The following is a 139,320-nucleotide window of genomic DNA, read 5'->3' on the forward strand; positions in this document are numbered from 1 at the left end:
CCTTGCCTTGCATGCACCTGGATCCCATATGGATAGCTGACTCACATCCCAGCTGCTCCAGCTGCCTGCTTGTGGCCTGGGAACGTAGTCAAGGACAGTCCAAACCCTTAGACCGCTGCACCCGGAAGAAGCTCTGAGCTCTTGGCTTCGTATCTGCTCAGATCCAGCCACTGAGGCCACTTGGAGCATGAACCAATGGATGGAAGATCTTTCTCTCTGTCTCTCCTTCTCTCTGTAAATCTGCCTTTCCAATAAAAAAAAAAAATATATATATATATATATACATATATATAAAAGATTACTGTGGATTAGATTGATGGAGAACAGGGTTACAGTGGATTGGCAGAGAAATAAAGAGTACAGGATTAAGAGTGACAGAAATGAAACCTGAAATTGTAACTTTAGCTGGCAGGATCTCATTGGTCTTCCTGCCTTGGAGCCCCTCCTGTCACTAAGAGGCAAGAGACCTCTCTCTCATTCTATTAAACAAGTCCCACTTTGCACACTGAAATTGCCCACATGAAAATTCTTTCATGAGACAAGAAACCTGGTCACTGTCAAATTTCACGCTGAATTCCCAGCAACACTTGGGCCACCTGCTTTCCCAGGCACATCATCAGAGGTGAATGGTAAATGGAGCAGCTGGGACTCAAACTGGTAAATGGCGACAGCAGGGCCCAGTAGAATTTAGCAAATGACAAGTCCATGTGGAAATCCAGTCTGAATCAAAGCATTGAGAGGAACAAATGGTCATTACCATTTAGTTTGTCCCCAAACAAACAAAAAAAGTTTAGTCTGTCCCTTAAACTGAAGACCTATATTCCAAGTTTCTTAGCAATATATCTTATCCTAAGAGACATGCAGCGAACAATCTGGACACACAAAGCTGTAAACATTCACCTTTTCCTGGCTTCTGTGTCCACATTTCATTAATGCTAGGCCTCATGTCTCTTGGAACTCTTATAGTACATAATTTAGAAATACGAAGCATCTTCCCATTCACATCTTCACTGACTCCTCCAAGCAATGAATAGAGAGTGAGGAATACAGACATATGGGTGCCATGTTCAGGGGCTACCTGTCCTTGAAGTCTGTGCATGAGAAGCCAGGGAGCAAGCAGGTACCGGGGCAGCCCAGAGAAGGAGTGGAAGAGCTATAGGAGATCCTGATGAAAACAGAGCGCTCCTCCTTACTAGGGTCCTTTTGGGGGGCTTCTGAGGGGAGTGGTTACAGAACAATGCAATGCGCCCCCTCTCAGGTTCTAGGTGATTGTCATTTGAGTCACTCAGTGGTGGGCAGAAAGGATTATGTGGGAGAGAGGCAAGGCTTCCAAGCCTTGAATTAGTTGTCTGAGATGACAACAAAGCCTGGTCCAATTGAATGTAGCCATTAATCCACTTGTCAAAATGCCTATCCTGTGTCTTTTCTTAATTTTTTAAAAAACATTTATTCATTTTTATTGGAAAGGCATATTTACAGAGAGAAGGAGAGACAGAGAGAAAGATCTTTCATCCACTGGTTCACTCAAGTGGCCACCTGGAGCTGAGCTGGTCTGAAGCCAGGAGCTTCTTCTGGGTCTCCCATGTGGGTTCGGGGTCCCAAGGCTTTAGATCACTTTTCTCTGCTTTCTCAGGCTAGAGGCAGAGCGCTGGATAGGAAGTGGGGCAGCTGGGACTTGAACTGGCCCCATATGGGATCCTGGTGCTTGAAGGGGTAGGATTAGCTGCTAATGCAATGGAAAGAAACAGCTTTTATCATAGCATATCATTAACTTGAGTAAGTCAGAGTTGGAAAGATTCTTTGGAATTAAAAAAAAGATACTGGACTTAGCAATGGTTTCTTGGATATTACACTGGAAACACCAACACAGAAACAAAGATGGAAGTGAGTCTACTTCAAAATTTGAAATCTTGGTACAACAGGGTGATGGCAGGGAATTCAACACCAAAGACAATAGCAACTTCATTTCTTGTCTCACAGGATAGAAGAATTTTCCTCTGGACAATTTCAGTATGCAAAGAAAATTTATTTAAGATTGAGACAAACGACTCCTGCTATAGTGACAGGAGGGGGTTCCAAGGAGGAAAACACCCTGAGAAAATGATGTAAATGGCATCTTTGAAGCATTATCTCACATCTTGGACACAACAGGCAGTAATCCTGCCTAGTTCCTTGTCAGAAGCTTGTGACTGGAGGCCCGCTCCTCCCATTACAAGAGACTGAAAAATCAAGCACTACCTCTTAGTTTTTATGATGACAATAACTCAGAAACAGGAATTGGTATTCTGATTTTGTCTCTTTGCTTTCCTTCAACGGGACTGACTTATAACGTGCCTCTGTGATAGGGTTTTAGCCAGGCTAAACAGTTTGGAAGCCACATCTCCCCTGCCTATGTAATCCTTTCTGTCCAAATGATGCTCAACTATCATTACCTGCAACTTGAGAAGGGCATAATCACTCCCCTCACAAAGAGCTCATGCTGGGGAGGGGCCTGTGCTTTGTCTCTTGTGCCTCCTGCCTGCTTCCCCATGGGCTTTCTGTAGACTTAACTCTGAGGACAAAGGGAGCAGTCATTCTCCTGAGCATGGCCCATGGACGTGTGTATTCCTCACCCTCTGAATAAACTGTAGCACTTGCTTTGGCTGTGCTGGTGTCAAGGCTTAAAAAAAATTTTTTTTAACAGGCAAGAACCTAGAAAATAAATATTTGGCCAAACACCTAGACCACAGCCCTTGGAAGCATGAAAATTGGGAGAGAGTATTGATTTTACATGCTCAATAGGTAACTTTCACCAGGGACCACAGAACCTTACTACATATTAGCCCATCTTACTCCTCAGAGTAATCTTATCACAAAGAGTTCTGGCTTAAAAAAGCATACTCTGGGGCCTGGCACTGTGACCTAGTAGCTAAAGTCCTTGTCTTGCACAGGCCAGCATCTCATGTGGGTGCCAGTTCATGTCTTGGCTACTCCGCTTCCCATCCAACTTCCTGCTTGTGGCCTGGGAAAACCGTGGGGGATGGCCTAAGTCCTGGGGACATGCACCTGTTTGAAGGCCCTAGATGAGACTCCTGGCTCATCTCCAGCTGTTGCAAGCCACCTTTGGGGGATGAAGCAGTAGATGGAAGACTTCTTTCTCTGTAAAGGTTTGTCTTTGAAATAAAAATAAACAGTTAGGAACATGAAAATATAAAAGTCTATAAAATATATAATACATAGTAAATCTGTAATTCATGTGCAGGAAAATTTTTACTCAAGTGTGTAATTCACTGGTTTTGCTACGCTCACAGCACTATGCAACCAGTGCAACAATCTAAGTTTAGAATGTTTTCCTTGCTCTAAAAGACATGCTCTACTGTTCAGCTGCAATTAGCTCCTGTACACTGCCCTGGACTTAGTCGTCAACCACTAATCTACATTCGGTCTCTATGGACTTTTCTCCTCTTGGTTCGCACAGCAATCCCTGCCACTTAGAGGCTATTTAATTTTTTCTCACATTAAAAAAAATTATTTACTTAAAAGAGAGAGTTACACAAAGAGTGGAAGACACAGAGATTTTTAATGCACTGGTTTACTCTCCAAATGGCCAGAATGGCTTGAACTGAGCCAGTCTCAAGTCAGAAGTCAGGAAGTTCCTACTGTCCTCCCTCTTGAGTGCAGGGGAACCCAAGAACGTGGGCCATCCTCTACTGCTTTCACAAGCACATTAGCATGGAACTGGATTAGAAATGGAGCAGATGTGACTTGAACTAGCACCGACATGGGATGCCAGTGTCGCAGGTAGCAGCTTTACTTACTATACCACAATGTCAACTCCCAGAGGATTATTTTATGTCACCATATTTTTTGTTTGAAACACTTTTTTTTTCCTTTTTAAGATTTCTTTATTTTTATTGGAAAGTCAGATATACAGAGAGGAGGAGAGACAGAGAGGAAGATCTTCTGTCTGTTGGTTCACTCCCCAAGTAGCTGCAACAGCCAGAGCTGCGCTGATCCGAAGCCAGGAGCCTCTTCCAGGTCTCCCACACGGGTGCAGGGTCCCAAGGCTTTGGGCCATCCTCAACTGCTTTCCCAGGCCACAAGCAAGGAGCTAAATGGGAAGTGGGGCAGCCAGGACACAAACTAGAGGGCAGATGGCATCCGGTGTGTGCAAGGCGAGGTATATCACCATATTTATATTATCTTCATCTCCCTCAAATATTCAATCACTCATTTATATGCTAAACTATTAATTATTCAAACACTTATGCATTTTTAGAAAGGTTCTGGGCCCAGCATGATAGCCTAGTCATTAAATATTTGCCTTGTATCTGCTGCCTTGATCCCATATGGACACTAGTTCTAATCTTGGGTGCTCTACTTCCTATCCAGCTCCCTGCTTGTGCCTTGGGAAAGCAGTCGAGGACAGCCCAGAGCCTTGGGACCCTGTACCCATGTGGGTGATCTAAAGGATGCTCCTGGTTTGGGTTTCGATTGGCTTAGCTCCTGCCATTGTGGCTATCTGGGGAATGAATCAGCAAATGGAAGATCTTCCTCTCTTTCTCTCCTCCTCTATGTATATCTGTCTTTCCAATTAAAAAAATTAAATAAATCTTCATAAAAAGATATATTGGGGCCAGTGTTAATGGTGTAGTAGTTTGCACCTCTCCTGAGGCACAGTATCCTATATGGGTACCAGTTTGAATCTTAGCTGTTCTACTTCCAATCCAGCTACTTGCTGCTGTGCTTGGGAAGGCAACAGAAGATAGCCTCTTGGACCCTCTCCCATGTGGGAGTCCTGGAGGAGGCTTTTTGCTCCTTTCAAGGAGCAGTTTTGGCCATTTTTTAGTGGTGGACCAGCAGATGGAGGATCTCTCTCTTACCTTTCCTCTCAATAGCTTGGGTTTTCAAATAAAAATAAATCTGAAACAAGCAAAAGATGTGTTTATTTATTTGAAGAGAAATGAAAAAGATAGTGAAAGCTCTTATCCACTAGTTCACTTTCCAAATAGCAGCAACAGCTTGAGCTGGCCAAGATGAGAAGCTGGAAGGCAGGACTCCCATCCAGATCTTCCTTGTGGTGGCAGTGACTTAAGTACTTGAGCAAGCATGTGCTGCTTCCCACGTGTGTTTGTGGCAGCTAGATCAGACGTGGAGGGGTCAACACTGTGACCTGAACCATCCAAAGTGGTAGCTTAACCCTCTGAGGCACAACACCAGCCTCTTCAAATATTTACTTACAGTTTATTTTATGTCAGGTACTGTGTGTACCTTGTCAGCAATGTACACAGTGAGGGGGTTGCTGGTGCTATGTGGTTCAATGAACTAAGCTCCTGTCTACTACACCTGCGTCCTGTAATGGAGCACTGGTTTGAGTCCTGGTTATTTAGTTCTGATCCACCTCCTGGGAAAGCAGAGGATCACTCAAGTGCTTGGGCCTCTCATCCATGTGGGAGACTTACAGCTCTTGGCTCCTGGCTTTGGCCTGGACCTGGGCCAGTCCCAGCTATTGTAGTCATTTGGGAGAGTAAGTGGATGGAAGATCTCTCTCCCACTTTCTCCTTCAACTAAATAAATAAATCTTAAAAAACAAAAACAGGATATACATGGTCCTAATTTACTGAACTTAGAGTTTGGTATACTAGTCTTTTATTTATTTAGATTTATTTATGTTTATCGGAAAGCAGATTTTTACAAAAGATTTACTTAGTTTTTATTTGATAGATTTACAGAAAGAAGGAGATACAGAAAGAAATCTCTCTTCTGTTGATTCACTCCCCAAGTGAACACAACAGTCCAAGTTGAGCTGATCTTAAGCCAGGAGTCAGGAGCTTCTTCTAGGTCTCCTGCATGGGTGCAGGGTCCCAAGGCTTTAGACCATCCTCTACAATTTTCCCAGGCCACAGATAGGGAGCTGGAAGGGAAGTGGATCAGCCAGGACACAAACCAGCATCCACATGGGATCCCAGGATGTACAAGGCAAAGATTGAGTCATTGAACCATCACACGGAGCCCTGTTAGATTAGCCTTACTAAAAATACATTTAAATGCTATAACAAGTAGTAGGGATACCTAATCAGTAGTTAAGAAAACTAAAAAATGGTTTTGGAAACCGATGACAGTGAGTGTGGTTTGGTGAGGTACCGATTTGACCATTGAGCCATTGCAGCGGGCATAAGGTTAGTGAGGTAGGATAAACATCTTGTGATATTTTGCTTAAATATAATGGGTAGTCTAACATACCATATTACTTATTTTTAAGTCTCTAAATTTAGTAGCTTAAGAAACAGATATTTAATATCTCAATTTTTTTCTGTTAAAAGATTTAGTTTTTTAAGATTTATTTCGTTTTATTGCAAAGTCTGATATATATAGAGAGGAGAGACACAGAGGAAGATCTTCCACCCATGCATTCAATCCCCAAGTGACCACAACAACCAGATCTGTGCTGATCCGAAGCCAGGAGTTAGGAGCTCTTCAGGGTCTCCCATGCAGGTGCAGGAAGCCAAGGCTATCCTCCACTGCTTTCCCAGGCCACAAGCAGGGAGCTGGATGGGAAGTGGGGCTTCCAGGATTAGAATCAGCACCTGTATGGGATCCAGGTGCGTTCAAGGTGAGTACTTTAGCCGCCAGGCCATCATGCTGGGCCCAAGATATTTAATATCTCAATTTCTGTGAATGATTGGGAAGTGGTTTAATTGTGTGGTTCTGTTTCAGCGTGTTTCATAAGATTTCTAGGAAGATCCTGAACAGGGCAGCCATCATTTGGAGATTTGACAAAGCTTTCCCTCTATGTGCTTCCAAGATGGCTTGTTTGTGTGGCTTCTGACAGGAGTCCTTATCACTACAAGAATTTGATTCAGAGCTTCTTGAGTGTTCTTGACATCTAATATTATCCCCAAGAACCAGCCATCCAAGAGAACAAGTAGGAAGCCACAGCGCCCATTATGACCTCTGTAAGAAGTCATGTGTCACTACTTCTACTACATTCTATATGATAGCAGTGAGTCACTAGGTCCACCCCATGCTTTAGAGAAGGAGAACTAGGCTTCAACTTTTTAAAAGTGGGAGGAATATCAAAGGATTCGTCAATAACTTTTAAAGCCATCACATGCATACAGGGAAATGACCAAAGATGTTCACCTTGGTCAGACTTAGCATGGAAGGAGGCTGATGAAGAGAAAGTGGTGAGTCATTGCTGGAAAAATCAGAAGTCATTACTTACTGTCCTTTTCATCAGGGCATGAGAAGCCATCGAAGAGTCTTGAGTTTCTTTTTGGTAATGGATTTATTGAGTAATAATTCATAAATCAAGTCAAATATTTTTAATGATAATATCAGTGGGTTTTAATATATTCTCAGGAGTATGCATCTAGGGGTAGTTGTTGGGTGAAGGGCCTGGACTGCTGGCATCCTATCTGATGCCTGGCTTAGAGTCCTGGCTCTGTTTGCAATTTCGGCTTACTGCTAAAGTGTACTTTGGGAAGCAGAGGTGATGACTCAGAGTGTTTGGATTCCTGCCACCCACACGGGAGATGTAGATTGAGGGCGGGGCTCTGGCTTCAGCCTGTCCCAGCGATAACTATTATGGGCATTGGAGTGAACCAGGGGGGTAGAACATCATTTTTCATTTCTGTCTCTAAATAAATAAATAAATGGTATAGAAGATATATATTTTTTAAAGATTTATTTATTTTTATTGGAAAGGCATATTTATACAGACAAAGATCTTCTATTTACTGTTGGTTCACTCCTTGAGTGGCTATAATTGCCAGAGTTGACCTTCAGTCAGGAGCTTCTTACACCCTTATGGGTGCAGGGTTCCAAGGTTTTGGGCTGTCCTCCACTGCTTTCCCAGGCCACAAGCACAGATCTGGAAGGGAAGTGAAGCAGCCAGGATATGAACCAGCGTCCATATGGGATCCTGGCGGTGTCAGGCAAGGCAAGGATTTTAGCCACTGGGCTACAACACTGGGCCTGATAATTTTTTTAAAGGATTTATTTGTTTTAATTGGAAAAGCAGACATACAGAGAACAAGAGAGACAGAAAGATCTTCTACTCAATGATTCACTCCCCAAGTGGCTGCAATGGCCAGAGCTGAGCATATCTGAAGCCAGAAGCCAGGAGCCTCTTCCAGGTCTCCATTATGGGTGCAGGGTCTCAAGGCTTTGGGCCGTCCTTGACTGCTTTTCCATGCCACAAGCAGGGAGCTGGATGGGAAGTAGGGCTGCCAGGATTAAAAATGGCACCCATATGGAATCTTGGTGTGTGCAAGGTGAGGACTTTAGCTGCTAGGCTACCATGCCGAGCTCCTAATAATTTATAATAATAAAAAGTACAGTGCCTCAATTTGTACAATTTTAGACAATTTTCCTTATCTCCCAAAGAAACAATATGTGCTAGCTTATACCCCTCATCTTCATCTTTTTTTTTTAAAGATTTATTTATCTTTATTGGGAGGCATACATACAAAGGGGAGGAGAGACAGAGGAAGATGTTCCGTCTGATGGTTCACTCCCCAAGTGGCCACAGTGGCTGGAGCTGAGCCAATCTGAAGCCAGGAGCCAGGAATCTCCTCCAGGTCTCCCACATGGGTGCAGGGTCCCAAGGCTTTGGGCTGTCCTCAACTACTTTCCCAGGCCACAAACAGGCAGCTAGATGGGAAGTGGAGCTGCCAGGATTAGAACCCGCAATCATATGGAATCCCGGCATGTTCAAGGCGAGGACCTTAACCATTACACTATCATGCTGGGCCCCCTCATATTCATCTTTCCTGTCTCTAGCCAACCATCATTCTACTTTCTGTCTCTACGTATGGGCCTATTCCAGGTCCTTCTTAGATAGTCATATAACATGTGCTTCTTGGTGACTGGTCTTTCTTTTTTCACTTAGCTCACTATTTTCCATGCTTATCCATGTTGCACCATGGATTAATACTTATTGCTTTTTATGACTGAATAATAATCTTTTACATAGGTTTGCCCACATTTTATCTATTTTGCAGGGGAAGAAAAACCTTCCCTCCACCTTCCCCTGGCTAGAGGTCCTGTGAATTAAACTGACACCAAGGAGATGAGCAGGAGAGAGGCATGCCCATTTATTCCTTTGTAATGTTGCATGCACAAGGGCATCAGCGAAGTAAGTGACTACCCAAAGGAGTGGGAATGACTTTTAAGTTTCTCTTCAGCTTCATAGAGGAAAGGGAGGTGAGGGAAGAGGAGAGCAAAGGAATTCTAGGAAAGACAAAATGTCCTTAGGAAATAGGGGGAGGTATGACAGTTTGTGACAATGTCAAGGAGTGATGCTGACTCTGAGAAGACAGTGCAGGTGTCCTGTTGAGGGGTTATGCCACTTGGACTCTCTGTCAGGAGATTATACTTTTTTTTTTTTTTAAGATTTATTGATTTGTTGGAAAGTCAGATATACAGAGAGGAGAGACAGAGAGGAAGATCTTCCGTCCGATGATTCACTCTGCAAGTGAGCGCAACGGCCAATGCTATGCCGATCTGAAACCAGGATCCAGGAACTTCTTCCGGGTCTCCCATGCGGGTGCAGGGTCCCAAGACTTTGGGCTGTTCTTGACTGCTTTCTCAGGCCACAAGCAGGGAGCTGGATGGGAAGTGGAGCTGCCGGAATTAGAACCGGCGCCCATATGGGATCTGGGTGCATTCAAGGCGAGGACTTTAGCCGCTAGGCCACGCCGCCGGGCCCCAGGAGAGTATACTTTAAGTCAGGGCATTTCAGGAACTAAAATGGCTTCAGGTCAAAATAATTCTTATGGCAAAAGGCATATTTTGGGATGGCACATTTTCACTGCATTCGTATTAGCTTACCACTTGATAGATATTTGGTTGCTTCTTGATGAATAAGGTTATTATTAAACAAAATGTGTGTTTTGAAGAGAGAATTTTTTAAAAAGATTTATTTATTTTTATTCCAAAGGCAGATATAAATAGAGAGGAGGAGAGAAAGAGAGGAAGATTTCCCGTCCACTGATTCACTCTGCAAGTGGCCGCAACTGCGGAGCTGAGTTAATCTGAAGCCAGGAGTCAGGAGCCTCTTCAGGGCCTCTCTCCCATGCTGGTACAGGGTTCCAAGGCTTTGGGCTGTCCTCGACTGCTTTCTCAGGCCACAAGAAGGGAGCTGGATGGGAAGCAGGGCTGCCGGGATTAGAACCAGTGCCCCTATGAAATCCTGGAGTGTGCAACGTGAGGACTTTAGCCGCTAGGCTGTCACACTGGGCACCAGAGAAAGATTTTCCATCTGCTTGTTCACTCCTCAAGTGGCCACAATGGCCTGAGCTGAACTGATCTGAGGTCAGGAGTCAGGAGCTTCTTCCGGGTCTCCCACGTGAGTGCAGGGTCCTAAGACTTTGGGCCATCCTCTTTTCCAAGGCCACAAGCAGTGAGCTGGAAGGGTAATGGAGCAGCCAAGACATGAACCCGCACCCACATGGAATCCCAATATGTGCAAGGTGAGAACATTAGCCATTAGGCTATTGAACTGGACCCACAAAGTATATTTTTATATTTCCTGGATGTGTACCAAGGAGTAGATTCCAGGGCCTACGGTAACTTTATGGTTGACTTTTTGGGGAACTGTTTTCCAATTGACTGCATTTCACATTTTTTAAAAATTGTTTTATGATACATTTCCATAGGTTTTGGGATTTCTCTACTCCCTCCCCAAAAATCCCTTCCCCCTCCCACTGATTTCCCCAATATTAATATAGTAGTATAGTTTTTCATAAACAATCATAGGTCCATCTTTGCAGGCTGGGACAATGGCAGAGTCCAACATCCTATTGTCAAGATATAGTTAACAGTTTCACTGGAAACCCATCTTTGATATGGAAGTAGAGATGCATATTGCATTATTGCATTTTACATTTCTGCTAGTAACCATGAGGATTCCGGTATCTACCACTGGTTAATTCACCAAATGCCTATAACAGCTAGGGATGGGCCAGGCTAAAGCCAGGAGACCGGGTTTTTGGTTTCCTCTCTGGGTAACAGAGCCAAAGAAGTTGAGTTATTACCTGCTGTCTCCTTAAATATGCATTAGCAGGAGGCTGGAGTTGAGAACAAGACAGATCTCAAACCCAAACACCTTGCTATGAGATGTGGGAATCCCACGCACTTGCTTCATTGCTGCACCGAACTCCTGTCCTGTCCATCTTTTAAAAAAATTACAGCCATAGTAGTGGATGTAGCATGATTTCTTACTGTGTTTTCGATGTTTTTGTCTGAAAAAGTAAACTTTTGCATTAATCAAATGTGGAAAGATCAACAAATCTGAAGATGACTGGCATTCAAATGATAGTTGTTAAATTCACAGATCCCATGAGGAGGGCAGTTGTTTGCAAGGGAGCAAACATCCAGGGAATTCCACTGGGCTGTGGAAAGGCAGGGATGGGAGTAGGGGAAGGAGGGGGAGATGAACAAGAGTCTTTATTGTGGCTTCTGTAGTAAGGAACAGGCGAGGCAGGGCAAACAGGTTCAGAATTGGGTTATCTGAGTCATTTCAGCAGAGCTGAGGGCTTGTGGCAGTTACTGGCTTCTTGGTCTCTGGCCCTGGGGGCATAGTTAAGGCAAGGGACTAGTTTTCTGAAGTGTAAAAGCCGAATCAAAGAGATGATTGGGTTTATGGGCTTTGAATTTTTGGGGTGTGAAAGGTCTGCTGACATTCAAGTTCTTTATTATTTCTAGGAATTGACTAATCATGGGACTAATGGCAAGGATCTGCAAGGCTCCAAAATTTCCAAGTCTCAGCAGCACATAGTTAATCCAGTTTTCCTGATAGTCACTGATGCTGAACAACATCTCTTGGGCTTATTGTTCATCTGTGTATTTCATTTGCAGAAGTGTCTGTTTAGAGCCTTGTGTACTTAAAAGATCGTGTTTTTATTGTTGAGACGCCATGTTTATATATTCTAGATATGCCTTATTAGTTATGTGGTATGTAATTTCTCCAATTTGCGAGGTTTTTTTCTTTTTGTTTTGTTTTACTTTGTTGATGGTATATTTTGAAGTTCAAAAGGGAGAGTTTCATTTGGGAAATATTGTAACCAGATTCACGTTTTAGAAAGAATAATTATAGATAATTGTTTATGACCGAGTAAGACTGGAGGAGTAAGATCAATTACTAGGCAATTGCAATGATCTAAGGAAAAGACATTGGTGGCCAAGGACGGAGTAGTAGCACAATAACAGAAAGACATGGGGTTTAGTAGGAGCCACACTTCTGGAATTTGGAAATTCATTGCCTCTCGGTGACATCAAGGATTGTAATAAAGAATCATGAATGAATCTTTGGCTTAGACAATTTCAGGACACATTGCAACCGTAATTAAAGGAACAATGGAAATGGGTCTTCCTCCAATAGTTAGTACTTGATGTGTTTAACTATCATGGAAGGAGCAGGTATTGTGGCTTGCTGGGTTAAGCCACTAGTTGGGACATCTGCATTGCATATCTGATTGAGTTCTGACTCTCTTTCTGCTCTAACTTCCTGCTAATTTGCAACTTGGGAGGTAGCAGGTGATGACTCAAACACTACAGTCTCTACCCTCGTTCTGGGAGACCAGGATAGAGTTCTTGGCTGCTGGCTTTGGCCTAGCCTAGCCTAGCCCTGTCTTTTAGGGAGGTATTTGTGAAATGAACTAGTGAATGGAAGATTTCTCTCTGTGTCACTCTTTCAAACAAATAATAATAAATAAATAAATCTTATCATTACTGTTATTTTGATGATCATTGCATAGTTGATTAAGGAGTAAAAGGTCAAGGGCTACGGGAAAGTGGGTAAGACCATTGTTTCCACATTCTCTTTTTTTCTTCCTGTATTTGATGAAGTGGGAAGATAAAGGGGGAAGCCACACCCAGCCTCCCAACCATCCCAGGGTCCCTGATGTGGGGCATGTTCCAAGGGCACTGCTCAAGAGGTTTCAATAGTTCAGCAGTTCTGAATTGCTACCAATATCACCATTCCAAGCACAATGAAATCTCTCCAGAAACCACTGGCTGACATAGTCCACCTTAGAGTCTCTGTTTGCCCAGATTTTCATTGCCAACACTTGGCTGAGGTAGTTGATCTGTTTGCTCTGTCCTCTGTCATAGTACCAAGTGTCTTAGGCAGGCTCCAATGTACTGCCATATCGTCCATGTAGAGCTGGATATGATGTCTACTGCTTTGTCTGAGCACAGCACTGAGGAGGCACAGCGCTGACACATGCACTCCACAGTCAGACCATGGAACCTACACTTCTCTTCATGGTTGGGGTTCTGAGATAAGCAGTTCAGTTGGGGGGATCCCCAAAGAAACTTTGTTTGGGGTGATCCCTGACCAGATTATTCTATATGCTTGCCAGCACAGGGTTCGGCACAGTCTGTCGCCCCAATAAGCTATGCATATGCTGGTGGTTGTAACTGCTGGGTCAGTTTTGTTTCCAGCCCTGACTTCTACTCAAAATAATGGGTGTTGTATGTAGCCCAGCCTGATCCTGCCCTCTACATTCTCGGCCCTTGTGTAAACTAATGGGACCTGAAGCCTAGTTGGAGCAACCCACAATAACCCCCACCAAGTCTGTCCCCTGCCCTGGTTCCTGTGCCTGGTCTGTCCATTTCTCGCACACACTGGTGGGTATATGGGACTGGTCCAGTCTATCCTACATCCCATTCAGCTCTCATACATGTCAATGGGCATTGAAGCCTAGTTCAACCTAACCAGCCCCAGTATCCAGCCCACACACCTGCCAGTGAGTGCTAGTCTGTCTAGTCATGTCTGCCCCAGACCTGGTTCTCATGTTCACCAGTGGGAGTGGTAACCCAAGAGGGAGATGCCCACTGTTTCTCTACCAGGCCCATTTCCACTCCTGGATCTTGCACTCTCCAGGTGGTTCTGCAGATTAACTTTACAGAATTATCCTCCAGTGCCAACATCTGCCAGCTGATGCTGTGTCAAAGCCCAACCAACCCATATCCCCTCCAACTTATGCTTATACCAATAGGAACCCCATGAACCCAGCCTGGTTTCTTCCTGATCTAGCTCTCATAAGGCCAACAAGTGTTGTAGCCCTGCCTGGCCTTGTCTGCCCCTATGCCCACACACACTCTCCAGTGGGAGTGGTGGTCCAGTAAGGGAGCTCCATGCAGCCCCACTACTGGCTTTGCCCCCTCTCCCCTGATCTTTACGTGTGCTGGTTGGGTGCTGCGACCCAGGCTGGCATGGCCAACCTCACCTTGGCATTTGCCAGTGGATGTTGTAACCTGGCCTAGACCGGTCCACCCCCAATTCCAGCTCACGCTGGTGGGGGCTACAGTCTAGCCTAACCCAGCTAGCACCCAGTCCCAGCCCGCATGTGTACTGGCATGTGTTACGACTCAACCCGGCCCAACCCACACTCTATTCTGATGCTTGGATTCGCCAGCGGGTGAGGTGAACTGGTTTAGCCTGGTCAGCCCCCAAGCTGTGCCAAATGTATGCCAGTAAGTACTGTTGCCTGGCCTGGTCTGCACTGCTCCCTATCGTGGTTCTTGTGTTCACCTGCAGGGACTGTGTCCTGCCAGAGGAGTTTCCAAGCTCCTCCCAATGCCAGATCTCGTGCACACCGGTGGGTCCATGGGACAGCCTTATACAGTCCACCTCCTATGGGCACCTCCCTCTTTGGTTACCACTCCCACTAGTGAACATGTAAACCAGGACTAGGGCAGGCATGACTCGACAGAGACTGTTTAGCCTAGTTGTTAAGATACTGTCTAAGACACTTACGTATGGGGCTCAGCATAATGTCTCAGTAGATAAATTCTTGCCTTACATGTATCAGGATCCCATATGGGAACCGATTTGTGTCCTGGCTGCTCCACTTCTCTTCCAGCTATCTGCCTGTGGCCTGGAAAAGCAGTAGAGGATGGCTCAAAGTCTTGAAGCCCTGCACCTGCATGGGAGACTCAGAAGAAACTCCTGACTCCTGGCTTCAGATTGGCACAGTTCCAGCTACTGTGGCCACTTGGGGAATGAACCATAAAACAGATATCTTTTTTCTCTGTCTCTTCTTTTCTCCATAAATCTGATTTGCCTTTCCAATAAAAACAAATCTTAAAAAAAAGAAAGAAAAGAAAATACATTGTATGTCTGTATAAGGAAAACTGTGATGGAATGCAAGATCACCTGAAGAACTCTGTATGTTAAACTATTGATGTCATATTTAATGCATTTATAAAAGATTTTATTTATTCATCTGAAAGGTAGGTTGACAGAGGAGACACAGACACCGATCTTTCATCTGCTGGCCCACTCCTCAAATGATTGCAGTAGCACACGATGAGCCAGGCTAAAGCCAGGGGTCCAGAACTTCATTTAAGTCTTTTTACCAGAACGACAGGATGCCAAGCTCTTGGACCACTATCTACTGCAACTGATTTCAGGGAAACAGAAAAGACCCCTCACCATGTTGCTTTCATAGTGTATAGAAATAAGTGGTTTTTAAATGTATTTGTAAGAATATTACATGGGAGGCCTGGTGTGGTAGCCTAGTGGCTAAAGTCCTCGCCTTTCATCTGCCAGGATCTTATATGGGCACCAGTTCGTGTCTTGGCTGCCCCACTTCCCATCCAGCTGCCCACTTGTGGCCTGGGAAAGCAGTAGGGGATGGTCCAAAACCTTGGTACCCTGCACCCACGTGGGAGATGCAGAAGAAGCTCCTGGCTTCTGGCTTTGGATTGGCTCAGTTCTAGCTTTTGTGGCTATTTGGGGAGTGAATGATTGGAAAGAAGATCTTCCTCTCTGTCTCTCCTTCTCTCTGTATATATGCCCTTTCATTAAAAAAATAACTAAATAACATCTTTTTTAAAAAAAAAAAAAGAATATTGCATGGGAGCTGTCACAATTGCTCAACTGGCTACCTTCATCCATAAGCACTGATATCACATTTGGGTACCAGTTTGTGTCTCAACTGCTCCACTTCTCATACAGCTCTCTGCTATGGCCTGGGAAGCAGTGCAAGATGGACTAAGGCATTGGGGTCTTGTACCTGCCTGGGATATCTGGAAAAAGCTGCTGGCTCCTGGCCTCAGATTGGCTCAGACCCTTGGTACCATTTGGGGAGTGAACCAGCAGATGAGGGCTCCCTCTGTTTCTAACACATACATACATACAAGAGGATACACAAATGGCAAAGATAGATATGTAAAAGTTTTTATGTTACTAATGACCAGAGAAATGCAAATTAAAACCACAATAAATGCTGACAGGGATGTGGAGAAAGAAGAGTTCTTATACATTTATTTTATTTTTTTATGATACAGTTCTACAGTCTCAGGGATTGCCCCTCCCTGCCAGACATAGGAAATCTTACGCACTTTTGGTAGGGCTGTGAATTATAATTATTAAGAGACAACAATGTGGAGATTCCTTTAAAAATGTGAAAACCAGAACTATAGTCACTAAACTTGCTGAGACAAAATTCAGTGGAAAATTGGCCAAGAGTCATTTGGATATATGATTCTGATGCCACTGGAAAGATCTGAACAGTAATTAGCTTTCCAAGTCATTTTCATATAGATGATAATTAAAATTGACTAGTGTTAATGAGATTATTCAGGCAGTTGGAGAGTCCAGTTAGAAGGAAAGAAGGAGATGATTGACACTGGGCAGAATTAATCTCCTAAGGATGAGAAGAGGAGTTTTGGAAAAAAATAGTCATAAAGAATTTGCCAAGAGGTATTTCAAAATCATAGCATAGAGATCAAAGGAACAGTGCGATGATTAACTTTCGGTATCAGCTGAACTGGATTAAGGGTACCTGAGAGCTGGTAAACCTTACTCCTGGGTGTATCTACAGGAGTGTCTTTGGAAGAGATTGGCATTGGTGCGGCCTTAGCTCCGTTCACTGAGCTAGCCTAGGAGCAGCGCCGCTCCAGCAATAGGGAGTATGCCTAGCACATGGCTTTTGCTTACTCAATTTTAGTCTTTAATAGAAGGAACCTTAATGCCAGGGCTGAGCTGTTATAAGCCTAGAATATTTTGTAAAATAAGAAAATAGAGCCTGGTATGATGGCTCAGTGACTAAATCTTTGCCTTGTATGCCCTGGATCCATGTGGGCACCAGTTCATGTCTCAGCTGCTCCACTTTCCATCCAGCTCCCTGCTTGTAGCCTGGGAAAGCTGTGGAGGACAGCCCAAAATCTTGAGACCCTGCACCTGTGTGGGAGACCTGGAAGAAGCTCTGGGTTCCTGGCTTTGGATTGGCTCAGCTCTGGCTGTTACAGTCACTTGGGGAGTGAACCAACGGAAAAAATATCTTTCTCTCTGTCTTTCCTTTTCTCCAAAAATCTAGCTTTCCAATAGAAACAAACAAAACATATATGTTAAACTATATTTAAAATATATTTTCCTTAAAAAAAAAAAGAAATGCTTTAGTAAAAGAGCAGGCATGTCAAAATGACTCAAAAATAATTAACCTGAAGGGAAATGGCCCAACTGACTAACCTACATCAGTTTGAGAAATTATATAAATAGTGTTACTACAGGATAGAATAAATATCTAAATCCATACTTACATGAATTTAAATAAATATAAATTGAATGGTTAGGAAGAAATAACTATTATTAAAATGCCAGTGAATAGGCTGGTGCAGTGGCTCAACGGTCTAATCCTCCACCTCCATATGGGTACTGGTTCTTATCCTGGCTGTCTCTTTTCCCTCCAGCTCTTTCTTGTGGTCTGGGAAAGTAATGGAGGATGGCATAATTTCTTGTGACCCCGCACCTGTGTGAGAGACCTGGAAGAAGTTCCTGGTTTGAGATTGGTTCAGCTCCTGCTGTTGCAGCCACTTGATGGATGAACCAGTGGATGGAAAATCTTTGTGACTCGCCTTCTCTCTGTAAATCTATGCTTATAACGAAAATAAAGAACTTTTTTAAAATAAATAAAACTTCAAAATGATTTATTTAGTGTCTTTGGGCCATCTTCTACTGCTTTGCAGGAGTTCCTTCCAGGGAGCTGAATGGGAAGTAGACCAATCAGGACACAAACTGGTACCCATATGGGATCTTGGCCCTTGCAGAGTGAGGATTTTAGTGATGGAACCATCACATGGGGCCCACAAATAAATCTTTAAAAGAATTTGAAGGAGCCTGGTGTATATGTATATGCACACATATTTTTCATAAAGTTTTCACAGAAATTTTGTTTTGTGGGCCTTGCACAGTAGCTTTTTGGCTAAATCCTTGCCTTGCATGCACTGGGATCCTATGTGGGTACCAGTTCATATCCTGGCTGCTCTGCTTCCCTTCCAGGTTCCTGATTGTGGCCTGGGAAGGCAGAAGAAGATGGTTCAAAGCTTTGGGAACCTGAACCCATGTAGGAGACTCAGAAGCTCCTGGTTTTGGATCAGCTCCGCTCCAGCTGTTGAAGCCACTTGGGGAGTGAACCAGTGCATGCAAGATATTTCTCTGTCTCTCTTCCTCTCTGTATATCTGCGTTTTCAATGAAAATAAATAAATCTTAAAAAAAAAAGAATTTTAAGTGTAGTTACTTTCTGAAACACATTGCTTTCACACTATCAGAAAGTGGAAAAATATAATCAAGATATTGTAAGTCAGGGATTGTACTAATACATATGAAGGTTAGAAAGGAGAATAAAAAAACGGAGGATTTTATATAGATTGTAGGAAGACTAATGAGAAACAACAATGAAATGTATTGTGAGATTCTGGACTGGATGTTCTAACAGAGAAATGGCTTTAGCAAAATCATGGTTACATTTCAATGAGGTATATAATTATTTCATAGTAAGGTAGCAATGTTAACTTCCTGATTTTAATAATTGTACTGTGGTTATGAAAGTCGTTAACAATTGGAGGAACATGGTGAAGGATGCAGTAAATTCAATTATTTTTGTAATTTTCTGGTCAGCATAAAAATGTTTGAAATAAAAAAGTAAGCAATAACAACAAAAAGACAATGATGGTGTTGGGTGTAGTAGTTAAGACTCGCATTATCTATTGGAGTGCTGGTTTGAGTCTGTGATTCTGCTTCTGATCTCAGATTTAGTTCCTTACTCTTGGCCTGGCCTCAGTTGACCCAGCCTCAGTGATTATAGGAATTAAATACATATAAATATATGTTATTTATGTATTTTTTAAAAAATAATTGGGGCCTGGCATGATAGTGTACTGGTTAAAGTCCTCGCCTTGCACACGCTGGGATCCCACCGGTTCTAATCCCGGCAGCCCCGCTTCCCATCCAGCTCCCTGCCTGTCGCCTGGGAAAGCAGTTGAGGAGGGCCCAAAGCCTTGGGACCCTGCACCTGAGTAGGAGACCCGGAAGAGCTCCTGACTCCTGGCTTTGGATTGGCTCAGCTCCAGCCATTGTGGCCGCTTGGGGTGTGAACCATTGGACAGAAGATCTTCCTCTCTGTATATATGCCTTTCCAATAAAAATAAATAAAAATCTTAAAAAAAAATAATTGAAAGGTTGAGTTACATAGAGAGATTTTCCATCTATTGGTTTACTTCCCAAAGGCTGCAATGGCCAAGCTGAGCTGATCCAAAGCCAGGAACCAGGAGCGTCTTTCTGGTCTTCTATGTTGGTGAAGGATCCCAAGAACTTGGGCCATTCCCCGCTGCTATCCCAGGCCAGAAGCAGGGAACTGGATGGGAAGTGAAGCAGCTAGAACTCAAAATTGGTACCCATGAGGCATGCTGGCCCTGCGCATGGAGGTTTAGCCTGTATGCTGCTGCGCCGGCTCTGTTGGGGGAATTTGACGATTGTACTAGCTGGTGACAGCACTCTAGCCCTCTGTTAGAAACAGTACAGAAAGGACAATAAAGAGAGGTGAGATTTAGAGGAGGAGACATAGAAACCTTCCTCAGGAGGAGTGGTGTCTCACATGGAACCAAAAGAGCAAAGCATTCATGGTCAAGTGGGTACTTGCTAGCCTGGTGATGGGAAGCAGAGACCTTCAGTGGCACAGTGCGGCTGCACCTTTGGTGCCAATGCACAGGGCTTACTATAGAGTGGGACATTGAACAATGTTTAATCAATTGAACTGGCTTCAGTTTGAGTCTTAAGTACATTAGAATCAATACATGTTATAGCTTGGTGACATTGGGCCAGTTACCAATTCTGCTTGTGTCTCATTGTCCTCTGAAAATGGAAATTATAATCCTTTTGTTGGGCTGAGATTAACCTGTACTCACTGCAATTTGTTTAGTTTTCTTTTTGGGCATACAATGCTTTCTAGTCTCTAATTACATAGGCCATATAGCTTCCTGTTACTTTATTAATCCCCATGTATGTTTGATGAAAGAGTAAAACAGTTGACTTGCTCCATGACAAACTTTATTCTGTTTGCAGTTCTATTCTGTCTTAATCTAACATGACATCTTGTCTGGCCCTGCAAGTAGTTAAGACCAAATGAAAATTTCTAACGGATAATTCGTCATAAGAAATATGACTGGTTTTTACCTAGAACTAATTGTTAATGACTAATCCTTCCCTTTTGAGGATCCTTGGGGAAAAGTAAGTTTCTTAAAGTCATTTGTTGCTAATTTGCTGACATTGGGCAGAACTGAAAGACAAAGGTGGTTGTGGAAAATTTTGCTAAAGTGTTTCTGCCTCTTCTGGCCTCCACCCCCTCGCAGGATTATGAGAGGTATGCTGTGGTTAGAGAATGGGAAAATTGAACTGCAACTAACAAGAAAATTGCAGGCCACTTAGAGTGGTCTAGGGTTGTAATAACTTGGGTTACTTGGCTCAGATTCTGAATTTCAGCTTTTCCAGCACAGTAACAGTACCTTATATTAATTGAATCAAACAAATAAAATCAATTAGTGGATTCATTAAAGATTTAAAAAAATTTTTATTGCAAAGTCAGATATACAGAGAGGTGTAGATACAGAGAGGAAGATCTTCTGTTTGATAGTTCACTCCCCAAGTGACTGCAACGGCCGGTGCTTCACTGATCCGAAGCCAGGAGCCAGGAACCTCCTCCAGGTCTCCCATGCGGGTGCAGGTTCCCAAGGCTTTGGGCTGTCCTCGACGGCTTTCTCAGGCCACAAGCAGGGAGCTGGATGGGAAGCAGGATTGCCGGGATTAGAACCAGCGCCCCTATGGGATCCCAGCATGTACAAGGTGAGGACCTTAGCTGCTAGGCTACCATGCTGGGTGCCCTGTGTTTTGTAATTTGTAGACTGTGTATTATGGTTTCATATTCATATAACATATATTTAACTTCACTTTCAGGGTGCTTAACTCTATTTTGCTTTATGAATATGTTTCTGAGCCTTGCAGGAATTTTCCCCAAGTACAACTTAGCTGTTTAGCGAAAGGATATTTCTATCTATAGATCTGAAGACATGCAGACAGAACTGGACACTACCTCCTGAATGGAGCTAGCTGCAAAGTACTCAGTAAGCCTGGATGTTGGAAACTCATGTGTGAACATGTTAAAATCATTATCAGCCAACAAGTTTTCTTCATCCTGGGATAGGATGTCCTGCAGTTCTCAAACTGCTCCCTGAACTGCAAAATCCATGAATTTGTCGTTCCAGTAGGACATCACTACTTGATGGAGATCAGCAAGCACTAGTTGAGAGGGACGTTTAGTAGGTGGATTGTGCTTGTTGCTCCCAGGCCCAGTCTATATTTTGTCTCAGCAAATTCTGCTTTAGTTTAGGGTGAGTGTCTTCCCAAACAACCTTGGACTTTGCGACTTGGACTCCTTTGAGATTTTTTTTCTTGTTTTTAAAAGAGACGACTATAATGGAATGTCTCTTGTCTCATTATTTGTTTGTTTATTTATTTATTTATTTAATGATACAGCCTATTTTATGATACATAGGCTGTGGATTCCCTGGCCCCACAGGCTCCTCCCCCCCATCAATGTGCCCTCTATTATTTCAATGCATAGTCCCTTCTAAACAGTCATAAGTCCATCATTCCACCATTTAAGTGTATCCTGACACGGTAGGTATGGACAATGGCAGAGAGTCCAGCATCCTATTGTCAAGATATATCTAACAGTTTCATTGGGTGTCCATTTTTGGCTTGGAAATAGGCCTGTATATTGCATTGTGGAGATTTTCTTTTTAAAAAATAGCCCAATTTGGGGTCTGGTGCGATGACCTAGTGGCGGTATCCTTGCCTTATATGCTCCGGGATCCCACACAGGTGCTGGTTCGAGTTCTGGCTACCCTGCTTCCCACCCAGTTCCCTGCCTGTGGCCTGGGAAGGCTGTGGGGGATGGTCCAAGGCCTTGGGACCCTGTATGTGCCTGGAATACCTGGAGGATACTCCTGGCTTCAGATCACCTCCAGCTATTGTGGCTGCCTGGGGAATGAATCAGCGGACAGACCATCTTTCTCTCCGTATCTCTTCTCTTTGTATATCTGCATTTACCATAAAAATAAATAAATTAAAGATTATTTTTAAAACACATAATCAAAATTTGAGAATGTAAAAGTATTTCATTACAAAAAGCTTTGTATTATTTTCTTAAAAAAAAAAACCCAAAAAACCTCAGAAGACTGAATTGTTAACATTAGAGAGACATAGATTTGCTATTTGTTGGATTATTCCCTCAAGTGATGACCGCAGCAGCCTGGACGAGTCATACTGAGGTCAGGATCCTGGAACTCAGCCTAGGTCTGTCTTAGCAGCAGCAAAGCCTCATCCACCTGCCTCAGTATCTACTGCCTCCTTGGCACACAGCAGGAAGCTGGAGTCAGAGGCAGCATAGGGGCTTGAATCTAGGCATTTCAACATGGGATATGGACATCCGAAACAGCATTTTTTTTTAAAGATTTATTTACTTTTATTACAAAGGCAGATATACAGAGAGGAGAGACAGAGAGGAAGATCTTCCATATGATGATTCACTCCCCAAGTGAGCGCATTGGCCGGTGCTTCACCAATCTGGAGCCAAGAGCCAGGAACCTCCTCCAGGTCTCCCACGCAGGCGTAGGATCCCAAAGCATTGGGCCATGCTCGACTGCTTTCCCAGGCCACAAGCAGGGAGCTGGATGGGAAGTGGAGCCACTGGGATTAGAACCGGTGCCGATATGGAATCCTGGTGCATTCAAGGCAAGGACTTTAGCCGCTAGGCCACATCACCTGGCCCAAAACAGCATTCTTAATGTGCATCAAACACCTGCATTTTCTTTCTTGCTTTCTACTTTCAGATTTATTTTATTTTGGGAAATAGCACCATGGCTTAGGAAGCTAATCCTCCACCTGTAAGTACCAATATCCCGTGTAGGCGCCAGTTCATGTCCCAGCTGCTCCATTTCCAATCCAGCTTCCTGTTACTAGCCTGGGAAGGCAGTAGAAGATACCCAAAAACCCCTGGATCCTGCACCTACATCAGAGACCTGAAAGAAGCTCCTGGCTCCTGGCGTCAGATTGACTCAGCTTTTACCATTGTGGCCAGTTTGGGAGTGAACCAGTAGATGGAAGGTCTTTCTGTTTCTCTTTCTCTCTGAAAAGCTGCATTTCAAATAAAAACGAATATGTTTTAAAATAATTTTAAAAAATATTGATTTGATTTGATTTGAAAAGCAGAGTTATGGGCTGGGGGAATATGCGGGGTGGTTCATTCCGCAAATGGCTGCAACAGCCAGGGCTCGGCCAGGCTGAAGACAGGAATCAGGAGCTTCATCTGGGTCTCCCACATGGGAGCAGAGGTCCAAGTATGTGGCCCATCTTCTGTTGCTTTCCCAAGTGCACCAGCAGGGATCTGGATTGAATGCAGAACGGCCTGGACTGGGGTCGATGTTGGTTGACATAGTGGCTTAATGTGTCATGCCATTTACTAGGTTTTCTTTAGCTGCTACTATTAGAGACTAACTCATGGGCCTAGCACAGTAGCCTAGTGGCTGAAGTTCTTACCTTGCATGCTTCGGGATCTCATATGCACGCTGGTTTGTATCCCGGTTGCTCCAGTTCCAGCTCCCTGCTTGTTGCCTGGGAAGGCAATCAGGGATGGTCTAAAGTCTTGGGGCCCTGCACCCACGTGGGAGGCCTGGAGGTGGCTCCTGGCTCCTGGCTTCAGATCAGCTCAACTCAGCTCAGCTTTGGCCATTGTGGCCACTTGGGGAGTGAAACAGCAGATGGAAGATCTTTCTCTCTGTCTCTCCTTCTCTCTGTAAATCTGACTTTCAAAAAAAAAATCTGGAAAAAAAAAGAAGAAAAAACCTCAAGTTAACTTAAGCAAAAAGAGGGATGAGTTATTATTACAGAAATATGTGAATATTTTGAAAAAACTGAGGAAAGACGTACCAACTGGCTGCATGATAACCTGGATCCAAATTGTGGAGAGTCTGGACAGTATTTTTTTTCTCCATTTCTTCTCTCTCTTTGCTTATCTTTCATTCTTCTCTTGAACAGCTTCCCTAGCTCCCGAGGACATATTGTGAGTTAACTCCATTTGGGCTTAGTAGCTCTCTCTCTCACACACACATACATAGACAGACACCCCAGAATGTCTTTAAAATCTCCAAATCTTTATCCTAACTTATATGTTCAAGCAGTCAAGGACGACCCAAAGCCTTGGGACCACCCACATGGGAGACCTGGAAGAGGATCCTGCCTCCTGACTTTGGATTGGCTCAGTTCTGGCCATTGTGACCACTTGGGGAGCGAATCAAAGATGGAAGATCTTTCTCTCTGTCTCTCCTTCTCTCTATATAACTGGTTTTTAATTAAAAAAAAAATCTTATAAAAAAAGAACAATTTGCTCCATCTCATTCCAGAACAATTTTAACATATTGATGCCATTCTTCCTTTTTCCTTCCTGCTTTGCTTTCTTCCTTCTCTCTCCCTTCCTTCGTCTCTGCCTATCCATTCTCCTCTGTTTTTTCTTACATGAATATACATAGCACATACTCAGTTTTCACTGAGCAACACAGCCTAGAGACTGCACAGTTGCAGTACTTAGAGAATGCTGTTATTCATTTATATTAGAGGAGTCCATTGTTTTCTTTTAACATCTGGATTTGTGTGTACTGTGAAGATTTAACGAGTTCCCTGTTGCTGAACATTTAGGTTTTCCTAGTCTTTTGCTATTACCAATAACACTGCAATAAAATACCAGGCACAGGTGTAATTTTAACATATGCTTCAGAGTACATTGTATTTCTTTTTCTTTAAGCAGTCTTTTTTATGCTTTGTGCATTTTTTCCCTGTTGGGTAGTTGGTCTTTTCTTTATTGATTTCTAGGTGTTTTGATAGTAGAAAAATAAACCTTTAGTGTCTGTGAATTGCCTTTTTTCTTGTTTGCTATTTATGTTTTATTTACTAATAGTTTTTGCTTGAATTCTAAAATTTCATCGAAGGAAAATAAAGACATTCACCCTTGGTTAATTAACTGCAGTCAGGGACATAGAGCGATTTTTCCAAAAGCTTTGAGTCCCTTCCTGTAGAAGGGGGTAGGTACAACTAAAGGGGAAATTGTGAGCTAGGAAGGAATGTATTACATTAAATGTGCAAGGGGCATATGATAGTCTTGGTGGATACTTCTTCAGGTCTGATGGAAAAGAGGTCAGAGTTGTAGTGAAAATATACAGCCACAAACAGTCACCGTTGCAGTTGAGTAGAGTAGGGTAGAGACGCATTGCTGTGGGCAAAGAAGAAGCAGTTCTGTTTGGGCACCCGGGGAAAACTTCACAGGAGAAAGGGCACTTGAGCTGGGTGCTATATAGATGCAGAGAAGGGAAGATGAATGACCAGGTGGGCAAAGTTCAGCACTATTGGGAGCAGGAAACACAAGACAGACTCAAATGGAAAATGAGCCAGCGACTGGAAGACATTAACAGTATGCTCACAAACATCAAGTTCCCTTGTTGGCAAACAACATGAGATACGGCTTTCTCTAATATTACTCGCAAAGGTCGAGAACTGTTGGTTGCCATCTTAGTTATAGAAAGAGACTTGTCTCAGAAATAGGGAAGTTACCTATGCATAATTTAAACAAACAAAAAAACCTGGCTTTGCCAGTTCCATCTGTACCCTTTCCAGTCAAATTTGGACACTGTTTCCCACATCCTCTGATGCAATTTCCCCCACAGGGAAATTGGGTAAAACCAAGGTTAATTTTCCTTCTTTGTTTTTTTTTAAGATTTATTATTTTTATTGGAAAGTCAGATTTACATAGAGGAGGAGAGACAGAGAGGAATGATCTGTGTGTTGATTCACGCCCCAAGTGACCACATTGGCCGGAGCTGAGCTGATCTGAAGCCAGGAGTTCGGATTTTCTTTCGTGTTTCCCACATAGGTGCAGGGTCCCAAAGGCTTTGGGCTGTCCTCCACTTCTTTCCCAGGCCACCGGCAGGAAATGCATGCAAGGTGAGGACGTTAGCCACGAGGATATGGCGCTGGGCCCTAAGGTTAATTTTTCAACGCACCCCTCAGCTCACCTGATTGTGAGGCCCATGAGGTCCCTTTGTTGCAGGAAGAGTGGCAGGATTTGGAAGCATGAACAGACAGGACTGGATTTCATTTTCAGGTGTACAGACAAGGGACACCATCCAGAGGATGAAAATAGTTTTTATATCCTAACAGTGGGCATTTGGCACAGCTGTTCAATCACCACTTAGGATGCTGCCTCCCATGTTGGAGAGCCAGCATGCCATTCCTGGCTCCACTTTCAAATCCAGCTTCCTGCTAACGCGCGTGATGGGGGACAGCAGGACATGGCTCAAGTACTAGGGCACTTGTCATTCATACAGCGGAGTTGTAAATTGAATTTCAGGCTCCTGGCCAGTCAGGACTGGCTGTTGTTGGTATTTGGGGAATGAACAAGCAGATAGTAGGTCATTTTGTCTTTCTGCTTTTCAAATAAATAAAAGGCTTGGGGTTTGCTTCTTGGCCCGGGATGGCTCTAGTCTTTGGGCTCCTGTATCTACTTGGGAGACCTGCAAGAAGCTGCTGACTATGGACCAATCTAGCTGTGGTGATTGGGCTATTAGGCCCAGAGTAGATATTAGAAATGCCACTTTTTTTTAAAGATTTATTTTTATTATTTTTTTATTGGAAAGGCGGATATACAGAGAGGAGAGACAGAGAGGAAGATCTTCCATCCGATGATTCACTCCCCAAGTGAGCGCAACAGGTCGATACTATGCCGATCCGAAGCCAGGAGCCTCTTCCGGGTCTCCCACGCGGGTGCAGGGTCCCAAGGGTTTGGGCCGTCCTCCACTGCTTTCCCAGGCCACAGGCAGGGAGCTGGATGGGAAGCGGGGTTGCCGGGATTAGAACCGGCACCCATATGGGATCCCGGGCGTGCAAGGCAAGGACCTTAACCACTTGCGCCACCGTGCCGGGCCCGAAATGCCACTTTTGAGACATAAAAATTGGGTATTAGAGAATATAAGTAATTTTTCCACACCACAGAGTTTGTAGAACCTGTTGAATGTAGTCCATATATAAAGTCATTGAAATTTACTTGTTTTAGATAACAGTAATATTAGCTAGCATCATCTCCCCCTGATTTAAGACTGATGGGGTCCTGGCATGGCAGCCTAGCAGCTAAAGTCCTCGCCTTGCATGCGCTGGGATCCCATATGGGTGCCTGTTCTAATCCTGACAGCCCTGCTTCTCATCTAGCTCCCTGCTTATGGCCTGGGAAAGCAGTCAAGGATGGCCCAAAGCCTTGGGACCCTGCACCCATGTGGGAGACCTGCAGGAGGTTCCTGGCTCCTGGCTTCGGATTGGCGCAGCTTTGGCCGTTGCGGTTACTTGGGGAGTGACTGAACGGAGAGATCTTTCCCTCTCTCTACTCTCTCTGCATCTGACTTTCCAATCAAGATAAAATATGGGGGGAGGGGAATCCCAGACGATATAGAATTGTATGATAAATGTCAGAAATAGAAATCAAAATCAAATCAAATAATAATCTTAAAAAAGACTGAAATACATGGGAATTCCAGCATATGTTGGTTCTACTTTCTTTCAGCAACAATGCTATTCTGAAGTTTAATTGAGAATGAAAGCAATTTGTCAGCCATTATGCAGAGGAGGAAAAAAAAATCCCTGAGACAGATTTTCTTGTGGTCTGCCATATGCTGTGTCATAGCGCGCTGCTCACTCATTCTACCACTTATCAAACAGCCACGAGTGTTGATGTTTGTACAAGCTTCTCAAGTTGGCAATGAGGGACACAAAGCTGAATGGGAAACAAACCTGTGTTTAAGGAATGTATTACCTAGTAAGGGGGATTGCAAAATATGTAAATAATTAAGCAGAATGCATCAAGTCAAAATCAAAGGAAGAACTATAATGGTGGCATTGATTACTTTTGTAAGAAAATCACACTACGTGCTAGACACATTTAGAATTTTGCCACTAAATCTAGCTCTTTGTTGAAAAGCCGGCTTTTAAAAAATTCTTTAATTTTAAATTTTTTAGAACATTAAAATCTGTTTTAATAAATATTTATGAGATCAGATATAGTTTTAAGAGCAAAATGACATTCTACTCCCTTCTATCCATCCTCCCCAGCTAAAGAGGGCTTTAGATAAGTATTGCAGGCTTATTTTTGATACTGTGGCAATTTTATTTAGAAAATTCCAAGTCCTTTCCCAATATATATAAATATACCATTTCCTTGAAAGCCAGAGTCAAACGCCAGATTCATCTTGAGGTATTTTACTTTTTGCCATTCCCCAGATTCAAACTGCAGATTCAGATTTGCAAAGTTCAGTATGGATACTGTCACATAAAGCATATCCAGTCGTGGGGTCACCAATCAGGAGACCAGAGTGCAGAGCAGGAGTGGAACAGCACTCCCAGCTCCTAGTCAATAATTCAAGGATTCTAGCATGACTTTGGATGAGAATGAGCTCGATAAACAATCCATTTATCCCTTGTGTTAACTTAAGGCGAGGTCTCTGGCTTTCAAAGATGTGTTGTGTGCTTTTCCCATTGGCTTAGAATTTGAACCAATAAGGAAGGAGGAAAGCTTGATAAATATTCACAAAAGTGGGCTGGCTTTGGGAATGGAAGGGCTGCTTTGTTCTTCATTGGAGCTTGATTTTGAGAGCTTTATGGTATTGTTTTTGTTTTAATTGAAATAGTAAGCCGACTGTTTAATATTCAGCCTGGGCTATGTGCCTTGAAATACATTCTCCAATAGTAACAACACCTTCTTTCCTAATGTTCAGACTTGAGATGTGACGGATTCTTATGTTCAAAGAAAAATCAAGAATTTAAATGCAAGTTTTTACTATCTTGCTCACCATATTTCCTATGAACAAAGTTCATATTAATTTGCGAGGCTTGTTTGAAGTTTATAATTATCAGGGTTCTTTAATTTTGAAAGTGGCATATATTACAGTTATTAGTCTCTTTTAATGGATGTTTAGAGTGAGTTAATGTTAGGTTCTCAGCACCAGCTGTTTATATATCTTGAATCTAGGTTATTACTTCTTTTTAAAATTTAATAAAAGCATTAGTAAAGGTGTTCGCTTCGTAATTTCTTAGCACTGGAACTCAGAGGTTGTATAAAAGACAAAAAGTAATACAAAGGTAAATTTCTCCGCTTTTGACTTTCCCTGGATTGGTAAGTTCATGGCAAGATCGACCATCTTTAAGTGCTTAAATATTACTGAATTTCACTAAGTATGAGTAGGTGTTCCAATTAGAACTAAAGGTAGGGAAAAAAAAAAAACCCACGGGCACTTTTTAGAATTCACACTAAGTTTAAAGTAGGCACCACAACAATAGTGATAGGTAACTTTTTTTCCCACACAGGGGAATATTTTGGTTGAAGGTTATTTGATATTTCTAGGAATAAACACTGAAAGTGGAATGAAAATGAACTGCAAAGGGAGGGGGCAAAGGACAAACCTGGCACAGCCACCACCCCTCCCTATCCCGGAAAACAGGGGGGAAATTTTTTACGTACTTTGAAAACACTAAAAATATGTAAGAACAGACAAAACAATGAACTAGAGAAGGCCGAGTTACTGGGGAACAAAAACGGAGCAGGCGTGGGGGCAGGCGGGCTATTAACTAACCCTGCAATGTCAAGAAGGAAAGAACACTGTGGCTTTTTCTCGGCACCCTGAACTCCGGCTCTGACGCGGGGCAAAGGCCGGTGCCCGCAGCCCCAGGAGCAAACGCGCACACCTCGCGGCGTCTGCGCCAGCGTGTTCCGGGGGCCGAGGGGCAGCCGCGACCCGGGCCGCCACGGAGGACTGCGCCTTTGTGTTCCCGCCGCCGTGGACTCGGGGGGCTCCCCGAGCCAGCAAGCTGCCTGCCGTGGGGGCCCCGAGAGCTGAGGCCGCCAGGCTCTGCCCGCCGCCCCTGCCAACTTGCCGCCGGGACGCCGCGCGCTGGGCGTGCCTCCACCCTGGAGAGCGGCTACTACGACCTTGTGTTTGTTTGTTTTGATTTTCGGGGTTGGGAGTGCGCGAGGAGGGCCCCGAAGCCGCCGTGGTTTACCGCGCCGTTTATTTTGGCAGAAAATTCCGACCTCTCCCGCCACCTCCCCATCCCCCCATCCCTACGTTCACCAGCCGCCAAACACCTCCTTCGCCTTTCCCCAGAACGTGACCTAGAGAATGGGGGCTCCCTGCTCCTGAGCAGGCTGCGAGGGACGAGGGAACACCGACAGGCCCTCCGACGCTCGCGCGCGTGTGTGTGTGTGTGTAAGCGTGCGCGCGCCGAGCCGGGGGAGCCATTGCCGCAGAACCGGTCTGGCCGGGGCCGGCTTTCCTGAGGGCGCGGGGACGAGGTAGCCGGGAGGGTTCGGGTCGTCCCGGCCGGCCCCCTCGCGGGGCGGGCCGACGCGCCCTGACGGATCTACGGGGACGAACCAGAGGTCGAGGCGGGAAGCCGGAGGGTGTGGGGCAGGCGAGGAGGGCGGCGAGCCACCTGGGCGACGTGGCAGCCATCGCCCGCTCCCCCAGACCCTCCCCGCGCGGCCGCCCACCCGCCCTCTCGCGGCTGGCTCCTGTCAGGCTGCTCTTCCCCAGCCCGACGGAGAGCGGCAGTGTCTCCCCGCCGGCCGCTCTCGCCGCGCGTCTCTCCCCCGCCACCGCGTCCCCCCTCGCGGCCGCCCCCTGCTCGCCGCCAGCCCTGCGCCGCGCAGGAGAGTGCAGCGGCGGCGGCGGCGGCGGCGGCGGGAAAGGGCTTGCGGTGCCCGCGTCGCACACACGACGACGCGGCCCGGGCCCTCGACGCCCTCCGTCCGTTCCAGAAGCAGGTAAAGGCGGCGGGTCTGAGGGTGGGGGGGGGTAGGGGAGAGGGGTTCCCCCTCCCCGGGGGCGCCCCGGGGGTCGGGGGCGGTGTAAGGGAACGGGTCCCCGGGACGACGAGCTAAAGCGGATGGCCCTGAGGCTGCGGAGGCCACCGGGGTCCAAACACCCGAGCGTGGGGGACTCGGGCGCGGGGCGCCTCTCGTCCGACCCGTGGGCCCCAGCGGCAGCCCGGGCGGAAGGGAAGTGCGGCGTCGGCGAGAGGCGGGTCCTGGCGCGCAGCCGGAGGCCGGGCGGAGGTGGGGGCCGCGTTGGCGGCCGCTTCCCGGGCGTCCGCGGCCCGTGGCCTGCAGGCCCCGACACACCCCTTTGGTGCTCCTCCACCCCCCACCCCCGGGCCCTCTTCCCCGTTCGTTCCCTGCGGGACTTGACCTTGCGTGTCTCTCTCCGAGCGCGGAGTCCGAGCAGAGCTGTCTGTTTACTCACTTCTTCCAGCACCCAATACACCGCCCTAATACACCGCGCGATTGGGGTTTGGGTGCTGCGGGACGGGAGTAGGGGTGGGGGGAAGACTTTGTCTTCTGCTGGGATCGGTATTAATCTGTCCCTGGTCCCCCTACCCCTTCGGCAAGTTTGATTCTGCCTGGGACCCTCCTGGCGCGCTCTGGAGAAGTGCTTTGCTTGGAGTGAGTCATTTTGCCCCGGGGGTGGGGGCGGGGGTGGGCACAACTTAGTCCTCGGGCTCTTTTAGTTTCAAAACAAAATAGTTTTCTCCCGGGGAGAGGAGCGCGAGCGATTTGAGCCATGTGGAGGGCAGGGCACGGTCAGGCCGAGCTTACCCTGACCTGTCGGTGACCACCTTTGGAACGGGTTTGGACACATCGCACGGGCCTCCGGGGCACAGTTGCGCCTGGAAGGCAGGATTGGCCGGTTTTTCTCCTCGGCTTCTTTAAGCCAATCGGGAGGCGCTGCTTGCCCGGAGACTGGTTCGCTCCGGGAGAGGCAGCGGATTGGTGGAGCTGGAGCGTGGACTCCGGGCGCGGAACCTGGCCCCTGGCAAAACAATGACTGCGCCCTCCTGGTTTGTTGTTTAAGTGTTTTAATCCCAACATCAGCGTTTTTCAGTTCGGAGTTTGAACATTCTCTTTTTTTTTTTTTCTTCTTCCTGCGCTTTGGCTCTGTTGTGACTCAGGTTAGCTTGCTCCTCCGCTCCTCTCCTCCAAGAATCCTTTGAAGAGAGAGCATGCGTTTTGTGTCACTTTTATCTCCTCGTAGTTCTGCGTTTTGCTTAAGGGCAGAAGTGAGGGCGAGTTTTAGAGTCTGAGCCTCCATGTTTATTAAAGTGCTGTTCCTGGCATGGGGGCAGGGCTGTTGGATGGGCAGTGGGGCTGGTGGCAAGAATGGGAAAGAAGTGGTAGTGTCCCTGGAAGAGGCTATGGTGCAGTGGATCAGAGTAATCACAGAACAGCAATCAGAAGGCATGCTCAGTGTTAGTTGATTGAAAGGGGAAGAGAAGGCCTGGATTTTATGGAAAGGTGGGCTTTTTTCTGTGTGTATCTCTTGATCATCTGTTCAGGCTGTTAATCTTGGTGTCTCTTTTTTTTTCCCTTGAAAATATATTCCTATAGTTTGCTGCTTTTGGTTATTTTTAATTAACAGACATTTGAAATCCGTATACCCATATCTGTTTTAGCTTTCTTTGGGTTTATCATTCAGCATACTTCCAAGTTGAGAAGTGTCTTCATTGAACAGCTGTGATAATCATTTATTACCTGTTGTTTTTAAAAAGTCTATTTGTTTTTATTGGAAAGGCAGATTTACAGAGAAGGATACAGAAAGATCTTCTATTCACTGGTTCATCCCATAAATGGCCACAACGGCCAGAGCTGAGCTGATCTGAAGCCGGGAGCCAGGGCCCTGTTACAGGTCTCCCGCACGTGTGCAGGGATCCAGGGAGTTGTGTGGAAGTGGAGCAGCCAGGACACGGACTGACACCATATGGAATGCCACCTTCAAGGGGGGGGATAAGCCAGTTGAACCATTGCACTGCCCTCTATTAGCTAATATTTCTTTTTTTTTTTTTTTAAGATTTATTTATTTATTGGAAAGTCAAAGATATACAGAGAGGAGGAGAGACAGAGAGGAAGATCTTCCATCCGATGATTCACTCCCCAAGTGAGCGCAACGGCTGATGCTGCTACGCCGATCCGAAGCCAGGATCCAGGAGCTCTTCCGGGTCTCCCACATGGGTGCAGGGTCCCAAAGCATTGGGCTGTCCTCCACTGCTTTCCCAGGCCACAAGCAGGGAGCTGGATGGGAAGCGGGGCTGCCGGAATTAGAACCAGCGCCCATATGGGATCCTTGTGCGTTCAAGGTGAGGACTTTAGCCACTAGGCCACGCTGCCGGGCCCCTAGCTAATATTTCTAAGCTTAATTCTTCATCAGGATTTATTTCAGTGTAAGGTATGAAGTTGCTTTGCTTTATAAACTACTAGTAAATATTTGATAAGAGTAAGAAATGACACATTCTTTGTATTTTTTTCTAACATTTAATTTACTTACAAGTAATACAGAGATAGGGAGAGATCTTCTGCTGGTTTACTTCCCATATGGCTGCAACAGTAGCAGCTGGGACAGTCTGAAGCCAGGATCTAGAAGCTTCTTCCGTGTCTCCTTATGTGGGTGCTGGGGCCCAAGTACTTGGGCCGTCTGCTGCTTTCCCTGGGATATTAGCAGGAAGCTGGATTGCAAGTGCAGCAGTAAGGACTGGAACTGGCTCACATGGGATGCGAGCACCACAGGCAGAGGCTTAACTTGCTATGCCACGGTGCCGACCTTAGCACACACTTTTATTACATTACTTTCATAATATGCTTTAGTATTAGTAGGGTGAATCAGCATGTCTTTTTTTTTTTTTTTCCTTAGGACTAAAAACAAAAAAGTTTAATTGGAAATTCTGATTTATAGAGGAGACAGATCTTGCATCTGCTGGTTCACTCCCCAGGTGGTTGCAATAGCTAGAACTGAGCCAATCCAAAGTCAGGAGCTTCTTCCTCGTCTTCCACACCTGTGCAGGGTGCCAAGGTTTTGGGCCTGTCCTCTATTGCTTTCCCAGGCCACAGTCAGGAAGCTGGGTTGGAAGTGGAGCTGCCACATGCACAGCGCATACAAGGCGAGGGTTTAGCCACTAGGCTATTGCACCGGGCCCACATGTCTTGTTTTATAACAGATAAGTCAGTTGAGGAGTTTGGAAGACTGACATGAACAGCGTTTAGTTTTTCTGTTTTTGTTTTGCATGTTCAGTGCCTTTCTGTCTTAGAGTTACTGTGTCTGCTGTCGAGTCTCGCCTCTTCTCCTTGTCCTCTCCCACTCTGCTAGCTCGCTGTGAGACACAGACAATATTCCCAGGAATTCTTTTTGCTTCCTTCCCCAAGTAGTAGTTATTACATGCTTTATAAAAAAAGATTTATTTATTTTTATTATAAAGTCAGATATACAGAGAGGAAGAGAGACAGAGAGGAAGATCTTTCGTCCTATGACTCACTCTCCAGATGACCGCAAAAGTCGGTGCTGCGCTGATCCGAAGCCAGGAGCCAGGAACCTCCTCCACCCCTCTCGCACAAGTGCAAGATCCCAAGGCTTTGGGCTGTCCTCGACTGCTTTCTCAGGCCATAAGCAGGTAGCTGGATGGGAAGGGGAGCTGCCAGGATTAGAACCGGCGCCCAAATGGGATCCTGGCGCGTTCAAGGAGAGGACCTTAGCTGCTAGGCCATAGTGTCAGGCCCCATTATCTACTTTGCAAACTGATAGGGCCTGGTGTGGTAGCCTAGAGGCTGAAATACTTACCTTACATGCGTCAGGATCCCATTTGGGCACCAGTTCCTGTCCTGACATGTCTGCATCTCATCCAGTTCCCTGCTTGTGGCCTGGGAAAGCAGTCAAGGATGACCCAAAATTTGGAACCCTGTACCTGCTTGAGAGACCTGGAAGAAGCTCCTGGCTCCTGGCTTCAGATCGGCGCAGCTCTGGCTGTTGCGGCCACTTGGGGAGTGAATCATTGGATAGAAGATCTTTGTTTTGCCTCTTCTTCTCTGTAAACCTCACTTTCAATAAAAATAAGTAAATCTTTAAAAAAAACAATAGATTTATTTTTTGTACTTATCAATGCATTGAGACACTTTTTAAAAATATTTGTGTACTTATTTGAAAGGTAGAGTTAGAGATCTTAAATCCACTTGTTCACTGCAAGTAGAAGCTGGTTGGGGTTGTGCCAGTCCAAAACCAGCAGCCAGGAACTTCATCCCAGTATCCCACATGGGTGGCAGGAACCTCATGTTCTCGGTCCATCCTCCCCTGCTTTCCCAGGCACGTCAGCAGAGTCGGAACTGCTACAACAGGGACCCGACTTGGCGCCTGTATGGGATGAGTGGTGTTGGGCTGGCTTGCTGTGCCACAACACTGGCTCCAGGTTTGTACCACTTACTCTGTGAACTCAGGGCTGTCCTGAGGTTGGGACTTAATTCTCTCCTTTCCCCTTCCATCTTTCCTTCCTTTCTGCGGTCTAGTACTATTGCCGACCCTCTGCAGATACACAGATGTTAAAAGAATGTTAGACTAAATAATAGGGATATTTTGCTATAAAAGTTTCCCAGGCCCTCTGGTATGGAATAGTAGGTTACATTGTAGCCTGCAAAACTGGACTCCCTAATGGGTGCTGGTCCAAATCATGGCTGTTCCACTTCTTACTCACGTGGGAAAGCAGCAGAAGCTACAGGTACTTGGGCTCCTGCGCACACGTGGGAGATCCCAGTGGAGCTCTGGCTCGTGACCTAGGCCCCGCTTTGGCTGCTGTGGATGATGTCTCTCTCTGGGCATGGTTGTCTGTAGCTTTTTGGTGAGAGAGATGGTGCTGGACATAAGTGTGGGATGATTGAAGGTGTCTTCATTAGCCAAGCCAGGAACCACTGCTGTGTTTGGAGTCACACCTTCTTAATACTAGCTGCAGTTACTAGGCAACCGTTCAGCTGCTGATAACAGAAATCAGCAAATGATTGAAACCCTGAGAGGAAGAAATGGTCATTATTGTGAAATCCATCCATTAAGCTGAAGATCTCTGTTCCAGCTTCCCCAGTGGTATAAATTTCACATCTCCAACTCGGATACACTTAAAAAAAACCCAGCAAACATCCGCAAAGTTAATTCCCCTTTTCCTGTCCACATTCTGTTAGTGCTAGTAGTCTGCTCAGGCCTCATTTCTGCTGCAACTCTTGAAAGCACACCGATTAGAAATAAAACGTCTTAGCATTTGCATCTGTGCCGTGAGCGGAGAGTGGGGAATACACATGTAGGCCGTGGCCGGGGGCCACCTCTGTCCTCGGAGTCTGTCGGCAGGAAGTAAGAGCCCAAGCCGTGGAGCCTGCCACACAAGTGGGCCAGCCAGCCTCCTTGCCAAGGCAGGCTTTGAGGGGCTTGGGAGGGTAGTGTGATCAGGCAGCAATGCAGCGCCACCCCCTTCAGGCTCCAGGTGCAGCTGGGCAGGAGGGGGTCATAGGCCGGGGAGGTGTGGGTTCCAAACTTGGAACCCTGGACTACTAAGACCATATCAGAGTCGGCCTTTCAAGTAAATAAATATTTTTAAAAAAATGTCCGCTAGGACCTGGCACCGTAGCCTAGTGGCTAAAGTTACCGCTTTGTAAGTACCAGGATCCCATATGGGCGCCGATTCGTGTCTCAGTGGTCCTGCTTCCCATTCAGCTCCCTGCTTGTGGTCTTCATCTGTCCTATTCTGAATATCTGACTTTACAATATAAATAAATAAATAAATCTTTAAAAACTTTCCCCTAGCTGGACTCCTTTTTTTTTTTTTTTTTTAAGATTTATGTATTTATTTTTTATTTGAAAGGCAGATTAACAGAAAGACTGAGAGAAACATCTGTCATCTGTTGGTTCATTCCCAGATAGTCACAGTGGTCAAAGCTGGGCCTGTCTGAAGCCAGGATCCCCTTCTGGTCTTTGTGTTGGTGCAGGGGCTTAATGACTTGCCTCTAAGACAAGGAGCAGAGAGCTGGTCCAGAAGTAGAGCCAGCCGGCACATGACCTGGTACCCAGCTGGGATGTTGGCACTTGCAGGTTGAGCCACTGTGCTCTCTCTCCCTCCCCCCACACCAGTGGGATTGTTGTCATTTAGCTTCATGGTGTGTGTGTTTAGATGTTCCTGTAGGTTACGTCAAACTCGGCATATCCAAAACTATAGTCAGGCCAACCTTTCTGTCCCCAAAACAGACAGAAAAACCAAATTCTGGCCCTCTTGTCTCTAGGGGAAGATCAGATAAGCATGTGTGTTGAGAACTCAGTAAATCTGAAGATTCTTCACAACCTCTGTGGAAAAGTGGAATTGCAAAATAAATGTATTTTGGGACCCTCAAACTGTAAAATCCATGTATAGTTGTATTTCTATGAATTGAAAAAAAATGATGCTGATTAATTTTAGGTTACTTGAGACTCAGGGGACTCTCTTGCCCCAGGAGACTGGAATTCAATCCGTATCTGCCGTGTGGGAGCTGGCAGTGTGCGCCCCAATGTCTGCAGTCGCAGGAATCTGGGGTCCTGTGCAAGGTGAAGAATTTAGCTACTGGACTGCAGCACCGGGTCCAGCATCCTTGCTTTTTTTTAAAGGAAAGATTTATTTATTTAAAAGACCAGTGTCACAAGGAGAGTCGGGGGAAGGAGAGCAAGAAAGAAGTCTGCCATCGGCTGAAGGACTTCTCAGGTGGCTGCATCAGCCAGGAACCAGGAACTCCCGTTCTCTCGTAGCAGGGGCTCAGGTACTTGAGCTGTCACTTACCACTTCCTAGGTGCATTTGCAGTGGGCTGGATTGGAAGCTGAGTGGGCCTAGGAGTTATTCTTGCTTCTAATCCAATTTTTTTTAACTATAACCACAGTGGTCCTGCTAATGCGTTTGAGCATGCTAACTCTGTTTGAAATCTTTTCCTTGGGTTTTCGTTGCCTTTAAGATATAGTCTGGGGCCCAGCACAGTAGCAAGTGGCAGGATTCCACTTGGGTGCTGGTTCATGTCCTGGCTGTTTCACTCCCCTTCCAGCTCTCTCCTTGTGGCCTGGGAAAGCAGTGGAGGTCGGCTCAAAGCCCTGGGACCCTGCACCATTGTGGGCTTCCAGAAGCTCCTGGCCTCAGCTTAGCTCAGCTCTGGTTGTTGCTGCCTCTTAGGGAGTGAACCAGCATTTGGACGATCTTTCTGTATGTCTGTCCTTCTCTCTGTAAAATCTGACTTTGCAATAAAAAGATAAATAAATCTGTACCAAAAAAAAAAAAAATCAAGTCTGAACTTGATGGTGTTTTCAGGATCCCATGACGAGGCTTGCTGTTTAGCTCTTCATTGTCCCATCATTTTCTCCTGGAATAGAGAGGGACTCTGTAGCTAGCTGCATTTCTCCCCTCAGATGTTAAATTCATTAAATCTAGGCCTTGCTGTGGAAGCTTTTGTTGGACTGGAATGCCTTCCCTGGTTTCTTCTTTAATTTACTGTTGTTAATTTCAACTGGTCTTTCCCATTTCAGTCAAGCGCGCTCTGTGCCCACAGGTCTGGACCTCTGGTCTGTTTCCCTAGCACTGTGTTCCCTTAGTCATGTAACTGCTTGCTGATTTGTGTTCTCGCTGTGTTCTGGTCAGAGCATGCTGAAGGAGAGTACACTGGCCGTCTTCACAGACACGATCTGGACAGGGTGTCTTCGGAAGGCGTTAGGGCATAAACACAGCATGGAGAGCTGAGCTATCTCCCTCTCTCACCTGCTTCCCCCTTCTGCCTCTCCCCATTCCTGAACACTGCCAATGTGTGTTTATGATCTCACTCATTAAATAGACTATCTCTGTAGCTATCTATTTTGCTTTAAGGAATTAGGAACCAGTGGTACAATACAGTAGTGCAAGCCGCTGCTTAACTGCAGCACTGGCATCCTATGTGGGCGCTGGTTGGATCCCAGCTGCCTTTCTTCACATTCACTGATGGGCCTGGGAGGCAGTAGAAGATGGCCAAGTACTGGGGCCTCGGTCATTCGTGTGGGAGACTCGAGCTACCCTGCTGGCTTTGGCCTGACTCTGCCATGTCATTTGGGGAGTGAACCTGTGGATAGAACTGTCTGCCTCTAGCTCTGCCTTTTACATAAATCTTTAAAAATGAAGAGAGGGGCCCGGCGCGGTGGCGCAAGTGGTTAAAGGTCCTCGCCTTGCACGCCCGGGATCCCATATGGGCGCCGGTTCTAATCCCGGCAGCCCCGCTTCCCTTCCAGCTCCCTGCCTGTGGCCTGGGAAAGCAGTCATGGACAGCCCATAGCTTTGGGAACCTGCACCCGCGTGGGAGACCCGGAAGAGGCTCCTGGCTTCGGACCGGCATAGATAGCATCGGCAGTTGCGCTCACTTGGGGAGTGAATCATCGGACGGAAGATCTTCCTCTCTGTCTCTCCTCTCTGTATATCCGCCTTTCCAATAAAAAAATAATAAAAATAAATCTTTAAAAAAAAATGAAGGGAGGAGAGAAAAAAAAATAAAAATGAGGGGAGGGACAGTGTAATTAGTTAATTTTGACATGTACCTGGTAGGAAAATGAGACATTGTTTTAGACAAATAAATGCTTTCTTTAAAGATTTATTTATTTTTATTGCAAAGTCAGAGATATACAGAGAGGAGGAGAGACAGAGAGGAAGATCTTCCGTCCAATGATTCACTCCCCAAGTGAGCGCAACGGCCGGCGCTATGCGAATCTGAAGCCAGGGGCCAGGAACTTCCTCCAGGTCTCCCACGCAGGTGCAGGAACCCAAGGCTTTGGGCCATGCTCTACTGCTTTCCCAGGCCGCAAGCAGGGAGCTGGATGGGAAATGGAGCTGCCGGGATTTGAACTGGCGCCTGTTTGGGATCCCGGTGTATTCAAGGCGAGGACTTTAGCCACTAGGCCACGCTGCCGGTCCCCAAGTAAATGCTTTCTGAGGAAAGGCCTACGAGGTCCTGAGGTCCTTTTACAGCCTGCGTGAGAAATCCTTTTACATCTAATTTCTGTCTATTCACTTTATAACTTAGGACTTTCTGAGGTACAAGTAATAGAAATACAGCTTGCAATGGGACAAGTTATTGATCGTGCAAGTGTAGCTGTAGCTGTTTGAGCTGGTGGGACTCCTCTAGTTGGGCCCATCTTATATTCAGCAGAAGTGTATCTATGGGTTCTAGCCCTCCTGCTGCAGGTACTTCTGTCAATGGTGGGACCTGCTTCCTGGCTTCATTGGCTTAGTTACTAGAGCCTTATGTGGGAAGATGCTGATAGATTTAGTCACATCTTCATCCCATGTTCAATTCCCGCAAGGATGAGGTACCATGCTTAGTTTAAATTAGGTCATGTGATGTGATTATATTGCTGAATGTTAGCAGAAAGAAGTATGGTAAGGGAGGGAAAGTAGTTATGGGCAGATACAAAGAACATCTATTGTGATTCTTAGCTACCCTTTGATTATGAATTTATTTTTCAGCAGCTTTATTCATGGCAAAGAGGTGCTCTGTTATGGATCTGCGTATTACGGATGCTGAACTGGTAAGTCCAAGATTTGGAAGAAAAGAAGTAGCATTTTTTTTTTGTTTGTTTGTTTTTGTTTGTGCTGATATAACAAATACTGGGCCCTTACTTGCTGAAGCAGACACATAACCTGTGTGATGTTTACAGAAGGGTAATCTGGACAAATAGCTATGAAGGTGTTAAAATAAATATATTTCTGGGAGCTGTGTCCAAATCAGATTTTGGGATAGTAAAATACTTTTCTGAAAGTAAAGTCAAGATAGGTTATGGGGCGTGGCACAATGGCTCAGTTGGCTAATCCTTACCTTGCAAGCACTGGGATCCCAGGTGGTCGCTGGTTCCTGTTCCAGTTGCTCTACTTCCTTGCTGATCTTTTTTTTTTTAAATTAATTAATTTATTGGAAAGTCAGATATACAGAGAGGAGGAGAGACAGAGAGGAAGATCTTCTGTCCAGTGATTCACTCCTCAAGTGAGCGCAACGGCTGATGCTATGCCGATCTGAAGCCAGGATCCAGGACCTTCTTCCGGGTCTTCAAGGCTAGTAGCAGGGAGCCGGATGGGAAGTGGAGCAGTCAGGATACTAACTTACACCTCCATGGTGAGGATTTGGTTATTGATTGTGTTGGGCCCCAAAATAAAGTCTTAAAATAAAAGTAAGTCTTAAAAAAAAGGAGGGGGAATAGGATTGGGTGGGATCTAGTACTAATACTCTTGGACAGAGAAGTGGGGTTAGGTAGACTTCGGCAGATGAGCTTTGGGCAGGGCATACTTCAGACACAGAGACAAGAAATGACCTTTGTTGGGAAGGAAGCATATGCTTAGCTATTGATGAATAGAGAATACCTGGCCTTGGCCATAGAACTCACATTGGGACTTCATAGGGGAAGCTATAGAAGATCAATGAAGGATTTTTAAGCTGGACCTCTCAGACTGAAAGTGCCTGTTGACGAGCCAAGTGAATGTCAGGTAGGTGACTGCAGTGGAGTTTGGGGGAGAACTGTTGACTAAAGTGTTAGTTATAGGTATTGAAACCATGAGTTTAGCTGTATCTGGAGAATGTAAGCAGAGCAAAAGGTTGGGGACAGAACCCAGGAGAAGCAGAGCAGAAGAGAAGAGATTCCTGAAGAAGACTGAATGAGGGTAGTGTGAGAAAAGTCATGACAGTAGGCTTACCCCACTTACAGGCAGGACTACGTCCCAAAGCCAATAGCAGATGCTTAGGGCTGCAGATCATACCTTATAAATCTTGTGCTGTTTCTGAAAACCAGGACAGGGGCAGGCATGGCTAGACAGAAAGGTACCTGCCAGGAAGTGTGTGGGCTGGATAGTAGGTGGGTTGGGTTGAACTAGGCTTCAATGCCCATTGACATGTACGAGAACTAAGTGGGATGTGGGACAGATTGGACAAGCCTGTGGTACATATTGGCAAGCATGGAAACCAGGGTAGAGGGCAGGCTTGGTGGGGGGTTATGGGGAGTCGCCCCAACTAGGCTTCAGCTCCCACTGGTTTGCGGAGGACCGAGTATGAAGTGGGTAGAATCAAGCTGGATTACAACACCCATTGGTTCACGAGGAAGACAGGGCTGGAAACAGAACTGACCCAGCAGTTGCAATGACCAGCATGTGCGTAAGCTGATTGGCGCAGTGGACAGTGTTGGAACCCTGTACTAGCAAACTCATGCAAGAATCAGATCTGGGATCTTAGATGAAGTTTCTTTGGAGATCCCTCCAACTGAACTGATCTCAGAACCCCAACCATGAAGAGATTATGTCAGCCAGTAGACTCTGAATAGGTATCATTGCGATTGGAATAACAAGATTGGCAGCAATCCAGAACTATTGAACTATCAAAATTGCTTGAGCAGGACCCTCGGAGCGCGCCTCCTGTTGGGGATCTGGGATGGGTGGGAGGCTGGGTGGGGCTTCTCCCTTTGTTTCTCCCCTGACCCCAGATGCAAGGAAAAAATGATGATATTAGTGTGGAAACAATGGTATTATCTACTTTCACCTTGTAGCCCTTGACCCTTGGTGCCCTAATCAACTAAGTAAGATCATTAAAAATAAATAAATAAAAATAAATGTTGTGCTGTTGTTCTATATGGGAGTACCTCAAAAGTTAGTAGAAAATGGATATAAAATATTTAAAAAATGAGCTTTTTCAGCATAAGTTCCACCAAGTTTAAAACTGTATTTATTCTTTTTGTTTGATTTTAAAAAATTATTTATTTGTTTTGGAAAATCAGATTTACAGAAAGGAGAGACAGAAAGATCTTCTCTCCACTGGTTCACTCCCCAGTGTCCACAATAGCCAGAGCTGAGCTGATCCAAAGCCAGCTTCTTTTGGGTCTCCATGTGGGTGCAGGGTCCTAAGGCTTTGGACTGTCCTGTACTGCCTTCCCAGGCCACAGTCAAGGAGCTGGATGGAAAGTGCAGCATCTGCAACTCGAACCTACATCCATATGAGATCCTGCTGGTTGAAAGGCAAGGATTTAGCCATTAGGCAATGGTACTGGGCCCCAAAACTATTGTTTATGATTTATATGTTTTTGGGCCCAGCGCTGTAGCCTGGTCATGATGCCTCCCAGCCTGATCCACCCCCAAGTGCTGCTCTCAATGTTCTTCTGTGGAACGAACGGCCCGATGAGGGTCCTGTGGGTTCCCCTGCTAGGGCTGCTTTCAACCCTGAGTCTTGTGTGTCGCATTGTGTTTTGTGGCCCAGTCCAAAATGGCCCATCCTCAGACTTGGGCAACAGGTGCTGCAACCTGGCTCAACGCCCCCCACTTCCAGGTCACCTCTCGCTGGCAGATGCAGCGGCGTAGCCTGGCCTGGCGCACTCCCAGCAGCAGCTCATCTGAATGGGCGCATGTCTCAGTCTTGTCCTGGCTCTTACTCTTGCCAGTGTGTGCTGTGGGCTGACCCTGCCCTCGAACCTGCATGCAGTCTCAGCTCTCGTGTTCACCAGCTTCCCAAGTCCTTAGCAGGCCCACTCCCACTCCCAGCTCTCTGTGTCCTTGGGCGCTGTGGTGCAGAATGACATGGCCTGCCTGCAGTGCTGGCATTCACTGGCAAGTACTGTAGCTCAGCCAACGGATGCTTACCCGTTGCAACTCTCACGGATGCGGTTATGGCTTGGCCTGGCCTGGCCCACCCCAACCAGGTTCTCATGTGACTCTGCTAAGTAAAACAAACAGATTAAGGACCCAGTGAGGTTTTCCTGGACAGTTTTCTACCAGGAACTTGAACTGTGCAGGTGCCCCAGGATTTGGGCCATGTTCTGATGCTGGATTGGAGGTGGAGCAGCCAGCATATGAACCGGCGCCCATGTGGGATCCTGGTGCCAGGACTTCGGCCACTAGGCTACAGCACTGAGCCCAGATTCTTTTTTTGTAAGGTTTATTCATTTATTTGAAAGGCTCAGTTACAGAGAGAATAGACAGGAGTTATCTTCCATTTACTGATTCATGCCCCAGATTGCTGCAACGGCCTATGTTAGGCCAAAACAAGGAGCCCAGAGTTTATTCCTGGTCTCTTAAGTGGGTACAGGGCCCCAAGGACTCAGCCATCTTCTGTTGCTTTCGCAGGAATATTAGCACGGTGATGGATTGGAAATGGAGCAGCCAGAACTGACGGGATCCTGGCACAGTATGCAGTAGACAGGAGCTTTTATCTACCGCAGCACAGTGCTGGCTCCTAGTTAGCTACCCAGACAAGGTTTTTCTAGGGTTTAATATGCACATATTAAAAGTTATTCATTTTTATTTGAAATGATACCTTTTACAGAACAGGAGAAATAGAAAATCTTTTCTCCATTAGTTCATTCCCTAAAAGGCTACATTGGCTGGAGCTGAGCCGATTCAAAGCCAGAAGCCTTGTGTTACAGGGGCACGAGGACCCAGGTCAGGAGCTGGGAATTACATCAGCAGGGAACAGCCAGGATAGGAACCAGCACCCATATGGGATGCCACTGCTGAAGGTGGAAGAGTAATCTAACACACTGCTTCATTAGCCCAGTTCTTTTTTTTTTTTTAATGCACAGTTTCAATTATTTTTTTAAAGATTTATTTATTTTTATTGGAAAGTTAGATTTATAGAGAGAAAGAGAGAAAGATCCTCCACCCACTGATTCACTCCACAAGTGGCTGCAATGTCTGGAGTTTAGCCAATCCAAAGCCAGGAGCCAGGAGCTTCCTCCAGGTTTCCTGCACAGTTGCAGGGTCCCAAAGCTTTGAGTCATCCTCCTCTGTGCTCCCAGACCACAAGCAGAGAGCTGGTTGGGAAGTGGAGCTGGGACACGAACCAGTGCCCTTAGGATCCCGGTGCATGTAAGGCAAGGACTTCAGCTACTAGGCAACTGCGCTAGATCCAGTTCTTTTCTTTTTCAGTTCTTTTCTTTTATCTAACTGTTTTTTGGAATGCAATCGTTTCCTCCAGTGGAGGCAAATGACATTTTGTCTTGTATTTGATTTTCTGTTTGGAAAATTCTGTTTGTATTATAAATACTCTGTTTACAGATTTTATTTAGGATAGTAATTTGATATGAGCTTGCTTTTAATATATATTATTGTATTTTATAGTAAGAAGATACATTGGATATGAAGAACTGCAGACTTTGTAGATATCAACTGTGGCCTTACTAAGCACATTGATAGCATCAATGCCAGCCAGACAGTAAGTGTCATTAAAGCTGTAGAGTACGGATATTTGGTTATATATTTTCAGAATTTATTTACATACTGGAGTGATTTAAAACTTCCACAAGAAGGAAGTGTAATGTTTGTTTTACTAGAATTGTATAACAGATTATTGTGGTATTAAAGATTTGGATTCAGATCTACAGAATTGTACTATCTCGTTTTTCCCACTTTATGAGTGTTTTAGCTTCTCTAGTTCTAAAATACCACTTTTTTTGTTTAAAGATTTATTTTATTTTTATTGGAAAGGCGGATATACTGAGAGGAGAGACAGAGAAGATCTTCTGTCCAATGATTCACTCCCCAAGTGACCGCAACGGCCAGTGCTATGCCGATCCGAAGCCAGGAGCCTCTTCCGGGTCTCCCGCACGGGTGCAGGGTCCCAAAGCTTTGGGCTGTCCTCGACTGCTTTCCCGGGCCACAGGCAGGGAGCTGGAAGGGAAGCGGGGCTGCCAGGATAGAATCGGCGCCCATATGGGATCCCGGGCGTGCAAAGCGAGGACCTTAACCACTAGCGCCATCGCGCTGGGCCCTAAAATACCACTTTTTGTGAAGGCTTGTGGTACAGTGGGTTAAGCCATTGTTTGCATCCTGTGTTGGAGGCCAGCTTCCACTTCTGATCCAGCTTTCTGCTGCTGCGCTTGGCAGGCAGTAAGTGATGGCTCAGGCTTCCGGAGTAGCTGGAATCCAGCCAGCGCTGTGGGGTGGGATGCTTCCCCAGGGCCAGCTTCACCTCTGTATTACATACTTCAAAAATGGAAGTCCAAGTGAGAGATGCTCCTGCCTTTGGATTACAAATGTGTTTTGATTGTAAAATTGGCAGGTTTGTTGAGTGGTAAAATATGAAAGATGAGGGAAAGAGAAGGAAAGTTGTTTGATGGGCAGAGTGACACAGAGAGAGACAAACAGAGAGAAAGTTTGTCCAGCCTCTGGTCCTCCTCAGCTGCTCATAGCAGCCAGGCTGGAGCAGGCTGGAGCAGAGCTGGAGCCCCATCCATTTCTCCCGCATGGCTGGCAGGGCCCCAGTACAGGAGCAGTCAAGGATCCACTGCTTCTCAGATGCTTTAGAAGGAAGCTGGAATTGCAAGCAGTGTAGTCCAGACTCAGCCAGCATGTGGTGTCGGAGGTGGGACTCAAATGACATTATCCACAGAGGGTTTCTACCTTGTGTCCCTAACAACTTCTCCAGTCAGACACATCTAAAAGTGATGGGGCAAGGATGGCGGCACAAGTTAAACCAGTGCTAATGATGCCCACATGGGAGCCAAGTTGAGTCCTGAATGCTCCCATTTTTATTCCAGCTCCCTGATAATGACCTTAGTAATTAAAGCAGCAGAGGACGGCCCAAGCACTTGGGCACCTGCCACACACATGGGAAAACAAGAAAAGCTTCTGGCTCCAGCCTGGCTAAGCTTCAGCAGCTAGTGAGGACATTTTTTTGTCTTTTACTTTATTATTTTTTTAAATTTTGATGGACTTTTGGACTTTTTTTTTTAGATGTGTGTTTATTTGAAAGACAGTTACACAGAGAAGAGACCATAAACTGGGTCTTTCATCTGCTTATTCACTCCTAAGTGACAGCAGTGACTGTTAGTTGGTCTGAAGGCAGGAGACTGGAGTTTCCTCCTGGTCTACTACCGCATCTATGCAGGAACCCACGTCTTTAGGCCTTCTTTCACTGGTTCCCCGGGTCACCACTAGGGAGCTGTATGGGAAGTGAAACAGACAATTATGATGTATTTTTGAGTAAAGAAAATATGTTGTGGGCCTGGCACGGTGGCCTAGCGGCTAAAGTCCTCAGCTTGAACATGCCAGGATCCCATATGGGCGCCTGTTCTAATCCCGGCAGCTCTACTTCCCATCCAGCACCCTGCTTGTGGCCTGGGAAAGCAGTCGAGGACGGCCCAAAGCCTTGGGACCCTGCACCCATGTGGGAGACCTGAAGGAAATTCCTGGCTCCTGGCTTCAAATCGGCACGGCTCCGGCTGTTGCAGTCAGTTGGGGCGTGAATCATAGGACGAAAGATCTTCCTATCTGTCTCTCTTCCTCTCTGTATATCTGACTTTGCAATAAGAATAAATATAAATCTTTAAAAATAAAAGAAAAAGAAAAAGAAAATATGTGTTTCAGCCTAATTTTCCCTTTCTTTTTTTCAGGATTAATGTTTATTGGAAAGGCAGAGTTAGAGAAAAGGAGAGGCAGAGAGAACAATCTCTCACTTGCTAGTTTACTCCCCAAATGGCCACAAAGGCTAGGGCTGATCTGGGCTGGAGCCAGGAGATTTTTCCGGGTCTCCCACTTACTTCAGCCATGCTCCCCTGCTTTTCCTGCAATAGTCAGGGAGCTGGATCAGAACAGGAGCAGCAGGAAGTAGAAGCAGTGCCCATATGGGATGCTGGCGCCATAGGCAGGGGCCTGGCCTACTGTGCCAAGGCATGGCCCTGAGGGATGGACTTTAGTTTTGCATTCGGCCATGCATCATTTATTGGTAGTAAATAAGTTTTGGAACATGGATCGTTAAGCAATTTTGTTGTTTTACAGAGATAAAGTGTAAGTATGCTATGATGTTTGTCAGTAGCAGTTTAAATATATTTGTGCTCTGTTGTTGACCAAGGTGTCATTATGCATACATAACTGGACCTTTTTTAAATTTAGGTTTTTATTTTGAGATTGTATGAATTCACACGTTTAATAAAAAATACAGAGAGATCCGTGCTCTGCACTCAGTTTCCCTATGTCCACATCTTTGTAAATATATAGCATGAAATAACCAAGCAAAAACCCCCCAAAATATAGCATGACATCACAACCAGCTATTGACATTAATTCAGATACTATACAGATCACTTCTGTTACCATGATGATCCTTCAGATTCACCTGTTAGGATGTGCCTCCTCCTCTCCTTCCTTGACACTTGACACCATCATCTGGTCTCCATTTCTATAATTTTTTTAATTCAAGAGTGTTATACAAGTTATTTAATAACTTCTCATGAGGGGCTTCTCAGCCCTCCCTTCAAGAATGGCTTTTTTTTGGCAAGTATACTCTTTGGAATTTGGCTGTTGTATACATATATTTCATCCAGGTTGTTGTATATATTAATTTTATGTTTTTTATTATCAACTAGTATCAGGATTAAATGCCAAAAGTATTGTTGCTGAGTTGTATGGTAATTGCAGGTGTAGTTTTTAAAGAAGCTGTCGTGTGTTTTCTAGAATGACTGTTACCACTGTACACTCCATCAGCAATGTGAGTAGTTTAGTTTCTGCAAAACCTTGCTGTGGTTTCATGTTACTATTTTAAATTTTAGTCAATTTGGTAGGTAAGTACTTTCTCATTTTAGTTTTAATTTGTATTTACTTAATGCCTAATGGTGCTGAGCATCTTTTTATTTGCCATTTATATATATTTGTATACTTTTTTTTTTTCTGATTTCCCAATTGCATTATTTGGGCATGGTTTTTAGACATAGTAATTATGCATTTTGGTAGTAGTGTAACAAGTATATCCTTTCTTCCTATTGGGAACATTCGACATCTCTGCTGGCTGTTTTGAAATATTTCATTAATGCTTGCCAACCTAAGTTCTGTTGAGTTGTGATGAACTCTATATAGTTTAGATTCTGGTTCTTAGTCATGTGTGTGTTATGCAGATATATCTTCCCAGTTTAAAGCCTGTCTTTTCCTTCTCTTATCAGGGTTTTTCATGGGACAAAAGCTTTAATTTTGATGAAGTTCTGTTTATCAGTTTTTTCCTTTCCCAAATTGTGCTTTTTATGTTTTTGCATGACCCAAGATATTGAAGATATTCTTTTTTTGCCTTAAATATTGTTATAGTACATTAAAATCTGCAGTTTTTGTTTTAAGATCATTTATTTATTTATTTGAATGGCATATTTACAGAGATTGAGAAACTGAGAATGGCCACAATGGCCAAGGCTGGGCCAGGTCAAAGCACAGAGGTGACAACTCTGTTCAGGTCACTTGTGTGGTGACAGCTACCATACCAAGTGACCATACCTGGGCTGTCCTCAGCTGCTCCCCAGGCTCGGGAGCAGAGGGCTAAATTGTAGTGGAGCAGCCAGGATCCAAACCACTTTTTCTTTTTAAGATTTATTTATTTTTATTACAAAGTCAGATATACAGAGAGGAGGAGAGACAGAGAGAAGAACTTCTGTCCGATGATTCACTCCCCAAGTGAGCGCAATGGCCAGTACTGTGCTGATCTGAAGGCGGGAACCAGGAACTTCCTTCGGTCTCCCACATGGGTGCAGGGTCCCAAAGCTTTGGGCCGTCCTCGACTGCTTTTCCAGGCCACAAGCAGGGAGCTGGATGGGAAGTGGGGCTGCTGGGGTTAGAACAGGCGCCCATATGGGATCCTGGCATGTTCAAGCTGAGGACTTTAGCCGCTAGGCCATGGCGCCAGGCCCCAACCCAAACCATTGTTAACATGCCAGCACCACAGGCAGCAGCTTAACACACTGTACTACTGTACTAACCTCTGCCATTCATTTTGGGTGAATTTTTCTGTAGGATATGAAATTGAGGTCAAGATTTCTTTTTCCTCTCTTCCTCCTTAGTCTCCTCCTTTCTCCTTTCTCTTTTTTAACTATGTGTGCATCCTTACTCCAGTGACTGATTGGTATTGTTTAGTTCTTCCTTGTTTAGACATTTATTTATTTTTGAAAAATTACAGGTAGAGAGAGAGATCTTCCATATGCTGGCTGGCTTTCCAAATGCCTACAGCAGCTGGGGCTGGGATAGGTGAAGGTCTGGAACCAGGAACTCTGCCCAGATCTCCCACCTGCCTGGGCGGCAGGCATCACCTGTTGTCTCCGGGGTGATAGTAGCGGGACATTGGATCAGCTGTGCAGTCAGGATTGGAACCATGCACGCTGATAAGAGACGTGGGCATCTCAAGTGGCATTTCAAGTTCTTGGGTGAACCAACCAACCAGACATTTAATTTTAAATGTGTTAAGTTTAAAATGTTTGTCAGTCACGTAGAAGTGATACAGCAAGTAGAGTGTAGTTCTCTGGATAGGAGTCCCTGCCCTTGTGGAGCTTACACTTCACCGGAGTACGGGTAAAAGGTACAACAAATAAATAAAAACATGCTCTGTTAGAAGCTGTAGGGCCTATGGGGAGAACTCAGGTAGGCATTGAGGTAACTGAGTTCCTGAGACAGCAGTAACATGTGAGTATCAAGACAAGGTGCTGAGGACTTGTGTTCTGCAGATACTTAGGGGAGAGAGATGTCAGGAAGAGAGACCCAGGTGGAAAAGGTTTGCAGGTAAAAAGATGGCTGGTGTTGCTTAAGGAAAGCAAGAAGGCTAAATGTCAATCGTGGCCTGAGTTGCACGAGTGAGGGAAAGGAGATTCAGGGAAGAGAGTGTAGAGTCAAAACTTGTGTTTGGATCATGGGGCGTCTTGTCCTGAGCGAGATGGGCCGCTAGTGAGTAGTGTAGCCGAAGAGAGGCATGATTGAACCAACAGCTTAGCTGAGTCACTCTGGCTTCTTGTGCTAAGGGACTGAAGTGGCAAGGCTGCAGGGAGCTTGGCTGGCCTGTTAGAACAACTGGGCAAAAGGATGTGGTAGATACGTCCAGGGGGTAGCAGTGGAGACGGCAAAGAATGGTCATATTCTGGATACATTTTGAAGTTGTGCTGGCAAAATTGGCTTACCAGTTGGATATGGGAAGAGGAATCAAGGTTCATTCCACAATTTTTCATGAATCATTGGGAGGAAAGAATGTGATGAAGATGGGAAAGACTAGGAAGAGCAGGTTTGAAGAGTGACCAGGAGCTCAGTTTTGGACATGTAAATTCATGATGCATCGCAGATATCCAGGTCTGGGTGTTCAGTGGGTATAAGTACAATTTTACCATGGATACTATTTTGTGTTGTAAGTAAATCAATAATGATATTGAAACAGTGTACTCACTGGTCTGAAATTTATTGCATTTTGTTAGTATCTTCGTTTCTGTCTTGTTCAATCATGGTAAAGCCCGATTATTTCAGAGAGAGAAACTGTTTGACTGCTTTGTGGCTTTGATGCCACAGTTGGTGGTACTTTCTTAGAGCTAAGTTGCCTTTCCAATTTTAGAAATGGAAGTATAATTCTAGAGTCTGAGTATTTTTACTTGCTTTCTATTTTAGGTCCTTTTGCTACTGGATTGTGCAAGATACTTAACCCTGTTTTCTTTGAATTATGACTTAAGTGTCAAACATCTTATGTAAAAAAAAGGGAACCATTTTAGTTTGCGAATTCAGAATGCCAAGGAGAAGGAGAAATGTTGGGGGAAGTCCTTTTCGGAAGACTGCGAATCCTAAGGAAGTGGTCGTGTCTCGTGTTGCTAGTGATGAGAGTCCAAGCACTGCCCTCCCTCCCGTGTGTGAGACCAGAGCTGATGAGGAGGAGCTGTTCACCAGTATGTCAGAGATGTTTGCTGACCTGGATCCCGATGTAGTGTATTTGATGCTTTCTGAATGTGATTTCAAAGGTGAGAAAAAGTTTAGTTTGAACCCTTTGTATCATATAAGAAGACGTGATCGTGTACTGTGCCATGACCAGTAGTAACATAGAAGAATGACTTTTTATCAACCCATTTTTGTTTGTAACTTATTAAGCCTCTTGTGTGATAAGGTCCTACGTTTGGTACTCTGACGGTTGTTTCTGGTTTTAATAATTGTACAGTTTTAGATGTAACTGTAGCTATGTTCTGTACTTTACTTTTGTCTCTCCTCTAGGACAGGTGGCGTTTAGTGTTACTTCTTGGTTGTGAATGGCCCTGCCTTGTGTTGTAGGGTATTTGGCAGCACCCGGCCCATAACCAGTAGATGCCAGCAGTTCTGTCCCTTACCTTTTCCCTTGAGACAATCAAAAAATTAAAAAATGCTTTCATGTATTGTCATTTGTTCCCTGGGAGATAAAATTGCACAGTTTTGACAACCTATGTCCTAGAATGTAAGCTCCATAAAGACAGTGGTTTAAAAAAGCCTTTTATTTTGTTGCCATACTTCCATTCCCTCAAATAGCATGAAAGCCGTAGTGGGGCTTTAGAAATTACTTGCCAAGTGAATAAATAGTTAAAGTTACGGAAATAGGAGTTGATTAAGAAACAAGGATGGTAGAGTAATATGGCTTCAATACATTGGCTTTGGAGTCAAGAAAACTGGGTTGGATTTTCAGCTCCGCCACTTAGCTCTCTAAGTATTTTCTAATCTGTTAATGAGAAAATGAGTAGTTTTTACCTTTTAGAACTTTTTAAAAAGTTTTTTTAATTGGAAAGTCAGATATACAGAGAGAAGGAGAGACAGAGAGGAAGAACTTCTGTCTGCTGATTCATTTCTCAACTGCTGCAATGGCTGGAGCTGCACCGATCCAAAGGCAGAAGCCCAGAGCTTCTTCTGGGTTTCCAATGCGGTTGCAGGGTCCCAAGGCTTTGGGCCGTTCTCAACTGCTTTCCCAGGCCACAAGCAGGGAGCTGGATGGGAAGCAGGGCCACTGGGACATGACCTGGCGCTCATGTGGGATCCTGGTGCATACAAGGTGAGGATTTAGCCACTAGGTTATTGCGCTGGGCCCTTATAGAACTTTTTGGGTGAGGATTAAAGTACTTATTTAGTAAAGTATTTATTTAAGTATTTATTTATTTTTGCTTCAGCCAGAGCCTTAGTCTAGCAAATTATGAGTAACTTTTTTTTTGAGATTTATTTGATTTTTATTGGAAAGGCGGATATACAGAGAGGAGGAGAGACAGAGAGGAAGATCTGCCTTCCGAAGCTTCACTCCCCAAGCAGCTGCAATGGCCGGAGCTGAGCCAATCCGAAGCCAGGAGCCAGGAGCTTCTTCTGGGTCTCCCATGTGGGTGCGGGGTCCCAAGGCTTTGGACTGTCTTTGACTGCATTCCCAGGCAGGGAGCTGGATCAGAAGCAGGACCACCGGGATTAGAACTGATGTCCATATGGGATCCTGGTGCATTCAATGCAAGGACTTTACCCGCTAAGCTATTGCACTGGGCCCATAACTTACAATAAATTATTTAAGAAGTATGTTTACAGATAGACAAGAATCTGAATCCACTGAGTAAACTAAATGTTCATGCTTGATATTTTTATTTAGCATTAGTGTTAGATTCGTAACATTTTGGTAATGCATAATGAGCTTCTGCTTTCATTGTGTGATCTGTGGTGTGAGCATCTTATCTGTCTGGTCACCATAGGAAATAAACGAGGTTTCAACAGTGCTCATGATACCCAGAAGTGATCGTATGTAGAGTTTTATGATTTCATCCTTTTCCCCAGTAATTTAATTTCTTTGAAATTTATTTGTTGCATGTAAACTAGCACAGCAATGGGGAATATAAGGAAAATGTGTTATCCTACATCTTAACTGAAAACTGTTTTTTCTAGGATCTTCCATAGATCTTATAAAGGTTTGATATTTTGAGTAGTTTGAATAATAGAATTGGTGAAATTACATTGAATAAGAAGTGAATTCATATTCTGCCTTAATTTAACAAGTTAACAAACATTTTTCCAGTCTAGCTGTCGCAGTCTGTCTGTACTTGGAGAGCTTTCTGATAATCAAGAGTTGTACTTTGATTCATTATGCCTAACGTTTTATGGATAGCAAATATGGTAGAGAATATGCTGGTATAATTAATCTTATTTTGGCGTTTCTTTTTTATTCTGAAAGTCTTATTTCTTACTTCATGGAATGAGAACAGTTGCCAGCTTTTGATAAGATCCTGCCTAAATTGCCTTGACGTGTGTTCTGATTTATAATGCCATCAGTGCTGGATAAGTTTAGTGGTTTCACTACAACATTTTCATCATTGTGTAGTGTTTGAAGATTTTGATATGAATAGAATTATACCTTTATTTGTATTTTTCTAAATAAATATTAAATGGTTTTGTGCATGATTATTAATTCTTAAATTCTTATATAAGTTATTGATTTTTATTTGCTTTCATATAATAGTTAATAGATTTCTCAAAAGTCTATATAAAGATTTTTCTTTTCATGTTATCCTAATCTTTTATTTTTACTTAATTTTGTTTTTGATTTATACACATTAATTTTTAAATTTGATCACTTGGTTTTTCTATCATGAAGATATTTTTAATTGAAAGACTTCTCATATTTCTTTCTCTTTCTTTTTATTTTTCTCCTTTTTTTCCATTTGTATGGCATCTAGCCTATGTAGTATTGCTATGATTTCCTAATTGGTCTGTCTACCAGGCTTGCCCCCTCCAATCCCTCTTTGTTTTTCTTCTTAAGGGAACATTAATTGGGTGCTTACTAGGTGCCAGTCCTTGTGCACAACAATTTTCATGGATTATCTCATGTAATCCTCACAACAGCCTCTGAGGTAGGTACTTTTATCATCCCCATAGTATAAATGGGAGATTTGAGGCTTAGCAAAGTTAACTAATCTATTCAACATGTCATAGCCACCAAGTAGGGATTTAAATGCTGGTATTCTGACTCCAGGCCAGAGCTGTTACTGTGCTGTACTGTTTCTAGACCTGGCTTCTTAAAACAGAACAAGTGAACAAACCTTTCAAAACACACACACACACAAATTCCCAAATTTTAAATGTTTAAAAATTCTAGCGGCTGTCTCTTTGTGTCCTGGCAGAATGAGCTCAGCATTGGAGTCAGACACACCAGTTCTGGCTCTGTCACTTAGTGCCTGAGTGATTTGGCCAAGTGCATGTCTATTTGAATTTGATTTTCTTCATATATTTGCTAGGATTAATGTACCTCATAGTATTAGTTGAGGATTCAGTGAGGTAATTTGTATAATATTTCTGGCACAAATGATATGACTGGTGGTTTCCTTTCAAAATTTCTTAATAAGATCAACATTCTTTAGCATGACTTGTGTAGGACCCTTCTCAGTTTCACCCAGTTTCCTTCTCCAGTTTTATCTCGCTTATCTACCATACATACTGCTTCTCCTTACGTCAGCCAGTTTCTCTTAACATGTTAAAACATGCTTTTTATTTTTCAAATCCCAATTTACATATCATGTGAAATCTTTCTCTATTATCCTATATGCTGGTATGGCATTTGTATGTTACCAAAATGTATGCTATTTAAAATTTATTATTTCATGATGTGATTGTCTTCTCATGTGTGATCAGCCCTCTGTATGCATGGGTTCTGCATCCATGAACTCAAGCAACTACTCAGAAAAAAAATTTGCAACTATACTGGAAATGTATGGATTTTGTTCTGGTCAACATTCCCTAAGCAATACGATTTAAACAATTGTTTATATGGCATTTATTTCTGTTAGATTTTATATGTAATTAGAGATGATCTCAAGTATACAGGAATATGTTATATAGGTAATATGCAAGTGTTTTGCCATGATGTATAGGGGATTTGAGCATTTGTGGATTATGGTGTCTGATGGTGTGTGCTGGAAGCTATCACCCACAGATACTGAGGGGTGACTGTCGTCTATAATCTCTTTCTTTAGATTGCAAACATCTCTCAGTACAATAAAGTTATATCAGTTATTTTGTGCAAAGTATTTGTGGTAATGTGGTACATGGGAAGATATCTTTTTTGTGTTAAATGAAATTGCTAGCATTGATCATATAAACAGCTTTACTAGGAGCATACCTAAAAGCACGGACAGTAGGTAAGTACTTTGTGAATAAATTAACTGATGTTAGGGCTTTTATAAATAACCCCAGTATGTTTCCTTACAGAAATTTAAGCAATTATCCAACAAATTCATTCAGAAAATATGTACATAATGATGGTTTATTATATTTTGCCTGAAAGAACAGCATTGTATATTTCCATCATTGAAATTTTTCACAATATAGATTTGATGTATTGTAAAATATTAATTTTTAAAAAGTGACATAATATTTACTGATTTTTTTGTGTTTCATTCAGTGCAAAATCCAGTATAATTTTATGTACTTCAGTAGAATTATGTATGTTCTCCTAGCTCTCTCTATTTTTTTGTTGTTACTGTTATACAGTCGAAAATGCCATGGATTGTCTGTTAGAGCTGTCAGCCACTGATGCCAAGATAGAAGAATCAACGTCACAAAGCTTTCGTGTTTCTGAGAACCAAAAAAGTGCAGCAGGAAGTGAAATAATGGAAAAATATCCTCTCGAGGAAGAGACTGAAGATTCGAAAATGGATTCCTTTTTAGACATGCAGCTAACTGAAGACCTGGACTCCTTGATACAGAATGCTTTTGAAAAATTAAACTCTTCTGATGACCAAGTATACTCATTTTTGCCTTTGCAAGATGTGAACGGTGTTAGTGACCCGAGGGAATTTACAAGTTCAGATTCAAATAGTGTGACTCCCATTCTTTCTACACAAAATGTGGAATTGGACAGGGAAAATGTAGAGAATTCTGACTCTACTTTAAGTTCAAACCCTTTATCTTCATATTCAGCTTTGAATGAGCCAAGAAATTTTACAAAGGATGGCACATTGGCTTTGGAAAATAATTACCCAGAAGATTCTGTTCCTCATAGTTCTTTAAATCCAGCAAGTGACTCTCCAGTGGAATGTGACACTGTCAGTCAAAGACAGAATGAGCTTTTACAGTCTGAGTGTGAGATTCAGTTCTCTCAAACCCCTGAAAAGTCTGATGCCAGTGAACCTCAACCCACTTTAAATCTTCCTGTGCAGAATTCAGGGCCTAATATTCCAGGTACAGGCGGGGATCAGAAATCTACCCCGGTCTCAGATGTGTTTGTGTCTTCTGAAGGGTTCAGTTTCAAGCCACACAAGCATGCTGACCTGCCACCGAAGGGGAAGGATGTGAGCTACTGTCCAGTCCTTACCCCTCTCCCTCTGCTGCTACCACCGCCTCCACCTCCACCCATCTGGAATCCAATGATTCCTGCTTTTGACCTCTTCCAAGGCAACCATGGCTTTGTAGCCCCTGTGGTCCCCACAGCTGCACACTGGAGACCTGTCAACTACACTTCTTTCCCACCCTCGGTTATTTCTCATTCTTCCCCAACGAAAGTATGGAGAAGTAAAGAGGGAACAAGTGCTTATCAAGTACAAGAAACTCCAGTTTCTCAGGTTGCAAGAAAGAAGACATCTTACGTTGGACTAGTTCTCGTTCTTCTCAGAGGGCTTCCAGGATCAGGAAAATCTTACTTGGCCAGGTATGAGGTTTTGAGTTCCAAAAAAGAGAGTCTAATGCATGAATGCCTTGCTTAATAGAGATGCTGAATAACTTCTCAAATCTTTTCTGCTTACTACTTGTCTCTATAAGTGCAGCAAATAACACTATTTTCCTTAGAGATTTTAATTGAAATTTTATTATCTCAGAACATTAAAATTATCCCAAACATTAAAATTACCCCAGGATTATGAGATAATTTGTTTTTTATTAAAACTTTTTAAAACTTATTTTTATTTTAATGGCAGATTCACAGAAGGGAGAGATAGAAAGTAAACTCTGAGGGCAAGAATTTTTTTTGAATCAGATAAATGACTAAGCTTATACTTCCTATATAGTTCCTATCCCTGTGTATTATACAAATATCCAGTATTTGTGTATTTTAAAAAAAATTTTCTTTAAAATTTTCTTGTTCATGCTACAATTTTATAGGCTCTGGGGTTTCCCTTATCCCCTCCCCAAATCTCTCCCTGAGTGCAAGAATTTTTGAACACTGGTGTATATTCAATGCTGAAACTTGAACCTGGGGCTTGATTGGTGCCGATAGATAATGTAAAATCAAAGAATACATTTTAATTTTAGCATTTACATGTAAGGAAGAAAAGAGCAAGTGATGATATTTTAGAAGTGTTTTAGAATGAGGGCAATGCAGTGTCTGGATTTTTGTTTTTGCTTTTGTTTTTTTGCTTGTGTTTATTCCACAGCTATAGAAGGTAAATTTCAGAATCAAGAAGGAAAAATATCAAGGTGAAAAATAAAAAACGAATAGAAATATGAAAGTCTCTTAAGCTTTGCTTGCTTTTCAGTGACATTAACTTAGAGTAAATTAAGTAGATCAATGTTTTTAGATTTATTTTTTTGGAAAATCAATTATTCAGAGAAGAGGAGAGACTGAGAGGAAGGTCTTCCATCCGATGATTCACTCCCCAAGCTGCAACAACGGCCGGAGCTGAGCCAATCCAAAGCCAGGAGTCAGGAGCTTCCTCTTGGTCTCCCACGCAAGTGCAGGGTCCCAAGGCTTTGTGCTGCCCTTGACTGCTTTCCAAGGCCACAAGCAGGGAGCTGGATGGGAAGTGGAGCTGCTGGGATTAGAACCGGTGCCCATATGCTATCCCACCCAGCACATGCAAGGCGAGGCTTTAGGTGCTTGGCTACTGCACCACGCCCGATCAGTGTATTTTGAAGTGATCTGGTAAGAGGAATGCATGCGACTGATAAAAGCTCTGAGATAGGGCCCAGCGCGGTGGCGCAAGTGGTTAAGGTCCTCACCTTGCACGCCCGGGATCCCATATGGGCGCCGATTCTATCCTGGCAGCCCGGCTTCCCTTCCAGCTCCCTACCTGTGGCCCGGGAAAGCAGCAGAGGACGGCCCAAAGCTTTGGGACCCTGCACCCACGTGGGAGACCCGGAAGAGTCTCCTGGCTTCGGATCTGCATAGTATCGGCCGTTGCGGTCACTTGGGGAGTGAATCATCGGACGGAAGATCTTCTTCTCTGTCTCTCCTCTCTGTATATCCGCCTTTCCAATAAAAAAATAATAAAAATAAATTTTTTTTAAAAAAAAGCTCTGAGATATTTTTCATTATCAGGTTTTCCTGGTAAGTAAAGATTTTTTTTTAACTATTTTTTTAATAACCAAGTCAGATATACAGAGAGGAGGAGAGACGGAGAGAAAGATCTCCCATCCGATGATTCACTCCCCAAGTGACCATAACAGCCAGTGCTGCACCGTTCCAAAGCCAGGAGGCAGGAACGTCTTTCGGGTATCCCACGCAGGTGCAGGGTCCCAAAGCCTTGGGCAGTCCTCGACTGCTTTCCCAGGCCTCAAGCAGGGAGCTGCATGGGAAGTGGAGCTGCCGGGATTAGAATCGGCAACCATATGGGATCCCAGGCACATTCAAGGCGAGGACTTTAGCCTCTAGGCCGCACCGCCAGGCCCTATAAATAAAGATTTAATAATATTCAAATTTGTATAGTTAGTAAAGATCTTTATTGCATTGGAAAGCTTTCTGAGTAATTGATCTAGAGATAGACCTACCTTAGTTTTTTCTTTTTGTGGGAAATAATTAAATACCTAAGAGGACTTTCTGATAATTTGTATGAACTTCACAGTATTCTCATTAAAAAAAATTTTTAATAAATTTTATTTTTTAGTAATGGTTACATGGTTGATCAGTGTGGGAATGACCGAGGCTTAGGGAAAATTGGGTGAACTCATTGCTTCCAAATCTGCTATTTCTTCTTGTCATTCCTGGGGGAAGGGGAGAGACAAAGAGAGAAACCACTGATAACTTCCCACATGTCCCAGTACCCAGGATGAGGAAGTGCCACCTCACATCAGCCCAGAGTCTCAGTGTGGACATATTCCAGGGTTCTGTCCAGGTGGTGTGGATAGTTCTGAGATGCTGCAGTGATCCAAGGACGATGTCACCCTCCCAATGTCCGTTTCCCTCATTCAGCAATATTTTTTCCTGCCATTGTTTGGGGTAGTTGTGCAGTTAGTTCTGTTCTAATGCTACAGCACACCAAGTGAGCTGCCATATTGTCCTTTTACAACAGAGCCTGTGTCCATTGCTCCACCTTTTTCATTCAATAGGACATGTTCTTGCAAGCGAGTTCAAGGACCCAGGCCAGGCATCCAGAACATTGCCAGATCCCCCACTCCTGAGGTCTTTGAACCCAATAGCCACCTAGTAGGCTGGCCCAGCACCCGGCCAGGCGACCTGAGCCCTGCACAGTCCCCTACCCTTGGGGCTCACAAACCTGACATCCTTCTTGCAGGTGGGCCCCAGGACCCAGTATAGGCGAACCGAGCCCCGCTGGACACCCACCACTGGGGTTCATGGACCTGGCACCCACTTCATAGGAAGGCACCAGAACCCAGGACGGGCGACCAGAATTCCGCCAGATTCCCTTCTGGGTCTCACGAACCTGATAGCACCTAAAAGGTGGGCCCCAGGATCTGTGCTGGGTGACCCAAGCCCCACCAGTTCCCTCGTTTCCAGGGCTCAGGAACCCGCCCTCCCACACGCAGGCGGGCCCCAGGACCTACCCAAGCCTTGTCAGATCCCCTGTCCCTGGGACTCACAAACCCAGCCCCCACTTGGGCCAGGCTGGGATGACTCACCTCATCTCAGCATCCGCAATCTTACTACGCAGACTGGGCTGGTCTAGTCTGACACCCCCCCCCCCGTTCCAGCTACTATTCTCATTTTTAAATGACAGTACTTGAACATTTTATTGAGTTATATCTATAATGCTCAGGAAACTTAATGAAAGCAGCTTCATTTGTCATTTACAGGACTTTACAAGAAGATAATCCAAATGGAGTCATTCTTAGTACTGATGATTATTTTTACATAAATGGACAGTACCAGTTTGATGTAAAATACTTAGGAGAAGCACATGAATGGAACCAAAATCGTGGTAAGATACTAGATTCTGGGTGATAAATGCAGGAGATTTCAAGAGAGTAATTCAGAGCACCTGTTGAGCCTAGGGGCTTAGACACCCATGCCCCACATTAGAGCAACCGTGTTATTTTCTAAGCTCTACCTGGAGAGTTCAGTATCCCCCCTGTGCAGGCGGGAGGCTGCAGTGCTGACTTCAGTGTTGGGTGCTTGCCACCCATGGGGGAAACCTATATTGTGTTCTCTGCCACCACCTCTGGCTTTTTCTGATCCTGGATATTGCGGGAGTGAAATATTAGGTGGGTGTTTTGTCTCTGCTTTTTCACTTTCCCATGTGTGTCTAAAAGAATTTTTTTTTAAGATTTACTTATTATTATTATTTTTTTGAAAGTCATTTTTACAGAGAAGGGCGTACTGAGAAAGATCTTGAATCTACTGTTTGCTCAGTAAGTGGCCACAATGACTGAAACCGTGCTGATCCAAAGCCAGGAGCCTCTTCCAGGTCTCCCGTGCAAGCGCAGAGTCCCATGGCTTTGGCCTGTCCTCGTCTGCTTTCCCAGGCCATAAGCAGGTTGCTGGATGCAACGTGGAGCAGCTGGGACATGAACTGGCACCCTAATGGGATCCTGGTGCATACAAGGCAAGGATTTAGCTACTAAGCCACTGCTCCAGGCCCTCAAACATTTATTAAAAAAATTTTGCTTAACGTTTGTATTTGGTAGGCATACAGCTTTCAAAAGTATAATTCTATTCCTATATCTATGGATACATATGAAGTTAAAACCACAAGATTCTTACGTTGCATAGCAAGAAGTAAACAGGATAATCTTATTTCACAGGGTTGCTATGGGGAGTAAAAGGTTTTGTAAGATGCTCACACCATTGTATGACATTTTTAATTAATGAATGGGAATCTCATCAGAAGTGAATCTGATTTTCTGCCTGGGTCTCAGGGAGATTGCTGTGGTCTCGCCTATTCTGCTCCCTGATTTCTAAAGTGGAATTGTGTTGTTAACTACCGATTTCTCTAGGTTGGTTTAATTTTTATAGAGGATAATGTGAGAATAGCAGTGGTCTCTTCAAAATGAGCCTGGAGGAAGTTCTTAGATAACACTTTGCACTCTGTGGTACATTAGCTGTCTATTCACCAAAGATGGCTCTATCATTCCATGTGAAATGATTTGCATGGGTGTTGGCATGTGACGACAGGTCAAGCCTTGGTCTTCGATGCTGGTATCTCGTGTGTTTCATTTCTAGACCTGACACAGCAATGGCTGGTTCTGCTTCTAATTCAGCTTGCTGTAAAGGCAGTTAGGAAGGTAGTGGAGAGCGGTGCAGATGCTGTGTGGGAGATGCGGATGGAGCTCTGGGTTCCTGTCTTCAAAGTGGCACAGCCCTCGCTGTTGCAGCCGTTTAGGGAGTAAACCGAAGGATAAAAGATCTTTTTCTCTTTATGTCGTCACCTTTCTGTGTGTCCCTCTGTCTTTAAAATGAGTAAATTTTAATTTTTTCAGATTCATTTGTTTGAACGAGAGATTTTCCATCTGCTGGTTTACTTCCCAAATGGTCACAAGAAACCAGGAACTTCTTCCAGGCCTCTCACAGGGCTTGCAGGAGCCCAAAACCTTATCCTCCGCTGGTTTTTCCAAGTGCAGTAGCAGGGAGTGGGATAGGAAATGGGATAGCCAGGTCGTAAACCAGGGCCCCTGTGAGCTGCTGGTGTCTCAAGTGTTGTCTAAATGCTGATCCCTGAAATAATAAAATCTTTAAAAAATAATTTACATAGTGTTTTTAAAGTGGAAGTTTATTAATACAATATCAGAGAATATTTTCTTTAGTGTTTTTTCCCCCAAGATTTATTGATTTGAAAGGCCAGTCGATAGAGGAACGGATGGGGCAGAGAAGGACAGCAGCAAAGATCTCCTGTCTGCTGAGTCGCTCCTTAAATGGCCTCAGTGGCTGGGGCTGGCCAGGTGATGCTGTAGGCTAGGCTTCAGACTTTATTTAAACTTGAGTTTTTCTGCTGAAGTCACTTGTGTGCAGGATCTAACCTAGTCTAATGATACCATGTTGCTTTTAGCATGATATGGTTTTCTCTCATTATTTTAGTACTTGTTATTCAACTTTTACCTGTGTCTTCTTGTTTTTTTTTAATTTTCATATAGTAAATAATGTTCAAATTATGAAAACAAGATCAAATGTTAAAAACAATGATGGCAATACTTTATTATAAATAATTTCTTCTTTGTGTCTTTCAGCAAAAGAAGCTTTTGAAAAGAAAGTATCTCCTGTTATAATAGATAATACAAATCTACAGGCATGGGAAATGAAGCCATATGTTGCTTTGGTTTGTACCATAGATTATCCTCAGTAAATTTGGAATGATTGGGGAACATTTAATTACTTAAGTTTGGGATGATATCAGTGTAGTTTCTGTAAATGTGAATTTATCAGGTTCTTGGACTTATTTTAAGCGCCAAGATTGTGCTTATGAACTTAAATTTCATTAAATTACATTCACTCACACACGGTTTTAGGGAGCTGAGTAGTTGGGTTGTCACCTGCTGCCTCCCAGGGTAAACATAGCAGCAAGCTGGAATAGGACCAGGACAGGACCTGAACACAGGTACTCCAGTCTAGGATGGAGTTGTTCCAAGCCATGTCCTAACCGCTGTCCCAAATGCACATTCCAGGCCCTGATATCTGCCTAGTTTTGGCAATGGAGTGGACTTAAGAGAAGCTAGGGAGAGGAAGTGAAGATAGACTATAGGAATAATTTTGAAACATTTTTTAAAAGAAGAAAATGCTATTTTTATTTTTTTTAAGGTTTATTTATTTTTATTGGAAAGTCAGATTTACAGAGGGGAGGGGAGAAAGATTTTCCATCTGTTAGTTCACTTCTCAAGTAGTCGCAACAGCCAGAGCAGAGCTAATCTGAGGCCAGGAGTCAGGAGCTTCTAGTAGCCAGGAGCCTCTTCCAAGTCTCACACATGGGTGCAGGGTCTCAAGGCTTTGGGCCATTCTCAACTGCTTTCCCAGGTCACAGCAGGGAGCTGGATGGGAAACAGGGTCAACAGGATTAGAACTGGTGCTCATATGGGATCCTAGCACACCGGAGATGAGGACTTTAGCCGCTAGGCTATTGACCCAAAGCATTTTCTTTACAGAGGAGCAGAGAAATAGATGACTAGAAGGGGGTGTGGCATGTAGAGTAAGATAAGAGAATTAACTGGATGGGTGCTCATCTATTGATTAGATTGATTAAGGAGGGAGAGAAATAGTACTGACGCCTTAAGGGACAGAATTGCTAAGCTCAGTTACTCTGAGAAGAGCAGGGATGTATCTAGTGCGTAAATGTAGGTGTTGACTGTTAAATAATAGGCATGTGATTATTAGAGCTTTGAAAAATATGAGTTATTATTTAAAAGAGTATTAAAATGATAAAACTTTTGGGGCCTGGTACAATGGGCAGTACTTAAATCCTCACCTTGCACACACTGAGATCCCATATGGGTGTCAGTTGTATCCTGGCTGCTCCACTTCCCATCCAGCTCCCTGCTTGTGGCCTGGAAAAGCAGTCAAGGATGGCCCAAAGCCTCGGGACCCTGCACTTGCGTGGGAGACCTGGAAGATACTCCTGGCTCTTGGCTTCAGATCTGCTCAGCACCGGCCGTTGCGACCACTTGGGGAGTGAATCAGCAGATGGAAAGTCTTTCTGTCTCTCCTTCTCTCTGTAAAACTGACCTTCCAATAAAAATAACTAAAGCTTGAAATAAATGATGAAACTTATGCATGTACATGGTAAATATTAAAACTGTAAGGATGAAAATAGAGGCTTAGTATACATATTTCTCGTATTTCTTATGACCTTTGCAGGAAGTTTTTTTTTTTTAAGATTTATTTTATTTTTTATTATTGGAAAGGCGGATATACAGAGAGGAAGATCTTCCGTCTGATGATTCACTCCCCAAGTGAGCGCAACGGCCAATGCTATGCCGATCCGAAGCCAGCTTTCCCGGGCCACAGACAGGGAGCTGGATGGGAAGTAGGGCCGCCGGGATTAGAACTGGCGCCCATATGGGATCCAGGGCATGCAAGGCGAGGACCTTAACCACTATGCCATCGCGCCGGGCCCTACAGGAAGTTTTATATGCATCTCCAAATGTGTGAACATTCCTTTTCTGTCCAAGTTAAAAAAAATTTCCCTTGATTTGAGAGACTGGTCAAGACTAAGACAGGGACAATAGAGCTCCCCCCCATCTGCTTGTTCACCCCGCAGATGCCTGCAGTGACCCCAGGATTGGAACTCAGTTCAGGTTGGCCTGTGAGTGGCGGTGACCCAGCTGCTTGAGCCATCACCTGCTGTCTCCCTGAGGGCGTGTCAGCAGGGACCTGGAATGGGGAGCGGAACCAGGAACCACAGCGAGTCACTCTGACGGTGGCATATAGGTGTTGCTAGTGCCATGTTATCAACTAGACTCATTGCCCACCTCCACATGACCTTTCAACTTTTTAAAAAAGTTTAAAAAGTTTATGTTCTGGCCTTCTTTCATTAATGTGTATAGAATTTAAGAATTACTGTGTAATACTTCTGTTTTGTGGCTTTATTTAGCTAGTTTAGTGACTTTGTTTAGCTAGTTCATAGTGCCACAGCTGTCTTTATTTTTTTGCTATTGCAAACGTGAACTGGTATCTTGACACATATATTGATCTTTGCATTCTAATAAGTATTTGTCACTAAATGTCTACAAATTCCTGGATCAAAGAGATTGTGTATTTTGTCACTTTAACACATTGTGAATATTAGATAATCTGAAATTTTTTTCACTTTTAATGTGTTACGAGTTTGGAAACAATCTAATTTTATATAAGTAACTATTTTCTAAATGTTTTTGTCATTTTGTAGTGTCAGAAACATAAATATAAGGTCCTTTTCCGGGAACCAGACACATGGTGGAAGTTCAAGCCGAAAGAGCTTGCAAGGTAAAGACAACTGAAGGTCTCACTAGAGCTTTTTTTCCCTTTTCAAATGATGAATGAAACAAAATAGAATAGATAACAGGCTGGCATTTAAAACTGCTAATAAATTTTGTATTGTTAATAAAGAGTTTGTATCTGTGTGGCTTTGGGAGAATATAATTTTTCATTTCTAAAGTAAACAAAATTTCCAGTTGTGTAATATAATCAGCACTTTATTACTTTTTAATAATGTACTAATATCTGAAAGTGGAGGAGACCCTATGATTGGGCACACGCTAGCAGTGTGCATTGGGAAGGAGAGGTTTTTGTAGCTGCAGAGTGAGTTAGAATATTGGCAGGTGGTGACTGGGTAGAAATGAAAAATGTAGCACATATGCAAATGTCCGAGAGTCTTACCCTCTTTCCCCAAGGCTATGTTTTTTCCTTTGTTGTTTTGACTTGAATAAAAATGTTACTCAGGACACAGAAACTCAGTGTGTTTTGTTTTTGTTTTGTATGCCCTTAGATATAGCCCTAGTTTTAGCTGGGTTATTTTCCTTAGTAATTTTAAGTATACTTAAATATACTTAACTAAGGGACAGCCCAATTTTTTTTTAAATAGTGCTGGAATTTTTTTTAAAGATTTATTTATTTATTGGAAAGTCAGATATACAGAGAGGAGGAGAGACAGAGAGGAAGATCTTCTGTCCGATGATTCACTCCCCAAGTGAGCACAATGGCTGGTGCTATGCCGATCTGAAGCCAGGATCCAGGAACTTCTTCTGGGTCTCCCACGCAGGTGCAGGGTCCCAAAGCTTTGGGCCGTCTTCGACTGCTTTCCCAGGGTACAAGCAGGGAGCTGGATGGGAAGTGGAGCAGCTGGGACACACGCCAGCACCCGTATGGTATCCTGGTTCGTGTAACGTGAGGTTTTAACCACTAGGCTATTGCTCTGGGCCCAGGACAACCCAATGTTAGTATGTTCTTGAAGTACGACCACCACTACTGTGTAATTCAGTACATTTGCATCTGTTCAAAAAGTAACTACATACTGGGCTAGTACATATAATTTTCTATCTTCCATCCCCAACTTGGCAGTCATTAATCTCTTTTCTGCCCTTAATGGAATTTTGAATTCTGAGCATTGCGTATAAATGGAATCATATGTGATTTTTTGTGTCTGGCATCTTTGATTAGAACATTCATATTATCAGTACTCAATCCTTTTTTATAATCGTTTTGTGACATTGTTGCATTCAGTTTATGCTTAGGATTTTTGCAAATTTGTGGATGAGTGAGATTGACCTGTACTTTTTTCCTGGTTTTACCTTTTGGTATTCTAGTTCTAATTCAGAAAATTAATTGGCAAGTTATTGTTTCTTTTCTGGATATGTAAATTTGGATGTTTTATGTAAAGTAAAGTAAAGTAAAGTACTATGTAAAGTAGTCTGAATTTGATGTTTGCTTTGGGAGAGTTGATGTTTTCTCATCACAGTGTAGTTTTCAATTTTTTTTTTTTAAGACTTTACTAAAACATCCCTGTTTTACATCCCTGTTTACATCCCTGTTAAGTTAAAAGTTAAGTTCCTCTTTCCATTCCTAATATGTTTACATAGTCTTCCTTTAAAATTTTTTTCAAGTGGTCTCTAGAAATCAGAAGAAATTAGCCCTTTCAGGAACTCTTGGCTTGGTTGAGCTTCTCAATTTTAAATTTGTTTTTGTTTAATTCTCTCATGCTTCTTATGTTCTCCCATCTTTGCTTTTAAAAAATCTCCTTTTCTATTTCTTTTTCTTTGTTTTGTTTTGTTTTGTTTTAACCTCTTTACATAAGGGTTTAGATAATTTTCTACCATGAGTATTTGATGATGTAAGTTTCCCTAGGACTGCCTTAGCTGCACTCAGAAAGTTAATATATGATATGTTCATTTTCATTTTATTATTACTTCTTTAATTTTTACTTAATTAATTTTGTTCTTTAACTTGGATAGCTTTTAAAAATCTTGAGCAGATGTTTTATTCACAAATTGACTTTCAAATTCACTGAAGCAGGTCAGATCATGTGACTTACATGATACTAATTATGTGATATTTTTAAAGGCATTTATGCCCTGATTTATTTTCCGTTTTTTGTGAATGTTCCATGTTTGTTATGTAGAACTTCATACTGACTATAGCACATGAATGTGTCCATTGAGTCGAGTCTGTTAGTGTCATTGCTCTCATTTCCTATCATGTCTGCTTTCCTGTCTTTTTTATTTGTTTTTTTACTCGGCCTGATAGATTAATATTCCTGAGCGGGATGGTGAAAGCTCCCCTGTGAGGCAAGTTGTTGAAGTATCCCTCTTTTATGTTGACCATGTCAGTTTCTCCTTACGGGTCTACCATATTTGCTTTATGTATTCTGAGTGTATTTGTTGAAGCACTTACAACCTTAGATTTGTTTTTTAAGATTTATTTATTGGAAAGTTAGAGTTAGAGAGGGAAGGCAGGCAGAGATAGAGCCTACATTCGCTGGTTTACTGTCGAAATGTCTGTAATGGCCAGGACTGGACCAGGCCGAAGCCAGGAGCCAAGAGCTTCATCTGGGTCCCTCACGTGTGTGTAGGAGCCCAAGGACTTGGACCATCCTCTGCCGCTGTCCCAGGCACATCAGCAAGGGAGCAGCCAGGCCTTGAGTCTGCATCTACACGGACTGTCCTCATTGCAGTGGTAGCTCAATATGCTGTGTCACAGCACCAGCCCCAAGCTTAAGATTTTTATATCACTCTAATTGAACCCTTTATTTCATCATTTTTCCAATGATTTTGTTTTATCTTTAAGGGTGAATTTTATTTTAATGCCTTAATTTGTCTGTTAGTTATAGAATTGGCAGCTTTCTCATGATTAGTTATTTGAGTGTTACTTCTTTCTTCACACTTTTGCTTTTGAACTTTGAATGTCTTTATGTTGAGGGTGTCTCTTGTAACCGATATGGCCAGAGTTTAAAAAAACTTCTCTGTATCCATCTTAGTGTTAGATGAAACTAACTTTTTGATTATTTTGGTTCTTCTTACAATTAAACATATTCCTTACTGTCTCATTCTATACTTTCTACTTATCTTACCTTTAAAGTAATTATTCTGTTTCAGAAAATCACATAATTAGATTTTCCCCTCCTCCATGTTGCATTATTATCGGTTTTTAAAATTGATTGAGTCCAAATTTTCTTACTCATTTTGTCTTCCATTTAATTTACAAACTATATATGGTTTCAGTAATTACCTTGCAATTGTAAGTTATGCAAACATTATAAAGCTGAAGTTGTGCCATTTTGTTAGCTTTCCTCCTCATGCGTATGAGGACGTTAAAGCGTTTTGACTGTGATCAGTAACTGACTTCCAGTTCATATATGTCATTGTCCACAATGTCCTGATAGTATTTGTTTTTACTTATGTGATTATTGCTTTATGCTTCATTTTTTTTTCATCTAGGCATTTTATCTGGGAATTTCCTTCTGCCTAACATTTGTCTTTAAAAGTTTTCTTTATAATGAAGGCCTACTTGGGGGTCACACACTTTCTCCTTTTTAACTTGAAGATCCTTGGATTGCCTTAATTCTTTTTAGATACTTGTACTATGTTTATATATATTCTTGGTTGACAGTTATTTTCTTTAATTGACAATAACAACCCTCTTCTGACTTCCACTGTTGTTGTTAAGTTAGCTGCCATTCTAATTGTTGTCACCTCTGTAGATGACTAGTTGTTTTTTTTTTTTAATTTTTAGTTGTTTTTAATGTCATCTCTTTGTCTTGATGCATGACAGTTTCAGTACTGTGTTTCCAGATGTTGAACTTCTGATAGAGAGGGTTAGTCTTTCATCAGTTCTAGAAATTTCTTGACATTTTTCTCTCAATGACTTCTGTCCCGTGCGCTCTCTTCTTCTGGGACTTGGATTAATGCATATTGGAACTTTTGCTCTGTCCTCCGTGTCTATGTCTCTTAACCTCTCTTTCATATTTTCTATCTCTTTGCTTCTCTGTGATCTGAAACCAGACAAGATCGAGGTAGGTAAATATGAAAGCCGGATTTGTCCAAGTGGCAAACACAAAATATTAGCTTTAGGATCCAGACAAGAATCCTTGAATCCAACCTAAGAGAGGAGAGTTGCAAATAAGATAGAACCCTGGAAGGACTAAAGCATATCATCTGGTCTCCTGGCAGGTACACATTCTAAGGTTATATGAATAGAAGCTACCTCCATTTAAAGCCTGCAGAGTTCTCTTATTAAGTTGGTCAAAATATAAGCTCATAAATAAAAACACAAAGAAATAAGTACCATAAGTACAACTACAAGTATCAGGCTTTGGTTTTGGATATCTAGAGACTTCAAATACTAGGGAGTTTCTTCTTTGAATTTAAAATGTAATAAGACTTTTGGTTTAATTCACTTGGGACCTAGTTTTATTGTGACAGGAGGGCCCTTTGTAACATCTAGTCTGTCGTACTGGCTTAAGTGGAAGCCTATATAGTGGGATATATTTTTTAAAGATTTATTTGTTTTCCTTGGAAAGGCAAATTTGCAGAGAGAAGGAGTGACGGAAAGATCTTCCATCTGATGGTTCATTTCCCAAATGGCAGCAGTGGCTGGAGCCAAGCCGATCCAAAGCCAGGAGCAAGGTTCTTTTATATGATCTCCCACATGGTGCAGGGTCCCAGGGCTTTGGGCCATCCTCCACTGCTTTCCCAAGTCACAAGCAGGGAGCTGGAAGGAAAGTGGAGCAAGGTTGGCCAGTTGAGCCATTGCACTGGCCCCTATAGTGGGATTTTGTTAGTAGTTCATTAATTAATTAAAGGTTTGAAATGGTTGTCATATTTTTAGATTTTTAATTATTTTTGAAAAGCTTCAAAGCAGCTTTTTAAAAAGTTAGCATGTCCTGGTGGTTGTTTCAGAATTGATAGAGGATGTTTGGAAGATCGGGTGGGATGATGAAGAGTAGTAGTTTAAAAAGTTCTGGCTAAAATGATAGAATCAATAGTATATTTTGTATCACACCAAAGTAGCTTTGATATTGTTATGTTTTTAGAAATATGTTATTGTTGTTCTGGATGTTTTAGATATATATATTTTAAGTTAATTACCAGGAGTTTTCCTACCCTTTTCTCCCTTGGAATTTTCAGGCGTAATATTCACGGAGTAAGCAAAGAGAAAATAACAAGAATGTTGGAACATTATCAGCGTTTTGTTTCTGTGCCAATAATCATGAATTCTTCAGCTCCAGCAAAAATGGAACGTGTTGAATTATGTGCATATTCTTCTGAGGACTCAACTCCCAGGTAAGTTAAAATGCCTTGATTAAAAAATTTGGGAAAAACAAAAATTCAGTTTGAAACAATGTATTTTTTAAATTAAATTTATTTTATTTTTTGATGATGATTACATAATTACATGGTTGACCAGGGTGGGAAGGAGTGAGGGTTAGGGCAAAGTGGGTGAAATCATTGTGTTCTAATTCTCCATTTCTTCTTGTATCTGGGGTAAAGGAAGATTAAAGGGGGAAGCCAATCCAGCCTGCTAAATGTCCCAGTACCCAGGGATGGGGAACCGCCACTCCGTATCAACCCAGGGTCCCACTGTAGTGCATGTCCTGAGGGTTCTGAGCAAGTGGATGGGATAATTCTGAAAAACTGTGCATTTCGCCAATCCAGGGGTGAGGCAACCCTCCCAATGTCCATTAGCTGCCATAGTTGGCCTCAAGTCTCCATTCACCCAGATTTTTGCTATCATCATTTGCTGGGGTGGTTGTCCAGATTGCTCTGTTCTCCTTCCTTTGCGACCTTACCAAACAGGCTGCCATATTCTCCATATGCAATCAGTGTCTGCACCTACTAGTATGCCTTTTAAATTATCCATTGTTTTTATTTTACTTGAGAGGCCGAGAGACAGATGAAGAAATGTTCTCCATCTCTGATTCAGCCCCCAGATGTTAGCTGCAGTTTAGGGTTGAGCTGGAACCCGATGCCTGAAACAGTCTGGGTGGCAGGGCCTCACACGCTGCAGCTCACCAGCTGCCTGTCAGGGTAGACGTTAGCAAGAAGCAGAATTGTAAGTGGAGATGGAAGTGAGCACAGGCACACTTAGAAGGCAGTTGAGGATCTTTATTACTGCACACAAATATATATTTTAAATTTGAAGCTTGGGAAATCATTGTCATTTAGCTTTTTTTTTTTTTTTAAAGATTTGTTTGTTTATTTTAATGGGAAAGTCAGATTACAGAGAAAAGGAGAGAAAGAGAGAAAGATCTTCCATCTGTTGGTTCGTACCCTAAGTGGCCACAATGGCCAGGGCCAATCTGAAGCCAGGAGCCAGGAGTTTTTCTGGGTCTCCCACGCGAATGCCAGATCCCAAGGCTTTGGGCCATCCTTGATTGCTTTCCCAGGCCATAAGCAGGGAGCTGTAAGGGAAGTGGAACAGCTGGGACACGAATTGTTGCCTGTATGGGATCCCGATTGTTGCAAGGCAAGGACTTCAGCCACTAGGCTGTTGCGTCAGGCCCATCATTTAGCTTTAAAAATAAGTTATATTTCTGTTAGTTCTAAGGTTTTATTACGGGGGTGGAGGGTGCGGCACAATAGCATAGCGGCTAAAGTCCTCATCTTGCCCATATGGGTGCTGGCTCTAAGCCTGGTGGCCCTGCTTCCTATCCAGCTCCCTGCTTGTGGCCTGGGAAAGCAGTAAAGGACGGCCCAAAGCCTTGGGACCCTGCACCCGCATGGGAAACCCAGAAGAGCTCCTGGCTCCTGGCTTTGGATCAGCTCAGCTCCAGCTGTTGCAGCTGCTTGGGGAGTGAATCATCGGATAAAAGATCTTCCTTTCTGTCTATTTTTGTATATCCGTCTTTCCAATTAAAAAAAAAAAAGGTTTTATTACATGGAATGGGGCACCCAAATTTTGTTATGGGAAATGAGAACACCCACTTGGCATCTGAAAGACTCCCGGCTAGATCGAGTCCAGATTTGTGTCTTCGTACAAGAATGTAACAGGGAGTCATGGATAGAGGTGAGAAGAATGCCAGGGCTATTGAAAGGGAGAGGGACTGAGTACGCTCAGACGTGAGTGTGGCCAATTACCCCACTGAGGTGGTCCTCGTTTGGGCTAGCAGTGATGTTCAGGATAAGGCCCGATTAAAAATTCAGAGATGACAGGGTTTGGCGTGAGACTTCAGGATGCCTGGAAAGTGTTGTGGTTTCTAAATGTGTGTATTGGATCTTCATCCATGTTGAGTTGGCATAGAGTTTGAGATTTAGGCAGTGTACACAGATTAGGAATTGGCACTCCTTATCTCCATGTCCCCGACTGGTTTCCTGCTTCTCCCAAAACCTTGGTATCCTGTACCCATATGGGATAGCAGGAAGAAGCTCTTAGCTCCTGGCTCTTGACTTTGAACCAGTTAAGCTCTAGCCATTGTGGCCACTTAGGGAGTGAACCAGTGGATGGAAGATCTTTGTCTCTCCTTCCCTGTGTAAATCTACCTTTTCAATAAAAATAAATGAATCTTTAAAAAAAAAGTTCAAATGGGGCCCAGTAAAGTAGCCTAGCAGCTTAAAGTCCTCATCTTGCACATGTTGGGCTCTCATCTGGCTGCCATTTCTAATCTTGGCAGCCCCGTTTCCCTTCCAGCTCCCTGCTTGTGGCCGAGGAAAGCAGCCCAGGACGGCCCAAAGTCTTGGGACTCTGCAACCACGTGGGAGATCCAAAAGAAGCTCTGGGCTCCTGGCTTTGGATCAGCATAGCTCTGGCCACTATTGCGGCTGTTTGGGGAGTGAATCAGTGAATGGACGATCTGCCTCTCTGTATATCTGACTTTCCGATAAAAAATAAATCTTTTAAAAATAAATTCAAACGGAGTTAGTAGAGTAGAAGACAAATTCCATGAATGCTTTTTTGTTGGGAACCATTGTGGCAAAGACTTCCTGTGTGCAGTTTCTAAAGCTTTGTAATCTTTGACAGATGACCAGGTTTCTTTGTTGCTAGGAAAGCAATAATTACACTGGACTCTTAAGGATCTCCAGATTATGAATTCATGTATGCAGAGGATTGAGATAGCATCTGGAATGTAGAAGTCTTCAATTAATGTTAGCTGTGATTACATGTAGAGAAGCTTCCTGGGAAATTTGGAACTTGAAGAGCTCCTGGAATAAAGAAAGTGAAATGACTTGACAAATTGAATCAGAAAATATCACTGAAGTTGCAATAGGCAGAATTACTTGAATCTGAAATTAACACTTGGATGGTTCTAAAGCTTTTAGCAAATTACATCTCAAATGAGAGTTCTCTTCTTTCTCTGATTTCCCTTACTCATGCTGGTTAACTTAAGTTTCCTGTGTAACAAATAACTGGTAGATATAGAGGCATGCCTAGTTTTGTTTTTTAAAGACTTATTTGATTCAAATAATGGCTATAGCTGAGCTGACCTGAAGCCAGGAGTTTCTTCAGGGTCTCCAATGTGGGTGTAAGGCTCCAAGAACTAGGGATTTCACTGCTCCACCTTTTTCATTAAGTAGGACATGTTCTTGCAGGCTAATCCATGTACCCAGCCAGGCATCCCAAACATCACCAGATCCCCCACTCCTGGGGCTCACAAACCTAGCATCTATCTTCCAGGCAGGCCCCAGGACAACTACCCCAAACAAATGATGACAGCAAAAAATCTTGATGAATGAGGGAAACAGACATTGGGAGGGTGACATCATCCTTGGATTGGTGAAAATGGTAGCATCTCAGAACTATCCAAACCACTTGGACAGAACCCTCGAAATATGTCTACATCAAGACTCTGAGTTGATATAAGGCGGCACTTCCTCATCCTGGGTACTGGGACATGTGGAAAGTTATCAGTGGTTTCTCTCTTTGTCTCTCCCCTTCTCCCAGGAATGACAAGAAGAAATAGCAGATTTGGAAACAATGAGTTCACCCAATTTTCCCTAAGCCTTGATCCTTCCCACCCTGACCAACCATGTAATCAGTATTTAAAAATAAAATTTATTTAAAGAAAAAAAGAACTAGGGATTTCCTCTGTTGCCTTTTCAGGCTATAAGCAGGAAGCTAGATTGAAAGTGGAGCAGAGGTGGGACATGAACTGGCACCCATATGGGATTCTGGCACTTCCAAGTGGACGATTAGCTTGTTGAGCCACTATGTTGGCTCTGAGCTTTTATAATTTTATTGCAGTTAAATGTAATAGGGTAAATGTTAAATGCCTTAAGTTGAAACATTAAATGACTTTTCTTATGATGCTCTGAAAAAATCTTACAGCTCAAGAATCAATGAAGATATTACCTCTGAGAAAGAAGAACGTGTTTCATCCTCTTTGCAGCACGTAGAATCAACTGAACAGAAGCCTCTTGAAACAACCAAAGGAACTGCACTGCCCGAGGATGTCCCCTGTCTCCCTAATGCAGATTTACACAGAGGAAGAAAAGAAGTCAGTGTGACAAATCCTAACCCCCAGAGTGCTCTCATTCAGGAAGCTTCTCGCATACAGTTTTCTGACTCTGAAAACAAACTTGGAGCAGCAGACAGAAGTGAAAATAAAGAGCAAGTAGAAAAAGAGTGTAGTAAAACTGATAAAGGTGACTCTGTGGAAGGAGTCTTGCCGAATACCGGCTGTGTTGAAAATAACCCAGAACACTGTGACCCTGCAAATACTACATCACTTCAACACGAGAAGTGCTCACCTTGTGAAATAGTGGAAGAAAGAACAACAGTAAAGAAAAAGACGTTTGGGAAACAAAAAAGCAAAACAACTTTGGAAAAATTCCCAAGACAGGAACTTCCAGATTTTGTTGGTGACTGGCCAGTTGATAAAGCCATGGGTCAGAGAACAAAAAGGAACCGAAAAACTGAAAAACCTTCATGTGTACAAAGCGACAGAAAGTTCAGTCGCCCTCCGTCACGCAAAGTGTCTGATAGTAGTGTGTGTGTGAGTGTAGATTCCACCCAGCGGGGAGGCTCTCCGCATGAATGCACGGAGGATGGCCGAAAGTCACAGTGTGACGATGCTTCAGAATCCTTCCATAGCTGTAAATATGAAACTTACAAAAATAGTGAAAACATCTCCTTCGGCATCGTGGGCGACTGGCCTTCCACTGAGGCACTAGCTCAGAGAGAGCACAGATCAAGAACGCCAAAGGCTGGTTTCAGTGAACTCAATCCAAACTTTGGATCTAGTAATGATGTGAATAAAATATCCTTCTACACAGCACATGAAGCCTGCTGGGGCACAAGCCCTGAAGAGCTAAAAACCTTAGGTGGCTCCGCTCTACGGAGTGCAGAAATGTTACCCAGTGATGTGATCTCTGAAACTCAGACTTGTCTGAGTGAAAACATCCTGGGAGAACACACATCACCTTTTGCTTTTACCAGTAGTGTACCAAGTATTCCCGGAGTAGTAGTACCACAAACTTTAGCAGAATTTTCTGAGGAGGTGCTTAAAGGAGTCTCTGGAATAGAAGTTGGCCAGTGTACCCAGACTGAACCTCAGGATTTTGCTCTGTTATGGAAAATAGAAAAGAATAAAATTGGTGTTTCAGATTCTATCAGAGTATTAACAGGAAGATTAGATGGGTTCAAACCTAAAGCTTTCAATGTTAACACAAGATCCGATGCTCAGGAAACAATCCCGTATAGGGTCATGTATGATAAAAGCACGTACGTTGAAGAAAGCGAGCTCACCAATGCTGATGAATCTGAGAATCTTAACATTCTTTGTAAACTGTTTGGATCTTATTCATTAGAAGCCTTAAAAGATTTATATGAGAGGTGTAATAAAGATATTATTTGGGCCACAAGCCTTTTATTGGATTCTGAAACTAAATTGTGTGAGGACACCGAATATGAGAATGTCCAAAAATCATGTGACGAATCACAAATTGGGCCATTTTCTCTGGGTTTGAATTTGAAGGAAATTATTAGCCAAAGAGGAACCGAAGAAGATTCCAATTCTGTGCTAGAGTTCAGCCATGGTACCGGTGTCAGTCTCACCAACGCGCGATCTCCCTACGATGCCGAAAGGGAAAACGCCGAGCGGGCAGACCTGAACGCTATCACTCCTGAGAAATACGGGTTAGCCACGGGTGCGTTGCCCAGTGCTGCTGCTGATCCAGAGAGTCACGATGGAGTGTTTACAGACACTCAGGCAGAGCTGTCCCGTTTATACAGCTTCAAGCCGCCTTTACCAGCTGTCCTAAAAACTGCTTCCCCTGAAGATGTGAGTGAAGCAGACAGTAGTCCAGGAGCCACGGAGACCGTAGGAAGGATCCTTTCCTCGTTACATCTGTCTGACGTTTGTCCTTCGCATCTGGAATTGAATGAAGAAATTGGCTTTATTGACTCTTTCGAGGTGAAGAGAGATGAAAATGTTGCAAAAGATTACGTGAAATTTGCCAACATGGAAGAATTTATGAATGAAGAAGAACAGGAAATGCAGAAAATTCTAATGGCAGGCAGTAGCTTGTCAACTGGAGTTAGTGAGGAAGATAAAACTGAGCTGTTGAATCCCACCCCAGGGCTGGCTAAGTCTCTGACTATAGACTGCCTGGAACTTGCACTACCCCCTGAGCTGGCTTTTCAACTCAGTGAATTGTTTGGTCCTGTTGGTATTGATTCAGGTAAGGGAAAGTAGATTGCGTGTGTGTGTATGTTTGAGTGAATAGGATATGGCGCCTTCTATTTTGATTATAAAATTATTCCATAAATTAACCAAAATACAAAAATAATTAGTATTGCCTGAGCATATATTTTTTTTGGTATAGCCTGTTTCTAGAGGGTTTAAAAATATGATTCAAAAAAGTAGAAAATATTTAAATGGAGTTTTCTTTTTTATTTTCCTAGGAAAGATAGACTTTTCTTTTTCTTTTTTTTTTAAGATGCATCTATCTTTATTGCAAAGGTAGATTTACAGATAGAAGGAGAGACCAAGAAAAGAAAAAGATCTTCCATTCATTGGTTTACTCCCCAGATAGCACAAAGACCAGAAGTGAGCTGATCTGAAGCCAGGAGCCAGGAGCTTCCTCTTGGTCTCCCACGTGGGTACAGGGTCCCAAGGCTAATGGAAATGAATAACTTAAATAGATTTATTGTGAAACTTTGAATATTTACACATTGAGAAATGTGAAAATAATGCAGTATAATATAAAAAAAACTCTAAATGGGTTAGTAAATAGAAAGATAAGTTAGAAATTAAGAATACAAATGAGGTTGTATGATGTGCACTGCGGTTGAGTATGCTTTCTGCTGTCTTTTCCCTCCCGTTCCAAGGATCTCTAACAGTGGAAGATTGTGTGGTCCACATAGATCTGAATCTGGCTAAAGTGCTCCACGAGAAATGGAAGGAGTCTGTAATGGTCGGTAGGCTTCTTTCCCTTGTATCACCTTTTCATTTCAATAAAATCTACCATGTTCCATCGGATTTTGCCTTTGAGGGAAAGTGAACTTTTACATAATTAGGTATAGAACTCAATGTGGTTGCTGATTTTTTTTTTCCCGGCTTTAAAGGCAAGATTTATTAAAGATACTGAGGATGGAGACCTGCTGCAGCATCAGGAGGGCTCCCAGAGAGCAAAGACCCCGGGATTATATAGATGAATTTATCTTATTCCCCGAAAGACTATACAGCTGGATGATTAAACTTGATAGAAGTTTTTTAGGAGAATGCTGCAAATAGCACTAAAATCAAAGAGAGCTATGCAGATACAGCTGCACATTATCATTTACTTTGTTCTGTTTTTATTAGATTGTAGTAGGAATGGTTCACAGGTACACAAGCAGTGGGTATTTATCTCCTAGAGAAAACTAGGGTACCCTGTAGCCTTGCTTGTTTAGGTAGCCTTCCTACGCCAATCCTCTGTTCTGCGTTTGTGCTTAGGAGCGACAAAGACAAGAAGAGGTGTCTTCTGGCAGGTTGATGCAAGGTAAGGCGCATTATCTGCTCATGTTCGTAGAACTTTGAGACTTGGGCGGAAGGGTGTGTCTTTGATTTCAACTCATTTCCAAGTACATTTCCATAGAATAATTACCTGTGGATTTTGATTTGCAAATAGGAGTTCTTCAAAAAATATTTAACATCAATTTTTTTAAAGATTTGTTTTTTTGAAAGTTGGAGTTAGAATTAGAATGAGAGTAGCAGTGTGGTCTTCTAGTCACGAAGACACACACCAAGCCAAAGCTAGGAGCCAAGGGCTGGCAAGGAAGTAAAGGGCTTCAAGAACTTGGGCTTTCCCAAGGCGCATTAGCTGGAAGCTAGATTGAAAGTGGGGCAGCCAGGACTGGAACTGACACCCATAGGGGATGCCACTGCTGCTGGAGGTGGTTTGGTGTGCTGTGTAACAACACTCACCCTAACATTGATTACTGATGCAGTATCACGCTAAAAGAAGAGAAACTTTTATAATATGCATTTGGCTTCCCAAGTGCTTTGAAACAACTAAAGCTGTGCTCTGCTACATATGGCCACAGTGATGTTAAGGTTCTGTATCACATTAGAGACTGTTGTTTTGGTTCGAGGGCAGTGAATGATCATGTGTTTGTTTAGGTTCATCACTGAAATGTTACGTGGTTATTGAGAAGTATTATGGATGTCATATTATTAGAGCACAGAAATAATCTGCTGTTTTGGTACCTTGTGAAAATTTGAAAAATGTTTGATTTCAGATGACGTCTGTTATGTAGTATTGATAATCAGATTATTACAGGGTGAGTGGCAGACCTTTTAGTATGGTCTTCAGCTCATTTATTTTTGGGGGCCAATATTGTGGCATTGTGGGTAAAGCTGCCTTTTAGTGCCAGCATCCCATATGAGCACCAGTTCAAGTCCCAGCTGCTTCCTTCTGATCCAGGTCCTTGTTAATGTGCCTGGGATAGCAAGCAAGGGAAGATGGCTCAGGTGCTTTGGAGACATAGTAGAAGCTCCTGGCTCCGGGCTTCAGACTAGCCCAGCTCCAGACATTTCAGTTGGAAATATTTATTCTCTCTTTCTCCCTCACTCTCCTTCCATTCTTGCTTCACTCCCTCCCTCCTTCCCTCTCTTCTCACTTCTTCCATTTTTCTCTTTACTTCTGCTGTTCTGATAAATAAACCTTAACAAACAAACAGAACGTTTAAAAAAGTCAGAAACTTTGAACTCCATTTTGGTCTCCCATATGGATGACAGGAGCTCGGGTAGTTTGGTTGTCCGTTCCCGAATTCCCAGGCACATTAGTAGTGAGCCAGATTGGAAATGGAAGAGCCAGGCCTTAAGCTTGTACTCCTGTGAGCACTTTATCTGGGGGTCAGTGTGCTGTGCCACATCAGCCCCCTAAGGCCTTCGCTTTGTGCTTAAGGCTCTCCAGATACTTGTCTTACCTTCTTCACACTGGGACCAAGGCAGGGAGCTCCAGGCCGGACACTGTTGGGATATGCTTTACTCAGACTCGAGCTCCTGCTGTTGCTGCTGTAGCCCCAGTAGCTAAAGCTGTTGAGCGGAGAGCCGCCAAAGGGCTGTTGTGGTTGTATGAATTCTGGTGTCTGGTTTCTTTTCACTCACCAGGAAAGCAAAGGAAGACAGCAGAATGTGATGATGTCTCTCAGAGAGCCAGAATGTTGCTCGTTATATTCTCTGTCGTGAACGCCCTATTTTGAGTATTGTTGTTCAGTATTTATTGTATACTTCCAGGAGTTTAACAGGCTTGCCAAAAGTTTTAGTCCTCTCAGCCCCTGGAGTATCTGGGCAGAGCTGGCTGGTTCTGTTCCGGTTATTTCCAGCTGACTGTAACTTCCTGTTTACCAGTGTCCTGTATACATTTTTTGTATTTTGGTTCCCACTGAGTCAAATAATTGTAACATCCAGATCCTGTTGATTTGAAACAGTCCTGTGCTATAAGTAGCATTCCTTTCTGGCAATTTTGTGAAGATATATTTTGAAATTTTGGAGTTAATCTTACAAATTAAAAAGTAAAGAACCGTGGTTCTTTAGTTTCTCTGAGCTGGCAGAAATAGAATGAATAATGTTTTATCTGTAACTTAGCTGTTGAGGGTATGACACTGTTCATACTTCTTTTATAGATCCTTCCCTGGTGGGACAACTTAGTCCTGATAATCCTGAACAAAAATCATCTCAGAGAACAGGCAAAAAATTACTGAGGACTTTAGCAGCATCTGAAATGTTACCCTTGTTGGATCATTGGAATACTCAGACTAAAAAAGTATCTCTCAGAGAAATAATGTCAGAAGAAATTGCCTTACAGGAAAAACACGACTTGGTATGTGTTGATATAAACATGAAGCCTTTCCTCCAATTGTGTGTGTTTCCTTGTGGTTGTCATTTTGTTCTGTGTTTCCTAGTCTAGAATTTGTATTTAGCATGACTAAAGTTAGTGTTAAAATCGAAATGCATTTTAAATGTAATTTGAAGCTGGAGATTTTTGCATCAGGGAAATTAGTGGCTATTTTCTAACAATGAGGCATCTGTTAAGTTTGTGTTGCTTTGGATTTTAATTTGCAGGTGGTGACCCCGAATTTTTTTTAGTGTTTAACATTTATATCTGACTTTTTTTCTAGAGAAACAAAAAGAAAATTCGTGTTTAAAGATAATTTCATACATAAATTGGTATTAAGACATTTCTATCTTGCTATTAAAAAATATACCCATCTTTGAAATAAAAATTTTAGAGGAAAATTTTAAAAATGTACACATTTGCAGTGCAGCACGATAGCCTAGTGGCAAAATCCTAGCCTTGCGTCCACTGAGATCCCATGAGAGTGCCGGGTCATATCCTGGCTGTTCCACTTCCCATCCAGCTCCCTGCTTGTGACCTGGGAAAGCAGTAGAGGATAAACCAAAACCTTGGACCCGGCACTTGTGTGTGAGACCTGGAACCAATGTGGGAGACCTGGAAATAGCTCCAGGCTCCTGGTTTTGGATTGGCTATGCTCAGGCCGTTTTGGCCTCTTGGGGAGTGAACAAACATCCCAAAGGTCTTTCTCTCTGTCGGTCCTTCTCTCTATATCTGCCTTTCAAACAAACAAACAAAGAAAAAGCAATAAATCTTCAAAAAGAAATATACACATTTGAATTGAGAACACAAATAATTAGGGCTGCTGCCGTGGCGTATAGGCTAATCCTCTGCCTGTGGTGCTGGCATCCCAACATGTGACTGCTCTGAGTCCCAGCTGCTCTCCTTGCAGTTTAGCTCCTTGCTTATGTCTTGGGAAGGCAGCAGAGTGTAGCAGAGGTCCTGGACCCGTGTGCTCTGTGGGAGTCCCAGAGAAGCTCCTGGTTTTTGGCTCAAATGGTTGGCTCTGACTGCTATGGCCATTTTGCGGGGAGAGCAGGCAGATGGAACACATCTCTATTTTGCTCTCTGTGTCTCCTCTCTGTAACTATTCCTTTAAAATAAAAGCAAAAAATATTTTTAAAATAAATTAATTAAAATTCCTTTTTAATCTAACTTATTAGTTAAGTAAGTTCTGAACAGAAACTTCATTTTTTTTCCTTTTTTTTTTTTTAAGATTTCTTTTTGGAAAGTCAGATTTACAGAGAGTAAGAGAGAAAGAGCCTATGTCTGCTGGTTTACTCCCCAAGTGGTCACAAGGGTTAGAGCTGAGCTGATTTGAAGCCAGGAGCCAGGAACTTCTTCCACGTTTCCCACGTGGGTGCTTTGGGCCATCTTCTACTGGTTTCCCAGGCCACAAGTAGGAGGTTAGATGGAAAATGGAACAGCTGGGACATGAATCATATGGGATCCTGGCATGTGCGAAGCAAGTACTTAGGCCATAATGCAGTATCCAAAACTTTGTAGTTTTTAAAGATTTGTTTGTTTTTGAAAATGTTAAGGAGAGGGAAAGAGACAGTTTTATCTTCTGGTTCATTCTTAAATTATAGGAATGAAGCCAAGAGCCAGGAATTTCATCCAAGTCTCTCCCCTCAACTTCTTCCTCCTTGTTTATTTGTATTTATTTATTTATTTGGGAGACAGAGAGAGGGAGAAATTAGAGGTCTTTCATCTGCTGGCTTATTTCCCAAATATCTAGAATCTCTGGATCCTGGGCCAGGCTGTGGCTAGGATCCTGGCACTCAGTTTGCCTCTCCCATGTTGGGTACAGGGACCAAAAAACTTGAGCCCTCAGGTGGTTCTCAGGGTACAAAGCTGGAGTGAAGAATAGAACCAGGACTGAAAACCATGCACTCTGATATGGGACACAGGTGTTACAGTCAGTCAGGTGGTATCCTGACTGATGTGCTAAATACCAACCTTGGAAATTATTTTTCAAGTTTTAGGGTCTTCTTAGCAAACAGATTATTTAATCATATCCCAAGACTGACAGAGTTAGGAATCACTATGAGCCAGTTTAAGAATCTTTGCCACAAGTTTAGATTAGAATTAAAATGATCACATTTTACGAATGCTTTTACTTGGTAGTTTGAGCAGGAAGAAATGAGTAGTAAAGTAACTACAAACATTCATGTTCAGTTATTTTCGAGTAAATATGCTTGTGAAAAATTGCAAAGTAATTGTGGATTCTAAGAATTTCTGTCAACCTCAATTTTCCACTTATTGATACATTGTAGTTTCTGCCCAAATGAGGGGAATCCGTTGTTGAGGATATTGTTCACAGCATCATGCAGTGTCCCTTTTCTGAGAACTCATGGGGGAAATTTCCCTCAGGTGTCGGTACCAGAAAAGGCTGTGCTTCTCTGCATCACTGGTTGGTTTTATTGTATGGATGCTGAGAATGTTGGTTTCCTCCTTTGCTTTGGGCACTAAGAGACTCAGAAACGAATTTGTGCCCCAATTTAGCAATTGTGTTAAAATTTTATGGTATGCATTAACAAACTAATTTTGCTTGCTAGCTTTATCCCAAATTTTTATTTTTGGGCTCTCTGACTTCTGCATGTTTATGTCATGTTTATTAGGGTATCTTCATCCTTTTTAAATAGTATGATCGAATTTGTTGTATGTATACAAAGGTATTTAAGAAAGTTCATGAAGACATATAGTGGTTTATGAAGAACTATACTAATAATATAACGGAACTCACTGAGTGGCAAGGAATTTGGGGAGGGCATAAAGGAAATCTCAGAGCCTATGGAAATGTATCATAAAATGATAAAAGTAAAAAGTAAAAAAAAAAGTAAAAAAAAAATCATTTGGGAAAAAAAAGTTCATGGAAATTGAATTAAAAACTATTTTAGTGAGAAAAAATTGAAATCCATGCATAGTATTTTCATAATGCATATTATGTGTGTGAATAGTATACTATTTTATATATATATTATATTATTATATATAATGTGTGTGAATAGTATAGATTTATATGCACATGCTTGAATATGTGATTTTCTGGATGTGTATGAATATATACACATATATTATGTGTAAATAAATACTGCATGAATACTTACTATTTTAGTCAGCTGTGAAGAAAGTTTGATTACTTTTCAATTATTAGTCTTTTTCGATGCCATAACATGCTTTTGGTCAATCTTGTTACGATTATAAATTTAGTCTTACAGGTGATTTTGTGTTTTGTTTTAGAAAAGGGAGACATTTATTTTTGAGAAAGATTGTGCCACCAAACTAAAGGAGAAGCAGCTCTTTAAGATATTTCCAGCCATTAACCAAAACTTTCTGGCAGACATCTTCAAGGACCACAAGTGAGTGTGGGGGTTATCTATAGTCTCTGTTCTGCTATTACTGAAAGCATTTGCATATATTGAAACCTCTTGTATTTATTTTTCTGATAGCATAATAATTAGGGAATTTATAACCAAAATGCAATGTGCATAATATAGAAAATGTATTCCTCTCTAATTCTTTTTCTTAAGGATATGCTAATGAGTGTGCATGCTGGTATGCTTCTGTGGTTTTGTGTGTGTGTGTGTATATATTCATACATACTTGCATGTAACCAAAAAAAAGTTATATGTTGTGTTTTTTGTAGTTTTACTGGTATTTTTTCTGCTCTTTTTATAGTCTCTGGAGTATTCTGTAATAGGAAAGCACTCTAATTTATTTAAATGTGTCTATTTGTGAACATTTGGCTCTCTGAAAAATTGTTATAGAAAATTTATAAATATGCATTTTCATTTACTCAATACATGCTATTGTAGGGTAATTTCTGAAACTGAAACTGCTGGTTTAGACTGTGTGCATTTAAAACGTTTACAGATAATGACAAACTTCCTTTAAGAAAGGCTGTCTGAGTCAGCTATATGCTGGTATCATAACCCTTAAATATTAGGACTTTAGGGGCCTGGCACGGTGGCCTGGCGGCTAAAGTCCTCACCTTGAACATGCCAGGATCCTATTTAGGCGCCGGTTCTAATCCCGGCAATCTTGCTTCCCATCCAGCTCCCTGCTTGTGGCTTGGGGAAGCAGTCGAGGACAGCCCAAACCTTGGGAACCTGCACCCATGTGGGAGACCTGGAGGAGGTTCCTGCCTCCTGGCTTCAGATCTGCTCAGCACCGGCCGTTGTACTCACTTGGGGAGTGAGTCATAGGACGAAAGATCTTCCTCTCTGTCTCTGTTCCTCTCTGTATATCTGACGTTGTAATAAAAATAAATCTTTTAAAAAAATTAGGACTTTAAAATTTGTTTTTAGTGGGCCCAACGGCGTGGCCTGGCGGCTAAAGTCCTTGCCTTGAATGCACTGGGATCCCATATGGGCGCCGGTTGTAATCCTGGCAGCTCCACTTGCCATCTAGCTCCCTGCTTGCAACCTGGGAAAGCAGTCAGTGCTTTGAGATCCTTCACCTGCGTGGGAGACTTGGAGGAGGTTCCTGGCTCCTGGCTTTGGATCGGCACAGCGCCGGCCATTGCAGTCACTTGGAAAGTGAATCATTGGACGGAGAATCTTCCTCTCTATCTCTCCTCCTCTCTGTATATCTGACTTTGTAATAAAAATAAATAAATCTTTTTAAAAAGAGAAAATTATAAATGGAAAAAAGTTTTCTAGTTATCAGAAAAATAAAAATATAACAAATACAGACATATTATTTTTATTATTATTTATTATTATTATTATTTTATTATTATTTATTATTTTTCCCACTACAATGCCAAAACACTTTTTTAAGATATATTTATTTTTATTACAAATTCAGATATACAGAGAGGAGGAGAGACAGAGAGGAAGATCCTCCGTCTGATGATTCACTCCCCAAGTGATCACAATGGCCAGTGCTGCGCTGATGTGAAGCTGGGTACCAGGAATTTCTTTTCAGGTTTCCCACTTGGGTGCAAACTCCCAATGCTCTGGGCTGTCCTTGACTGCTTTCCCAGGCCACAAGCAGGGATCTGGATGAGAAGTGGAGCTGCTGGGACCAGAACCGGCGCCCCTATGGGATCCCAGTGCGTTCAAGGCGAGGACCTTAGCCACCAGACCATGTCGCTGGGCCCATAATTTTCTTATTGTTGCCTGCTTTTCTTCTATTTTTTTTCTATTTATTTCTAGATTTCTCAGAGCTCTTTACATAATATGTGCATTAATCTTCAGATTGCATCTATTTTCTTACTGTAATAACTGCTGTAGTACCAGGGATGATCTTGTTTTAATTCATATGTTTTATCAGAAAATGTTTCTTACTTATTTCTGAGTTCTATGTCTTATTTTAGGAAGCCTTTCTAGTTCAATATTGTAAAATATTTTCTGTAATATATTAGTAGTAAAGCAGATTTTCTTTACTCCATTTTTTAAATTAAAATTTTTTATTTATTTTCATTTTATTTGAAAGACAATGAGAGAGATCTTTGCGTCTGCTAATTCATTTTCCAAATGCCTGCAAGCACCTAGTAACTAGGCCAGACCACATGCAGGAGCCAGGAGCCCAGGAACTCAGTGTGAGTCTCCCAAGTATGTGCAGGGACCCAGGTTCTTGTGCCAACATCCATTGCCTTCCTGGATGAGGTGCATGATGTGGAAGCTGTGTTAGGAGTAGAGCAGGTCCTCCTGTGATCTCATTGGAGTGCATGTGTCTGAATATGGGGGTCCCTCCCCAGTTACTGAAGATGGTGTAGTGGACAGCATACCCAGATGCACAGGGAGGATTAGGCCGTGCATTGGATCCTTTTTTATTTTTATTTTTTTTAATTTTTATTATATTTTTTGACAATCTTTACATAGTTAATTGGGGTAAAAAAGCTCAAGCGCTGTAGGAAAGTGGATAAGACTATTATTTCCATATTGTTTCCTTCGTATATGTGAGGTAGAGGGAATATTGAGGGAGAAGCCCCACCCAGTCTCCCACCCACCCCAGGTCCCGGATGTAGGGCATGCTCCGAGGTTCTTGCTCAAGTGGTTTTGGAGCTGCAGCCTAGTCGGCTTGCATTGGGTCCTGCAGGACATCTGGGACCATAGTAGTGGTAGGAGGGCAGAACAAATTGATCAACTAACCCAGAGAAACTTGGCAGCAAATTTCTGGGCAAATGGAGACTCTGGGATGGATTGTGTCAGTCAGTGGACTTTGGAAGAATTTCCTCATCCTTGGATCTGTGAGCTCAATAGCATGTCAGAACTATCGAAACCACTTGAACAGAAACCTCAGAACATGCTCCACTTCGGGGACCCCTGGATGACATTGGGCAGTTCCCCATCCTTGGATACTGGGGCAGTTGGGAAGCTAGGTGTGGCTTCTCCTGGTGTCTCTCCCCTCCCCCCAGGCATAGGAAGAAGATAAGGAAGGTGTGGAAATAATGGTCTCACCCACTTTGCCCTAGTCCTCCACCCTTCCCAGCATAATCAACTGTATAAACATCATCAAAAATAAAATTTAAAAGAAAGCAGAGCAGGTCCTCAAACCATACAGTCTGATGTGGAATGTTGGTGTCCCAAACTGAGTCTTTGCTGTGCCAAACTCTACCTTAACTACCATAAATCTTTATTTTTAAAGATTTATTTATTTATTTTTTGTCTGAGATTATAGAGGAAGGAGTAGGTGGGGAAGGGGTGAGGAGAGTAAGTGTGCTTACATCTGCATTGTCAGTGACAGCCAGGGCTGGGCCAGCCTGGAGCTGGGAGCATCCAGATCTCCCATGTGGAAGCAAGAGAAGGTCTGGATTTCAAATACTCTGATGTGGGTGTTGGCATCTTAAACATCAGTTTAACCATCGTGCCACAATGCCTGCCCCTCTGTGTAGCATCTTATGTGTCTAGTGTAAGTTAGAAATTTATGAAAGAGGTAAAAACTTAGTGTTTTTTCAAATGATTTACCAGGTGAGTGGGTCATCTTTGTTACACTTCCACATACATGTTTTCTCTCTTTTCTTTCCTTCCTTCATTTTTTTTTTAACATTTATTTATTTTATTGGAAAGTAAGATTTGCAAAGAGAAGGAGAGATTCACTCCCAAGTGGCTACAACGGCTGGAGCTGAGCCAATCTGAAGCCAGGAGTCAGCAGCTGCTTCTGGGTCTCCCCCGTGGGTACAGGGTTCCAAGGCTTTGGTCCATCCTTTACTGCTTTCCCATTCCACAGGTAGGGAACTGGATGAGAAGTAGAGCAGCAGGGATACAAACCAGCACCCATATGGGATCCTGAGGCATGCAAGAAGAGGACTTTAGCCACTGGCTACAAGGCCTAATTATTTTTAAAATAGGCTTAGCTTATTCACTTGAAAAGGAGTTACAGAGAGAGGAAGAGAGAACTCTTCCATGCTGGTTCACTCCCTGAAAATGCCACAATGGCCAGGGTTGAACCAGGATCTTCGGCTGGGTCTCTGATGTGGATGGCAGGGACCCTAGCATTTGGGTCATCCTCTGCTTTTCCAGGCCATTAGCAGGCCATTGGAACTAGAACAGCTGGACCACTAATAGATTCCTTCGTGGAATGCAGGTGATAATGTAACCCACTGTCGCAGTGTTGATCTTTGATAGTGTATATTTTTATCATATATTTTTCTTAAAATTCTATTTTAGTAAAGGTTTATTGAAAATGCATGCCTTTTTAGAATCTTTTCAGAATCTAATATACATTTTATCTTCGGTTTATTCATGCAAATTGAGTTTTCCTTATCTGAAATGCTTAGGAGAAGCATGTTTCAGATTGTGTAATATTTGCACAGAGCACTGGCCGAGCAGCCCAAATCCAAGATTCTCTGAAATTTGAAGTTCTTTGGACGTCAAACTTGAATTTCGAAGCATATTGGATTTTTAATTTTTAGATCACAGATGTTCAACCTTTGTATTATTGTATCAGACCACCGAAATAGATTCCTGTAATAAAAACCTTTATCTTCAGATGCTTGCAGTTTTTTTTTTTCTTTAAAATAGTGTGGGGGGCCCCGGCGTGGTGGTGCAGTGGTTAAGATCCTCGTCTTGCACGCCCGGGATCCCATATGGGCGCCAGTTCTAGTCCCGGCAGCCCAGCTTCCCATCCAGCTCCCTGCCTGTGGCCCAGGAAAGCTGTCAAGGACGGCCCAAGGATTTGGGACCCTGCACCCATGTGGGAGACCCGGAAGGAAGAGTCTCCTGGCTTCAGATCGGCATAACATCGGCCGTTGCGCTCACTTGGGGAGTGAATCATGGGACGGAAGATCTTCCTCTCTGTCTCTTCTCCTCTCTGTATTATCCGCCTTTCCAATAAAAAAATAATAAAAATAAATCTTAAAAAAAATAGTATGGGAATAGGTTTACTCATTTTTAATACTTTTTAAATAGTAATTATTAGATTGTTCTGGATTTTTCTGTTTCTCTGCTATTGTATCAGGTTTTGATTTCAGAGGTTTTTTTGTTTGTTTGTTTGTTTGTTTTTGTACTTATGCAGGGAAGGGGTCTTCAGAATGTGTCACTCTCTTTATAAAGTCAAAATAGCTCCCCTTTCTGCATGGGCTTTCCAAGGTTTCAGCTACCCACGTCAAGCACTGTCTGAGTGTTAAGTTACATTCTGTTCTGTGTAGCATGATCAAGTCCTGTGTTGTCCCACTCAGCCCTGCTGGGGTTTTTTTGTTGTTGTTGTTTGTTTTTTAAGATTTATTTATTTTATTGAAAGATTTACAAAGAGAAGGAGAGACAGACAGAAAGATCTATGTGTTCACTCCCCAAGTGGCCACAATGGCTGGAGCTGAGCTGATCCGAAGCCAGGAGCCAGGAGCTTCTTCCAGGTCTCCCACATGGGTACAGGGTCCCAAGGCTTTGGGCTATCCTCTACTGTTTTCCCAGGCCACAAGCAGGAAGCTGGATGGGAAATGGAGCACCTGGGATTAGAACCAGTGTTCCTATGGGATTCCAGTGCATACAAGGCAGTGACTTTAGTTAACGAGGCTACCGTACCGGGGGCTCCCCTGCTCTGTTTGCTGGGCAGTAAAACATTTCTTTTCTCAGTATATCCATGCCATATATATTACCTACTCCTTAGTCACTTAATAGCCTTATTTATCAGATTCACAATTACAGCCTTGCAAGCACTAAAATTCAGGTAATCGTTGTTTACTTACTTAATAATGGCCCCCCAAATACAGGAATAGCAGAGTTGGCAGTTCAGATATGCTGGACAGAAGCCCTAAAGTGCCTCCTTTCGGTGAGGAGCTAGAATTATAGTTAAGTTGGGAGGGAGACTGAATTATTTTAACTATTGTGATATTACAGTATTATCATTGTTATTAATATTATTAATCCCTATGCCTAATTTATTTTTCATTTGTTAAAGATTTATTCTTATTTGAAAGGCATATTTGCAGAGAGAGAGAGAGAGACCTTCCATCTGCTGGCTTATTCTCTAAATAGCCAGAATGGCCAGAGCTGGGCTGGTCTGAAGCTGGGAACCAGGAGCTTCCTTGGGCATCTGCTGCTTTCCCAGACATATCAGTAATTAGCTGGATTGAAATCAGAGCAGCCAGGACTCGAACCAGTGTTCAGATACAATGCTGGCACTGCATGTGTAGGCTTAACCTATTATACCATGGTACTGATCCCTAATTGAGCCTAATTTATATATTAAATTTTATCATGTGTATGTGTGCATAAGAGAAAAACATTGTACAAGTATGTGTATGCATGAATTTCAGAATTTTTCTATATTGTAATAGATTTATGTTTTTGTTTTTCCACAGTTTTGTTTTAAAGACATTTATTTTTATTGGAAAGTCAGATTTAAAGAGAAGGAAAGACAGAGAGATTGACTCCCCAAGTGGCTGTAGTGGCTGGAGCTGGGCTGACTCGAAAACAGGCGCCTCCTCTGAGTCTCCCACGCAGGAGCAGGGTCCCCAGACTTTGAGTCGTCCTGTACTGCCTTCCCAGGCCGCAATTAAGGAGCTGGAAGGGAAGTGGAGCAACTGGGACACAAGCCAGTGCCCATATGGGATCGTGGTGCATGCAAGGCAAAGACTTCAGACACTAGGCAACCGCTTCAGGCCCATGGACAAATTTTTGAAATAGAATGTTTTTTTTTTTCCCTATAAATCTCAGTTTAAAGATCTGTTGTCTGTGCTTAATATTTGAAGGAAAGAAGCCATTGGGTAAATTCAACAAAGAATTTTAACAGGTATAGGTGATTAAAAAAAAGATTTGTGATTAATCTGACTGGAACAGAAAACCGGATGTTGAATTTTTTCTTTCTTTTTTTTTAAAGACTTATTTTTATTACAAAGTCAGATATACAGAGAGGGGGAGAGATAGAGAGGAAGATCTTCCATCCGATGATTCACTCCCCAAATGTCCTTAATGGCCGGTGCTGCGCCAATCTGAATCCGGGAACCAGGAACCTCTTCTGGGAATCCCATGCAGGTGCCGGGTCCCAAAGCTTTGGGCTGTCCTCAACTGCTCTCCCAGGCCACAGCAGGGAGCTGGATGGGAAGTGGAGCTGCCGAGATTAGAACCGGTGTCCATATGGGATCCCGGTGCATTCAAGGCAAGGACTTTAGCTGCTAGGCCATTACACTGGGCCCTGAATTTTCAGTGTTACCTTTTCGTGTTGAATTTTAAAACATTGTATTTGAGAATCTGTTACTTGTTCCTCTATTACAGTTTCCTCTAATCATTTTTGGCCCTTTGAGATATACTATGAACATCTAATTTCAGTGTTGAATATTTGAAAGTAAGCCAGTTTTCCATATTCTTATAAAATGCTTGAAGATTGCTTATGCTAATATCCCCACATAATTTTTTTTTCACTTTCTGGCATTTGCTATTAAACTCTCCACAGCTATTCATTAGAACACACGGTGCAGTTTCTAAATTGTGTGCTTGAAGGAGACCCTGTGAAAACAGTTGTAGCACAGGAGTTCATTCATCAGAATGACAACGTCACTGCTCATACTGCACAGAAGACTAAAGAAAAAAAGGTATGAAGTTGCGTATTTTTACTATTATAGATGAATATATATATATGTAAGTGGTTGATTCATTGAGAATAATAATTTAATAATTATTTCTCACCATTTTGACTAATTGGAAATTTAACCACCTATAACATATGTGTTTTAAAATATCTGCACTCAAAGTAGTGAATTTATAGCTGATTTTTTTCTTTGTAGATACAGTAGTATATGGGTCTTAATTGAATATAGTAGTGGGTTTGTATAATATGATGGACCTTAAGAGTATAAATATATGAGCAGAAATATTTAATTGTTGTAGAAATGCCAGTCTTGTCCCAAAGTGACTTCATCATTTTATACAGGAGGATTTTTTTTTAAAGATTTACTTACTTTTATTGGAATTTTTTTTAATGTTTAAAATGTCTTTACCTTCATTTTACTCAAAGGCAGACAGGTAGAGAGGGTCAAAAAGGGGAAGATTTGAACTTGCAGCTTCACTCCCTGAATGCCCCCCCAACAGTCAGGGCGGGACGAGGCTAGATGCAGGAGCCCAGAGTTGAATCCAGGTAGCACGAGTCTCAGGGACCCACGTACTTGGACCACCTTGCATGTCTCCGGCGGCCTAGCAGGAAGCTAGCTCAGAGTGGCGCCACTAGGACTGAGCAGGCTCTCTGGTATGAGATGCTGGTGTTGCAATGTTAGATCATCACAGTGTTACCCCTTGTGTGCTGTTTTTGGGTCTGGATTGGCTTACATTTTGATAATTTTCAAAGACATTTTGAATTAATAGTGGCTAATGGGTAGGAAACCTTATTGGCATGAGAAAGCCAGAGGTACTGGTGCCAACTGAGGAGACAGACAGTGGGGAGAATCTTTTCTGGCAAGAAAGATGAAAACTGTAAGAGCTGAATTTTCATCGTGTGTTTTCTGAAGGTAAGGGCATGCACATTTGATTTTCACTGTGTATTACTTAATGTGTAACATCTTCCAGGTAAAGAAAACAAAAGAGACCGAAGATGCTCCCAGCGAAGCGTCGTTCCAGGATTTTGAGTACCCAGAGTACGATGACTACCGGGCAGAGGCTTTCCTGCACCAGCAGAAGAGGACAGAGTGTTACAGCAAAGCCAAGGAGGCCTATCGGATGGGGAAGAAACACGTGGCCACTTTCTACGCCCAACAGGTAGACTGGAAAGCTGATTATAATGTTGTGGCATTTAAATGATCTTAAAGCAGACTACCTCCACACTGTATTAGAGATCATAAATGTGACAAAATAAGGTGTCCCTGCCTAAGATAAATCTGTGGTCTGGAGACCTCCTTTGAATAGTAAGTTTTGGATTCTTTCAGTGCTGCTTCGCTGCTTGTTAATAGATTCAGGTTTTCTGGAGAAAGAATGGAGTGTTAATACCCATCATCTCCGAGTGGAAGTACATGGGTCTCACATTTTCTTTTTTCTTTCTTTTTTTTTTTTTCTTTTTAAGATTTATTTATTTTTATTACAAAGCCAGATATACAGAGAGGAGGAGAGACAGAGAAGATCTTCCATTCGATGATTCACTCCCCAAGTGAGCACAACGGCCGATGCTGTGCCAGTTTGAAGCCTTCAGGTCTCCCACAAGGGTGCAGGATCCCAGGGCTTTGGGCTGTCCTCGACTGCTTTCTCAGGCCACAGCAGGGAGCTGGATGGGAAGTGGAACTGCTGGGATTAGAACCAGCACCCATATGGGATCCCGGCATGTTCAAGGTGAAGACTTTAGCCGCTAGGCCACCGTGCTGGGCTCGGGTCTCACACTTTCTAACATGGTTGAATTTTTCCTAAAATAGTGATTTTATGGACAGAGAAAGAAAAGGACATTATTACTTTTTGAGAAAGTTTAATTTCTACCTGACCTCATTTGTTGTGATTTCATAATAAACCTGGTTTGATTTATTTTTCACTTTTGGACCTTCATATGGCTTAATTTTTCATGATGAGCCAGAAAAATATATGAGCTGATGTAGGTCCAGGAGCTCTGACAGCAGACCCTGGGCACAGGCTGCGGGTCTAACTGCAGATGTCAGAAGGAAACGCTTGGTGGTGGTTGGGCTCCTCAAAGGTACTGAAATGAAACAAAACAACACAAAAAAACAGTGGATTCTTTTTGAAATGGGTAATGCTTAGATACGTTTCCCTTGTTTATGATTTGTAATTCAGGAAATATGTTAGAAACAGGGATTTTCAATTGTAGAAACAGTCATTTCAACAATACATTATTAATTCACTTGAAGTGCATCGGAATTTTGATGTGTTTTTATGTTAGCTCTTAGCGTCATTTAGTTTTTAGGTTTATTGTTTCTCTTCTGGCTGGGTTTTTCATCTCCCAGGTAGGGACTATCAGAAGAGATGCTGATGATATGCTCTTGATTAAAGGGTAGTCTTCATGAGCGGAAGATGAAGGAAGCCAATCACTTGGCCGCTGTGGAGATCTTTGAGAAAGTCAACGCTTCCCTGCTGCCACAGAATGTTTTAGACCTCCATGGGCTGCATGTGGATGAAGCTATAGAACACTTGACGACAGTTTTACAGCAGAAAACTGAAGGTAAAGTGTCAAAGGAAAACGGTCATTGCTTGTATTGGTGTAACTTACAAATTCAAGGAAGTCTGAGCGTGGGGCCGAGAACGTGTATGATGCTTGTTGTCTCAGTCATTCTTCAAGAAAGGGTTCGCAACAACATGGCATTACCTTTTTCCTCTTTATTTCCCTGTTTCAGTTAGTTGCATCTTTTTAAAACAATTTTTAATATTTTATTTATTTTTATTGGGAAAACAGATTTACAGAAACAAGAGAAAAAAATCTTCCATACTCTGGCTCACTCCCCAAGTGGCTACAACGGCCTCAGCTGAGCCAATCTGAAACCAGGAGCTTCTTCTATGTCTCTCATGTGGGTGCAGGGTCCCAAGGTCATGGGCCAGCTTCTATTGCTTTCCCAGGCCAGAAGCAGGGAGCTGGATGGAAAGTTGAACAGCCAGGACAAACTGGTGCCCATTTGGGATCCTGGTACATGCAAGGCTAGGATTCAGTCACTGGGCCACTGGACCACTGGGCCAGGGCCAGTTGCATCGTTTTTTGTATTAATCAACTAATTTTAATCTTTATTTGAAAGATAGCATTATATAAAGAGGGGAGGAGCAGAAAGAGATCTTTTTGCTGGCTCATTCCTCAAATGGCTACAACCACCAGGAACTTTATCTTAGATCTTTCACGTTGGTGCAGGGGACCAAACACTTGGAGCATCTTATACTGCTTTCCCAGGAACATTAGTAGGGAGTGGACTGGAACTGGCACCCAAATGGTATGCAGGCATTGCAAGGAGCAGCTTTATCTGCTATACCACAGCATTGGCCCAATTGTGGTATTTTAAAAGGAGAGCATGGGGTAATCAGAGACTCCTTTGTGACTTACAGATGGGTGCTTTCAGGGTAGTATATATGTATTTAATAGATATTCATTTAACAAATATCTATTAATTGGGTAACAATTACTTCATAGAGTTTGCAATTAAATACAGAAATAAATGGTATAATGGGACTTTGTTGAAAGGCAGAGAGAGCTAGAAATATAGACATCTGCTTCACTGCCTAAGTAGCTAGTGCTGGAACAGGCTGTGACTAGCAGCTGGGAACTCAGCCCAGGTCTCTTCATTGGAATGGTTAAGAGCCCAACTAATGAAGCCATCATTCATTGCTGCCTCTCAGGATCTGCATTAGCAGGAAGCTGAAATGGGGAAGGGAACCAGACCTTGCCCAGGCACTGAGTTCTGGGCCATGGGCATTCCAAGTAGTAGATGCTGACACCCCAGACGCTGTTTTGGCCACGTGGGAGTGATTTAGCAGATGGAAGATCAATCAACCTCTCTCTATCTCTCTGGTTTTTTTTTTCTTTTTTTCCTTTTTTTTTTTTTTTAAGATTTGTTTTTTCTGGAAAGCCAGATTTACAGAGAAAGAGAAACAGAAAGATTTTCATTTTCTGGTTTACTCTTTAAGTGGGTAAAGTGGCCAGAGCTGAACTGATCTGAAGCCAGGAGCCAGAAGCTTCTTCTAGATGTCCATGTGGATGCAAGTCCCAAGGCTTTGGGCTGTCATCTACTGCATTCCCAGGCCACAAACAGGAAGCTGGATGGAGCATCGGGTTATGAACTGGCACCCTTATGGGATCCCAGTGCATTCAAGGCAAGGACTTTAGCCAGTAGGCTATCATGCTGGGGTCAATCTCTCTCTCTTTCTTTCCCCACTGCTTCTTTCTCTGTATAGCTATATAATAATAAGTACATCATTTTCTTTTTAAAGATTTATTTTTATTGGAAAGTCAGATATGCAGAGAGGAGGAGAGACAGAGAGGAAGATCTTTCCTACGTTGTTTCATTCCCCAGGCAACCACAATGGCCAGAGCTGTGCTGATCCGAAGCCAGGACCCTTCTCTGGGTCTTCCATGCAGGTGTAGGGTCCCAAAACTTTGGGCCATCATCAATTGCTTTCCCAGGCCATAAGCAGGGAGCTGGATGGAAAGTGGAGCTTCCGGTGTTAGACCTGTGCCCAATGGGATCCTAGCATGTGCAAGGGGAGGACTTTAGCCTCTAGGCTGCTGCACTGTCCCCCGCTTTTAGGTCAAAGGATTTAATGTCAAAAATCAAACCTGCCTCACTCAGCCTATTTCATTTGTTTTTGGACTGTGGGGCCGTGTAGAGGCAATCAGGCAGTAGATGGGTCACTCCCAAAGTCAGTGCCATGGTGGTCTGGTACAGCATTTGGTCGGGCAAGCCTAGCCTCAGGTAGATAGGTATGCCATCTGATCTGAAAGAACTTCGGCAGCTTAGAACTTTACTTTTCCCAGCATCATGGTTTGTGGGAGAACTGGAGGTCAGTTTAGTAGCAAATATGGTTGGTGATGCTTTTGTGGATACCCCAGGCTCTAATCCCTGTAGGGGATAGGCACCTGAAACCCATGCTACCACCCATTGTTGTGTAAAGCCACTCAACTTGTAAGTACTTGATGCCCAGAATCCAGCTTCCTGCAGCCATTGCCTGTGTGACCACCCTAGAGATGGCAGAAAGAAGTAAATCTTAAAAAAATTCACCTGTTCATCATGGAATGTTGCAACAGTGTTGAAGGTATTAGAGTAGTACTTTAGTTACCTGTGGATTACAGTGCATTTCTCTTTCTCTTTTGTTTTTACTCTCACATCTTCTACACTCTGCAGTTTGGTCCACATCTTTCCTGCCCGCTTCTTTCACACACTTATATGTATCCCCATCACATAATTAATATGTAGTGTTTGTAGTCATTTGATAGATTGTCCTGCAACTCAATAAGTAGTCTGATGTTTTTTTTCCTCATTACTAGATTCAGATTAAAAATTTTTTTGGTAAAAATACTATGGAGAAATAAGATGATAAAGGACAAAAAAATGCTATGGCGATTATGTTAAATTATTTGTGGTAAATGCATTAATGAAAGTATATTGTCCATTTGTCCCATTCTTGATGACAGATTTTCTTAACTAAGGATGTGATCCTATTTTCCTGTGTAAATGTGTCTTTTCCCTATTTGTAGGTAGTTAGCACTCTTAAGGTTGATGCTCTGAGTTTCTGTGAATCCCTGTTCCACTATGATTTTTCACCTAATGATTTTAACATCCATTCTTGGCAGAATCAGTATGTTTGTGTCTTCAAAATGGTATTTAAGAAAGTTAGTATGGGCTCATGAGTATTTGTTTTATACTTTGGGCTATAATCCAAAAGTGCATTAGAATTTTTCACAGTAATTGTATGTACTTTGCAGCTTTACATTTTAATATATGCATGTGGTGTGTACTGAAGTAGAGAAGCATCAGCATTTCCCCCTCCATTGACGTTACTGTACGGTTGGCACCTTGAGCACCGTTCTCGTGTCTCCCTATAAGCTGTTTTGAACTATAGCCACTTCATTGGTAGCAGCTTCTTCCTTCCCTCTGACTGTAATGGAGTGCTCAGTTATTCAGACTCCCTCTTCCTCTTCCCCTCCAGCCTCCTGCGACCTGCTCTGTGTTCAGATATATTCAGTATTTATCTTGTGTGTTTCTTTATTATATGCTTACTACCTGCCTTCAAGGAGTGTATCATGCAGTGATGGTGAAAACGCAGTTACTAAGGTAATCAGGATTATGATAAGATGTAGGTTGCCATGTTGTGTTGAGGGTTAACTTCAAAATCCCTAGGTACTGTGTTCTCGCTTAGCCTTCATGCTTTGCCCTGGTGGTCTTCCTCTTTCTGGATGCTTACCCACACTGCCGTTCCTGAGGCTCACACTCGTTAGGGCCCCACCTCAGGAGCTTCGACCAGAACGCCTGCTTGTCACAGTGTTTATTGAAAGCCTGTGTTCCACCTTTTTTGGTCAAGAGTTGAGACAATGGTGATTATTGAATCATTGTGTGTGTGCTTTTTATTCAATATTCTAAAAACTTTTGAGTAGAAGATGGAGAAATAAGATAAAAAACAAGGTGAGTTTTTTGGTTTTGGTTTTGGTTTATTTTTTACGATTTATTTCATTTTATTGGAAAGGCAGATATATACAGAGAGGAACAGAGACAGAAATATCTTCCGTCCAGTGATTCACTCCCCAAGTGACCGCAACAGCTGGTGCTGCGCTAATCCAAAGCCAGGAGCCCAGATCCTCTTCCAGGACTCCCACACCAGGTGCAGGGTTCCCAGGCTTTGGGCTGTCCTTGACTGCTTTCCCAGGCCACAAGTGGGGAACTGGATGGGAAGTGGTGCTGCCAGGATTTGAACTGGCATCCATATGGGATCCTGGCGCATTGAAGGCGAGGACTTTAGCCGCTTCACCACCGTGCCAGGCCTGGAGATAAAGTATTCTTTATTTTTTATACAAATAAAAACTACATATGTTTACAGTGAACAGTGTGGTGATTTGATACACATGAAATTATGCTGGTGACACAAGTAGTAGCTTAACTCACTGTGCCACTCTATCAGCCCAACACGTTTTTTTTTTTTAAGATTTATTTATCTTGGGCCCGGCACGGTGGCGCAAGTGGTTAAAGGTCCTCGCCTCGCACGCCCGGGATCCCATATGGGCGCCGGTTCTAATCCCGGCAGCCCCGCTTCCCTTCCAGCTCCCTGCCTGTGGCCTGGGAAAGCAGTCGAGGACGGCCCAAAGCTTTGGGACCCTGCACCCGCGTGGGAGACCCGGAAGAGGCTCCTGGCTTCGGATCGGCATAGTATCGGCCCGTTGCGCTCACTTGGGGAGTGAATCATCGGACGGAAGATCTTCCTCTCTGTCTCTCCTCTCTGTATATCTGCCTTTCCAATGAAAAAATAATAAAAATTTAAAAAAAAAAAAAAAGATTTATTTATCTTTACTGGAAAGACAAAGTTACAGAGAGAGCAGAGACAGTCAAAGTTCCAGATTTCAACTCTACACCTTTAGGTAATAACCATATCATGTAGTATAAAGTAACTATCTTTTACGTATAAAAATAGTTGTACCATCTCTCCCTAAAGGAAAAACATAAAGCATTTTTTAAGATTTATTTATTTTTATTGGAAACACAGAACAAATTTACAGGGAAAAGGAGAGACAGCTAGAAAGATCTTTGGTTCACTGTCCACTCCCTAAGTGGCCAGAGCTGAACTGATCCGAAGCCAGAGGCAGGGTTCTTCCAGGTTTCCTACTCAGGCGCAGGGTCCCAAGGCTTTGGGCTTTCCTCTGGCCTGCTTTCCCAGGCCACAAGCAGGGAGCTGGATGGGAAGTGCAGCAGCTGGGACACGAACCGGCACCCATATGGGATCCTGGTGTGTGCAAGGTGAGGATTTTAGTCACTGAGCCGTCATGTCGGTTCCAGAATTCGTTGTTGCAGCCTGACTCAAACAAATCATGGTAAAAAAAATTTCTGTGGAAATTCTTAGAAATTGATTATATTAAGGAACTGTTGTTGATTTTGTAAGATGTGGCCATGACATTTTGGTTGTGTTGTTAAAAGAGCCCTATCTTTTCCTAGAGATATGAGATTTGAAATACTGTGTATTTGTGATTCTGCTGTAACAGTAAGGCTAGTTAGTGAACAGAATGGAGTTCTTACTAAATTATCTACTGGAAGGTATAGTTCATTGGTTAATTTTTAACATTTGTCTATTTTACTCATTTGAAAGGCTGAGTTACAGAGAGACACACAGAGAGATCTTCTATTCACTGGCTCTCTCTACAAATGGCCTGAATGGCCAGGACTGTGGCAGGCTGAAGCCGGGAGGAGTCCACAGCTCCATCTGGGTGTCCACTGTGAGTGGCAGGAGCCTCAGTGCTCAGGACCTGGTCTGCTGCCTTCCCAGGCATGTGAGCAGAGAGCAGGATTGGGCTGCAGTCCCCTGCTGGAGCTCGCATGGGACACTGGTGTTCAGGTAGCTGCTTACTGCTTTGCTCTGCAGTGGCTGCCACGGATTGTGTTGAGCTGTATAATTAGTCATGTTGGTCCTGCTAGAAGCCTACTTTGAGGGACAGTTTACTAGGTGCTAGCCTTTATTACCTTTTTTTACTTTATTTTCTTTAAAAAGGCAACAGGCACGGAGAACTGAACTTATCCATGATCTCACAGTACTGCTGTAACAGTACCCTGGCTCAGTCCAAGGCTTGCTGGTTTCACTGTAATTTTTTTTCTAAGCTTCATTTATTTTTACTTGAAAGGCAGAGTTACAGAGTGAAGGAGAAACAGACATGTTGCAACCATTGGTTTACTATGCCTACAACAGCTAGAGCATAAGTCAGGAGCTTCTGGAACTCCTGTGTGGATGCAGGGGTTGAAGCACTTGACCCATCCTTAGTTACTTTCCCAGGACATCCACAGGGAGCTGTATCTAAAGTGCAGCAGCCAAGTCTTGAACCTGTGCCAGTTTGGGGTTGTTGGTGCCGCAGCTAGAGGGTTCTTGCACTAAATCACAGTGCTGCCCTCACATACACCTCCATGTATTTTTAATTAATGAGGTCATTTTGAAGACTAATAAATGTAACTCATTTAAAGCATTGCCTACGTCAGTGGGTATAGTTATTAGATATCAATTATATTATTATCATTATTTCAGAGAAGAATCCTAGTGGTAAATGGAGATTTTCTTCTCCGTCCGGGAAGAAGTGCCCCTTAAGTGGATGGATTAGGGCACTCATCGCTCACATACCACATGAGTAGCTGCTCTGAGTCTTGACGGCTCCACTTCTCATCCAGATGAACGGATTGTTCTGAGGTTGTTGATAAAAGCTTCGCAGTTGGGGGCTTCTTGGCATAATGTCCAATTCCTCCTGAAAACACTTTCGGCATGTTTGACTAGTTGAGGTTTGGTTTATTGTGAAGGCAGGAAATGAAGTTTAATGCTTCCAACTCCTGTTGTGACAGAGTGCAAGCAGGGCGGTGGGAAGCCTTATCTCTCTGTGATCACGGGCAGAGGAAACCACAGCCAGGGAGGGGTTGCTCGCATCAAACCAGCCGTAATGAAATACCTCACAAGCCACAACTACAGGTGAGTGGATGGCCGTAACCCGTGGACTGCTGGGCAAGTGGGTGTGCAGTTAATGTTAGCCATCTTATTTTAGCCACAAAATCATGCTTAAAGTGTGATGTAACTTTTCTTGCTGGATTTATATTGTCCAGTAAGCCAGAAATTAAGAAAGAAATGTGTTTGTTGTCATTGTTATGATAAAACTTTATTTCATACATTTAAATTCTAAAGGAAACATATATTTATTTTTCCACAATGATATATTATTTAATTATGTTACAGATATCATAGTTTAACACTTGCTGGTAATCCTTTTGAAAAGAAATGTGTATTTGTGTGTTTTGATTAGAATGGGCAGCTTCTGCTGAAGTGTAACTTGGGTGTTTATGCTTTAACAGAAATTTTCCAGCTAATAGGAATTTATATCTTCAAAAATTAAAATGTCATTCATGATTTTTGCTTTAATTCATGTTTGCTTACCAGCATGTAGTATCCTTTTTTCATTAATGATTATTATTCAGTAACAGAATATTTTAGAAAAGTCCACTCCTGTGTGGATGCAGGGGTTGAAGCACTTGAGCCAACCTTAAGATATATTAAATAAATGCTGATAAATAATAGTTCCTTGGAGACTTACATCATTTTGTTGACCTACTCTTTCCAATTTCAGTAGGGTAGCATGTGTTGCTCAGGCCATGTGAGAAGATGCTATTTGGTTATAAATACTATAGAACGTGGTAGCATGAAGACAGTGACATTTCAGGATTTCGTTTTACAGAAGCAGTGGCTGAATCAGAACAGTATCATGTTGAGATTAGTGATCTATGCTGGGGACTTGTGTTCCTTGAAATCTCATGCTGAGGGGCAAAAGCATTGCATGGCCACCCGAGTCGGTCTGAACTGCTGCATCCCGGATTTCCGCTTGGAGTTATTCTCTGGATACACAGAGATGATCCTCAGGCAGACACCAGCTTCCCCTTCCTGCACTCACTCACTGCTGTGCGGGTGGACCTCTGCCTTGAGGTTGGATCAACTACTGGGTTAGAAGTAGTCCCTAGCTTTAAGATAGTATTTACTAGACATTTATGAGACATTAAAGGGAACATAAATTCAGGTATCAGTTTTAGGTATTGACTGAAAAAAGAGCACCTTGATAGAAAATATTAAGTGTGGGTACTTGGAATTGATTACAAGATGTATTTCTCAGTTTGGAATATGTTTGTTTACAATAACTCTTTTCTCATCTTTGCAGGTTCTCTGAAATTAAACCAGGGTGCTTGAAAGTCATGCTAAAGTAAAATAAATGTCCTTGTTTTAGAAGAGTGAAGATTTATAGGTTAAAGTTAGTTTTATTTGCAGTAATTCAGCCAGTTCTACTCTAAATAGTATTTATTAGGAGTTATATCCAGTTACAGAGTAAAAAATGGATGTTTTTCAAAACTCAAGAGAAATTTAATTTTTTACTGAATCCAAATGCCAAATATTACCTGTTTAAAATATTAAAGGGAATTTTTATTGAATCAGAACATTTTTTAAAAGTTACCAGCTGCAGTTTTTAAAAGTCTGAAGTGCTCTGAATGTTTGTCAGAGAGAAAATGTTGTTTTGATATTAATTGTTTGACCTTTAGTGAAGTCCTAAAGGTCCGACTGGGAGGTGATGAAGTGCTGTGAGTCCTGGTCTGACACCTGGTTCATGTTCTTCAAAGGCAGCAGAAGTTAAAGAAATAGTGACAGTGGTAGTAGAAGTAAAGGAAGAAAGAATTTCTAACAAAACACTTGAATACTTCTTGCTTCCGAAGCTCAATGCGTAAGCTCATTTCATTTTGCCGTATCCTGCAGGAAGGAAGACCTGCTGTGTACTTCTGCTTTTTTATTTGAGCTTGATCTCTTTTCCTTTTGTTCTGTATGTGTGCATCTTCTGGGAGGAAGGTTGGGTCTGAGATGACTGCAGTTTTATATCTTCAGTAGGCAGAAAAATGTTCAGAGAAAGAGAAATGGCTAGATGTTTACCAAGTGTTACGTCCTTATAGAAACACAACTGTCTTGTTAAGTGCTGTTTCCAGTGATACGAAATAGCTGTATTTTATAGTTGAGGCAAATAGTTTGTAAACTGTAGATCAAAATAATATGAGCTAAAAACTAATGTAGAGAACGCATTTTGTTACAGTCATAAAAGTAATCCTTATCACTTAAAAATTTTTACCTTTAATTTGAAAAATATCTAGCGTTCTGGATGGAGGCTTTCTCTGACTTATGCTGTTTTGAGTAGCTAGCCAGTCCAGTTAGTCTATAAATTATAATTTTCCTTTATACAGGTTTAATGTGGTAAAATGTAATTATCCACAGAAGACAGTGGCTTCAATAAATTTGACTTTGGCTAGAGACTATTTTCAGCACATATAAATTTTTAGTAGATACTTTTGTTACTCTTTATTAGGCTTTAAAAAAACATTTGGACCAGGAATTACAGAAGTCTGTGATTAGTGAACAAATCCTGAAATACAGTATGCTTTCCAAAAAGAACAGACATCTTAAAGTAAAACTCAAATATACGTGATTTTACATATCACGAATGTGTGCTTTTGAAAGAAGAGCCTTGTTGAATTTTATTTCAAAGATAGGAATCTTTGTTTATTTTTAGAGGTGGTCGATGGCTGGTATTGAAGTATTATTCACATTCTTACAGTTGTAATAATTTATTTAGAAAATACCAGCAGGGCAGCACACTTTTTTGTGATGTCTAGAACTGATGTGTACATTAAAAATACAGCAGTTCTTTTCAGTGACTTCATATAAAGCTAATGTTGTTAGTTAATAAAGTATTCCTATGTATAAATTCGTATTTCAGAGATATTAAAAACCTGGTGTTGAGTGTGTACAACTGCACACTCATTTTCCATGCTTCTGTATTCATCTGGTTTTAAAAAAAAAACACTTTTGAGAACTTCCACTAGACTTATTTCAGTCTGGAAATAATGAAGGAGTAGTCAGACTGATCAGAAGCAAAGGACGGTGTTCTCTGCTCTGCAACTTTAATTCTATGCCTTATTTTGGCAATTCTAGTGATGTTTCTCAAACTTCATTCATCAATATACAGGCGAAATTTGAACATTATATGTAGTTTCATAAAATTGCTGAATCATAAACTGGCTCCTATACCTACTAATGAACATAGTTTAACCAATGTGTAATTATGAAAGAAAATTTGTAATCCCTCCTTTTGCCCATTTCTAAATCCTTTATGTCACAAGGAAAGATAGTTTTAAGATCATCCTAATTTCCTTGTATTGTTATACTTATGGAAATACATGGACATTAGAATGGTTCCTTTGTAAATTTAAACTTTTAAAAATGTTTTAAAAATACAGCACTTCTGTAGTTTGGAAGGTTTTAGTAACACTTGTATCCATTCAGTAGTCTCTCACCAATGTGATCTGCCAGAGGGAAAGAGAACCAAGGTGGCACCTGGAGGGCGATGATTGGCCCGGGGATGGCGGTTGAACACCTGGGAGGCATAGAGGCATGTTTTCTTATATCTATTGGCTATTCATGTCTATATTATTTCCAGGGTGAAGTATTTTTAGTTTGCTAGTATTTCCATATTATTTGCAACTATTTAATCTTTCTAGGTAGACTCTATTAAATGGTAGAAGCTGTGACTTTATAAAGTATTTTAGGTATTCAATTACATTTTGAGAAGAAAAGTTTATACTTGTTTTGCATAGCTTCCTGTCTCTTTTTTTTTTTCAGTCTTTTAAAAATCCAAGTGTTTTATATGCTTAGAAAAAGGACATGAATAAAACCAGATTTGTTATTTCTGAGCTGGAAATTGGAAACTTGAAACTCAGGAAATTGCTCTGACAATGTTTTTAACTGCTCTCAACTTTAAAAATCACAAATATATAAAAATGATAAAAATAATGTGTGCTGTTTTTTCCAAGTGCTTTTTCTAAGTGCTTTTTCTTTGTGCAATGAGGTAAAGTTTGATAATGTTCCTGTGTAGTGGTTAAATATTGCTTATTTTATTTACATGTGAAGAAAACATTTAAACGTTTGTGCTGTCAAAAATTGTGTTGTTTAAAAGATGAATAGGTTTATGTAGAATGTCAATGGTGCTTATTTTTAAAATGTAATTCAAGTTTACAGTATTAATGCCTCTTTATAGAATTTAATAAAGAAACAAGTCTAGAACACATTACATGCTGAAGAGCCTTTTATACATAACTTCGCATTATATGATGACAAAGTTTATTATTTTCTTTAAAGTTGAACAGTTGACTTTTATGGTCCAAATGATAAGCCTGTTATTAATAGATGACCGAATTAATCATGAGACTTCTTGTTGAGGTACAATATTGCCGCTGTCAGTTGGGGAATATATTCTAGGTTTCTCAGACAGTATATCAGAGACAAATGTTTTTATTTGTACTATAAATAAAATGTAATTTTGCTGTTAACTCTGTATTTTTTTTATTGAAAATGTTTATAACTTTGATTTTAATATTTCTTACGAAATGTTTGCAAATTACATGCTTAATTTAATAAAGTACTTTAGCCACAGTCCAGTGTGAGGAAATCCTTTGTTTGATATAAAAGGATCAGTGATTTAAATATTTAAAAAATTTTAATGTAACTAATTTCATATGAGATGGGATATAAAATTTTCATTTCTGTACAATGGGCTTTCTTGTAGTTTAAGGTACTATTGTTACAGCAAATAGCTATAATTTTACTTTTCACACTACTTGTATCTTGACTGACACCCAAATTAATAATTAGATTTCTAAGAAACTTAAGTAATATGTATTTTAAATAACATTAAAAACCTTTGAACTTTCTTTAGCCAGAACAGAAAATTTACTCATTTAACAAGAACTTAAAGGATTTATTCAGCAGCCACTTAGTGACCACATACTGTTCCTGGGGATCCAGCGTGAGCCAGGCCAGGCTTCTCTGCACAGCTGTCTTCTGACTGCTGTTGTGAACTGTCATGTATGTGATGGCTTATACTATGGAATATTACATAAGAGGATTGTACACTGTTTAATGAATAAAGACCTGGGCTAGAGAAGCTAGCTAGTATATTAGTTGGTGCCAGTCAAAAAAGAAGTTCCATTTCCTAGTCCAAAGCAGCTGAGCCAGGCCACAGCCAAAGAGCCAGGAGCTGCTTTCAAGTCCAGGGGTCCAAATTTTTAGGCCATCCTCTGCTGCTTTTTCCCAGTCATTTACAGGGGGCTGGATGGGAACTCCAGGACTCGAACTAGCACTCATATGGGATTCTAGCACCTCAGGTGGTGGCTTTACTCCTTATGCCACAATGCCTTAGTTAAAACAGACAAGCAAACAGATGTAATGACCATCTTCCCTCACAGAATAACAACCGAAAGTCACATCACCATGGGTAGTCAAGAGCAGTTCAGCCACAGTTGAGTTTAAAGAGGTCCCATCCTAATAATGCCACCTGTAGCTGCCTGCCAGAGGCCAACACAGATCTTTTCCTGGGAGAATGCAGCCCTGTCATGGAAAATTCTGATCAAACATACAGAGCCAACGACCAATTTGTAGAATCACAGATGTCTGTAACACCACTATTGTGGTGTGGTCACTGAAATATCTGTCTGTGGACCACTCTAACAGCACAACTTCTTCAAGAAAAAATAAAACCACTCAGGTGGAAGAATTTAAGAAGCATGTATCCACCAGTTGTAATGACTGCATCTTACGTGGGTACTGGTCAGCAAATACATGGGTACTGGTCAGCAAGTATGTGAAGAGACAAAATCCTGTGACAATGTGAACATTGGTTGGATTCTTAATTATATTAAAGAAATACTGTTGGTGCTTTGTTTTGTTTTTGTTTTTTACTGGAAAGGCAGATCAGATTCACAGAGAGAAGGAAAGACAGAAGTGTCTTCCATCCTCTGGTTCATTCCCACATAGCCACAGTTGTTGGAGCTAAGCCAATTAGGAACCAGGAGCTTCTTCCTGGTTTTGTAAGTGCAGGGTCCCAAGGCTATGGCTGTCCTCCACTGCTTCCCCAGGCCACAAGCAGGGAGCTAGATGGGAAATGGAACAGTCGGGACAGGAACCAGTGCTTATATGGGATCCTGGTGCATGCAAGGTGAGGATCCAGCCATTGAGCCATTGTCCTGCAACCTCTTCCCCCTCCCCTATATATGTAACCTTGAGGGCTGGACCATGTTGAAGGCTCAGTCTCCATCTGGGTCTCCCACACGGGTGGCAGGATCCCAGCTATTGGGTCATAATTTATCACCTGCCAGAGTGCAATAACAGAAACTTGGTTTGGAAGCAGAACAGCTGAAACTCTGCCCCAGGCATTTCCTTGTGTGGTGTGGGCATCCCAAGCAGGCACCTTAATACCTTCCGCAGCCATAATCTTAAAAACAGTGAGGTTCAACGAATTAGTCTTTTGGCTGCCTGCCTGAAGTTCCTTCCCCAAAAGTTGTGATTTTTCAGCTGCAGTGAACATGAAAATCATCTACAAAATGTTAATGTATTCTGTGTCTCAGAGACTTTGAATCAATCTCAGGAGACTGAGCCCTGTGTTTCAAATTCGTATCCCAGATGACTAAATGCCACTGGACCATACCTTGCAGATGTCCTTCATAAAGTCTCTTATCTTTTTCTTTTTTTAAAAATTTCACTTCTTTGTATTATTATCATTTTTATGATACAGTTCCATAGGCCCTGGGATTTTCCTTATCCCCTCCCCAATTCCCTCCCCCCTCACTGAGGTCCTCTGTTTGAATACTATAGTATAGTTTTGCATATACAGTCATATGTCCGTCATTGCAGGCATGGACAATGGCAGAGTCCAGCATCCTATTGTCCAGAGATAGTAAAGAGTTTCATTGGGGGGCCCGGCGCGGTGGCGCAAGTGGTTAAGTCCTCGCCTTGCACGCCCGGGATCCCATATGGGCGCCGGTTCTAATCCCGGCAGCCCCGCTTCCCTTCCAGCTCCCTGCCTGTGGCCTGGGAAAGCAGTTGAGGACGGCCCAAAGCTTTGGGACCCTGCACCCGCGTGGGAGACCCAGAAGAGGCTCCTGGCTTCAGATCGGCATAGTATCGGCCCGTTGCGCTCACTTGGGGAGTGAATCATCGGATGGAAGATCTTCCTCTCTGTCTCTCCTCTCTGTATATCCGCCTTTCCAATAAAAAATAATAAAAATAAATCTTTAAAAAAAAAAAAAAAAGAGTTTCATTGGGAGTCTATCCTTGTCTGGAAGTAGAGGTGCATACTGCATTGTATCCTCACATCTGGGTGTGATAGTCTCCATTACACAGTTACTGTACATCCCCTTAAATTAAAAGCCACAAAATAAAAACAGGAAGAAAAAGAAATTAACACCATGAAGTTAAGTAACATGCTACTGAATGACTAATATGTCGCTGAAGAAATGAAAATCTGGAACCTTCTTGAAGAAAATGATGCTACTGTATGATCTATGTGTCATTGAAGAATTTAATGAGAAGAAAGTGTTTTGAAGAGATGAAACTAACAAAAAAATTAAAATCCATGAGCTACAGTTTCTGCTGCTCTTGGTGAAATGTGTCTCCTGTAGGCAACAAATTGATGGGTCTTGTTTTAAAAAATAAAAATCTAGTCTACTAATCTATGACGTTTGATTGATGAGTTAAAGCCATTTGCATTCAGAGTTAATACAAATAGGTGGTAATTTGGTCCTGTCATTTTAGCAATGGGTTATACATTGATTTAGCCTTCTGTTGTCATTTTACTGGGATGTTCTCATTTGCCTTTGGTTTTGGTGGGCGCTGTTCCTTTTCTCTATCAAGAGAACAGCTTTAAGTATCATTTGTAGGACAGGTGTGGAAGAGGCATATTTTTATTTTATTTTTAAAAATGTTTTTATTTTGAATTTTTTACTTATATGGTACAATTTCGTATAGATTGGGATTTCCCCCCAAACTTCCAACCCCCCATCAGATTTTTCCTGTTTTACTACAGTGGTATAATCCTTCCTAAGGAAGAGGCATATTCTTTTAATTTTTCTTTTTTTTTAAAGATTTATTTTTATTATTTTTTTATTGGAAAGGCGGATAATACAGAGAGGAGAAGAGACAGAGAGGAAGATCTTCCGTCTGATGATTCACTCCCCAAGTGAGTGCAACGGCCGGTGCTTATACCGATTGGAAGCTAGGAGACTCTTCCGGGTCTCCCACGCGGCTGCAGGGTCCCAAGGCTTTGGGCTGTCCTCTGCTGCTTTCCCCGGCCACAGGCAGGAAGCTGGAAGGGAAGCAGGGCTGCCGGGATTAGAACCGGCGCCCATATGGGATCCCGGGCGTGCAAGGCGAAGACCTTAACTGTTTGCGCCACCGCGCCAGGCCCTAACTTTTCTTTACTGTAGAAGAATTTTATTTCATTTTCAAAGACAAAGGAAGGTTTTGCTAGGTATGTTATCCTGGGCCAAAAATTTTTTGCATTTAGAATCTGGAATATGTCACTCCATTCTCTTCTGTCCTATAGAGTTTCCTGTGAGAAGCCTCCTGTGAGTTTAACTGGCATTCCTTTATATGTCAACCGATTTTTTCACGTGCGCATTTAAGGATCTTTTCCTTATGTTCGATTGAAGAGAGCTTAATGATCATGTGTCTTGGTGAAGATCGCTTTGGCGAAGTCTGTTGGGAGTTCTGAGCCCCTCCTGGCTGCTGTTTCCCAGTTCTTTCTCCAGATTAGGGAAATTTTCCCTTATTATTTCATTAAATACATTTGTAAACCCAGCTTCTCTTTCTGCACCTTCTGGGAGTCCCATAACTCTTATATTTGGCCTTTTACTAGTGTCTTTTGATTCCTGGGTACGTTTTTTGGCCTGATCCAGCTTTGCTTCCAGCTTTTTGTTTGTTTCCCCTGGTGACAGGAAATATCTTCTAATTTTGAGAATCTTTCTTCTGTCTCCTTTATTCTATTTTGGAGACTCTCCACTGTACTTTTAATTTGTTCTACTGTATTCTTCATTTCTGATATCAGCTTTCATTTGATTCATTTCCAGTGTAACGTATTCCTTGAATTCCTCGAACTCCTGTATCACAGGCTTCTTGTTAAGAAGTTTTATAACAAGTGTTTTGAATTCTGTATCCCCCATTTTGTTCATGTCTTCCTCAGTGAACTCTGAGCTTGGCAAAGGTTTTTGTTCCTTTGCAGGGGAGTCTTCAGTAATATTCATTGTGCCTTTGTTTCTTTTGCTCTTATTCATTGTACTTCTGGCTATCAGATTCTTCTCCTTGGGGCAGGTTTCTAAGCTCTGTCACCCACGGATCTACAATTCGATTTTATTTATTGCAGTTGGTCCATGGCTCTTTGTTTACAGTTGCTTGTGCCACTTCCCTCAGCGATTTCCAGGTCTGGGTTCTTATGTTGGGATTTCCACCATGGTCTCCATAGCCACAGCTCTGGCTCACCAGTCTCCACCTCCTGTGATGCCATGTTGAGGCTACACCATTGTCAGTACAACCTTTCTCCCACTTCTGGTTGGAGTAATTCCCAGGATTAAGGATAGACACCAGGTGTCTTATAAAGCTAGATTGTTGGTGCTGATCTTGCAGGAACCTGTTAGCCAATATTAGATCTGAGGGCCACACGGACCTATTTTGACTTATATGATGCCATAGTCAGTATTATTTTCCAGTGTGACCAGTGCAATGCGCTGAGCTCAGTAAGTTCTCTCCTAGCTCAGCGCATGCACAGCTCACTGTTGTCCCCTGCAGTCTTAAATTCTTTGTCACACTGTACAAAATGGTGCCTGATGTGCCACTACTAGAGTTCTTGATCTGCTGGCCGTCAGTTCTGAGGGCTACCCTAGCCTGTCTTGGGTGGAACCTGTAGGATGCCACGTTGTTGCAGTTCACTGAGTCAGAAATAAGTTCATTCCCAGCTCCGTGCATACACAGTCCTGCCCCATAGCCTTCGCTTCCGTAAACAAAATGGTGCCTAATTAGTCTCTAGAAGGCAGATTGGGTTGTGAAATCCACCTTGTTCCTGCACCATCTGTCTGGGACCTACTGCTCTGTCTCTGCTCTTGGTCAAATCAAACAGACCAGCAGGAAGGGCAGTTCTTTGGATTCACCTCTGGAGTTCCTGGTAAACATGCCTTCCCACCTTGTTGCTGGTGCAGTTCAGAATGCCATTTGCTGAATGCTGCTGGGGTATCAGTCACTGCAACACCACACTGTTGTTTTCACTGCTTTCCTGTGTCTGTCAGTCTCCAGATGACCCTCTGCTGTCATCAGTCCTCTCCTATTTCCTGAAATTGTACCCTCTCTGCTTCATACTGGCTAATATTTCTCCGTCTGTTCAAACGTGTCCTTATCCTGTTTGCCATCTTGATTCTCCCTCTTACCCTTTTCTAAACCACTCAAAGTAGTAGTATTCCTTGGCTTCTTTCACCATCTGCATTTGCATATTATAATCAACCATAATCGATGGTCATGGGACACAAATTTCTCAAAAAATATTTACTAATTTAAAAAACAGAGAACAAGAGACACAGAAATCCTCCTGATTTACTCCCCAAATGGCTACAAGAGCCAGATCTAAGCCAGGTTGAAGCCAGGAGCCTGCCTGAGTCATCAGTCAAAAGGCTTGATTCTGCTGGGAATCCACTTCGAAGGAGGTGACTTGCATGTTTTCTCACTTGGTGCTAGTTGGTGAGTGTGCTTGATTTCCACCCATTGGACCATCTAAAAGCTGCGTACAGCATGACTCCTGGCTTTTGCTGTCGTGGGCCATCCCGGAGAACTGAACAAGCCACAATACCTCTACGACCTAGTGCTAGAAGTCTCACTCTCAAATCATTTTCTGCCAAATTCTGTTAGCAGAAGCAAATCATTAAGTTCAGTCCTGATTGATAGGCAAGGGGTTTAGTTCTGCCTTCTGAAGGATGGAGTCTCAAAGCATCTGTGGACAGCTCTGAAAATTATTTTGTCCATGAAATGTTGGGCACTCGGCAAGTGTGTCCAATAGTCTTTGTTTTAATTGTATAAATCTTATTTTTGATATTTTTCACATATTTGATTAGTGTGGAAAGGGTCAAGGGCTAGAGAAAAAGGGGGTAAGACCATTGTTTTGATATTCTTTTTTCCTTCCTGTATCTGGGGGGAGGGGAGAAGAGCCACACCCAGCCTCCCAGTCATCCGAGAGTCCCCATTGTAGGACATGCTCCAAGGGTCCTGCTCAAGTGTTTTCAGAGTTCAGCAGTTCTGAACTGCTGCTGATCTTGCCACTCCAATTGCGATGGAATCTTGTTGGCAACGCCTGCGTCGCCACGTACCCCGAGCTCCAAGTCTAGCGGAGGGACTAGGGTTATGAGACAGACAAGACAGACAACACACAGACACAGTGGGTCATTCGTGTGAGGAGAATGCCAAATGCCGTTTATTTGAAGTCAAGCTGCATCTTTTATAGTCTGCTTGGCCCCTCCCAGGATCCTCCCAATGGTTAAGCCACACCTAAGCTCCCCCAAGGACATGCAACAAGGGGAAACAAGAAGGAGGGAGATTGCTAAGCCACACCTAAGCTCCCCCAAGGACATGCAACAAGGGGAAGCAGGAAGGAAGGAGATTGCAGTCAAGCCACAGGCTAAATGTATCAGGCCATGATTGCCTTTCCTGTTACACCCTTGAGAAACAAGCTGTGCTGTGGAGTTAATCCTTGGGAGACTGGGGCCTACAGAATCTCTCCAGCCTCCATTGGCTCACATAGTCTACCTTAGTGTCTCTGTTTGCCCAGGTATTCACTGCCAACTCTGCTGGAGTAGTTGATCGATTTGTTAAATTATCCGTCCTCTTTTGTGGTACTCAGGTGTCCTCTGCTGGCTCCAGTGTCCTACCATATCCTCCATGTGTACCTGGATACGCTATCCACGGCTCTAAGCCACTGAGAAGGCCCAGCTCTGACATGCATTCCACGGTCAGGCCATGGAATCTGCAATTTTTTCCATGGTTCTGAGTCCAGTGGTTCAGTTGGGGGGATTCCCAAAGAAATTTCATCTGAGGTGATCCCAGCCTCAGTACCGGTGAGCATTGGTGCATTCCATGGTTACACCTAGCTCAGCCCATCATCACTCCAACTCTCAAGATAACCAGCAGGACTTGTAGTTCCATAGCGTTGGGCTCTCTCATCCCCCACAGAATCCAACCCTGGACCTGGTTCTCTTGCGTGCTGGTTGGTGTCATGGCCCAGTCCAATGTGACCCATCCTCTGATCTGACATTCACCATCAGGTATTAGAATCCAGTCCTGCCAGACAGGCCCCCAGCTATAGCTTGCTTGTGCACTGGCATGTGGTAGTCAGCCATGTTCCATGCTAACAAGCCCAATCCAGGAAATCCATATGGGCTTGTGTATCAATCTGACCCATAAAGATCTTCAGGTCTCTTCCCTCCAAACCACTAGGTCTCAGTCCCCTTACTTACCTGAAAGTACAGAATCCCTGTCATTGGGTGTCCCTCAGTATTCATTTCTCACCTGCATGTACAGTGGCCTTATCCATGGATGTCCCTAGACAGTAATTCCATACCTCCAGGGCCCCAGAGCTCAATGCAAGGTGTCCAGCAGGCAGAGCCCGGCTGCAGTTAGTGCTCTGGCCACCCACAAGCCCAGTACCCTCCCCCCACCTAACAGTGGTGGATAAGAGCTAGGATCCCCAGCAGGAAGCTTGGGCCAGCATGGGTACCACCCCAAACAACAACCATGTTGCTAGGGAATCCAGACACTCATGCCACTGCTTAGACTTACCTGGATTCCATCCACCAACATGGTGGTGGTGGGCAGAGCCATGATCCTGAGCATGCCCAGAGCTGTCTGAGATCTGACCCCAGCATGGTTGCTGTGGAGGGAGGAAATTCTTGGACCTCGGGCTTGGACAAGCCCAGGACCTTCCCCTGGCCTAGCAGCAGTGTATGGGGAACTAGGATCCGCAGCAGGAAGCCTGGGTTGGAATGGGTACCCCCAGCCACCGGATACAGGTACTCACACTGCTGCTCAGACTTAACCTAGACTCCACTCACCAAGTCAATATAACCTTTTTAACCACGTGACAGAAATCACTGAACTTACCAGAGCAGCTTGCTGTCTTACTGTAACGGTCTTCATATACCCAGCAGCCATGTGCTCAGGGACGATCCACCCTGTTCTAGAGCCAGAGGTATTGTATTTGAAAACGTGTGGCAGTCTCATTTCTCTTTGTCTCTGATTGGTTTGAGGATGACTATAAGATCATGTCAAATAATTTTACCAGAATGGTTCAAGGGAAACTTCCTCATGTTGAGAACATGGGAGATAACACACTCTGCTTCCACAGGACTGTGTGTTCTGTACATGATGCCTGGAGTTGTGCTGAATGTTCAATCGTGAGGCGATAAACGAAGGTAATGTGTTGAGGATGGTGGGATCTAAGCAAGACAGAACTTAAGTGCTTGCTGATCTCATTGTAGCCCTGAGCTAACCTGGAACTGAGCTCTAGCTGCCTTGTTGTGGGAGATAGATGGCATTTCTGGTTGGGTTTTCAGTTACTTGGAGCTGAAAGCACCCAGTTTTACAGATAAGGGATCAAACATGCAGAGAGATTTGTAATTTGCCCAAACTTTTCCTACTAATAAATAGCACAGTTAGGATTCAGACTGCAAAAGCTGTCCCTCCCGAACACCTGATACCTGCTTGCTGGATCCATTCAGGGATTTTCCTCCAGCAAATCTGTCACGGACGAGCAAGAGAGACAATTGGTCTCACCTGGGTTCGTGATGGACAAGCAGGTGTGGATGGGCAGGGGACAAGATGGGAAAAAAGTAATTCAGGGTTCTGTGTGTGTTCATTTGAAACAGCTGACTGAGTTACAGGTTCAGTAGAGTCGTGTTGAGTCCAGAAGAGGTATCAGACAGAAAAGGAAGAAGAGATGATGAGACTCAGAAAATGTTATGGGGTGGGAGGACAAGCAGAAGAGGACTGTAGGAAGGGAGAGGTTTTTCAGAATCTAGGACATCAGGGATGCAGATTTTGTTCCAAGTAAAGCGTGATCTGTGGCTGAGCATGGAGCTGGTGATCGTCAGAGAGGAGGTCATAAGGCTGATAGCAGATTTCCAGATCATCCACTTTGCACCGTGTTACCCAGGGAGGTGACAGGCAATGACGTGGAGAAGATGGAAAGCCAGTCAGCTGGAGGTACAGGTGAATTAATTTTTTTTCTTTTTACATAATCTGTATCCTTCATGCTGATGGGATCTGACCCAACACAGCCCCATTTTGGAGAAAGATTTGTAAGAATTGTTCTATGTTAATCTGGTTTGCACCAACTGGAGAGATGAGACAGGTCCCCTGGGGAGAGCCAAGAGCATTGAAGCAATGGTCTATTTCCCAAGTCTTTCTAAGATAGTTGTTTGCAGTGGAACCTCACTGTGCATTTGAAGTCATTTCTTTTTTATCCATTGTATTTATGGAAACCAGTAAGGTGTGTTTGTGTGTGTTTTTTAGAAATGATCACTAGTATGGGTTATTACAGTTTCAGTGTTTATAGAAACAGTTGAGGGTAACTTGCAGTTCTGCTAATTCTCTGAAGTGGATGGGACTGTGTGGGAAGAAGGGCTTACAGTCTTTTTAAGCTCTGGGCTGGGTTTTTTCACTTTGTTCTCTGTTAGGTGAAATTAATTTCTTTTTGAAATCATGTCTGGCAGTTGGTTTCTTAGGAACCTGTTTTTAACACATCTTATTAATTTTACATTACACTCATGAAGCGATTAGTTAGAATTTCTGCATATAGTCATTTTCTCTCTTGACCTTTCTGTATCTTAGTTCCTGTTCTTGGAGTCATAGTAAAAATTTTAGGTTGTATGTCTATGATTTTTGTTATAAATCAACTCAAATTGTTTTCGGACTATATTTTAAAGGGAAGAAGTAAGTTACAAGAGGGTACTTAGAGTCCCATTTTTGTGTTTTTAAAAGGGTATGTGTATATAAGTAGATTAGCCTGTATTTGATACCCCATTTTCTGTGTACATATCTCAGGTTTGTGTGGTTACAAGCACACACAGTACTACAAATCCAGTAAATTCTGACCCCCTCATGATGCAGACCCAGTGGATGTCATGTCCAGAAGACAAAGTAATTCTAATACGTATTTATATCCTTCAGAGAACTTCAATGAGGCACTTGCTTTTTATGAAATGTCAGTCATGTAGCTGTAGCTCACCTTCCCCACATATTGTGTCTCTCCCTCCAGCACTGTAGGCTCACCAGTCTCCCTGTGTCTTCCTCCCCCCCTCTTACCACTGTTTGGGTATCTCAGTTCCAGGTCTTTCCTTTTTCTGTGCAGTTTTCTCTCTAGTGGTGAAGAGCTCAGGGCCTTCTGTGTCTCCAGATCTTCAGTTCTTTGAATACGCCTCTTCCACTTCTGTCTGTATCCAGAGGCAGGGGGATGGTGGGGCGGTGAGAGGTGGAATGGGCAGGTGTCAGAACTGTTATGTTGGGAGGTAAGAATGAAGCTATGAATACTCCCAGAGTAGTCATTTTGCCCCATTACAATGAATGTTTGAGATTCAATAAGAAAGAACATGAAGTTATCCTGGGGTTAGCCTGGGGAATCAGGGACAGGAGAGTGCATGCCTTGTCATATCTGTGGATCAGAATGGGATGACTACAAATATAGTGTCAAATGAAGTGTTGAACGTGTTAAATGAAGACTCACCCATTGAGACCTTGGTGGTAAAAGCTGCAAAATTTCTCAGCAAAACCCAAGAGGAGTGATTAAAGGAAGAGAAGTAAGAAGGAAAAATATTCTGAAAGTATTATGGGGTTGAAAAGAAGAATCAGGGAGTAAGATTGGTGGGATGTAATTGTCATTCCATATGGTAGGATGGAATATGTCTTTGATGATGCATATCATAAAGGAAGAGAACAGTTAATGGAATAGGAAGACATAATTTTGAATGTGGGTGGGGAGGAAATTAACTGAGTCAGACTAGTAAAGACAAAGAAAAGGAAAAAGGAAAATTAATGAAATGAGTTCAATAGTAAGAATAAGCAAGACAAAACAAATAAGGTTAATAATATCAGTGACTATATTAGAATAAATGAGCTCAATTTTCCAAGACTTTCAGTAATTATATTAAGTGCAAGTGAGCTAAATTTTCTTATAAAAGAAAAGCTTATTTGGATTTAAAAAATTAATTATATGTTGTCTACAAGAAACAAAGTTATATTTAAAAAATCTTTGGAATTGGAAAAGGGCAGAGTAGATTTAGCTATACCTCTTTCAGAACTAGATAGATCTAATAGAAAACAAATAAGTATCACAAAAAAACTAATCAATCAGTGCATTTGCTTTAAAAAATAAATCCTGAGTCACATTTTTCAATCAGAATAAGCATGTATTTCCAAATAGTTATTAAACAAAAGTCAATTTTAAAAATGTGTGTTGGCCATGAAAAAGCAATTATAAGAAATTAAGAGATCATTTCAGATCACATATTCTGATGAAATTCAGATGCATTGACATTAGAAGCAAGTGCTCAAAAGATTTTTAAAAAAAGCCAATTATTTGACATTTAAGACCACCTTTCTAAATAATCTTTGGGTCAAATGAGAAATGAAATTGTAAACTCTGGACCTGCTGTGGTGGCCTAATGGCTAAAGTCCTCACCTTGAACGTGCCAGGATCCCATATGGGTGCCGGTTCTAATCCCGGCAGCCCCGCTTCCCATCCAGCTCCCTGCTCCCTGCTTGTGGCCTTGGCCTTGGAAAGCAGTTGAGGACGGCCCAAAGCTTTGGGACTCTGCACCTGTGTGGGAGACCCGAAGGAAGTTCCTGGCTCCTTGCTTTGGATCAGCACAGCACCGGCAGTTTCAGTCACTTAGGGAGTGAATCATTGGACGGAAGATCTTCTTTTCTGTCTCTCCTCCTCTCTATATATCTGACTTTGCGATAAAAATTAAATAAAAAATAAAAATTAAAAAAAATTGTAAACTCTAAAAAAGAAGGAAAACCTTTTGTAATCAGAACTGTAAGACTTAGCAGAAGCTGTTCAGAAATACAAGAACTCAGTACTTACCTTAAAAACAAAACAAAACTAGAAAAACACCCAGGAAAGAAAATAGTGCAGAGAATTAAAACGGGAGAAAGGCTCAACTTAGCAAAAGGCATGAAACAGCACAAGAGTCAAACACATCTCCTCTCAGAAAAGATAAATCCCTCATGAGCTTCTGACTAAAAAATAGGAAACCATGAAAATTAAGCTACATTTTAGCTCAGTGATTCTACTCTACAGTTCTCACAGAAATGAAAACATGAGTCTCAAAATGCATATTGCAGGTATCTGTTGTAATAACGCAGAACTAAAGTGAATGCCATTGCCAAGGAAACACAAACAAGCTGTGCCATGGCCGGCCTGAACCCTTGGACAGACATTCGAAAGGTGGAGTTACCTTCAATCCCAGCTGGCAGTCGCCACGCAGCCTAGCTCCCCACAGCTCGCTTGAAGGCAACAACTTTTTGATGCTCATAGAGTCTGTGGGAAGTGTTTTTTTCTTATTTACAAAGGGGTGGGAAGCTTTGTAAGACTATAGAATAGGATGGGTGGTTTTGGCTACTTCCAGAGAATGTAGTCAGCCATCCCATGAAACATTACTGTTAAGAAATACTTGTTCTCATTTTGTAAAGCTTCATGACAATTCTGATAGCTATATGTGTGTATGATTCTGTGAGCAGAAAATTTTGTAAAGGTGAACGGCAGGTGTTTAACTTTGGTTGAGGGTAGAGGAGCAGAGCGAGGTCAGAGTTTAGCAAGGAGCTACAAGTATGTGTGCTGGGGTCTGTGCAGTAGGTATGGATGACATGAAGGTGTGAAGAGAACAGCTCCCCTGCTTGGCAGGGCCTGGGGGAGCTTACAGCTGTTTGGCAGGGCCCGGCGGATTTCTCTCTGACCACCTTGACGCAGTCTCACCCCTGTTTGCATGGACACTCAACCACCCCACTAAGAATTCTGCAATCTATTAGGCATAGTTTGCCCCTGTAAGATGGCTTTTACAACCAACATGAGCTTAAAAGTTAATGTTACTGATAATGTCTTGGTGAGTGGGCCTTTAACTGCGCATAGGAGTACAATTAAGCCCATGCTGTTTCCAGACACCTTATTGTGTGCCTAACCATTGCTCTGAGATCTGGCCCAAATATTTAGCATGCTTTCTGGGAAATGGCCTGATAAGAGTTTCACAAACTAATGGAAGTGATGGGAGTATGGGTTGAAATTGCTATGACAAAAAATATAGCTATCCTGTTACTGGGACCCTAAAGGTTAGCCTGTTATAATTACTGTGACCCCAAAAGGCCATCCTGCTATGGTAAAAGTATAGTTACTGTGACCCTAAAGGCTATCCTGCTATGGCAAAATATAGCTACTGTGACCTTAAAGGTTAGCCTGTCCTTGCAACTCTCAACTCTTTAGAACATAGTAAATGTAGTTGCTTTGGCTGCCTTCATAATTTTTTAACTAGAGGAAATATAGGGTGACTTTACCAACATCATGTATACTTATGATTATTGTTTGATCATTTATGAGGTTGTAGAGCCTGCAGTTGTAGAGGGATTTAATGTTTGAAACTTTTGTCTTAGATTTTTATATTTTTTCTCTTTTGATGTATTTCTCTCATTAAGTGATGGATAAGTTATAGAATAAGAAATGTAGTAGGAATGTATTACTGAATAAGATGTGCTGTCTACTGAGAAAATGTTGGCTGCAACATCAGAATGGATAATGTCCTGTCTTAAGGTGCAACTATCTGTAGAGTTGTCTTTGGAAACATTTACTTGCCCATTGTAGAGCAGAAACCTAAATGGAGTAAACATGGCTCATTGCTAATTGCAGTTCCTTCCGTCGTTGTAACTCTTGCTTAGTTAGCAAACTGTGTGGGCCTGCAGACCTAATGACCTTTGGTACCAATACCCTAATCCCCATAAACCAAGGTCTCAGCCCTTTTCCCATGCGTAATTCAAGGTAGGGGTCTGGTTGTCACAGGCAGTGCCAAGGATGGGACCCAGACTTGAGGGAAGTAAGTAGGGGCTGGCAAGCCGAGATAAGCAAAGAATGTGGGGTCCTCCCTCACTCGCCTCTCAAGCAGTTGTAAATTGTGCCCCTCTTGAAGCCATGTCAAAATGCCCTAAAAAAGACTGTGTACTGCTTCTGTATAAATAAAGCAGACAGCTTTCTCGCGGGGTCCACAATGATGTTGGAATTGTAGTGGTCCGTCTCTTCTTTCTACGCCTACTTCACGCACCCTTCTTGAGCTCCGAACTCAGCTGGAGCTGGACTCCGGCATATGTGCATTTCTATTTACTGGCATAACAAGCGTTGACAGGAGAGAGAAAAGTGTGAGTGGGTATGACAAAGTTGTGTGGTGTGTGTGTTTTGAAAAGCGAAATGTAAAACAATGGAAAGGACTGTGCTATGAGCCATACAATGAGCTTTTTACAAGCACAGTATTTTCTCTACGTTACTGTTGTAATTAAGATTGGGGCAGTATGGGCCTAGTGCAGAGCGTAGCGGCTAAGTACTCGCCTTGCACACACTGGGGTCCCACATGGGCGCCGGTTCCTTGGGCCTGGGCTAAGCTGAAGCCAGGAGTCTGGAACTTCATCTGGATCTCCCTCCCACATGGGTGCGGGAGCCCAAGCACTAAGGTCATTTTCTGCTGCATTCCCAGGCACTTTTTTTTTTTTTTTTTTTTTTTTTTTTTTTTTTGCAGAATCAGAATTGTAGCAGCCAGGACTGGAACCCAGCATTCATATGGGATGCCAGCATTGCGGGCAGTGGCTTAATGTGCAGTGCCACAAGGCTGGCTCCACTTTGCTGGCATTTTCAACAGAAACTTACGTTGGCAGGCTTTTGCTTTAGTTGTATACTTGCAACCTGTGAGGCCAATCTCTGAACGGGCGACATACATGTTGTGATTTCAGTTGTACAAGCAGTTGTAATGGATACTGCAAGGAGCACTGCTGGTGTGTCAGTATTGAGTCACACTGTTATGTGTGCGAGACATATCTACACGTGTGAGCCCTCACATGGGCAGCTAGTTATCCACCGCTTTATTCCTTGCCTGCTTACTTTGGGCTTTTTCTCTTCTGAAAAGGTTGTGGGGAGAAAGGCAAAAGAAGTCTCCATATCAGCAACCCAGGAACCATTGCTTTGTCTTGGGTTTCTGCCTGACTTGCTTGCATAAGGCTTGAAGTTAACATTTAAGCAGACATCAACCAACGAGATCTCTGATCCCCACATCTAGGGTCAGAGACCAATTTCCTCTAAGACTAGGGAGGGCCATTTTTCTTATAATGTATACACATTGTCTCTCCAAGGATAGCAACAATTCAGGATTGAGAACGCTGTGTTTGGGGGCCTTGCTGTAACCTTACCACTAGAGGTCAGAGATTCGCCCATGAGACTGCACTATTTCCAGCCAGGGCATGCGTGCAGATGGATACTGCCTGATGGGATTCCTCCATCTGATGAGGCTCGGAGTACTCATCAGGTAGACTGGGGTTTCAAAGGATCACCTGTGTCTTGTTGAATGCCAGTTTGTAAAAGTGGGATTGCTTGGACTTGTCATTGTGAACCGCTCTCTGTCGTCAACTCAGTGTTGGTTTTTTGCTTGCTTACTGCTCACGGGGGTCATTCAACTGAAGTATTTTTGTTATTTTGATGGTGCTATATTTAAGGATTACAGATAAAAAAGAAAATGAGCGAGTTAGAGTTCTAGTGAGGACACTTGCAACAGCTCAATAGACCTCATCCATTTTGGTGTTCTCACTGTGCATTGTTGACTATATATATATATGTATATATATACACATGTATTTCAGTTATGTGTTTTGTCATACCAGAAAAGATCATTTCTTCTTCAGCAGCTTTTTCAGCCTACTCATTATCTTAAATGACTGACTGCACATGTCACACACCATTTAAGACAGTGCAGTTGTATTTTCAAATTTCATTATTTTGCTCGGTGCTGTCTTCTTGAGTCCCCCTTTGTGTTTTGAAACTAGGGAAAATGTGATGTGAAAGATGGTTTGGGAATGCTTACAGTTGAGAGACGTATTGACTTTCCTGCGAGTTTCAGGATTTAATGTTTCGATGAAAGTCAACTGACTTACATAATGTTATACTAGTTTGATTTTATCAGTTATGGTAGGGTTCGGTAGAGGCATTTATGTTGCAGGGTTGTGTAATTGAAGGACTGCACTTCCCCTTTTCTCATGCCATCATGTTCTTGGCTTGCCGTGGGCCCATCCTGGGGTCAGAAACCCCATAAGAAGAGGGAACTGGGCCCAAAAGGCTGCAAATCTTCTTGGCAGGATGACCTCCGTGTTGTTCCTTACCTCTGTATGTGTTCCTTACCTCCCAGGAGTGGTACTGGTGATGTTTGCCTTTCTGTGTTATCTGAGGACATCTGGGGTTAGCTTTTGATTCTTCCCTCAGATGAGAATGATGTGAAGTCTTTCCTTGCTTGGAGAGAGGTCTTTGCAGGAACAATCAAGTTAAAATGAGGTCATCTGTGTGGGCCCTAATCCAATATGACCAGCATCCTGATGGGAAGGACAAATTGGACATATTGATACACATAGAAGGAAGATGATGCAAAGTGAAGACAGCTACATCCAAGCAAGCTGAGGTCTGTGGCAGGTGTCTCCCACTCGGCCTCTAAAGGAACCCACGTTGCCAACACTTTGATTTCAGACTTCTGTCCGAGACAATAAACATCTGTTGTGTCAGTCGCCCAGTCTGCCACATTGGCTACTACAGGCATAGACAACTAAGACATTGAGGCTGAATTGGTTCAACTGAACTATGTGTCGGTGTCTGTGACTGTGCTCGTCTCAATGCCATCTTGCCAACAGTGTGGATGATTGTATCTTCAGGTTGCTCAGTAGCCAGCATATGCTTGACTAAAGTATCAATCCTTGTGCAGTAAAGAGATGAATGATTATATTAAATTGATGAACTTCTTTTGTGCAAAAGCACCACCCAGGATGCCCTGTAGGTATCTTGAGACTGCTTCCATTGATCCATCCTTTAGGTTGACATTTTGCTCACCCATCTTGCCTTCTTGTGTTCAGCCTTCTTCCCAGCTTAGAACAGCTCCACTCTCCCCAGCACTAGAGGGCATCCCATGCACTTCAGGTCAACTTCTCCTTGAGCTGCTGGTCTCCTCTGAGAGGCTGCTTTAGGAAAACGATTCTCTTGCCTCTGTGAATTGCTCAGCTCCTCATTGACAGTCCCAAGTTGCAATTTGTACTGCCCTATCCGGAGGGCCCCTGTGCGAGGCACGTTGTGATGACAAGAGCTGTTGCTTTGATCTGGCTGGATGAGGAGTCAGTGGCGATGAAGGCCGTGCTCTCAAGGACCAACAGACCTGCAGCCAAAATAGGAGGGCACTCGTTGCTGTTCCATGAGGCGGCTTTGATGGGAAATACTGGGGTAGAGACCTGACAAATAGAGGAAGTTATTGAGAGCCAGGGAATCTTCCTGGTGGTGAAGTACTAGCTAGAGATGGAGGGAACAGTGTGCAAAAAGCTGCCAACAGAACTCTGCTTATAAAGGGAGCCTCAATATGGGCAGGCATGCTATGGCTGTCCAGTGCAAAAGGTCCTGTGAGTCATACTTGAAACCTTCTCCTGGCGGAGCCCAGGGCCACCTTCCTGTTGATATTTTGTATCTCATCCTCCGAGCTCGCCACAAACCAATTCGTTTTCTCTGCACTGTTACTTTATCTGTCCACTCCCATCTTCTCCTTTGTTCTTTATCATTTAAATTTTCTTTTTTCTTTTTTCCCCTCTAGAAAAGATTACAAAAATTAGAAGGTATAGATTTGAGGTTTTTTACCCATAAACCTTTTCCAAGTTGTTTATGATTATAAAAGCAATAATGCTCGTCAGGAAAACAGTACAAGATGCAAAAAAATACAAAGAAAAAACATTTGAAGATCTCCATGCATCCTATTCCAAACAAATAATTGGATAACTTTTATCAAAAAGCTCATGATAACCAGTGTGGGACAGGGGGTGGAGCCGAGGGGCCCCTTGGACACTGCTGCTGAGAACTTGGACTGGTCCGGCCAGCCTGCAAAAAGTGTGGAGTTTCCTAAAGAAATTAAAAGCACAATTACTGTATGACCAACCCCCCAACCCCTCTTTCAGGTTTATACCCGAAGAAAAACCACATCAGAAAGATTATGAGGATATTTCAAAGGGGTCATGGAAAATTGAATCAAAGGAAACATCTGTTTTGGTTCAAAATAAATTTGTAATCCATGCCTTGTTTTTTTCATAATTAACATTTTTTATGATGTCTTAAAGACTCCTGGTACCTGTATCCCCAAGTTCATTGCAGCCTTATCCTGAATAGGCTAGAATTAGAAATGGCCTAGATGTCTGATGACAAGTAAAGCAACTCTGGCACACACACACACTTTCTCTCACTCTCTCTCTGGATTATTATGAAAATGGCAGGACATCTGCTGTTTGACATAACGTGGATGGAACCGGAGGTCAGTATGAACTGCAGGACCTTATGTTAAAGGACATTAAAGAGACAGAAAGACAAATAATGCCTGATATCACTTATATGTAGAATCCTCTGAGCCTCACCAAAACAAAATTACAGTCAAATACAGAGAAATGGAAGACAAAACTGTGGTTATCAGGGATGGAAGTGGGATGGAGGAAATGGGGAGATTTAGAGGAGATACACAGTATGACCCCAAATGAGCAACACATCACAGGAGGATGCAAGTTAGTCATAGCTCACTGTATTCAGGATAGAAAACTGTGGATATTTCAGTGACTTTTCCATCAGCTTTCTGCGGTGCATATGAATTAAACACCTTCATAGTTGTGACCATATTTTATATAATTCTCATTTGTGTCATGAAAGTTAACCCATGCATCTTTTCTAATATTCTACAAAGCATTGGTAATTGTTGTAAACACACTCCATAATATATATACATCATGTGTTTTTCTCCTGTTGGATAATTGCAATGATCAAATTCATCATTAAAAATATGATGAACTTTTTTTTAATACCCAAGTATATCTGAAACTAGATTCCTTTTCATTTCTTTTTTTTTTTTTAAAGATTTGTTTTTATTATTTTTTTATTGGAAAGGCGGATATACAGAGAGGAGAGACAGAGAGGAAGATCTTCCGTCTGATGATTCACTCCCCAAGTGAGCGCAACGGGCCGATACTATGCTGATCCAAAGCCAGGAGCCTCTTCCGGGTCTCCCACGTGGGTGCAGGGTCCCAAAGCTTTGGGCTGTCCTCGACTGCTTTCCCGGGTCACAGGCAGGGAGCTGGAAGGGAAGCAGGGCTGCCGGGATTAGAACCGGCGCCCATATGGGATCCCGGGCGTGCAAGCTGAGGACCTTTAACCACTTGCGCCACCGCGCCGGGCCCCATTTTCATTTCTTATATTCCTTTTAATTAGATCATTGTTTATCATCCAAGTGGTATTGAATATGTGGCTTAAAAACATATTCAGGCCTGGCAATGGTAGCCTAGCGGTTAAAGTCCTCTCCTTGAGCTTGCTGGGATACCATATGGGCACTGGTTCTGATTCCGGCAGCCCCACTTCCCATCCAGGTCCCTGCTTGTGGCCTGGAAAAGCAGTTGAGGATGGCCCAAAGCTTTGGGACCCTGCGCCCGCGTGGGAGACCCAGAAGAAGCTCCTGGTTCCCGGCTTCGGATCAGCACAGCACCAGCCATTGAGGTCACTTGGGGAGTGAATCAATGGATGGAAGATCTTCCTCTCTGTCTCTCCTCCTCTCTGTTGATAAATGGTGATAAATTTGACTTTGCACTAAAAATAAATAAACCTCTAAAAAAAAAAAAAGAAAAGGAAGAACTGCATTGTTAAGTCAATGACACTGAGAAGAAATTACAAAGTCAGGAATCATCTTGAAGGCTCCAATAACCGATTTGCTCCATGACCAGCCTGGGCCGGGAGCAGGGCCCAGCTAAAGCTCAGCATTGGAAACAGAATGTACCCTGCGCTTGTGAAAGAACCCAGCTAAGGAGGTTTTTGGAGTGGAATTGGATGATCAGGTACCAGGAAGACAGGAGGAAGAAAGGGACAGCGAGTTCTTCACTGCATTTTTTTTTTTTAAGATTTCTTGCCCACCGCAGGCACAGAACCAGTGTGGGGTTCTCTGACTCTACTGTCAGTCCCTCCCTCCCCCCGGGCTTATTCTGTGGTGTCCCTGCCCTTCTTTGTAGGGCTGGGGCTCTGTGTTCCTGGTCCTCAGGCTTGGCCATTTTCTCTGTGACCATCTTGCCTGCAGACTATTTTTGAGCTAGTACCTTCACTGTTATGACTCATAGCACGTAGGCGTCTGTTGGGGTCATCCTGTCCTTTGGAATTCACATATAGTTGCTGCAAATGAATGCTTTTGTGAAGAAGCAAGAACGACAGAAAAGAAGAGAGGCTTAAGTGCGTGGCCAGAAAACCCACACCAAAACCATTCAAAGGAAGTAATGGGGGACATGAATGTGTACAGTCTGAACCCTTCCCTTTCTCTCTCACCTGTCGGAATCAACATAAACGCCACAGAATCAGACACGAATGGATAAGAAAAGAATAATACAGCCAAATGTTGATAGATAAGACCAAAAAGCTCTTGCCTCCAGACTTGTAACTCTTGCCCACCAAGGGAAAAAGAAAGGACAGAAAATGTAAACATTGAATTCTAGATGCAAAGATATGTTAAGAATTGTAAGAAGAATTAGGGGGTATGGAGTGCCAGGCAGGGTGGGAAGGGATGGTGTTGGTGCTGAGTGTATTTCAGTGATAACAAAACAGGGACCCACTTTATCATTGTAATAACAGGTCTTCCGGCTACCCAGTTGACAAGGACGATGATTAAGCTCTTTAGATAACAACAGAGAGCTGATCAGGACTAAACGATCTGGAGAGCTCTGAAAAGACTCCACGTGCAAGGTTGTCCTGAGCCTGGCTCCGCGTGTGGGCTAACCGTGGAGGAACCAGCCTACTTTGTGCCAGAGCTGGGCCTCTCAGCCTTTGATGGGACAAGACAGGTGTGTGCAGCTGCTGTCAGGAAGCCTGGCAGGGCAAGACTCACGGCTGAAAACACCAGTCCTTTGTAGCCTTCAGTTGGCGTCTCGCTTGTTGATGGTTCACAGGAGTTGGATCTGGCTTGCTGTGTGCCTCTGCTCTTCTTACTTAACTGTCTGCTTGCCTTTGTCTTTGTAAACTTTGCCTTTTTATTGACACAAGCAGGTGGCAGACAGGTTAAGACCATGTATAAGCATTGGATGTCTTTGTGGGGGCACTTTACGAGTCAGCATTGGAATATTACTGTCATTAAGTCATACCAAAAAGACAGTAATGTTTTTTGAAATATTCAGTGCCGCGAGGGGTGTTCAAAGCAGTCGGTAGACACCAATGTGTTTAATTCTCACCACAACCCTGGGAGTTACCCATGTGATGGCTACTCCCCTCTAGCAGTGGGGGAACCAGAGATACATAGAAACTTAAAAATTCTGTTAAGGTTGCACAATACAATGATGTGATACAGTGAGTGAGTGGCATGACAGTTACATTGTCGCATCCACTGCACCCATAAAACAGAAAGTTACAGCCATCAGTGACAGTCACAACAAAGCAAGGCCACTGTGACCCGAACAGCACATTCACAGGGTCTTTGTAGGGGCAACTTACAACAACTTGAAAGGGGCAATTTACAATAGTTTGTAAGGTGAGGGAGGAAAGGCCACACATTCCCTGCCTATCTTGGCTGGACAGCCCGTGCCTGGCTCTTCTCCGGTCCAGTGATTAAGGCAACCGGACTCTGACCTTGAAGCCATCTATGAGATAACCAGGCTTGGACCTTGATTCATGGGAATTGAGGCCCATCTGTGCTAAAGGTCTCATAGGCTGTTTGGCCTGCAAGCTCACACAGTTTCTTAGTCAAGCAAGCAAAGCAGAAGTTAGAAAAGTGAAAAGCACTGCAGTTAGCAATAAGCATTGCTAAGTTTTCAGCTCTACAACATCACTGTTTGGGACAATGGGTATCCTGTGTTGGAGTACTTGGGTTCAAGTCCCGGCTCAGCACTAGGCTGCAGCCTCCTGCTAACACATACCCTGGGAGGCACAGTTCCTGGGACCAAGTACCTGGGTTCCTGACGCCCACTTGTGGGACCTGGATAGAGTAGAGTAGCTCTCTGTTGGCTGTTGTGGGCAATGGGAGGTGTGCACCAGCATATGAAGGATTTCGGTTGCATGCCTGTCTCTATTTTTAAATGGAAAATACTGAAATTCTCCTGATCTTATAGTTATAAAAAAAAAAAAAAGATTTGAACTTTAATTCAGGCAGTTTGGTATGACAGATTGTACACTGAACCATAACATGATTGCTGTGTGATTTTGAAAGAATAGTAAATCATAAACGATAAGAACATGTGGTGTACTTTTTAGAGTGGTAAAGTCCTTCTAAGCAATCACTAGAATTAAAGACAGGCTTGATGAAAGACACCCTAAACAAAATTCAAAGACAAATGACTGCCAAGTCCTTGCTTCATTCCCTTCTCGCCGAGCGCTGTCAGACCTCGTCTCATCTTTAGCCGTCTGTTTGCCTTTGCCAGCCAGCCTCAAACCCCCGATTTCCTGTTCATTTCTTCTAGAGAGAGTAATGCGGTGATGTTGTTATCCCTCTTCCAAAGATACTTTTTAGAAAAGATGCATATATTTTATTTGAAATACAGAGGTAGAGTTGGAGAGAGAGAAAGACAAAGGTTTTTTTGGCTACTGGTTTGCTCTCCAGATACCAGCAAAGGCTGGAGCTGGGCAAGGCTAAAGCCAGAGCTGGGAGCTTCTTTGGCTTTCCCTCATGGGTACAGGAGCCCAAGCACGTGGGCCATGCTCTGCTGCTTTCCCAGGTGCATTAGCAGGGAGCTGGATCAGAAGTGGAGGAGCCAAGACCTGAACTGGTACCCTATAAGGAATCTGATGTAACAGATGGCACTTGACCTGCTCCACCACAAAGGTGGCCCCTCAAAAGGCATTTTTGCAAAGTAATACATCAGTTATGGTTAGGCTATGTTGCTTGTGACAGAAAACCCCCAAGAACAGAGGGCCCTGTGAGATAGAAGGTAACGTTTCTATGGAACTGAAACCCACAGTTCATGATCATCTGGGAACTCAGCCTGTCCTTGCTCCACCTTACTCAGCTCCTGGCTCTCACCTGATGGTCCAAAGCAGCCACTCAAACTTTAGTATCTGAGAAGGAAGAGACCGAGAAGAGAGCACCCCTTTCCACTGATGCCATTCCTAGAGACTGCTTGCTTCCCAGTGGCCAGAACCTAGCTGCCTGGCTGCATACCACGGAAAGGAAGACGCAGAAATACAGCCTTCTTCTGGGCTGGCATACCCCCAGCTGAAAACACCCATCCTATTGGGAAGGAAAGAGACTTGAGTTCTTTTTGTACAGGGGAGAAGCTTCTGAGGCTGTGACAAGAACACACAGCCCAAAGGCATGAAGGCATCTTCCTGGCGTGGGTGTGACTGGAACTGAATGTATAGTGGGAGATCAGGCGAGAATGATGGGCAGGGGCCCGGTGAGGAAGGGCTTAGAGAGTCATGCTGAGAAGAGGGATAAGCATGCTTCTGTGGATTGAAGCCCTCACTAGCTGACACGAAGTACTTCAATCTGTTTCAGGGGTAACCTGTGGCCTTCAAGGCCCAACATGTACAAACTAGAGCAAGGGATAGAAATAGCCAGCAGGGCATCCCTGGGACAGCCTGCCACTGGTTCACTGGGGTGACCTTGTAGGGTTTGTTGTTGTAATGTACATGTGCCATCAGTCTTGCTTCTCCTTCCTCCTCATTGAACCTAGTATCACCAGCCATTCCTTGTGGGGCCACATGGGCTTCCTAAATATCACTGTATCTGTTTCGAGTTTTACAATTTGTTCGAGACAGTGAGAGAGAGCAAGAGAGACAGGGGGGAGAAGGAGACAGAGCTCTTAAGTGCCCATGCAACCTCCAAAATGCCTGCATTGTCTGGAGCTGGGCCAGGACCAAAGCTAGGAGCCAGTTCTCGCATGCGGGTGGCAGGAACCCAAGGACTCAATCCATCACTGCTGCCTATGGGCACCTGCACTGGGATTAAGTCAGGAGTCAGAGCTGGGACTCTGACACAAACACTTAAATGGAATGTGGGCATCTTGACGGTGGGGCTAAACACCTACTCCCTAAATATTATTTTCAAATAATTGCACAATGTACCAGAAAAAAAAATCAACTAACCACTTCCATATGACCTTGTGCATTGTTGGTCGTTTAGTTGGGTATGAGCTAAACTGTTTTTATTTGGTCAGATGTTGGTAGCTTCACCTTCCAATGTTCATTATTTGTTACTACATCCCCAGACCTTCAGTTTCCAGTGTTGGATAATGAACTGTGGCTTAGATAACAAAGGCAGGCAATTGGGTCACATATACAAGTTAAGAGGCGGTGCATGGGCCAACAGTGTCAGCTTCCAGTGTCTTGGCCTCTGCTGGGGTGGCTTCCTTAACCTCGGTGAGGAGCACTGTTCTCCGAGGCAAGCAAGAAAACCTCACAGAACACTTGGTGAGCCAGAAGTGGGACACACGGCCACACAGAGCTGCAAGGGAAGCTCTTTTCCTGTCAGTGTGAGCACGTAGATTCATCCTTGCAATGGGCATTTTGCTCACCGTCAAATGGAAGTTCTTTTAGCAAGGAAGAAGACATGACACTGGCCAGGTGGTCCTCTACTGGGACAACTGTGGGGAAAACTCTGGAGTTTCTGGGTTCTCAAAACCTACTTGTCCCATGTTGCCACTTGGGTGAGAGTGGAGAAATACAGCAATGTGAGTTCAAGGTACCTTTGTTTTAAACATTAAAACCTTATCTGCCTTTTATTTAAATAAAAATTCCCCAGCAACCAAAAAGCTGAAGTGAAACCAAATACATGAGCGAATCATCAAAGAGAACAAACTTTATGTCGATAGCAACTTATAATAAGCAGTTTATGTGTTTAGCTGTTTATAGTTAAGTTTTACTGATTATTAAAAATTTTGAGTCCAAAAAATTAAAGTAAAAAACATTTGTCACTAGTTTCATCATTCAGAGACATTACTATTCTAATTCATTCAAGTATTGTTTGCTGGATTTATGACAGAGAGAGATAGAGCGAGCAATCTCCAATCACTGGTCACTGCCCAAATGGCTGCTGTAACGGTTGGGACTCAGCCGGGCCAAAGCCAGAAGCTTCATTTGGGTCTTCCACATGGCCTGTGTGCAGGGGTCCAAGAACCTGCAGGCTGTCTTCTGGTGCTTTCCCAGGCATTCAGCAGGGATCCAAAGTGGAGCAGCTACAACTCGAACCAGCATTCATATGGGATGCTGGTGTTGAGGGAGCAGCTTAACCCTTAGTGTGTGACACCCGCTCCATAATTTATTTTGTATCTTTCCCTTTGGACTAATAAATCTATGGTCTTTTGGAAAATATCACATTTTGTATATTTTTTTGCAAGTCTCTCTTCTATTACTGTATGACTCCTGTGCTAAAATGAATTATTTTGGGAATAGTAATTTTTAAAAATTGGTTTACTTATTGGAAAGGCAGGGTTAGAGAAAAAGAGGGAGAGAATGAGATTTTTTATGAGCTAGTTCACTTGTCAAATAGTCATAAAATGAAGGTGTTGATAACGCAGGTTTCTGCTATTAAGATAATCATATTTATTTATATTCATTTTATTTTAAAAGTACTTTTTGAGTTAGATCTGAATGGTAAAAATCCAAAGATAGAAGAAAACTTAGTAATTCCAGTATTATCCTTTGGATGCATTTTAAAAAATCTCATTGTATTTAGAAGACAAGAATTTGGAAGCAAAAACAATTATTTTACAGTTTCCAAAGTAAATACCAGATAGTTTTGCTCAAAATTGTAAAACTGTTTTTGTTTATGATTTTTTGAGAACTTAAAATTTTTATGTGGAAAAAGTTTCAATAGAAATTTTGTGTTTAAAAATTTTAATGTCATAAAAAACAAGTAATAACAATAGACATTTGTTAGTGACTAATCTTGAAATCCTTAATATAATTTTCCATGCCTTGTGAGCAGAACATGCTAATTTGGAAGAATTTACACGAATAATTCCCTTTCTCCTAAATGGTTAAAAAAGGTACAACCGCAGTAGTTTAGGTGATGATGACAAGAAAACAGCCAGTTTCATTTGAAATCAAATCTTGCAATCCTTGACTGCACTTGTCACAAACATGTTTTCCTCTAGCAAGCAGCAACCATTTCCCACTACCTCTTTCTTTTTGAGCTCAGATGCTTAACTTCTGGGTAAATTCACTCTTTTGTTACTGAATTTCTCATGGGAAGATGGGGCCACTCTCTAGCCCAGGGTGTCTTTCCCAGGTTTGCTTGCCATCCTCAGGAACAGATGGGCTTTCATGACGTTTAACACTAAAGCTCTTGGATCCTCTTGTTTTTCTGGAGTCCATCTGAAACTGAAATTTGCATCTAGTTGGAATCATTTAAATGTGACCCTCGGTGGACCAAGAGACAAGGAAGACGGCTTGTCCAGGCCCGCCTTGGCTTCATTGATTTTCCTCTGAGAACCAGCCACTCGCAAATCACTTGTTGCTGCGCAGAGCACATGGTGGTGGAAGCAATGACAGGGGGGTTAATCCTGAAGGCTCAAGGCAGCGGGGGCCCCTGTCACCCACTGGAGAACCTAGGTGCCTGACTTCAGCCTGGTCCAGCCTCAGCTGCTGCTGCTATGTGGAGTGAACCAGAAAATGAAAGCTCTTTCCTCATCCCCCGTCAAGTAGATGAAAATAAGTAAGTAAATATTAAAAAATAAATAAAACCTGCTTTCATCCAAAGCCAACACTTTACATGTATTCTGGACATTTGTACCAAAAAATAAAGAAACTACTACATATCTTTAAAACACCAGCCCAGGATGTACCTTGGCATGATCACAGTGAACGAAATTCCTCTCACATATTTATATAGTGATGATAGTTGATAAAAAAAAAATTAGCACCATCTACGAACAATTGTGTCAAAAAGTCATGCCATATACACTGATGTTGGAAATGAAAGGCATCCTAAGGAGAAAACAAAATGATAAAAGGAAAAGAATTGTTCTTTAAAGTGCAAGAAACTCAGAAACTCAGCTAAGGAATTTGTGTTTTTCTCAGGAGCACTGAGAATAGTAGTAACTTTCGAAGTTTAAAACGCGTCTTTGGGAAGGAGGAAGGGAGATGGGAAGCGAATTTTCCTTCCAGGCTTAGGATTGTGTCTATGAACTACGTTGAACCTGTTCTCTTAGTATTGCTATCACACTAGTATGAGGAAAATGAAATCAAATCAGTCTTAATCAGAGAACCCTGTGGAATTAGAGATGAGGTGAGTCAACCTGCGGGGCCTGGGTAGGCATCTGGTGGGAAGGTCTGGAAAGTCAGACTCTGATTACACAGCTGCACCCTGCAGTCAAGGAGACAAAAATGTATCTCCGGCAAAAGGCATGCAGCTGCCGTGGCAAGGTCACGCCAAGCAGGCCCACGCAGACAGCAGCGCCAGTTGTTGCCAGTGTGACCCTTGGCAAGACATTTGAGTTCTTTGTGCCTCACTTCCCTCCTTCTCTTTTTATAAAACAAAACCCAAAAAACACCTGCCGCATACTTGTTGAGGGCAATTACATCAGAAAATGCATAGGAAGCACATGTTAGGTGTTTAGGCAGTGGAAAGCCCAGGGGACTGTTACAATAAGGCCACTGCTGCCACTGCTGCTGCTGCTGCTGCTTTTTTTTAAAAAAAGGTTTGCTTATTTATTTATTTATTTTTAATTGCGAAGGCAGAATCTACAGAGAGGAGAAGAGAGATAAGGATATCTTCCATTTGTTGATTCACTCCCCAAATGGCTGCAATGGCCAGAGCTGAGCTGATCTGAAGACAGGAAGACAGAAGTCTGCCCTGTCCCAAGGCTTTGGGCCATCCTCCACTGCTTTCCCAGGTCACAAACAGGGAGCTGAGTGGGCAGCAGAGCAGCCAAGACTTGAACTGGTGCCGATATGGGATCCTGGTGCTTGAAAAAAGCAGGGAGTATTAGCCAATCATTAGCACAACCATTGTGCTGTGTCCTATAATGCTTTCTTATGATTTGGTTAGAAAAGATTAAGAAAGCAGAGACAAGCAGGTGGAAGAAGGAGGCAGCCCTGTGGAGTTGTGCCTTAAAAAATTCTGCCTTGGCATTTTCCTGGAGATATTTAGTTTTGCTGGTGTTGCTCTCTGGGAGACAAAGCTGCAGAAGGATTCAGAAGAGAGGCCCAGAAAGGTGGGGTGACTGGGAGTCCCAGCGGGGAGCTCCTGCTGGTCTGCCTGGCAGAGTTGGGGACCCGGAGAGGGGGCTGGGGGAGTGGCAGAGGAGGCAGCCCTTCAGCTGAGAAAAGGTGCTGCTTTCAGCTGCTGTTAACAACCATTCAAAGTTGGCTCTTGGATGTTTTCTTTTTCGAACTTTAATTTTGAATATTGTTTACAAAGTTAGGAGGGCTGCAGGCCTGCGGTGGCCTCTGATTAGGATGGGGAGGGTCAGGTATGGACTCATTTTCAATTCTTTTTTTTCCTCCTCCTGTGTCCCCAGGGGAGGAGGGGGAAGAGAGTAGCTTCTTGTTGCTAAATTTCATCAGCACTCAGAGATGGGGGATGGCCCTTTGATGACGCCCTAGAGACCCCAGTGTGGGGAAGGATTTTTTTTTTAAACCTCTCCCTCCATCATCTTCTTTCTTCCTCTCTGCCTCCCCCTCCCTGGGCTTTCCCAACCACCTTGGGCAAACCTGAAGCCCCTGAGCCTTCCTGTCTGTCTCCCTGGCTTTCTTTCCTAGTAATTATCTGCCAGCCACGCAGTGCATGGCTGAAGTGCATGGTCTTGTGCTTATCTTCCCAATTGATGAAGGTCGGCTCCACGGAGCAGGTGCTCTGCTTGGTAAGTAGAGCAAGGAGCAGGCACTGTCTTTCCTGTGCCCCCAGCACTTATCCGAGTGCTGGGTAAATAGGACAAGAGTTTGATCAGTAGCTGCTAAAGACAAAGGACCACTGCTCATTTACCTTAAGGTGCTTCCAGTGCGCAGTGTGGATGACTCTGGAGACTCTGATGGTTCAAATGAAGCAGAAAGAACAAAGGATCATGAACAACCTGTTCTTAAAGTTCTAGATCTTTCTGGCCCACTGGAACACATGCCATAAGAATCCCATGTAGAATATGTTACCTTGGATGACAGTCCCACCCAGAGTTTGGACACTGGCAAAACTTCTCCAATATTGCAGTTCCGCAGCTGTTATTTGAAGAGGGGTGCGCTGTGGTAGAGCCATTAAGCCTGAGACACCTGTGTCCCCTATCCGAGAACCTAGGCAGGAGTCTCAGCTTTACTACCCACCCTGCCCCCATTCCAGCTTTCTGTTCTTCTGTACCACAAATGGTGGGTCAAAAACTTGTGTCCCTGCCATCCCCATGAAAGATCTGGAAGGAGTCTTGCAGATGGGAATATTACAGCCTCACCTTTTGTAGTAAACGGACCTGGCTTTAAATCTTGCTTTGCCTGTCATCAATTTCATATTTGCTCCCAAAAATTTTGGATTACCTTTGGGTGTGAGCTTCCACCTGTTCTCTCCAGAACTGTGCAATAACAGGAGACCCGTTATTTCGAAAGGAAGGCGAGTTAACAGTCGGTCTGCCCGTCTCAGAACTGAAATGTTGGCGCCGCCTGCTCTGAGCAGCTGTGCTGGGTTACAGTTACCCTGTGAAGTTTGTGCCCAAACCGAAGATCCCTATCAACACACCATATAAAACCTGAGTGTGAGATGCAGCCAAGGCTGCCGTCTGCAACCCAACTTCTTCTTTAGACAAACCAGGCAGAGCAGCAGCATGAATGTCGTGTACTTCACAGTCATTTCCCAAGAGACCCTGCCCTTGCCCCAAAGATGCCGCTCTTACTGACATTGCCTCCCGACTCCTCCTGGACTTGCTCTCAGAGCCTGCGGAACAGTCTTTAAACACTTCACCCAGGATTTCAAATCTTGGTTCTTTCAGAATGACTTTGTTTTAGGAGACAGCCCTTGGGAGCTACGTCCAGCAAACAAGGTGGGTGAAGGAGCCTGCATCAGGTTTTGAAACAAAAACTGTTGCAGCAATGCCAGTCGTGCAGTTCATTAAGCTGTCTCTGGAGGCTATTAGAAAAAAAAAAAAAAAAAAAGACTTGCAAAGTGCTTGAGCTAACATCTACCATGTGGGCCAATGCATTAACCACCAAGGGGCTGTGTTGAAGGAGACGGCCCCTGACAAAATCAGCTCTAATCTGTTGGTCTCAGAAAACGAATGTGGCCCTGACCTCAGGGCCACAGCTTGAAGGATTATTTTGGGCACTAGCATCTTTTGCAATTAGAAGTGCATGGTTATGAATGATGGCTCTGCAGAACACGAGCACCAGGGTGTGAATGTTTGCCAGATAAATACAGTTATACAGGGCAAACAGAGTCTGGTAAAAATGGCCTGAGAAGCCAATAGTCCCAGGAACAAAAAGCAATATGCTCTGTTCCATTAAACTACTTGGGGGAGAAAATAGATGATGAGAACAACAGCAGGGGGAAAGGATGCTTTTATGGTTATGGCTGGAAGAGGGACGCTAAGAGATGTATCAGATGATATTCCTATCTGATGTGGGAGGCTGTTGTTTACCATCAATTAAAATGCACAAGGAGGAAATCATTCAAGGGAATCTAGCCAGTGGCTCTTGGAAGATATTTTCCTAACTAGAATTTAAAAAGGTGTTTTGAATGGACCTACTTTGACTCAGGGAACCATACATCAGAATTAAGATCTTTTCTCTGAAAGAGATTTAGCATGCTACCCTCTCCATGGTGAGAAGCTGTTGGTCAGAATGAAGGGACATTCTGTTTGGTACAGTTGTTTTGTGTTTAGTGGCACGCTGGGTAAGAATCCTGGCAACAGGATGAATGCAATGTTCTAGTTGAAGACTCGGGGCCTTCGGGCAAGATGTCGGTACGTATTTCCCATCTTCAGAGTCCACAGAAAGATTTTATTAGGTGGCGTCTCACAAGCCAGTGTCTACTACGGACCATATCTAAATCATTTCAGCTGATAAGGGGAGGCATCTGGCCAAGGCAGACCGGGTTCAGGAAACGATTTGTGCTGTGGGGGCGTGGGGAGGGCTCCAAGATGTCTTTACAATTACAGCCCCATCACTAATTTTAATTACCCCCTCTGGTATTGATGACGGAGCACCTGCACACTGAACAATACTGATGATGCACGAGTTTGGGTTACACAGCTAACACTACAAGTGCCACACAATTTGGGGGAAATGCGAGATTTTGAAACATGATGTCTAGACGTGATTTTTTTTCTTTTGCAACCAAATAAACATCTCTGAATTCTGTTTCCCAAGAAACTACCTTCCTGTTTAACATCCCCTCGATAAATGAGGACACTGTTCTGAAGCGATCTTTAGAGGAAACATTCAAGTTGTTCTTTCGCCATAGCAGAGAACACAACAGAGGCAGAGCTGTCTATCAGAAAGCGAGTCTCTGTTTCTTAACTGGGGCCTGTGTCTGTCTGGGAATCTTGCAGTGGGGCAGCCAGGACGAGAAGGGAATGTTAGGTTGTGATGGACTGCTGCTCCACCAGGACCTGGCTGTTACCCACACGGAGGCCATGGAGTGAGGGGCCTGGGCGGGCAGCGTGGTGGGAGGACAGCTTCTGCTTTTCATAGCCCTTAGGCTTTCATGCAAATACAGTAACTAGTTGAGATCTGTACTTGGCTGTTAACACAGTTTGAGGATGTTTATAAGCACAGGGTGGTGGTGAGGCTGGGCCGGCAGAACCCATCTGTCGTTGGTCAGCCAGTGGTTACCCAGTGAGTGTCCAGTGTCTGTCCCGAGCCTGGGCGCTGCCCCGAGCACACTGACCGGGGTTTGCCCAGCTGGAGGCGGCATCAGGGCCGGCCCTGGTCGCCGAGGCTTCCCCTGCTTCTGCCTGAGGTGGGTCTGAGGCCCACTGAGGAGCCCCTGTATCCCTACTTTCCTCCTGCCGGCTCCTCTTGAGTCCCCAAAATTTCTCCCGGGCTTCCAGTCAACCCCATAGAGTCAGAAGCGACATCCCCAAAGCTGTGGGTATTGAGTGTGTGTCTAATTTTAAGTCATTGACTTCCTCCCCTCTCCACTGTGCCTCTGTCGGTTGAAAGGGTTTTCAGAGAGGAACACCAGAAAAAAAAAAAAAAAAGCATTTCCAGGAAAGGAAGAGAGTTGAGAATTTACACCCCCTCCTACCCCCAACCCTGGCCTCGTCCTCAGAGTATCCCCTCTGAAAGTCCGGGCAGGGCAGGCGCTGGGAGGGCGTGCGCTTCCGGTGCCTGAGCGCGTGCGTGAGTGCGTGAGGAAGGGGCCCGGCCTGT

At 43.0% G+C, this 139,320-nt stretch overlaps 1 protein-coding gene across 1 annotated transcript; it reads left to right on the forward strand.

Moving 5' to 3' along the window:
* The first annotated feature begins 31,064 nt into the window (after positions 1-31,064).
* N4BP2 (NEDD4 binding protein 2) lies at positions 31,065-106,343 on the forward strand. Its single transcript, XM_040966381.1, has 19 exons — positions 31,065-31,182; positions 40,708-40,769; positions 45,328-45,421; positions 51,604-51,947; positions 56,458-57,613; positions 60,931-61,055; positions 63,298-63,386; positions 65,946-66,022; positions 71,158-71,313; positions 75,293-77,646; positions 78,296-78,381; positions 78,903-78,948; positions 81,077-81,273; positions 84,550-84,668; positions 92,149-92,287; positions 93,255-93,443; positions 94,674-94,842; positions 101,681-101,804; positions 103,036-106,343. The coding sequence occupies exons 4-19, from the start codon at positions 51,719-51,721 to the stop codon at positions 103,079-103,081; spliced, it is 5,301 nt and encodes a 1,766-aa protein (XP_040822315.1). The 5' UTR covers positions 31,065-31,182; positions 40,708-40,769; positions 45,328-45,421; positions 51,604-51,718; the 3' UTR covers positions 103,082-106,343.
* The last annotated feature ends 32,977 nt before the right edge of the window (positions 106,344-139,320 follow it).

This window comes from Ochotona curzoniae, unplaced genomic scaffold (genome assembly GCF_017591425.1).
Source record: "Ochotona curzoniae isolate NIBS_2020 unplaced genomic scaffold, NIBS_Ocur_1.0 scaffold_4505, whole genome shotgun sequence".
Lineage (NCBI taxonomy): Eukaryota > Metazoa > Chordata > Mammalia > Lagomorpha > Ochotonidae > Ochotona > Ochotona curzoniae.

Bases quoted from the DNA above. Each gene is read 5' to 3' on its own strand.
- N4BP2 (XM_040966381.1), top strand. From the start codon at position 51,719: ATGCCAAGGAGAAGGAGAAATGTTGGGGGAAGTCCTTTTCGGAAGACT. The intron at 77,647-78,295 runs GTAAGGGAAAGT...TCCCGTTCCAAG, and splicing joins TCCTGTTGGTATTGATTCAG to GATCTCTAACAGTGGAAGAT. The intron at 101,805-103,035 runs GTGAGTGGATGG...TCATCTTTGCAG, and splicing joins CTCACAAGCCACAACTACAG to GTTCTCTGAAATTAAACCAG.